The sequence below is a fragment of the Helianthus annuus genome, chromosome 17, assembly GCF_002127325.2.
Source record: "Helianthus annuus cultivar XRQ/B chromosome 17, HanXRQr2.0-SUNRISE, whole genome shotgun sequence".
Classification (NCBI taxonomy): domain Eukaryota; kingdom Viridiplantae; phylum Streptophyta; class Magnoliopsida; order Asterales; family Asteraceae; genus Helianthus; species Helianthus annuus.
Window position 1 is genome coordinate 191209064 of NC_035449.2, and position 143378 is coordinate 191352441.

The window sequence follows — 143378 nt, forward strand, 5'->3', positions numbered from 1 at the left end:
ACCCGAGCCAGGTATGTATAATGATACAACTCATCATGTAGAATTTGGAGTTCTACAAGAATTAGACAAGGTTAAAATATAGATATTTGGTTACCTCTTAGGTAAACCGAATAAATTGAGTTATGATTAAGGTATTTTAGAAACGTATCGATTTCTAAACAAGAATATAGTTAAAAGGTCGTAAATTGGAATCAAACATGTACTAATAGTCCTTCGTCGTAAATGAATGACTAAAATTGACTAAAACGCCCTTGTAAGTGAAATTGAGCAAACGAACCATAAAGGTTGTTTGGAAATAAGCGATAGGATGAAATAAATACTTTGAATAAGTATGAAAAGCAAAAGACGTAAAATATTGGTCAAAAGTCTCTATAAAGAGTCTTTGCCGTAAAATAATGATTTGAAGTGTGTAATTTGGAATATATAAATCACTACATCGAATCCACCACAAATATAGTTGTGGTGGGAGGTCATTTGATAAGAAATGTGGGCATATGTATTTAGAAGCGAATGAAAGAGATTGGTGCTTAAAATATGCATAAATACCCTTAACGGGTCAAAATGAGCATATGGGTGAAAATGGGTTTAAGGAGGTATATAAACCTGTAATTTGAAACCTATTATGTTAAACATTTTTTAACTTGATAGGTTTATGGGAAATAAAGGTCAAACAAACTCGTTTGTTCGATAAAAATAGAACGGGTCGAAAGTTGGTAAAAAGGGAAATAGCCGAAGACTTAAAAGTCTAAAATTTTGTAAAACCGGAGGTTAGATTTTAACTCCATAAGGTGGAGAATCAAATTACAATCACGTAGGAAGAAACGGTAGGTTAAACGGACAAGCGGTTTGAAAGATACGAAAGTTTTCGTGTCGTTAAACGGCAAAATGGAAAAGCTGGATGCAGGGACCACCGTAACTTACGGTGCCACCGTAAGTTACGGTGGAGCTGATATGATTACGATGGTTACATACTGAGTTACGGTGGAAGGATAGACTTTCAGGGGCTACCGTAACTTACGGTGCCACCGTAAGTTACGGTGGACCCAGTAACAAAATATATTTTATTTATTTTAAATTCCCGGATTTGTTTAGACACGTTTTAAACCCCGTATGACTAAAGCATTTCATGTTTATGAAATGTAGGTACTTTTGGATGCCGGAAGACGATCAAGCTCAGCGAAGAACCGAACACGATAAAGATACACGTTTCCGCACTTTGCCACGTTGTAAATTTTAAACAACGAATTCGATCACGTTATGTAGAATAACTTATGATTTGTAAAAGTTTTAATAAACCCGTACTTCTATAGCATGTGTAGCCTTAACTACACATTTAATTGTTGGTAATTACATACAAAATCGTTAATTAGTAACTAGGGTGTTACAATAAAGTATAGACACGTAATTTAACAAGCATGTTTGATTGTTAGTGATAGGGCGGTGATTAGGTTTTTATTATTCGAATTGGACTTGGGAAAACCGAAACTTGAATTAAAAACCAATTCGAATTCGGTTTCCGAAATTCCAAATTGGTTACCATCCAAACTAAATTATGAATTCGCTTTTCGAATCATATTTTAATTTGTGGTTTTTGACCAATCCGATCTGAATAACCGAATTCCCGAATTCGGGTTTTTTACTTTGTAAAAGTATATATTACAAATATCATAAATTTTGTATTTCTATTTATTTTCTTATAACTCAGTTTATTCAAATCAACCCAAATTCAAATAACCAGAAAATCAACCCGATGAACATCGCGAGTGTTCATGGTATGACTTTAGCTGTTTTAGGATAACCTACTAACTAAACCGTTAGTAGCCGATGAACATCTCGAGCATAACATTAATGCAAATTACGAAAAAAGAATTACATGTAGTAAGAACGAGACTTAAAAAATTGTTTTAGAAGGGTACCTTCTCTATTATAGTTCTCTATTTAATACTAGTATTAAAATTACTCTATTGTGTATATTGATATGCATTCGATCGATTTTCAATCCATAGAAACCCAACCGAACGCAAATTGCTTCATATCTTGATTTCCAGATAAACCAACAAGCTAACATGGAGACAAGATGGACGACTTGTTTTTTGACTTCCGAACCGTCGACATAGAAGCGCATGTTGACAATATCTAGAATAGAGAAAGCCAAGACCCGTGGTATGTGACACCAAGAGGATATTATTCTTTGCCGCACGATAGACGCTACAAGGCATGAATATCATAAGATAATCCATAGACTCTTCAACCTCATTGCATAAGGTGCACAACGTACTCTTCATGTGAATACCTCTTCAAACAAACTTAAATAATATTGCATTTTTTTTGTATTAGATTTCTAGTTTATACACCCATGTATTACACGGGATGACACTATACAATAAAAATAATGAATTATGCAAACGACATAATTATATGATCTGGAAAATGTGGCCGTTTCAGAAAAAAAAGATATACTATAATTTTTTTGAACGACAAATTTGAATCACTGACGGACCACTAGAGTATCATCTTGCCACCAGCGGAACCACCCGATCATATCCATCTCCACTAGGCAGGGGCGAAACTAGTGTTATATGAGCCGTAGCACGGGATACCCCTCAACTTTCTTGGCGTAGTGCAATCTTTTATTTCATATCCGTTTTTTCTTGTTGCGATACCCTTAATCAAATGTTAGGATACCCATGAATGTAGGAGATGATAAGATGAAATGAAGTTTCAGAAAATTTTTTATTACATAAAGTTGTAGGTTGTAGCACCATACTTTCTTGAAGAAGGAAGAAGATCATATCATATTAATATTTAATATAATATTATTAGCATTGGGATCATAAATGAAAATGAATGGAAAACTCAAAAGTCAGGTTTCAAAATCTCCAATTAATATTCAACCTTTTATTCAATTTATTGTAAATATTACTTAATTATTTTTTTATTTTGTTTATTTATCATCTTATGGTTTTACCTACATAAAAGATTCCTTAAAAATGATATGCACCAACACTTTTTATAAATTGTACGATGGTTATTTTTTAAATTAATAAAAGAGTGAATTGCACGGATTGTCCTTTATCTTTATATCTATTTGCAGGCGCAGTTCTTTATGTTTAAAATTGACGAGTTTTGTACTTTATGTTTTCAAATCATACACGTTTTGTCCTTTAGCCCTAACCCAGTTAGATTTTTCTGTCAAATCTGGTCATGTGCAATGCACATGAGGGTAAAATTGTCTTTTCACTCTATTCTTTAAAAATACATATAAAAAAAATATTATATATCATAACAAAAGCTTCTTCTTCCCCAAATCAATCTCGTTTCAAAACCCTAATTTCTCTTCAACTACCTACAACAATTCACACCACATTTCAAACCAGATTAACACCAAATATTGTTTTTATCTTAGCGTTAGCGTTGTGTTGTATTGAAGCATAGATTTTTTTTTCAGGGGCGGTACTACTTTTTTCACAATGCCCAAATCAAAACACAACCCAACATCCACAATGCCCAAAATCAAGAAACAAGAAATTGGGGAGAGAGAGAGGGGAGTTAAACAAAAACACTTAGCTGTGCCTTCTTCGTTGGGCTTTGGAGTTGTCGCCATTGACGAAACGGTTAAAATTTTGAAATTTCGAGATAGGTTTGTGTTAGAGATTGCAGATCGAATAGTGGTGGTGAATTTGGTGGACAAAAGGCGCATCAAGAAACAAGGAAATTGGGGAGAGAGAGAGAGGAGTTAAAGGATATCATTTGCAAGGTATAAAAGAGGAACCTTCTGAACAACCTCAGCACTATGGAACTACTTCTCCCATGTTGTGCATGTTTGGCTTTCCTTATTTTGAGGGCAAAAGTCCTTTTTTAGGGCAAAAGTCCTTTTTTTGGTGTTTGGCTTTCCTTATTTTAGGCAAAAGTCCTTTGTTTTGGGCAAAAGTCAGGATTTCCTGACTTTTTTTTTTTCCAAAAGTCCTTTTGAAGAAGTTGAAAATAAGCTAAGCCAAACATGCCCGTTGTAACAACCACTTCTGCTTTGCTTCGGTGAAAGGGGGAATTAGAGAGAGGATCAAATCTGGGGTATGTAGATACAAATAGATAAGTACATGTAGAAAGGAAGAAGAGAGTTTAGCAGTAGATAAGACTCAAACGGGAAACAATATTTGGTGTTAATCTGGTTTGAAATGAGGTGTGAATTGTTGTAGGTTGTTGAAGAGAAATTAGGGTTCTGAAATTGGATTGATTTGGGGAAGATGAGGGTTTTGTTATGATATATAATATTTTTTTCTTTTATATGTATTTTTAAAGAATAGATTGAAAAGATAATTTTACCCTTATGTGCATTGTATATGACCAGATTTGACAGAAAAATCTAACTGGGTTAGGGCTAAAGGACAAAACTTGTATGATTTGAAAACATAAAGTACAAAACTCGTCAATTTTAAACATAAAGGACAACGCCTGCAAATGGGTATAAAGATAAAGGACAATCCTTGCAATTCACTCTTAATAAAAAGGTTAACAGTGAAAATAATACTTGAAAAAAGATTACAATAGTTCTTTTTAAATACATAATATAATACTTGAAAAAAAGATTAGGGACGGGTCAAGGTAAATTTTCAGGGACGTGTCAAGGTAAATTTTTTTGGGATACCCCTAAATTTTTCTTCTAGTTCCGCCACTGCCACTAGGTATAATGCCTATACACAAATTCAAGAGGAAACCCAATAAATACGAGAAAACCCTCCTTGTGAAAATCGAACCCAAAATCTATCGGTCCTACAGTCTTGTCACATCTCACCCTCAATATACCACTAGGCTATAAAGCCACCGGCATATATATTGGTATCGGGATCCAGATTCGTTTACCCTAACTATAAAAGCCTAAACATCTTCATGAATTTCAGTTCCTACACTTCACCCCCTTTTCTCCAAAATCCGTTATTCGCAACTCAGGTTAGTCGATCTTTAATTCCCCTGTGTCATCAAATGATTCTCCAATCTGTTCTTCGTACATTCAGATTCTCATCTTTGATTTGTAATAATACTCTTTTCGTCTCAAAATTTATCGATTATCTTGAACATTGTATGATTTTGGGTCCTGATCTTGCTTGATCAACTTAGACATGCTAGTAGAATGCTGTAGATTGAATTGAATTCTGTAATTATTGTACACTAGGTTTAAATCGAATCGAAAGTTATTCCCAAATTTGCCAATCATGTTCTTATTCATTTATTCTGCTAAAGCAGTAAAGCATATCATGAAAAAGTCAATATTTTTTGTTAGCTTTTTTCAGTTTTGATGGTTTGGAATTTGGAACCAGTCGTTTTAGGTGAGACGTATAGTATAAAAATACAATTTTTAGGGGTTTTAGACATGTTTTAGGCTTCTTTAGGGTTAGTTTAGGTTGTTTTAGACTATGCAGTTAATATCGGTGATATATCGGCCCCCTAGTAAAATATCGGTGTCAGAATATCGGTACCGATAATCGGCGATATTGACCGTTATATCGCCAATATATCACATGATCACCGATATATCACTGAATTATTAGTGTTAAATTGCTATGTATAAATTTTGCATGATATTAAAGTTACTAATATGAATATCCCACCGATATCTCACCGAGATAACCTATATCTCAAATATGAGTCCTTGGCCGACTAAGTAGTTAATGCGGTAAATTTTCGGATATCGGTCAAGGACCGATATTTGAGATATCGGTTATCGCGGTGGGATATCGGTAATTTTAATATCATGCTAAATTTATATATATAGCAATTTAGCACAAACAATTGTAACAAATAAGAACTGACTAAGACTTAAAACACTAACATTTAACAGTAACAACTAACAATTAAGACTTAAAACACTAATAGCAACAATAAGAAGAAAAATGAATGGTAGAAATAAGAAGAATGGTATTGATATCGGGAAAATCGGTGATTTATCGATCAAATATCGCTCCTATATCGGTCAAATATCAGACAATATCGCTGATGTTATCGGTACCGATATTCTGACCAATATTTTGTAATTTGTACCGCTATCTCGGCAGGGGACCGATAACCGATATATCACTGATATATCGATTGATATATCGGGATATTAACTACATAGTTGACCGATATCTGATATATTACCGCATTAACTGCATAGGTTTTAGATTGATTCCAGGCTTGTTTAGGGTTGGTATAATTGTTTCAGAGCTGTTCATATCATATGTTCTGATGATTTTTGGCAGGAATTTCGTTGGAACTTGGCCTGAAAAATGCGTCTGAGGGCCTGACAATAGAGGTTTAACATTATAACTTTTTTCATAAATAAAAAATGTGGTTCAAAACCACCGCCCAAACTAGCCGGTTTGGTTTGTCATTTTCCAAAACCGTAGATAACAATTTGGGTTAAAAATTTGGAAAAAAAAGTAACTGTCTGTAGTTTTCAGTTAATGCATGTTTCTTTGTTTGGCACCCGGATACACTTTTTATACAGTTTTACACAATTGAAGCGACGGACGTTGAAAATGGAAAAATTACAAGTTTTGTCCTCTATCTTAATACCACTTATCAGGCGGTGTCCTTTTTAATGAATTTTGACAAGTTTTGCTCTTTACAAGGAATTTTGTTGCACGTTTTGTCCTTTAGGCTTAACCCAGTTAGATTTTCTTGTTAAATCTTGTCACCCAAGAGTATTTTAGTCTTTTTACCCATGGTTTCTGTGCAACATGGGTAAAGTGAACCAAAATGGGCGCGTGTGCATCGCGTAGAGTTTGGTACATGTAAAGTGAACCAAAATGGGCGCGTTGCATGTGGATTTTGTCTTTTGTATCGGGTGGGCCAAATGGACGCATCGCGCATGGGTTTTGGCCTTTTGAGAAAAGTGAGCCAAATGGACGCATCGCGCATGGGTTTTGGTCCTTTGAAAAAAGTGAGCCAAATGGACGCATGGCGCATGGGTTTTGGCCCTTTGAAAAAAGTGAGCCAAATGGACGCATGGCGCATGGGTTTTGGCCTTTTGAAAAAGTGAGCCAAATGGACGCATGGCGCATGGGTTTTGGCCCTTTGAAAAAGTGAGCCAAATGGACGCATGGCGCATGGGTTTTGGCCCTTTGAAAAAGGTGAGCCAAATGGACGCATGGCGCATGGGTTTTGGCTTTTGATGTTTCCTTCTGGTGGAAGTTTGGTGGTTATGAGGAAGTGTTTGGTGTGACCGTCTGACATCCCTGTCTTATCGGAGGTGAACAATTGCTTTTTCAGTGACTTTCTGTCACGTCAGCCGACTTTGTCGCCCATGCTTCCCGAAAAAGGAGACGACGTCTTCTCTCTCTTCTGACGTGGCAGTCATCTATTGGGTGCTTTTTCTGTGCCCTGCCGTTCCATTACCCATCGCATTAAATGCGATGGGTATAAATAGGAGGCGGTTAACCTTTCTCCTTTACATTTTCAAATCTCAAGTGTGATTTTCTTTCTATCTTCTCCTCTTGTTCTCCGTTTCTCTATATTTTCTTGAGTTCAGATCTTCTACTTCTTTATACTTACCATGTCTGAGAAGAATCCCACCCAAAAGAAAAGAAAACATAGAGGTAAAGCCCCTCCTGGTCCGGACCAGGCTGTTATTGGCTGGAAGGAGGAGGAGTTTCAGAATCTGGTGAGGGGGATGAACTTCCGTCCTGAGTGGGGGGCTCAGTACCCTCCTCCCGGATCTACTGCTTTGGATGCTCCTCCAGGCTATATCACCTTATATGCAGCGTTTTTCCGGGAGGGTAGTTTCCGGTTACCGATAACGAAGTTTACTGCTGCTGTGCTAAGGGGTTATGGACTTCATATTTCTCAGAAAAATGCAATTGGGCTTCCCCGCATTACCCATTTTGAATATGTTTGTAGGGCTTATCGTATTGAGCCTACTTTCGAAATGTTTAACGTTTTCTACAGCGTTACATACACCAGTGGTTTTTATTCTTTTCAAGCGAGAACGGGTGTTGCTCCGGTGTGCTATGTGCCGTTAAAGAGCCTTCATGACTGGAAACAGAAGTTCTTTTACATCCGCCGTGGTGTGATTCCAATAGAGATGCCGTACAGGCATGTGAGTCAAGGGATTCCGAAGGTGGATTATATGCAAGACTATGCTGCTCAGGACTGGTATAGGAAGATAACTTCTAAGGCGACTGCCATTTCTCAGCTGGATGAGATGGCTTTAGTTGGGGCCGGGATGAGTTTGTTGTGGGTGCCCAAACATCCACTGGGTCAACCTGTGTACAGCCATCAGGGTAAATGTATGTTTCTTCCTTGAGTTTATTTTTGATTTATTTTCCTTTAGGTTTAGTATATTTTGATGTGTTCCCTTATCTTGTTGCTCCTTTGCAGTTGGTTACAGCTTGATAAACGTCTTGGATCCGAAGACAGCGGGTACCATGGTTGAGGCTATTCAAGCGGATGGGAACCCGACGTGGTTAGACCAGATCCGGGGTCGTTTTTTGCATCCATCAGATGAGAGCTTGAATAGATATGTCGCCGAAGTTCTAGGTGAAGATGTTTTGAATGACCCTGTCGAGCCGGGTCGCGAAGAAGTCATTGTTCATTCAAGTGAAAGTTCTGATCAAAACTTTGAAGATCTAACCTCTCGTTGCGCGCGTGCAGGTACCGCGCAGGGTGATGCTGTTGAACCCGTGCACGAGGTTGTTGGTGACGACGATGATGTAGAGGTGCCCGTTGATCCTTCTACTCAGTTGGAGTCGAGGAAAAAAGCGAGAACTGATAGGTCTGGAAGGAGAGAGGGAAAGCCTGAGGGTAAAGCTGCTGGTTCTTCTCGTAAGCGACCCTCTACTCATCCTTGTCTAGGTTATGTGGTGGTTTCTGATACGTTGTCTGGCTTAGGGGTTGGTGAAAGGAGTCAACAATCGGATCCTGATGACAGTGCTACTCTGACTGAGCACATGAAGAAGAAAGCCCTTGAGGATCACAAACGCAAGCTTGATGAGCAGTCCGCTGCTCTTCTTGCTGCTAAAAAGGCGAAACTTCACAAGGAAGCTCCCCCCGCGCCTTCTGAGTCTGAGATTGACCTTGGTGTTTTTAGTGGGGGTCGTGGGAATTTGCTGGAGGAGCTTTATGCTGCATCTGCCCCTCCCACTGGTAAGTAGTTTCTAGTTGTACATTGTAGTGTTTTTCCTTCTTGGTTTTTTGTGTTGTTTTCTCGGAGTTGTTCTTGATTCATGTTCCATGATAGCAGTCAAGATTGGTAAGAAGCCTCGTGCGGTAGATATTACTCAAATTACTCCACCTACTTCTCCTCCGTCGAGGACAGTTGGTTTGACCCCTCCTCGTGATGATGTTGATGCGGACACGAGGGGTGGTGAGGGGTTTACTGAAGGTGTGGCTGAAGCAGCTGTTGCTCCTGGAGGTGATGGTGGAGCTGATGGTGGAGCTGATAGGGGCAAAGGTATTGAAGTAGAGGGGGAGTCTAGCGAGACTACTCCACAACAAACTATTTATACCAAGCGTCCTCCTGGTGGGGGTGGAGCTACTTCCGGCGTTGTGCGCAGCCCGCACATTGAGCGTTACCCTGCTGATTCCTGGGGTAACCCGGCTTGTGACGATTTGCCCCACGCCCCGCGCTAGAAACTTACTCAGGGTTCTCGGATGAACGATGTTAACAATTGCCATGAGTTCTTTGCTATGTCTCTTCCTCCTGTTGAGAGGATGTTTCAGAAGAATCGCAATCGCTTTTCCCTTTTGGACGATCATGTTCGTGCTGGGGTTAATTTCTTTGCCACATCACAGGAAATTCTTCGCGAGTGGCGATCGATGGGGGAAAAGACCCTTGAATTTGAGGAGTCGAAGAAGTCGCTTGCTGAAGAGAGGGAAAAATTTAATGCTGAGAAGAAAGGTTTGCAGTGGAGGGTTGCTGAAGCTGAACGGAAGCTTGAGGAGCAAAAACAGCTGAATGATCAGATACAGAAGGATTGGGAAACCGCGTGCGCGCGTACGAACGTTGAGATGTAGTCGCAGCGTGATGCTATCGTGCGGTTATCTGGTGAAAAAACAACACTTGCTGAAGAAGCGCAGCAGGCGCGTGTTGCATCCGAACAGAAGGAGAAGGAGTATGTCGCTCGGATTGATAAGTTAGAGGTTCTTGCTCAGCAAAAGGCAACTGAGTGTGAGGATGCACAGCGCCTTCTTGCTGAAAAGGCTGCTGAAGTTCAGGCAGCAGAACTCAATGCGGAGGAAACGTCTGCTGACACCAGATGGTTGCTTTCCCGTGGAGTGCCCTTGGTAATTTCTTTTTGCTTTTCCTTATTCTTTGGTTTTTGTGGATTTATCTGATTGCTCTGTTTTATGCAGCTTGCTCACCGTATTCTGAACTCGACTGAGCTTGCCACGTACATGCTTGAATTGGGTCGAGCGGGGTATAATAGCGGTCGTAAGTTTGGTTTCGCTGAAGGTAAGTCTGCGGTTATCAATAAGGAGAAAGATTACCACTTCGAATTGTATAAAGAGGATTGTGACGGTGCTTATGCTGCTAAGCGCAAGGAGTTTTCAACCCTTGAGTTTGCCGTCGTCCGGGCAGCGCAGAAGTTGTCTCGGAAACCAGATGGAGTCGCTTTGTTGAAGAAGGCTTTGGGAGAAGATAGTGATGCGATAGGGGGTGCTGGCCCTAGTCAGACTTGAACGGTGGGTTCCGGCCTGTGTGCCGTGTATGGCCATGAATGGGCCTGTAATGTTGGTTGTTTAAGACAACTTAAATTTTGTTTACCTGTGGGTGTGTGTACCTGGGATTCTTGTGAATATTTTATCGCTTTTTTCTATGGTTATGCGAATTTTGTTATCGTCATAATATGTGCATGTTTAATTACTTTGATCAGGTGTCACGAATGAATGATGGCGCTGACAGGTGATGTTGTGTTACTACAACGTTTTTATTCTGTCGCTTAAGTATGTGCGCTTGTATGTGACATACGAAGTGATCGAGTTGCAGGTTATTGTGTGAGCTCAGCTGTAATTAGCCTTGGGAGCATTACAATGTTTAGTTACCTTGCTATCGATATTTTCGTGTTTATGTGGGCACGAAGTTATGTTTTGGCGTTTTGTAGGCTTTGGTTGTGTTTCTGACACGGCTGTTCACTTGGTTGTGACGAGCCTTGGAGGTCTACAACGTTTCCTATGGTCGAGCCATTGATGTTTTCGTGTACGCCCAAAGTAATAAATGCAGTTGTGACAAGAAATTTGCATGAAATAAAAGTAGCCAAACACTTCTTGTATTAAAGTAAATGTGTTGGCTGTACGCCCTTTACGATTACATGGTTGTGTTACATGTAGCACTTTCGGAGTTGTTGGGCATTCCAGGTTCGTGGAGCCTCTTTGTCGTTGATGGTGCGTAGTTTGTAGGCTCCTTTGTCGAGTACTGCATCGACTATGTATGGGCCTTCCCATTTGGGAGCCAGTTTTCCGGGCTTTTCTGCGTTGGACGCTTCGTTGTCTCTTAGGACATAATCTCCCGGATTGAAGGTGCAGATTCGGACTCTGGAGTTGTAATACTTTTCCAGCTTCGACTTGTACTTGGCTTCGTTGATTGCTGCCATCTCCCTCCGTTCTTCTAGGAGGTCCAGGTCGATCCTCCTTTCTTCGTCGTTGTTGATTAAGTTCATGGAGAGCATTCTCGGAGACGGTAGCCCGATTTCAGCTGGGATCACTGCCTCAGACCCATAGACCAAGCTGAAAGGCGTTTCGCCATTGCTTGTTTTTGGCATTGTTCTATGGGCCCATAGTATGCTGGGTAGTTCGTTGACCCATCCTCGTCGTTTTTCACCGAGCCTTGCCTTTATGCCGTCGACAATGCTTTTGTTGATTGCCTCGACTTGACCGTTCCCTTGCGGATGCGCAACTGAAGAGAAGGTGTGTTCGATGTTCAATTCTTTGAACCATCGTTCGAGATCATCTGCTGCAAAGTTTGTTCCGTTGTCAGTGATTATTCTGAGGGGTAAGCCGAACCGGCATATGATTTGTTCCCATATGAATCGTTTGACGACTGCCGATGTGGTTGATGCGAGTGCCTTTGCTTTTACTCACTTGGTGAAGTAATCAACCGCGACTATTATGAACTTGACTGCCCCCGGAGCTTCTGGGAAAGGGCCTACCATGTCTATGCCCCATTGTTGAAAAGGCCATGCGGTTGTTACGGGCACTAGTTCGTTCTTGGGGCGCATGGTCTTTGGTTCGTGCCTCTGACAGCCACTGCACTTTCTCAATTCTTTCACAGCGTCGAGATGCATCCCGGGCCAGTAATATCCGGCGTTGGCGTCCACAGATTCCTTCATGCACTTCCCGGATCAGATAGTTCGCATCGTCGGCGTCAACACATCGTAGCAGTGGGCCAAGATACGATTTTCGGTACAGTATCCCGTCTGCCATTTGATAGTGTTCTGATTTGTATTGTATCTTCCGCGCCTCGGCTTTGTTCTCTGGAAGTATCCCTGACTGCAAGTACATGATTATCGACATCATCCAGGACGTTGTTCCTGTCTGGATGACGCTTACTTCTCTCAGTGGAACGGATGGATTGCTCAAGACCTCTATGCGCACATCTTTTGCTAGGTGCTGGAAACTTGTTGATGCCAGCTTGCTTAAAGCATCGGCCGGCTTGTTTTCGCTTCGATTTATGTGGTGCACCTTGTAGGAATAGAAGGTTTGTAGCAATGTTTTCGCTTGGTTGAGATAGAGTGCCATTATATCGCCCTTGGCTTCATATTGGCCGCTGATTTGGCCTGCTACTAACATGGAGTCCACATGCGCTTCGATGTGTCGGACCCCCATCTTGATTGCCAATCGTAGGCCAGCCAGGAAGGCTTCATACTCTGCTTCGTTGTTTGTACTCTTGAAATCCAGGCGTATGGCGTATGTGAATTCATGTTTGTCTGGACTTACCAGCCTTAGCCCCGCACCTGCTCCATCTTCATTAGATGCACCATCTGTGTACAACAGCCATGGCTCCTCTGTTTGCTTTTTCTCAGTTTTCTCCATCGCTTTACATTCTCTGTCTTTGTCATCTGGGACTTCCGTCATAAAATCTGCCAAGACCTGGCCTTTGATTGATGGTCTTGGTCTGAAAACCACGTTATGACCTCCCAGTTCTATTGCCCATTTGGCTAACCTTCCTGATACTTCTGGCCTTGCAAGGATATTTCCAATGTTGTAGTTTGTTAGCACGTGGATAACGTGGTTGGCAAAATACCTGCGCAGGCGTCTTGAAGCATGGATCAGTGCAAGGACTAGCTTCTCCATAATTGCATACCGGGTCTCTGGATCGGTCAAGGTTCGCGACACATAGTATACTGGTGTTTGAACACCTTGACGATCGACGAGTAGTACAGCCCCGACTGCCCTGTCGGAAGCTGACAGGTAAAGTACCAAAGGTTCTCCTTTGTTTGGTGCGGTTAATGTTGGCAGTTTTATGAGGCAATCTTTCATCTCGCGGAACGCACTCTCTGCTTCCGGAGTCCACTGGAACTGGCTTTTCTTCATGCAGTTGCGCAAGGTTTTGATGAATGGGAAGGATTTTGCAGCGTGGTTGGCTAAAAAACGATTGAGTGCTGCTAATCGTCCTGCTAGTTTCTACATGTCCTTAATGTTTGCTGGTGAAGGCATCCTTTCTATGGCTTGGACCTTTTCTGGGTTTACCTTAAAACCATCTTTTGTGACTATGAAGCCCAAGAACTTCCCTTCTTCCATTCCGAATGAGCACTTTGCTGGGTTCAGCTTGATACTTACGCTGCGTAGCGTGTTGAATGTCTTCTGGATATTTGCCAGCATCGCGCTCTCCTCTTTGCTCATGATTACCAGATCATCCATGTACACTTCTATGTACTTACCGATGGCGTCACTGAATGTTTCGTTCATCAGCCTTTGGTATGTTGCGCCTGCATTTTTTAAGCCGAACGGCATCTTGGTGTAGCAATATAACCCTGTTGGTGTGCGAAATGCGGTTTTATCTTCGTCTTGAACGGCCATTTGAACTTGATGGTACCCCTTGTAGCAATCCAGAAAACATTTCCACCGGAATGTTGCCAAAAAATCGATTTTCTCGTCTATGTCTGGTAAAGCGTAGCAGTCACGGGGACATACCTTGTTCAGATCCTTATAGTCGACACACATTCTCCAGCTGCCATTTGGTTTCTTTACCATTACTGGGCTTGCTACCCATGTTTGGTACCTGACTTCTCTGATGATTCCTACATTTAGCAACTCTAGCACTTGTTCTTTCATGGCATCGTGTTTGATGTCGCCTAGGTGGCGTTTGGCGTGCACCACTAGCTTTGCGTCTTCTGAGACATTTAGACGGTGTTCTGCTATGTGCCGTGGAACACAAACCATATCAGCCGGTGTCCAGGCGAACACGTCCATGTTTTCATGCAGTAATTTCTTGAGCGCCGCGCGCGTCAAATCGGACATGGCGGGCCCCAGAGTGACTGTTTGTTCTGGGTATGCGCTGTTCAATACCCATTTTTCTGCCTCTATGCGCGGTGCTGGCTTGCTTGCTTTGGCTGGTCTGATTTCGTCTGTTGCTAAAACTTCCTTACTTGCATATATCAGCGCGATGCCCGTTTCGGTGGGGAATCCGACAGCGGAATGTGGTGCAAAGCAGATCATGCTGAAGTCTCCTTGGAATTCTATTCCTAGGAGGATGTCATGTCTTGAGTGCGCCGGTAATACCATGAATGTGACTTCTTCAGTTATTGAATTTCTCCCGTCTGAAAGCAACACCGGGAATGATATTTGTCCTAGGGGAAAGACGGCTTCGTTGCAGAAACCAGTTAGTGGATAATCGACTGGCTCTAGGCGCGCCTTGTCCTCTTGATCAAATTGATTGAAGCACTGTTCATATATAATATCCGCGGTGCTCCCGGGATCGATGAAGATGTAATCTGTCTGGTAGTGGCCAATCACACCTGGGATGACTATTGGTCGCTTTTCTCTTGGACCCCCTCTAACAACTGGGAAAATAACTTGTTTCTCGCGCCATGAATCATCCTGTGCGCGCTTGTTGTAGTTTTTTCTCGGTCTTCGTGGACCTCCCTGTACCATGTGGGTTTCTAGCTTTCTGAGCTTCTTATTGTCTGGCCCTTCCTCTCTTCTTTGTATTTGGCGGTAATCGCGCTTTCCGCCCTTGACTAAGTGAGTGAGCTTTCCGTCTCTTAGGGCTCTTTCGATTTCTTGCTTTAGGCTAAAGCAATCGTCGGTTAAGTGGCCCATATCTTTGTGGAATTCACAGAAGAGATTTGGGTCTTGACCCCTCTTGTTGCGCATCTGTAGGGGTGGTTTGAACTGATGATTTTCTGTAGCTAGGACTTCAGAAGGTGTTTTGGTCACTGGAGTCCACTGCTTTTCTCTGTTTTCTCGCTTCACTTCCTTTCGATGGGCTATCTGGTTGATCGTATGGCGTGCATCTTCCCGTGGGGGGCTTCTTTCTCTGTGCCCAGAAGCCTTCCAGGGTTGATTTCTGCCCCTTCTGTTGTGTCGATCGTTATGGTTGTGCGCGCGTTGACGGTGGTCGTCACCGGTCAACTGCCTGTCTGTCTGCGCAATGGTTTTGGCTGCTTCTATGAAGGTTTCCCAATCTTTGGGTCCTCCGTCTCGCCCTTTGATTCTTTTAACCAAATCGTCACACTTGACCGCCCTCATGAAGTGTGCGCACATCATCTTTTCCGGTATATCGCCGATCTCTAAACATTCTTTGTTGTATCTTGTGATGAAATCCTCTACGCTCTCGTAGTCTTTTCTCCATATGTTTAAACAGTCACCGGGGTCTCTGGCTTGTCTTCTTTGCTGAGAGAAGTGTGCTAGGAACTTCTCTCGGAAATCGACCCATGATTTGATTTTGCCTGCTGGTAAGTTGTCGAACCAAATGCGCGCCGCGCCGACGAATGTCTGAGCAAACAGGTGGCACCATGTTGGTAAGTTCCATCCGCCTGTTGCCCCTGCGCCCTTAAACACCTAGAGGTGATCATCTGGGTCCGTCAACCCGTTGTATTTACCCACGTTGTGTGGTAATTTCGTTTTGTCGATGGCCGCGCATGCGACTTCTCGGATGAATTTTGAATTTTCTGCCATGTCCTCAGGACGATAGCTCAAGGTGTAATCATGCTCTGCTTTGGGGTTGTACCCCGCGCGCTTGGTTGGTTTGTATGCTTCGTGCTCCGGATGGAGTCTGCTGAACACTGTGGATTCCTCATTGTAAGTTGGGTCGTCTTCTTCTTCCTCCCATTCCGTATTCATGTTACGTGTGCCCAAACGGGTTTGGATCGTCCTTCGTTGTAGATTGGAGTTTTGCACGAAGTTGCTCTCTGTTTCAGCATAAGTATCGCGCGTGTCGTGTACGCTAGGTCTTCTTATATTTTGCACTGGTCCTCTTTCTGGACGTAAGTTCCATGCATTTGTCTGCTGAGCCGTGTGCGTACTCAGAGACCTTGGTTGTGGAGTTGCAAATGCTGATTGATTAGCTTGCGCTTGGAGCAGGGCTTGTTGTGCACTGAGCTGCGTATAAACGAGGTTTATGGACGCCATCTGTTCGGCATACCAGGAAGCCAGAGTTTTTCCCTCGGGTAGCCCTAAAAGTGCAGAGTAGTTGAGTTGTGCTTGCTCCTATGGAGCAGAAGGGCCTGCTCCATGGCTTAGAGTCTGCATCAGCGGAGGTGTTTGGTGTAATATCCCCGTTGGAGTTTGGAAAGCAGCTCCGTTTGTGGTTTGAGTGATGATTCTTGCTGGTGTTTGGAAAGTGGGTCCAGTTGTTGTTTGGCTAACAGCCCTGGATGCACTTCCAAAGATGGGTGGAAAATCGTTGTTCAGCTGACCCTCTTGGATGGTCTCGTTCCTTTGACCCCTTTGGACGTGTGCCGTGTCCGAAACGAGTTCAAAGGAAGAAACTTCTCCGTCGACTGGGTGTGAGTGATTTTGTTCTGCCATTTTCACGAGTGTTTTTTAGAAAAGAAAAGAGGTGAGAATGGTTTTGCAAAAAAGCGGATGGCGCCAATGTTGAAACACTGGTTAACACAAGGACAATCAGTGGGGTTGTTTCGTCTAATGGGTTCAACCTCTTCTTCTACTCGTATTGATGGCTCAAGATCTGCAAAACAGTAAACACCATTAGTCTCGTTAAGAGGGGGGAATGGGGTTTTCCCTCTTAACCAGGCTCCGGCGTGAGAATAAGTACTGCTCTGAGAGTAAATAAACAGTGTGTGTATATAGTGAGTAAGGAGAGTAAAAGATACTGAACCTGAATGATGAAGGGTCCTATTTATAGCCGGAGGGTGAAGAAGGAGGGTGCAGCTGTGCCAGCTGTGAGCGCGTGCCAGCTGTCCGACCAAGGGGAATATCCTCTTGGTCTGCTCTGCCATGGCAGGTGTAGTGGTACACGTGGCGTTCCTGCATTCGCCTGCGCTGGATACCTCGTACCGGTATTGTCAGTTCTGCTCCCTGAATTGTCGCAGGCCTATGTGGCATTCTGCTAGTGGTGACACGTGTTGTCCTTTATGTCGGATAGAGCATCTTTGGTGCCAACTGTGAATCATCCAGAAGTTTCTAGAAGCTTCTGGAGTGTTTCGTTGACGTGGATGCCTTGTGTGCACAAAAGTGGTGTGGTCCCTGCCATGTAGGCAAGGAATTGGGACCATACCTCTTCACCAGCGTATTTTTTTCTTTGTGCTATTATGAATGTATAAAGGCGTCGACATTAATGGTAATGCAAGATTTCCATGTGCATGATTTCTTTTTTCTATAGTTAGATATGTTTTTTATTCCTTAACTAGTATCACGACCCGCCGCAATGCGGCGGGGATTCTTTAATTATAACTAAGTCGATTTAGAACCCGCACGTTATGTTGAACCTGTCAAACGGGAAAAAAATAGACAATGTAAAAACGTTCACCCACACATGCACGTTGCGTCGTGTTAACTCGGAAAATTTAGAACGAAACGTAAAAACGTTAAACCAGAGACGCACGTTGCGATGTGTTAAGTCACAAAATTTAGAACGAAGCATAAAGCGTAAAATTTGCAGAAAATGAAAACAATAAAGGAACAAAGTTGAAAGTAAAAAAGTTGTGAGAATATATTGCAAAAGATAAAAGGTTTTGGGTTAAAAGTAAAACAAATAGTTTTTGGTTAAAAGTAATTTATGAAATACTTTTGAGTGAAAAAGTAAAAAAATCAATTTTTTTTTAAAAAACCGCCAAAGCCAAGGTTACAACAACCATATGCATAACCATTTTTTCTTTGAAAAAACCCACAAAGCCAAGATTACAACACTTCGCGATATATGAAAAGCATAAGAGACCAAAGTTGCAAAAGATGAAAAGCTTTGGGTTAAAAGTAAAAAAATATCAAAGTGGTTAAATCGCAAATGATTGAAACTTTTGAGTTAGAAGTGAAAAATCAAATTAATCAAAGGGGTTAAACTGTATAAGATAGAAACTTTTGAATTAGAAATGAAAAATCAAACTAATCAAAGGGGTTAAATTACCAAAGATTAAAACTTTAAACTTAAATTGTCAAAGATTGAAACTTTAGGAAAATTTCAATTTTTTTTTGAAAAACTCCCAAAGCTAAAAGTACAACAACCTTATGCATAGTTATGTTGCTAATTTATAGGTTTTTAATTAGTTTCAAGTAGACTTCATTTAAAATTTTAATTCTCAAGATTTACATAAATGTAATTAAACATGTAGTTTGAAGAAATTAATAATCAGTATGAATATTTACACATATGTAAATATTATACTTACACATATGTTAAACATTTATATATATATAAATTGAAATTCAGCATGAGAAAATTAAATATCAATGTGAATATTTACATATATGTAAATATTAGGTTGGAACCCCGTGTATTACACGGGTTGACTAAATATATTTTTATATAATAAAAAGTTACATCTTTAATTACTCGTGTATAACATGAGTTGAATAAGCACGTGTATTACACGGCTTGAATAAATATAATGTAATCAGTTAACACACACAATCGTGAAAATACGTTTTTGATAAAAAGAACTTTGATATACTATATTTTGGTTGTTTGCTTGGTTGTCGTTGTGTGCTTTTTTCTGGTTGTGTTGCTTGTTGTCCTAGGCTTGGCTGTCAAGTCTAGTTGGTGTGTCGCATTGATACACCCTTGTTATTATTTGGTTCATTTATAAAATTCACCGGGGTAACCCTTTACCCAAAAAAACTTTGATATACTATTTACATATTAGAACATTTTACTTTGTTTTTTTATTTTTCTATTATTAGGTTATAAACTTGTGTATTACAGAAGTCCATTAAATTTACTTATTTCTTCTTTCCCCATTCATGACCCATTGCTTTGTATCTAAATATTAGTTTTTATTCTTCCCTACTTAATAGTAATCAAATTATTAGTTTATGTATATCCACCAGAATTGGTTAACCAAATTAACCGAATCATTTATATCCAAAACCAATATAATTTATGAAAAAAGAAACCTACTAAAGGAGATTTGTTTTAACTTATATGAACTTACATATTATAGATTTGTTTTAGCTTATAAGAAACTTACATATCCAAAGCCAAAATTTTTTGAAAAAAGAAAACTACTAAAGGAGGTTTGTTTTAGCTTATAAGAAATTTACAAAAGCGAATAAGCCGATGCTCATTTTCTTATCAAAATGGATCTTTTTTTTTTAATATTTCAACGTGAATTTAAAAAAATTGTTGTTTCCAATTCTCTCTTATTATTATAATTTAAATCGTTTATTTATAAATAATCTAAAGCTAATACTATGTAAACATTTTAATATATTATTTACAAAATACACGTTCATCAATATCAATGAATTTTATCTACCAAAACTTTTTAAATATAATATTTATTCCATAAATCTTTATATAACTTTTTAATTATAATATTTATTCGTTCATAATTCTTGAATATTTGCATGACTATCTTTAATTATAAAAGTAAGTATTTATAATTAAGTATGAGAGAGAAGCAGGAAAACAAATAAATAGATAAGATAATTAATATATTATTATAAGTTATCTTTTTCTTTTATCATTAAAATCTCTTCTAAAATTTTAAATCTAATATTATCAATAATTGACTTTTCATAATAAATATTTAGAAAAATAAATAATAAATATATAGAAAAATAATTAAGACTGCCTCATAGAACGCCATATGTCTCTAACATGGTTTCTTTTATTATATGTATAGATTATACTTGGATATTTACATATATGTAAATATTACACTTGATGTATGTTAATATGTAAACATATATGGAAATAGACATTCAACTTGAAAATTTGATGATTAGTGCATATACGTACATAGAGTATGAGCTCTAAAAATTTTTGTTTTTACTTGAAAGAAATTTGAAAATAAAAAACAAGAAATGTGGATTGGGAAGTTGGAGAAAAATATGGGATAAATTCCGATTTTTCAATATTTATTATTGTTTGTTTACGATTATACCCTTATAGCCTTTTTAACTATATCCACAATTTTGCTTTTAATTACAATTTTACTTTGATATATTTTCAACCATTGATTATTAGATCAATGGCTTAGAAAGGTTCTTAAGAGTTCTGTATAAAATGTGAGTTCTACAAAGAACCCAACCCTATATACATATATATAATTTTTTTTGAACGGTAAAATTGAATCATTGAGGGACCATTAGAGTATCATCGTGCCACGAGCGGAACCACCTGATCATATCCATCTCCACTAGGTATAATGTCTATACACCAATTCAGGAGAAAACCTAATAAATATGAGAAAACAACTTTTCATGAAGGCGGAGGAGATCAAAGAAACAACTTTTTCATGGTTGAAGCACAGATCGAGAATCCAGGTGCCGTCATGGGACGAGTGGAGAAGACTTGGTATAAATGTTTTATGAAGGCTCTGATGTATGTTATTGATTTTAAGCTTGCCTGACTTTGTATCTTTTTTGGCTTCCCAGCTTCTTGCTGGGTAGCTGATGTCTTGTGATAATATATCTCGTTTGCCATTCAAAAAAAAAAAAAAAAAATATGAGAAAACCCTCCTTATGAAAATCGAACCCAAAACCTATCGGTCCTAAATTCTTGTCTCATCTCACCCTCAAGATACCTATAAAGCCACGGGCATATATATTGGTATCGGGATCCAGATTCGTTTACCCTAACTATAAAAGCCTAAGGGGATACGGTGTGGGACGCGACAATGCTCGGCAAACGTGTTTGCCGATCGGCAAACACCGCCGCCAACAATCTTGCGACGCGGCAAACAAAACAATTCGGTGATGGATTGCCGATTCGAGAAGAAGAGAGAGAGTGAGGGAGCAGGAGAGAGAGAGGGAGTGTATGGGAGAGAGGGTGTTGTGGGGTGGGGTCCATGCCATCTCTCAACCAATCACATCTTTTTCCTTTTTTTTTTAAAAAAAAAAGTTTACCACTTCACCAAGTGTTTAAACCATTGCCAACACTTTTCACCAAAGTTTAAACACTTTTCACTGATTGACGTGGCACATTCTCATTGGTTGATTTTTTAGTTTGCCACTCCAAAGTATTTAACCACTCCTTACACCCTAAACATCTTCATGAATTTCAGTTCCTACACTTCACCCCCTTTTCTCCAAAATCCGTTATTCGCAACTCAGGTTAGTCGATCTTTAATTCCCCTGTGTCATCAAATGATTCTCCAATCTGTTCTTCGTACATTCAGATTCTCATCTTTGATTTGTAATAATACTCTTTTCGTCTCAAAATTTATCGATTATCTTGAACATTGTATGATTTTGGGTCCTGATCTTGTTTGATCAACTTAGACATGCTAGTAGAATGCTGTAGATTGAAGCTGCTTGTTGAATTCTGTTATTATTGTACACTAGGTTTAAATCGAATCGAAAGCTATCCCCAAATTTGCCAATCGTGTTCTTATTCATTTATTATGCTAAAGCAGTAAAGCATATCATGAAAAAGTCAATATTTTTGTTAGCTTTTTTCAGTTTTAATGGTTTGGAATTTGGAACCGGTCGTTTTAGGCGAGGCGTATAGTATAAAAATACAATTTTTAGCAGTTTTAGACATGTTTTAGGCTTCTTTAGGGCTAGTTTAGGTTGTTTTTAGACTATGCAGTTAATATCGGTGATATATCGGTCCCCTAGTAAAATATCGGTGTCAGAATAACGGTGCCGATATTATCGGCGATATTGACCGATATATCACCCATAGTTATTAAAAGCGTTAGGCGCACTCAAGGCGCATAGGCCTCGCCTGGGGCCTAGGTGCAAAGCGCAAAAAAAGCGAGGGCCTGAGAAAAATAAAACGCATAATGAAAAAAAATTAAAATATATTATGCATTAGAAAAAGAATACTATTCTTCAAATAAAATAACCAAAATCTATTATATAACACTTTATGTCATCTATTTAGTACAAAAAGTTCTAAAATATTAGTGTAGAAAAGTAGTTTTCCTTAGATAAAAGAAGAAATCTGTCTAGAATCTTGTCGGAATTTAGAGAATTTGGCTGGAAACTCTCCAGAATCTAGGAATCTCGCCGGAATGTGCGCCTGAACCATCACCTGGAGAATTAAAGCGCAATTTCCTCGACTTAAAGCGCAACTGCCTCGCCTCGCCTGAAAAATGGGCCTAGGCGCAAGAGGCGATGGCTTTTAACAACTATGATATCACCAATGTATCACATGATCACAGATATATCACTGAATTATTGGTGTTAACTTGCTATGTATAAATTCTACATGATATTAAAGTTACTAATATGAATATCCCACCGATATCTCACCGAGATAACCTATATCTCAAGTATCAGTCCTTGGCCGACTAAGTAGTTAATGCGGTAAATTTTCGGATATCGGTCAAGGACCGATATTTGAGATATCGGTTATTGCGGTGGGATATCGATAATTTAAATCTCATGCTAAATTTATATATATAGCAATTTAACACTAGCAACTGTAACAAGTAAGAACTGACTAAGACTTAAAACACTAACATTTAACAGTAACAACTAACAATTAAGACTTAAAACACTAATAGCAACAATAAGAAGAAAACTGAACGGTAGAAATAAGAAGAATGGTACTGATATCGGGAAAATCGGTGATTTATCGATCAAATATCGGTCCTATATCGGTCAAATATCAGAAAATATCGCTGATATTATCGGTACCGATATTCTGACCAATATTTTGTACCGCTATCTCGGCAGGGGACCGCTAACTGATATATCACTGATATATCAATTGATATATCGGGATATTAACTACATAGTTGACCGATATCCGATATTTTACCGCATTAACTGCATAGGTTTTAGATTGATTCCAGGCTTGTTTAGGGTTGGTATAATTGTTTCAAGCTGTTCATGTCATATGTTCTGATGATTTTTGGCCTGAATTTCGTTGGAACTTGGCCTGAAAAATGCGTCTGAGCGCCTGACAATAGAGGTTTTAACATTATAATTTTTTTCATAAATAATAAATGTGGTTCAAAACCGCCGCCCAAACTGGCCGGTTTGGTTTGTCATTTTCCAAAACCGTAGATAACAATTTGGGTTCAAAATTTGGAAAAAAAAAGTCAACTGTCTGTCGTTTTCAGTTAATGCATGTTTCTTTGTTTGGCACCCACTTTTTATACAGTTTTACACAATTGAAGCGACGGACTTTTCAAAGGGAAAAATTACAAGTTTTGTCCTCTATCTTAATACCACTTATCAGGCGGTGTCCTTTTCAACGAATTTTGACAAGCTTTGCCCTTTACAAGGAATTTTGTTGCACGTTTTGTCCTTTAGGCTTAACCCAGTTAGATTTTCTTGTTAAATCTTGTCACCCAAGAGTATTTTAGTCTTTTTACCCATTTATTTCAAGAGTCAACCCTAAAATATTTTGTTTTATTCTTTTAAATAATATTAAATAAATGGGTAAAAAGACTAAAATACCCTTGGGTGACAAGATTTAACAAGAAAATCTAACTGAGTTAAGCCTAAAGGACAAAACGTGCCACAAAATTCCTTGTAAAGGGCAAAACTTGTCAAAATTCATTAAAAAGGACACCGCCTGATAAGTGGTATTAAGATAAAGGACAAAACTTGTAATTTTTCCATTTTCAAAGTTTTAGGTCGTTATTAGAGTAAATTGCCATTTTAGTCCCAGAGGTTTGGTCCAAATTGCCATTTTAGTCCAAATAGTTTTTTTTCCTCCTCTGGGTCCCTGACTTTTCCATTTTCTTGCCATTTTGATCACATTGCCTAACTCGGTCTAAAAATCTGGTTATAACCAGGGGTATTTTTGGCATAACTGTTGTGTGGTGATAACCAGGGGTAGTTTACAACATAATTTGTAAACCTCATAATAATTTAATACCAAAAATTACCCCTGATTATAACCTGGTTTTTAGACTAAGTTAGGCAATGTGATCAAAATGGCAAGAAAAAGGAAAAGTCAGGGACCCAGAGGAGAAAAATAAACTATTTGGACTAAAATGACAATTTGGACAAAAACTCAGGGACTAAAATGGCAATTTACTCGTCGTTATTATATGAATTTAGTGCTTGGAATTAGAAAGGACTTCTAGTTAGTGTTATATCTTATACTGACTCAGCCTGTCAAAAGTCTGTTTTTCATAACTATTTCATTAAATTTCTTCATGTAGGTATAAGGTTTGAATCTGATGCCTTTTTTTTAAATAGTTTTATTGTCGAAATTTATTATTATCTATGCAGTTAATATCGGTGAGATATCGGTGATATATCGGTTATATCGGTCATATCGGTCCCTTAGTAAAATATCGGTGTCAAATATCGGTCAAAATCTCAGTACCGATATTATCGACGATTTTGACCGATATTTGACCGATATAACCGATATATCACCAATATTTGACCGATATAACCGATATTTGACCAATATAACCGATATATCACTGATATATCACTGAATTATTGGTGTTAAATTGCTATATATATAAATTCTGCATTATATTAAAATTACCGATATCCCACCGATATCTCACCGAGATAACCTATATTTCAAATATCGTTCCTTTACCGATATCCGATATTTTACCGCATTAACTGCATAGATTATTATAGGGTTTATTGGAAAATGGCTGAACAACTTAAGCAGCAACCAGCTTTCGTTAAGATCAACCAACTTCGTCCTGGTGCGTTTGGCCTTAACCTAACTGTAAAAGTGGTTAGCTCAAAAGCAATAATGACACGAGGTCGCAATGGAACTCAAGGTCGAAACATGCGTCTTGCTGAATGTTTGGTTGGTGATGAAACCGGAATTGTTGTTTTCACTGCTAGAAATGATCAAGGTATGATTTACTTAAATAATGAACTAGGGCTGCAAACGAACCAAACGTTCGGCGAACAGTTCGTGAACCGTTCGGCGGGAAGTTCGTTTGTGTTCGTTCGTTTATTAATAAACGAACGAACACGAACAAGAAATTTCGTTCGTTTAGTTAAATGAACAAACATGAACAAAGGTCATGTTCCTTTGTTTATGTTCGTGAACGTTCGGTAACATGTTCGATAGTTCATTAGTGTTTTTAGCTATTATATTTATTTAAATACTTAAAAATTCCGACAAATTAAATATCTAATAAGTGCCAGTGTATTATATATTTTTTTTCATGAACGATTGTTTGTGTTCTTTCCATTTGTGTTCATGAACATTAGTTTGTGCTCATTTGTCTTCGTCAACGTTCGTTTTTGTTTGTTGCCTAAAATTAACAAACAAACACAAACGAACACGAACAAGTTCATTTCCTTAACAAACGAACACAAACATAAAATCTCGTTTGATAAGTGTTCGTGAACCGTTCACGAACGCATATATTTCTTAACAAACGAACACGAACAAGGTCTTGTTTGTGTTCGTTCGGTTCGTTTACAGCCCTATAATGAACTATGTAGTTAATATCAGTGATATATCGGTTATCGGTCCCCATGTAAAATATCAGTGTCAAATATTGTTCAGAATATCGTTACCAATATTATTAACAATATTGACCGATATATCACCGATTTTCCCGATATTAGTACCTTTCCTCTTAGTTCTACCATTCGTCTTTCTTCTTATTGCTGCTATTAGTGTTTTAAATTTTAATCAGTTCCTACTTACCTTATGTTCTTATGATTCTTATTCACTTTTCGATAACAAAAATATGAAGGAAAAAACCGTCAATAACAGTTCATTGCGTGTTAATATTTTTATAATAATTTCTTTTAAAATTATCACAATTACTTGGAAATGATTTGAAAGACTACCTTCAAATTAACCAACTGGGGTAGCCCAGTTGGCCACCGACACCCACCTCTTCCCAGAGGTACCGGGTTCGAGTCTTGGGAGTGGCATATGTCGCCCAGGGTAAGAACTCGGCATGGGGAAGTCACCGCGGAGCTAGCTTGGTCGGGTAGCGGCTCCCGGAGTGAGATCACTCTGGCGGTTGGGAGGACCGTGCACTATCCCCCCCCCCTCCCAAAAAAAAAAAGACTACCTTCAAATTCATGAAATATAATGGAGCCGTATAAAAAGAGGTGTATTTTTCCTACTGTTAAACTCACACAAATATGAAAATTTCTCAGTGGAAGCTATGAAGGAGGGCAGTAGTGTAATTTTGCGCAATGCAAAAATCGACATGTACAAAGGGTCGATGAGACTGGCAGTAGACAAATGGGGTCGTGTTGAAGTAACAGAACCAGCTGATTTTTCCGTTACGGAAGACAACAATCTGTCACTCATCGAGTTTGAACTTATTACCGTTGAAGAGTGAGAAATTACCATCTTGCCCTCGCCCTTGACTCTAAACAATCTGTGTTCTTGTATTAAAGGGCGGTTTATTTACGGCTTTACTGTAAGCTTTCTTACTCTATATGCTTTTTATTTAGAGCATATTAGAATTACTAGTTAGTGTTTATTTTGGCTATTTATGAGATAAGAAATAGCCATTTTGAGATTTCATAAGTTGAAATTTCATGTTAAAACTATGTATAACCCTTTGTTTTGATTGTTTTTATTTAGAGTATATTAAAATTATTATTTTTTTCCCAAATTTGAAATCTGGTTGCAATTTTTTATTGGATAGTTGGAAGTTAGGTTTGAGTTATTGTCAGGGGCGGACCCACGTTAAGCGGAACGGGGTCCCCGGACCCCAATCTTTTTTTAAAAGTTGTAGAAGCGGTATATAAAATTTTCTATGGACCCCATAAAATAATTTAGTTGGACCCCATAACAATGAGATTGAGCCTGGTGCAGTGGTAAAACCCCTTGTTTGCACACAAAAGGTCTTGGGTTCAATACCTGTTTGTTTCATTTTTTTGTGTTTTTTTTAAACCTGATTTTAAATTAATCACTCTATTTTTTTTTCTATTTCAATTTTTCTCACCTATATTTAGTTGAATGTGTAGTAAATGAAACTTGTAATTTAGTTATGATATTGTTTTCTATTCTGTTTCTCGACCCGACCCGACTCGAACAACGACCGACCCAAAAAATTTGAACACCGGAAAAATTGGACCCCATTGTCCAAAAATCCTGGGTCCGCCACTGGTTATTGTCCCATAATTATTGGTGGGTACAGTTTTGGTTTTATAAAGCGTGAGGTGCTATGAGGCGTTTAGCACCGAAAGCCGAGGCGTGAGGTGAAAGCTTCATGTATGTGAGGCGTGAGACGAAAATCATTTCTAAATTTTTGGTCATTTCAGCCTCTACTACGGAGTTTATACCTTATATTTCACCCTCCTGCACACTATGTAGTTAATATCGCGATATATCACCGATATATCAGTTATGGGTCCCTTGGTGAGATATCGGTGCAAAATATCGGTCAGAATATGGTACCGATATTATCAGCAATATTGACCGATATATCACCGATTTTCCCGATATGAGTACATTTTTTCTTAGGGGCTGTTTGCTTACCTCTTAATGAGGCTCTTAATGGTTCAGACCTCTTACCGGTTCAGCACTTAATGGTTTAGACTGTTTGTTTCATGAGCAAATGTCTGAATGGTTCAGACATTTGCCTCTGAATGGTTAAGATTTATACAGAGTCTGAATGGTTAAGACCTCTAATCTGAATTGGTCAGACATTTGCCTCTGAACGGTCAAGCATTATACAGGCTATTAATGGTTCAGACCTCTTTATGGTTCAACACTTAATGGTTCAGACCTCTTATTGATTTAGCACTTAACCATTCAGATGTTGCCAAACAGCCCCTTAGTTCTAGCGTTCGTCTTTCTTCTTATTGTTTCTATTAGTGGTTTAAGTCTTAATTGTTAATTATCAGTGTTAAATGTTAGGGTTTTATGTCGTAATCAGTTCCTACTTGCTAGAATTGTTAGTGTTTTGCAAGTTGCAAAAGATTAATTTGTTAATGGTAGGAGAGTATATTGAATTGTTAGTATTAAATTGCATATATAAAAAACTTAACATGATATTAAAATTACCGATATCCCACCGCGATTACCGATATCTCAAATATCAGTCCTTGACCGATATCCGGTTTTTTACCGCATTAGCCTGTACATGAGGTGCCGCCTCAAGGCCTTGAGCCGTTTCTCTAATAATCTCTTTCGTGCGGTTTTTATAGCAAATAACCTGTCAGTTTTTCGGCATGGTTCTCATGGTTAACAAAAGTTGCCCTGATTATGGCATCATCTGGTTATAGACTTATAGTGAATGGTTAGGGGTGTTTGCAAACTGTTGAACCTGACTTAACTGTCCAAACCGAAGCAAGTCGACTAGTTTGAGATCCAGAAGGTTTAGTATTGAACATTTTTCGGTTTAGCGGTTCTGTTCGGTTTGGATTTTGGAACCGACTTTTGTAAACCTGAACACTTGCTACTTTTATATGTTACATCTTTCTCATTTTTGAAATACCTGGTTTACACTTAATAAATAAATATATTGAAATACCTGGTTTACACTTAAATATATTTAAAATCAGTTTAATTTTCAAAACATTGATAACTTTTGTTTTACACTTAAATATATTTAAAAAAAACTTCACATGTTATTTCTTTTGAACGGCAAAGAATCTCACTTGAAAACACACCCTGCTCGTCCCTTCACCCAGATGTCCCTCAAAAATAGCCTAAGCGGGAATCGAACCTCCGTCTCCACTAGGGAGGACATGATCACTGGACCAACTTCTCACACACATCACAAGTTATATATTCATAAAGTAATACCAAATTCTGATTGATAATTTCTTGTCCATTCCCATAATGACAAAATATGAAAATGTTGATTTGTATTAAAAAAATATATACATTATTTTGCTAATATTGGATTGTATTTAGTTGACAAAATATATATGATTTTGCTAATATTGGATTGTATTTAGTTGACATAAAAATCAAAGGCGGCCATCATTTGACAATTATTTATCACTCACATTTTTTTCTTTGTTATTGACAACGTTTTTGAAAAATAAATACAAAAAGGCCATTATAGTTTGCAAGGATATTTAATTTTGGACAGGATCATTTTTATTTTATTTTTTTATAATCGTACTTGCAGGTTTATGGTAAACTAGCAATTATAGTTATCAAACACAAACATATTTATGTTAACCGTAATGAGTTAACAAAATCGCCATTTCAATTACGAGTTAATGGCCATACACAAACGAATTGTGGGGGGAGATGTAGATCAACAGTTGTAAGGATATGATTCGGTCTTTCGTGTATTTAACCACAATGGACGATCAATATTTGAGACTAGTTCGATCAAAGGGACTGATTTACCACCGGCTCATCAAACAGATCAGTTTTCAAAACGTTGTTTTTGACAAAAGAAAACTGTAATTCCATAATAACACGCATTGTTAAATTCTTTAGTATGATAGTATATAGAAAAATGTACTATTCAACATACTAGCGCTAATACCCGCGAATTTCGCAGTGTTGAAAAATGATATATGAACAAAAAATTATCATAAACAAAATATATGAACAAAAAATTTATTAGTAACATACATAAAAATACATTGAAAACAAAATTATTCAATAACATCAAAAATAGATTCACAAACCTTGTTTGACCATTAATAGTATATGTACGAAGATTCTTAACCAATACGGACGCACTTTTACCGTTTACTTTTACGTATCTGCGACATTTTATAAAATGCAAAGTATATCTTCTTGTGAAATAATCTATCACATAACGAAAGTATGAATAGATGTTAAGTAAAACACTTTAGCTTTGTTTATTCGACAGTCGTTATTAGTTCACCAAGTAATAAACAACAAAATGGTATTATCGTTAAAAAACGCTAAAAAAAGATAACATTTAAAAGTAAGACATATAAATAACAACTATAGTAAACACGTGTTTCATAGTAACTAATATACAGAAAATGTATACATTTAAGAACACGTACCTTATGAGATCTGAAAGCGGTGCGTATAATATTAAACTTTATGACACTCAATGAGACCTTTTATAACTTGATAATGAGATTCAGGGAGTATGACACTTCAGGTGTTATATTTAAGCATATATATGTCCTTATATAACTTGGCAATGAGACACATCGCTCAAAATGTGACATTTTAGCAAGAATTAAAGAGGCTGTAACAACATCAGATTCAAGTTTCTTGGTAGAAATCCACAAAAATACATAGAAGCTAGCGACGGCTAGATGAACGGCTACGAGATACAACAAACAAACGATTATCGATAAAACTAAACAAAATAAAGAAAAATGGATTCATAGACAAATTCATACCTTGGAGACGAAGATGATAATCAGATTCGAAGAAGATGGCCATTGATTATTTTTAGTTTTGGGCCCGGAGAAAATAAGAAAGCTATTATGGATAGTGATATTAGTAAGCCGAATTGTAATGTTAGTTATACAACTCTTGTCATCCCAGTTCATGGTCAAAAATTCCTATAAAATAACATTTTCATGAGCTAGGCATCAGAGAACAAAGAAACACAGCCCGGTTTTTAACTATTTTTTATGAGATTACCCGATCAACCCATTGGTGAGAAATAGAAAACTCAAATTAATCACTTGGGTCAAGATTTCCACCTCTATGCATTTATAGTGGGCTAATGATATTCGACTTGAAGACTTGATAATAAGGTTGAAACAATTATAAAAAAATGAATGTAGTCAACTTCTATTTTAGCTAACTTTATTTAAAACTAAGTCAAATGTAATTTAAATTTAAAATTACTATAATATGTTGGAAGAATTTAATAAAATTTATATATAAAATTTTAAATTTTAAACCAGTAACAAGTTTAGATACATTGAACCAAACTAAAAGGGAAATCCAATTAATGTTATTAACTCCAAATCGTTTACTTCCATATTATCCTCCAAATCAAATTTTTGAATTTTAAAATCAAGTTATTATCTATCCTCTAAATAAGGAAATAATAATTAATTCTCGAAAATGTATACCATGAAATGTAACTACGTTCTACAAATGATAGTTTTTTTTTTGGACGACATCAAAATTCATAAAAAAAGGAGTACAAACAAGACCAGCGAAGCGAAGGGATGGAGCAATACAGAAACGAAAGAAACAAAAGCTACAATTAATTCTCAAAATGCATACCATGAAATGTAACCATGTCTCTACAAACGTTAGAAGCGACTTGCAAGCAACCTAAATCATACCACGACAAACCACTTCAAACCTCTTATGCTAAAACATCAATCAAGCTTATAGAACAATCCATGTAACCAACGATCCAATCAAACCTAGGGGCGGCCCTAGGGGTGTGCGGGGAGGACCACCGGCCAGGGCTCAATATTTCGGACGGCACACTATTTTTTAAAAAGAACCCGATATGTATACGTAAAAATTTCTTTTTTAATAGTGTATACATATACAAACACCAACACAGTCCCACTTACAAAACTATTCTTATGCTTTAAATTAGTTACTAGCCCATTAGCATTAGGTTTAGATCTTTATTAAGCTCAATATCCAATTTCGTTAAGTCCTAATGACATGTTTTTTGGAGCTTGAACAAAGTACATGAATTCTCAGGGTCGTCCCCGATCAAACCGATTCAACATTCTTTGTCCTGGACTCATCAATCCATAAAAACCAAAACATGTTACATATGCTAAAAAAGACGTCACATTCAGTAATTCTCACTCACTCATTCTTCCAAAACCTTCAGGGGGAGTTTATGTCAACCCTTGAAAACTCCAAGGACCATACTATCTTCACATTCAAACGTCTAAAAACAAACAACCAAACGGCGTCGTTAAAGGCACTCTACCCGCCTAGAATGAATGAATTAAGAAGTCAAGAATAATACCGTGACACAACAGCAAAGGTATGACCGTTTCATATCCCAATTTAACGCTCCGATATACGCTCTCTGTTTTTCAAAAAAATCAAACCCTAAAAACCCTAAATTCCTTCAAAATCTGTTTGTAAAATCACCTCAATTTCATCATCCCACTTCAATCCAACGCCCCCAGATTACTCGTTCCATCAAGATCTTTCTCAATTGCTCAATTGTTCAGTTGTTCAGCTGTTCAATTGTTCAATTGTTCAATCCCCTGTTTTCTGTTTTTGCGAAAATTGGGGATGAAATAGTGAAATTGATATCTAAAACCCTAAATTCTTTCGAAATCTGGTTGTAAATCACCAGAATTTCACGAACCCAGTTCAATTAAACATCCAATTTCTCCGTTCGATCAAGATCTTATTCAATTGTTCAGTCCCCTGTTTTCAGTTTGCGAAAATTGGGGATGAAATAGTGAAATTGATATGTAAAACCCTAAATTCTTTCGATATCTGGTTGTAAATCACCAGAATTTCATGAACCCAGTTCAATTAAACACCCAATTTCTCCGTTCGATCAAGATCTTATTCATTGTTCAATCCCCTGTTTTCAGTTTGCGAAAATTGGGATGAAACAGTGAAATTGATGTGTAAAACCCTAAATTTCTTCGATATCTGGTTATAAATCACCATAAGTTCATGAACCCAGTTCAATTAAACATCCAATTTCTCCGTTCGATCAAGATCTTGTTCAATTGTTCAATCCCCTGTTTTCAATTTGCGAAATTTTGATTTTTTTTTCATATAAAACGGAAATTTAAACCCTAAAACCCTGAATTATTTCGAAATCTGTTCGTAAATCACTGCAATTTCATGACCCCGGTTCGATTAAACCCTCAATTTTCTGTTCGATCAAGATATTGTTCAATTGTTCAATCCCCTGTTTTCAATTTGCGAAAACTTGAAAAAAACATTTCAAGTAAAACGGAAATTAAACCCTAAAACCCTAAATTCTTTCAAATTCTGTTCATAAAATCACCTCAATTTCATGAACCCAGTTCAATCAAACCCCCAATTTCTCGTTCGATCAAGATTCTGTTAATTTTGTTAATTTTGTTCAGTTGTTCAATCCTCTGTTTTCAACTTCAAAAATTTTGAAAATTGAGAATTAAATGACGAATTTGACACCTGGGGTGCTGTTAAAGCTGCTAGATGGGATGAATTCAGGTGTGAAACCCACAAGTGAATACAGGAATTCACTATTACAAGTTGTAGATATCATGCCGATTGATCTTGACGAGAAAGATCTTTATCCGAAACAGGGGTTTTGCGTAAAAGTTTCGGATTCATCGCATTCGGTTTACGTAAGTTTACCGCCTGATTTAATCCTCAGTAATGAAATCCAGCTTGGCCAGTTTGTTTTCGTCGAAAAATTAGAGGCGGGTTCGCCTGTTCCGATAGCGAAAGGGGTGAAACCGGTCCCTGGCCGCCACCCGTTTGTTGGAATGCCTGAACCAGTGAAGAATCTTGATCGGGTTCCGAATCGGGGTTTAAAGTTGTGTAGTACTAGAAGGGGTTCTTGGGTTACAACTCAAAGTGATAAACATGATGTTTGTGCATCACCATGCTCGTTGAAAATGGACCGATGTACACCACTGAATCTGAATCCAAACACGAAAGTATCGGTTGCTAGAAGAAGTTCTTGGGTTACAGGACCGAAACGTTTTGATCATTCTACGCCTTTGAAAATGAATGTGAATGTGAATCCAAACACGAAAGTGTCGGTTGCTAGAAGAAGTTCTTGGGTTACAGGACCGAAAAGAGAACATGAGATTAGTGAAATAGCATCGCCTATGGCCTTGAAACCGACGCGTTTTGATCATATTACGCCTGCGAAAAAGTGTTCTTCAGTGATTGTAAATAAAAGTTGTGTTACATCTTCTATGGTGAAGCTTTCAGATGAGAAGAGTAGAATAACTGTCAAAGATGCAAAGACATCAACAAGTCCCTTAAAGTCTGTTGTAGGTACATCTGTTTTTTTTTTTTTTTTTTTTTTTTTTTTTTTTTTTTTAGGGGCTTTTAGTTTGAAGAGTAAATTACTTTTTGAGTCCCTGTGTTTTAGTGGTTTTAACCACTTGAGTCCAAAATCAAAAAGTTTAACGCCCTGAGTCCCTAGCCATTTATTTTATAACGTTTTGAGTCCAATTTTTTTATTTTATAACGATTTGAGTCCAATTTTTTTATTTTACAACGATTTGAGTCCAAAAAATTGGACTCAAAAGGACTCAAATGGTTAAAGAAAATGCTTATAGGGACTCAGGTCGTTAAACTTTTTGCTTTTGGACTCAACTTGTTAAAACCACTAAAACACAGGGACTCAAAAACTAATTTACCCTAGTTTGAATCTTGTCTTGCCAGTCACCACACCGGATGCCACATATGCGAAACACTTTTCGTCTTATATATTTATATTTTAAATTAATTTTTAAAAATGCTAAAAAAAGATGCCATGTGGCATATACATATACATATACGCTAAAATGACAAATAAGATGTCACATCAAAATCAACAGTTTTCGAAAAATTATAAAAAAATGCCTTGTGTACTTTTTTTTAGAGTAAAGTACACGGACGATCCTTGTGGTTAATCAAAATTTTGGATTTAGCCCCTAGTCTTTCAAAAGTACACGAATGGTCCCTGTGGTTTGCATTTTATAACACATTCAGTCCCCAACTTTTTTCAAAAGTACACAGATGGTCCCTGTGGCTTGTACTTCTTATTTATACATATACGCTAAAATGACAAATAAGATGTCGCATCTACATTGTTTGAAAATCCTCAAAAAATGTCTTGATACGGGTTGAATAGGTAATTTGTTGCTATAATTGGTTATAAAATTTAGAGTAAACTTCCGTTTTGCTCCCTGTGGTTTGGTCATTTTAACGGTTTTGCTCCAATAGTTTAAAAATAGTCATTTTCCTCCCTGATTTTTCTAGCTTATCTTCATTTTGCTCCCAGCCTCTAACTCCATCAGGGAGGAAACTGGCGACAAACTCGAAAGATTAGGGAGCAAACTGGCGACAAACTCGAAAGATCAGGGAGGAAAATGGCTATTTTTAAACTATTGGAGCAAAACCGTTAAAATGACCAAACCACGGGAAGAAAACGGAAGTTTACTCTAAAAGTTAACTTGGTAATACAGTATGCCTAATCAAAACTACCAGTGATCAAATCATATAAATTTTGTATTATGATTATATTTCTTAATTTTTTTTTTATGATTCTAGGAACAAAAAGTGTAGCGCCAACAAGTTCACAGAGTACACGAGCAGCGTCTTCTCCTCATTCATCTTCGAAAACCAGTTTATCGTTTAATCTGCCACAAAAGCTTAGCTTACTAGGAAAGGTAACTTCAAGTTTCTTAAACTTTTTTTTTTTTATAATTTTTGTATAACTTTTATTAAATTTCATACATTATAGGAAGCTGTTCAACAACAAGAAAGAGCACAGAAAATTGCCCTTCAAGCGCTTAGAAATGCCTCAGCCTCCGAAACTCTTCTTTGGTCACTCAAGTATGACTATTTGATCCTACTCGTTATCATAGAGGTGGCAATTTTCGACCCGTTTGCTTATGATGGGGTCAGTTTGGGTTGTAGTTTATCTCAAACGGGTCCAATCATTAAATGTGAATTAAAGGGGTTAAACGGTTCGAAAATTGCCAAATATGTATTTTTAATTAATAAACCTTCTAAATCATTATATTTTGAGTAGACTACCATTTTCATCCCTGAGGTTTGGTCACTTTTGCGACTTTCGTCCAAAGGTTTGTTTTTCGCATCTGGATCCATAAAGTTTGAAATCTTGTCATTTTCACCCGACTCGTTAACTTAATCCATTTTTTTAACGTTAATTCAAGGGTATTTTTGTCATTTTAGACATTTTTAATGAAATACATCTTTTTTTCGGAAATACCCCTGACTTAACGTTAAAAAAATGGATGAAGTTACGAGTCGGATAAAAATGACAAGATTTTAAACCTTTTGGATCTAGATGCGAAAAAACAAATTTTTAGACAAAAGTCAAAAAAAGTGGCCAAACCTTAGGGACGAAAATGACATTTTACTCTTATATTTCAAATGTGTATAATTTATCTTAACGGGTCCAATAATCAAGTGGTTGCCCTCATCTAAACCAACCCGCCCTCCTCTACCATGTTGATACATGTATCGTTCTTAACCATTGGGTGTCAGCCCAATGGCCACCAGCCCGCATTCTAACCCGGAGGTGGCGGGTTCGAGTCTTGCTCGTTCCCAATGCCCCTACGGTAGCGGATTTACCCCCATACTCGGGCTTGCTGGGTGGCGGTCTGCGAGGTGGGATCACCTAGGCGGTTGGGAGGACCGTGGAATATCCCCCCCCCCCCCCCCACACACACACACATGTATCGTTCTTGGTTATATTATGCAGACGTGTCAAACAGGCTATATGGGTCAAAATAAGGCCAGAGTGCTATCAAATGCTTAAATCCATTTCAGTGTAAATAAGATTATTGTTTAACAAAATAACTTTTATAATCTTGTTTGGCGTATTATTTATTTACAAAACTAAAAAAAAAAGTGGACAAAAAAATGTTGACAGGTCAGCAACCAACCCGACCCGTCTATCTTGGTTTCTCTAACATCAAGTTTTTACATGTGTTGCAGGACTTTATCAACGTTGACCAAGTCCGCTAACCCTGATGACCCAACAGATTGTTTCGATCAGTTTCTCGAGTTCCATAACCAACTTGTTCAGGCCGTAACCAACATGGTGTCAATCAAAGCAGCAACCGAAACAACTAACAAATGTCAACAAAAGTCAACACTTTCCCCATCACACACAAGTCAACAAAAGTCAACACTTTCCGTTAAACACTCAAGCTCGTCTGGCAGCCTGAACGAGACGATAAAACTCGGGAAGCAGATTGAGAAAGAGGCTGGAAACTGGTTCATGGAGTTTTTAGAGAAAGCTTTGGAAAAGGGTATGAAAAAGTCAAAGTCAAAGTCAAAGTCAAATGTTACAAAAGTTCCTCAGTTACTTGTGAAAAAGGTTATGAGTTGGGTGGAAACCGAACAATGTGATTCTAGTAAGAGGCCTGTGCATCCGAAAGCGATAGATATTGCAAGGAAGTTGAGGATCAAGTTAAGGAATTATTGAATATTTGTGTAGACTGATTGTTTCACATATACTGTTTGATACAATAAAGTGTTTTTTTTTTTTTTTTTTGGCTGATTTAACTTGTTCCTTTTATGTTTGTGAAAATTTGACAACATTATTTATTTTTCTTCTCTAATGAGCGTTTCTCAAACAAGTCGTGGCAAAAAATACGGTTGATAATCCCGTCTCACACTCTCACTGGATTAAACCGGATCTGCCTGTGTTGTCGGTTTCATAACTATTTTTTGTTTTTTTTTTTGTTTTGATAACATTACTACATAAAATGTCAAAACAACAAATTAGAAAAAAAGGCAGGTAAAACGGGCAACAAGCTACGCCGCAACCCTCTTCTGAATTGGAAAACTGATCCAACTAAAGACAAAGTGACTCTTAAGGGTCAAGAAATTACTGTTCACGACCCCCTGAACCCTGTTCAGGAAATGTATCAAAAGCAAATGGGATAAACACAGGTTGATTCTCTAAACAAGCTTTCTCATGTTTAGCTAATGGACCGAGCACGAATAAGCAAAACCGGAGAAAACATGTTAAAGCCAGTGATCTTGTCTCCTTCCTTTGTGAGTTTAAAACAAGAACATTTGTTGATACCATTATATAAATAGAGAAAGTGTAATGTACAATATGCCTTATCGTACGAGCGTACGAGATTTGAAGTTCGCACGTTATAAACTTCGTAACTAAAAACTCGCATGCTGTAAAATATAAAAAGTCGCATGTTGAAAGATAAAAAAATAGCATGATGTAAAGATGAGAAAATAGCATGTTATAAAAAAATCGCATGGTGAAAATGAAGTTCGCATGTTGTAACTCAATCTCGTACGTTAACACAAACTGTTCGTTAACGAACCCCTATATAAATATGATATAAAAGACAGAATGACCATAATTCCCTCCAAGCTGCTTTTAAAAAATAACAAAGAAAAAGTAAAATAAGATAGAATGACCTTAATTTCCTCCAAACTGCTTTTAAAAATAACAAAGAAAAAGATAAATAAAATGCGTTTGCCGGGAGTCGAACCCGGGTCTATTGCTTGGAAGGCAATTATCCTAACCGTTGGACTACAAACGCTGTTTTGATTGTAAAACTTTGAAAGTTTATTTATTACTAGAATAAAGAGCTAGAATCCAACCAATACATAGTATATATTATATACTCACCACCACCATGAAAAGGTTTCTATTAAAATGGTGACAAATAAACTGGACAAATGACATTTTTATATTATACACTGTATCTTTTATAATCTCTAAAAACTCAGTTTTCATGAAGATTAAGGGGCTGTTTGTTTACCTTTTAATGGCTCCATTAAGAGGCAAGCCTCTGAATCGGTCAGATGTATGGGTGTTTGGTTCACCAAATAACCACATCTTAACGAAACCATTCAGATCTGAATGATTCAGCTATTTTTGAGATCTGAATTAAACTTATGACAATTGTGCCCTAACAAGACAACGCATCTTATCCGTTTGTTTGGATATGTAATCAACTATGCCATTTTGTATATTAGTTATTTGCATATGCTAAATGTGTAATTAACAAATAATTAACCACCAGCATTATTTTATAACTATAATGGTTTAAACAAGTCAAGTGTTTGAGTTACACCCACTCAGCACTTAACACTTGCGTCTTGCGGATATGTAACATAAAGTTGTACCCTCGAGCATATAGAACGGGATTGTAGACCCTTGTTTACTGTTTGTACATCCAGGACACCAAGAAAATAACCGAGTTTTAGGTGAAGAAGAAACCACACTTGTCGAATACATTGTTTCAAGCACTCAACAACACGTAACCGCAGATGACGTGCTTGATCAACTTCAATCTATTTTGGATGATGAAGCTGATATGCATGTGCTTAAAATGTGGAGAACGCTTGTTTCTGAAATCAAGAAAGTCGAAACTGGTCTTGCGCCTTTACTACAACAAGGGTTCTAGCCAACAAAACAATCGTTTAATGAGTGTAACGGAGAAAATATTAACGTCACGACATACTAAATTTATAAAAAAAAATGTCAAAACCAACTTTTACACAGTACACAGCCATATTTAAAGGACTTCAATATGATAAAGTTAGATTTATGTCCACCAATTACTAAAGATCCAAACTGTATGCAAAACCATCTTTTAACAGCTCAGTTGTAAGAAAATGTAATGTCACATGTAAAGTTAAATTCTGAGTTAATTGCCAAAATCGTCCCTGAGGTTTGAGCACATTTGCCATTTTCGTCCAAAATGATACTTTTGTACCATTTTGCCCCCCCACGTTTGTAACTTTTTGCCATTTTCATCCAAACCACCAACTTAGTTTATTTTTTCTGTTAAGTTAAAGGATATTTGGATGAAAATGGCAACTATAAACCAAAGGGACAAAAATGGCAAATGTGCTCAAACTCTTTTTAATTTCTTTTATTTAGTTAATTTTGTCACATATATATTAAAAAAGAAATTAAATAAAAGAAATTAAAAAGAGTTTGAGCACATTTGCCATTTTCGTCCTTGTGGTTTATATTTGCCATTTTCATCCAAATATCCTTCAACTTAACAGAAAAAATAAACTAAGTTAGTGGTTTGGATGAAAATGTCAAAAAGTTACAAACGTGGGGGGCAAAATGGTACAAAAGTGTCATTTTGGACGAAAATGGCAAATGTGCTCAAACCTCAGGGGCGATTTTGGCAATTAACTCTTAAATTTTTATACAGAAGCGTAATTTACCGGACCCAAAATCATATATAACTACTCAGATATATAAAAACATGTAATAACCAAACACGGTAAATGAAAAAGAAAATAGCAGATTCAAACATGTGAGCAAAACCCGATAATTAAAACATCCCAAAATCCATTTGGATAGCAGATCAAAACACAATCAAGCGTTTTTGCGCTTCTGTCTACAACAGGCGATTAAAAAAAAAAGAAGAAAATAAAAACTACGAGCATCCGCATATAACTAATATACCGCAACCACACCCCCTTTTTCCTACAACACCAGGATGCAGTGGTTCACAGTTCAGGGCTCGGGGTTCGGGTTCACCTGTCTAACTACCTCCAAACGTTCATCGTTACCGTATACAACAACACCATGTGAAACTTTAAGTTTCTTGTTCTTCGGTTTTTCTTCAGATTTCGAAACCTTAAAGGGATGTTCCAGATCATTCGGCTTCGATGTCGAGGTGCATGGCTTTAGGTTGTTCTTCAAGTTCGACTTTTTTGAAGTTTGTTCCGTTGACACGGAATCTCCTGCTGCCACCGGCTCTGTCAAGGCCACTGGCGGCTGAGGTGGAGGCGGTGGTGGGGGCGGTGGCGGCTTCTCGTAACTGATGGCAGCATCGAGGGCGTATATGTGTAACGCCAGAGATGAAATGGTTGATATTTTGGCAGCGGCTGATGGTGATGACCAATGCCACCATTCTTTCTTCAAATGTTCGGTTTTTATCATATCCTCGAATATGATAACTGCCTGTACCATCTGGAAAAACAATCAAGAGTAATATTTTTAAATACTATCTTTGTTATGTATGCATATATGTATGTATACATAGGGTAGGGCTAGATAGAAAACCCTATCTATATAAAAAACCCTAGAAAACCCAACCCCCGACATTTTTTTTTTTTGAAAAAAATTACACATGTAATATACATGTTTTTAAGAGTTTTGGGCCAAAAAAATAAAAAAAGCGCCGAAGGGATAATTTAAAAAAAAAATAAAATTTCAGCAACTTTCAGCATTTTTGTCTAACACATGTTAGGCACTGAATTTTGTTTATTTTTTTTAAAAAATCCCTTCGGCGCTTTTTTGTTTTTTTTGGCCCAAAACACTCTAAAACATGTATATTACATGTGTAATTTTTTTCAAAAAAAAAAATGTCGGGAGGTTGGGTAAAAATGGGGGGAGATTTGGGTTTCCAGAGTTTTCTAAGAATTTTAGGGTTTTTTGTCTAGCATTACCCTGTATACATATATGTATTTAGGGGAAGGTTCATTGGGGAACACTAAAAAAGTGGGGAACAGCAGGGAACCGACTCAAACGAACTCCGATTGGACTCATTCCAGCGGCGTTGGAACCGGCTCGTCGAACCCTAACTAAGATCTCTTAACCCTAAACCTTAAATCCTAACTAAAATCTCATTCCAGTGTGTCCTTTTCATGGTTTTTTTTGTTAAGTTCTAATATCACCCTTTTACTTTTAAATAATATCCAGTTTTAACTCGTTTCGTTTTTAGTAATTAGAATTTTCTCTTATAATCTGCCTTTGTTAGCTTTAGAAAAATGATATATATAATATTAAAAACCATGGAAAGTGATCAATACTCATATTATATAATATATATATTTTTAAATTTCAGTTGCACACCTTCTTATACTATAAATAATGTCTTTAACCAAGTTAGCTTTCATTTTATTTGATTTTCCTCAAATAACTTGCGTTCGTTAACTTAAAAAATAAATAATACATAGGCGTGTTTAATTTTTTTTCTCGACGGTGCGGTACCGATATTCGTTTTTTGGTTTTCAATTGGGTATCTTACGACTTTATTTTTTCTCTTTGCTTGCTATAGCAAGTGCCGATACGTAACAAACCGATATCAATTGAATTCCCACCGCGTAGCGCAGGGGAATCCCACTAGTTATCTATACAAAGTGAAAGCTTTGTAAATGATTATTTAAATAAAAAGATGGAAAATACAAAACTCACCTCATGAATTGATTGGGCCGATTTTAAAAAAGCCCGCCAGCCTCTTAACTTATCCGGGTCGACTCTAGAAGGTCGAAAAGCTTCTCTCGGAAGAGTGGTTTCAATATCGAATAAAATCATTTTCAGACACCGAATGATTTCAGAAACCCGGCCCGTTAGAGGCCCAGAGAGAAATGAGGGATTCTTTCCCGTTATACCCTCAAGGTTAGACTGGTCAACCTCAGATGGTGACTCGTTTGACTTGACTTCCTGTTTGACCAAGAATGCAGCATTGTTATCGTGAAGGTTATCTTCAGGTACAAAAAACGACGGGTTCCCGCTTGAATTGACCAGCTCGTTAGTCAAAGTCAACTGGTTATCAAAACTCGTACATTGATGTACCTCGTCGTCGAAAAACGACGAGTGGCACGAAAAACAATGATGCAAATTGCACCCCACCAATTCCAAGCAATCACATCGGCGTATATTCACGTCAAACAAACCAAATTTGTTTTCCAATTCTGCCCTTGCTTTGGTGCTATAAACCGACGACCTCAAGCAATTATCTTGCAAGTGAACTCGACTATCGGGATCATTTAATGCACCTTTTTGCCACTTCAAAATCGCTTCTTTCAATTTTTTCTCTCTTGCATCGTCGTCTCTTAGCCATTCAATGAGCGCCTCGATTTCCGTATCCGATTCATAGCAAAACCAAGAATCAAATTCTTTATCAGAGGGTACACACACTTCACCATCACAGTGTGGGCCCGATACAAAGAGCCTTTCGGGCCCGCCAAGAGTCCAGTACAGTCTTCCGGCCCAGTCCCGGCCCAAGTAGTTTCGTTCGATGTCGGACTCATATGCGCTTATGTATTCTCGAACTGCTGTCGAGCTTAAAGCCTCGTCAGACAAGAACTGTAACAGAGAAACCCTCTGCCGAAAAAAATGGTTACAAGTTAGTTTTTTTAATAATTCATCAAATATAATTATTAATTATGGTAGAAGTTGCCACCTTATTGGGTTTATTTGACTATAAATATGACACTTGTATTTAGCAAACGTATAATTATTATTTTAATTCTCCACAATTTTAACACCTAATTCGTTTAGTATTTTTACAAAACTAATTAAATATTTCAATATGAAAATTGATTTTGTTATCTGAAACTGAATATTCGCATGAATTTGCGAACAAAAAAATGAGTAAAGTACACGGATGGTCCCTGTGGTTATCAAAAATCTTGTATTTGGTCCCTAGCTTTCCAAAAGTACATGGATGGTCCCTGTGGTTTGCATTTTGTAACGCTTTTAGTCCCCAGCCAACAAGTCTAAAGGTTTTAGCATGTCCAAGTTAGGGACTAAATGTGTTACAAAGTGCAAACCATAGGGACCATCCATGTACTTTTGGAAAAAGCCAGGGACTAAATGTGTTACAAAGAGCAAACCACAGGGACCACCTGTGTACTTTTAGAAAGCTAGGGACCAAACCAAATTTGAGTAAACCATAGGGACCATCCGTGTACTCAAAAAAACGTTGGTTTGACTTTCAAAGTCAAAACTAACCTCCTTCACTCCTAGTTCCCAGTACTCTGTTGACTCCATACTATCTGCTAAATCCGCGAGTGCCTCTAAACCATTTCGGATAAATTCCCTTTGACTTCTCTTCTCACTGGGTTGACTCAATACCAGGGAGTCAAAATCGTCTTCTCGTGACATAGTTTGACTTTGACTTGTAATGAACGAAATGCAAGGAGGGCAGTACCAACTTGATTTCGGAATTCTTTGAAGCGGTGGATTTAAACAATACGTATGATACTCTGCATCACATCTATCGCATAAAAGCAAAATATGGTCGTTTTCGTCTTTTCCACATATCTTACAAATCCCGACCTCCCATGGAGCAACGGAAATTGTGGTTGCAATCGTTTCTGCAATCATCATATTTAGCTCGGTTTTTAGCTCGGCAGATGATGAGGTGGGACTGTTGTTCACGTATTGGACTGTTTTGTTGACCAGTGTGAGTACCTGGAGGATGAAAATGATATATTAAAATAATTATTGGCAATTTCGAATTATTTCAATTTCCAATATGATTGAATAATATCAACTGACCTCTTGTTCATACTGATCTTCTAGTTTTTTTGAAATTTTCTCAATCAACTCAAGATATTTAAATTTGTTCGTATATTTTATTCGCAAATTTTGCATAACCTGTCAGAAGAACAGTACATATCTTAGTCAAAACGAAAATAAATTGCCACATCTATTCAAAACTAGTATTTTGACCCACCACGTGTTGCGACAGCAACGAAGCTTAAAGTAACTCAAACTAATACCGTCAAATATTTGAGCCGACTCGTTTTAGAACAAAATTTATGTCAAACGTAGACCAACTGAAAATGGACATAAAAATAAGCACAAAAACGTATTATATTTGACCTGAATCATTATCGAGAAAAATATACGTCAAAATGCAAACCAACTTGGATTTATACCGAAACGTACTTAAAAATAAGCATGTAAAAAATAGTTTTTTTAAGTTTAAGAATGGTACCGTACCGCGCGTTGCGGTGGCGGTGAAACGTAAAGTAACTCGAATTTATACCACCGCCTAGTGAAAACGTATTATTTATGAACTGGCTCGTTTCCTAACAAACGTAGACAAACCGAAAACAAACATAAAAATAAGCATGCACGGATGCACCCTCACATATAATAAAGTGTAAGGGTAAATAGTTAAAGCTGAAAAAAGAAACCTAATTTAAGTTGAGGGGCTATACATGTCATTACAAAAGTTAAAAGGTTGTATGATACATTTATTAAAGATCAGGGGGTGTAAATACAAATTATGCACTAAAAGACAAAAAAAAAAAAAAAAAAAAAAAAAAAAAAAAAAAACCTTGATGCACTAAAAAAGTGTTCATGGAATTATTGTAAATTTTATAAAGAAAAAACAATTAAAAAAGGGTGGTTGTGTCTTGGCCACTATTGCTAAGACACCCTATTTTGTTATATATAATAATGTGTAAATTTTTTTTTTTTTTTTTTTTTTTGGCATACCTCACGAACATCCTCAATGAAAGACTCATGCGAACCATTATAAGAGCCTGCATCCAATCTAAGGTCAATGGTCCTGAAATCTAACGGTCTTGAAATCAATTCAAGATTTCCATCATCATCAGATTCGTTCGTTTTCAATAAAGATTCGGCCATGAGACTGAAAAAGAACTTGTTTCCATCTTGAGCCGCAACATCCCGTAGCACCATTCGACACCTTTTCATGATCACATCAGATACCGTCCTTATAACACGGCTTTCTTTTGTTTTCTTTCTAGTTAGTGGATTTTCTTTTCTCACTTTTTCAAGAACCTCAACGACAATTTTCTGTTTTAAACGCAATTAAAATCAGTTGTAAAGTAAAAACAGGAAAGCATTTTTATATATTTGATGAAAGGTCGAGTCCGCTGGACCAAAACCCTTTTTGTCTAAATTTTTTGAACTATTTATAAATAATTATTGCGTCAGATATGATTATAAAGGTAATATTGTTTCAGTAATAATCTTTTTTTTTATTTAATTCAGGCTTCATGCATTAAAAAAAAGAGTTAATTACTGTTTTCGTCCCTATGGTTTGTCAAAAATCACTATTTCAGTCCATTAGTTTAAAAATTGCGATTTCAGTCCCTGTGGTTTCACTTTCGTAACCATTTCAGTCCACCTCGTAACCATTTCAGTCCTTGTACTTAACAGAATAATGGATTGAAATGGTTACGAAAGTGAAACCACAGGGACTGAAATGGTTACAAAAGTGAAACCACAGGGACTGAAATCGCAATTTTTAAACTAATGGATTGAAATAGTGATTTTTGACAAACCACAGGGACGAAAAGAGTAATTAAATCTTAAAAAAAAATACACTTTGGGTAACGTTCAACCTATTTGACCCTTTCCCTTTTAAGCCCCTGTGGTTTATCAAAATTTTGGACTTGGTCCCCAACTTTCCAAAAATAGGTGGATGGTCCCTGTGGTTTGCACTTTGTAACGCATTTAGTCCCCAGCCAACACACCTATAGATTTTAGCATGTCCAAGTTAGGGACTAAATGTGTTACAAAGTGCAAACCACAGGGACCATCCATGTGCTTTTGGAAAAAAGTTGGGGACTAAATGCGTTACAAAGTGCAAACCACAGGGACCATCTATGTACCTTTTGGAAAGCTAGGGACCAAATCCAAAATTTTGGTAAACCATAGAGACCATCTGTGTACTTTACACTCATTTTTAATTCACCTATTTGACCCGTCAAAAACTAAACACGGCTCGAATCGACCCATTCATAAGAAAACAGGTCAAAACTGCCACCTCCTTAAAAAGGTCGACAAATCTTCAAAACACGTGAATTATAAACACGAACCTTGGTGGGTCCTGCCGCATTACCCTTGTAGACATCTTTGCTTATGGACTTCAACAACATCTCTGTGGCCCACTCGGGTGGCCCTTTTTCCAAAGATCTTTTAACTCGGTTTCTTATTTTTGCTCCCACGTTTGTTGGTTGCTTTCTTATGGGTTCTAGAAGCTTAATCCACTCAGGACATTTGTTATCATTTCTCTTTTTATCAATGGCAGAGTTGTTAATATTAAGATCTTTTTTATCTATGATAAAGTCGACAGTCCTACTCTTCACGGAAGAAAACACTTTCTTTGATGCCTCTGCTAGAACCTGAGAATAACATTTTTTTTTTATCTCGAATGGTAAGAATGGATAGTAGAAACCAAAAACATAAATAAATTCCAGTTAGCAAACATTTATAATATATATAGGGGGAGGATCAGATGAGAAGACAATCAATTTAAAAAGAAAAGGGTATAATGGTAAAACATGAAATAGTTTATAACTCCTTACATTAATTATTCTCTCTCTAATTAATTATTTAATTTCATTTTATCCTACACACCTCTAATTAATTTATCTTACGCTCTAATTTTTTTTTTTTTTGGGAATATATATATATATATATATATATATATATATATATATATATATATATATATATATATAGGGAGAAGATCATGCGAGAACCACCTCTTATTGCGAGAACCGCGAGAACCAATGTGAACACAACCAAAAATGCCTAAAAATAGCTAAAAATCACACAAAATTTTTTTTTTAATATTTTTTATATAAAAATCGGTACTTTTCGAAGCCAAAAAAAAATTAAAAAAAAAATTATTTTTTGGCCACTAAAAGTAGCGATTTGAGCATAAAAAATATTAAAAAAAAATTTAGATTTTTTTAGGTTTTTTGGGGGTTTAGTTTTTAGCATTTTAGCTTGGGGGGGGGGGGGGGGGGGGGGGCAGTTAGGTTTTTTTTTGGGGGGTGGGGGTTAGGTTTTTTTAGCTATTTTAGGTTGTGTTCACATTGGTTCTCACAATAAATGGAGTTCTCGCATGAGCCCCTCCCTATATATATATATATTGAAAATAAGTTACAAATTTAATGTAGATAGCTATTAAAGAGAAAGACTACAAATTAATGATCTCTGTAAGTTTACCATTAAACCCTTATAATAACATTAAATACAAATATTAAATGAAACAAAATGAAACATTCTTATTGGTTGAAATTTCTTCTTTTTTTCTTCTTATAATGAATTTCTTCTCATTTGTGAACCATAACCTAAGTCGGCTAGTTTATTATATGTGAAGTTGTGAACCATAATAAACTAGATCTGAGGAAGACCATGTTGTGTAATTTCAACTAGCTAGTTTACTATATGTGAACCATAACCTAAATCAGCTCATTCATAAGTAATGGGTCAAAACCGCCACCTCTAAAGTCTAAATTACTCATATATACAACCATGAAAAACATACTGATAAATCTTACCACTGCATCAGCCTCGATTGCAGCCATTCCCGTAAGATAACCGCAAAGCGGGCCCCCGTTACCGCTCAAACAAAGAAATATATCATTAAATACACGGCCCGTAATCTCCAAATCTTCGAAACCATCATCCATAGACAACAAAACCAAAATGTATCTCCTTGCTAATTCTGGCCAAGTGAATTCATTAACAGGAAATATACCAATCTTTGACTTTTGACCATGAACATTGACCTTGACCTCCATGTTTTTCTTCCTCGCTTTTCTCGACTTCGACTCAATAACATTAGAAGGATCATTAATCACAATTTTCGACAACATATCTTCTACTAACATCTTCACCATTGCCATTTGAAAGTCTGATAACAGTGATTGACAATCATACCCCTCAGATCTTTTAGTTGCATCAACAAAATGTTCGTCATGGGATTTTGTGTTAAGGGTATTTGTGTAATTTAAGCCGTGAATCCATGGATTCAGTAACTCGTATTCCAGTTTTTGTCGAGAGAGAGGTGCCTCTTGCCCCAGAACGTTATGGAAACGCAAGAAAAACTCATAGACCTAAACAGATTTATAAAACTAAAATTAAATATGAAATAAATAAAATAAAATAAAATAAAACAGAACAAGGAATTGAAACTTCATCATTAGGGGCGTACAAAGTTGCTTCGACGCTTAAAGTGTACTTTTAATGCATACAACTTCCTAAATCATATGTTCAGAAAAACTAATAATATAACCTTTGTAATTATAGGATTAGGATCAAATACAAAGGATCCTAATTGTAAGAAGTGTAAGAAGGATTTATAGAGTGACAAGTGTCCAATAACCTAAAAACACCCACTACACAAAAAAACCCCACTAAAAAAAAAAAAAAAAAAAAAAAAAAAAAAACCTTAAACATCCACCACCACCAAAAACCTAAACCCCCCACCCCCCCCCTCCCACATCACCCACCCTAAAAAAAAAAAAAAGAAAGAATTTTTTTTTTTTTTTTTTTTGCCGAGGGGGTGGGGGGTTTAGGTTTTTGGGTGGGGGTAGGGGTGGGTGTTTAGTTTTTTTTAGGTTTTTTTTTTTTTGGGGGTGGGGGGGGGGGGGGGGGTTTAGGTTTTTTGGAGGTTTTTTTTTGTGAGGTATAGTTTTTTTTGTTTTTTTTGCCCGGGGGTGGGGGGGGGGGGGGGTGGGGGGTGGTTGGGTGGGTGGGGTGGGGGTGGGGTGGGGGGTTTAGGTTTTTGGGTGGGGGGGGTTAGGTTTTTGGGTGGTGGGGTGGTGGTGGGGTGGGGGTGGGTGTTTAGGTTTTTGGTAGTGATGTAGTGGGTTTAGTTTTAGGTCATTGGACACTTGTCACTCTATAAATTCTTTTTACACTTCTTACAATTAGAAGCCTTTGTAGAATAACTTGACCCATTATATATATTATAAATATGCTATTTTGTCACGTCAACCAACTTTGGCCCCTCAACTTTGGCATTAACCAACTTTAGCCCCTCAACTTTGGTAATGACATGTTTAACCCTTAACTAAAACAACTTTAGCTCCTCAACTTTAATAATAAACAACTTTAACCCCTCAAATTTAATAATGATATGTTTAGCCCCTTAATTACATCAAACAACTTTAGCCCCTCTAATAATAAACAACTTTAGCCCCTCAACTTTATTTGTGACATGTTTAGCACCTCAACTTTAATAATGGCATGTTTAGCCCCTTAACTAAAACAACTTTAGCCCCTCAACTTTATTAAATACAACTTTAGCCCATTAACTTTAATAAAAAACAGTTTTAACCCCTCAACTTTAATAATGATTAATTACATGTTTAGCCCCTTAACTACATCAAACAACTTTAGCCCCTCAAATTTAATAATAAACAGCTTTAGCCCGTCAAGTTTAATAACAACATGTTTAGCCCCTCAACTTTAATATAAAACAACTTTAGCCCCTCAACTTTAATGAAAAACAGCTTTAGCCCCTCAACTTTAATTATGACATGTTTAGCCCCTTAACTACATAAAACAAATTTAGCCCCTCAACTTTAATAATAAACAGCTTTAGCCCCTCAACTTTAATAATAAACAGCTTTAGCCCCTCAACTTTAATAATAAACAGCTTTAGCCCCTCAACTTTAATAATATGTTTAGCCCCTCAACTTTAATAATATGTTTAGCCCCTCAACTTTAACAATGACATGTTTAGTCCCTTAATAAAAACACCTTTAGCCCCTCAACGTTAATAATGACATGTTTAGTTCCTTAACCAAAACATCAAATAACTTTAACTCTCGCGATTTGCTTATTTTTATCTATGTGTCGAACCCGCTGCAGATTATACTTAATAAAACTATTTGTTTCGAAGAAAAACTTTAGAATTATGAACCAGAAGTCTTTTGGGGTTAACCCGAACCATTTTGACCAATACCAATGAAGCAATACGATACCTGGAGAGCATTCCCGATTAAACTAGGAGGAAGGTCTGAGGCGATTTTATTGCCTGGTGGGCCCGGTCTATTATCGTTTTCTCTTATACTATCTGAAACTGCTGGCAGTGAACGATGTTTCCTTAAAACCATAAAAGACCCGCTTCCAACAGTATGAGCAATTGAGTTTTGACACCTGGCATCCAAAGATTTATATCCGGAACAAGAAGAAGCTTCCGGTAGCTGTTCTATGAGTTCTTGAACAAACTCTGCATCTAGACCGAATCTATTCGGTTGCAACCATCTCCTCAGCACCGTACAAGAAAAGTCAAACTGGTCAACAGTGAGTATTAACCTCGGGATGCTGTTAGTTTCACCAGCCAAACACCGAAATTTGTCCAACGAGTCACTACCATATGAACCATAAGAATGTTGACTTAGACTTTCAACGCTGTGGTTACAGCAAAAACTTAAAAAGTTTAAATCACGAAACGATTGGCGGCATGCAAATAATAAAGTTTCGATGACCAATTGCCACGCGGATGATGGTGACCTCCCCTCAACTGAAATTTCACCAATTAAATCAACAGAGTTATTAGAAGTCATGTGTTGACTTTCTGTAGTCAAAGAGGTTGGTGGAACTAGATCAGAGGGCCCGCATTTTGGTTTGTAGATTATGGTTGAAGCGTTTGGGATTGATTGCTTTGCGCAGGGGTACCGGGTTACTTTGAACGTTGGGGCACAATCGTCATTTTTTGAAACAGTACATACGAAAATGGACCCTGTAAGCTTATCATGCCACATAGATTTGTACCCAACGGGCCAGATTTGGGAAGTGTTGTGAAATGAAGGTTGTGGGTCGATTTTTCCAATTGATGTAATGAAGAAGTCTTCGAACTGAATTGGAAAACCATCCTGTGACAAATTTAACAATATAATCATAAAAGTCAATTTAATTATCAAAACGGGTCGAAAAAAGTTATTAAAAAACTACATCAGCCGTTTAACTTTGTTCAACTGGTTATAACTTATACCAAAATAGCCAGTTTAAAAAACTTGTAACTAACAAAACAGATTGAAAAAAAAAAAAGTTGTACTTTACAATAGGGACCAAAGGTGAAACCATTTTGTTCATTTGCCCAATATACAGATGTCACATCGACAAATTAACCTTGTTCAACCAGTTAAAATTACCAAAATAGCCCATCAAAAAACTTGTAATTACCAAAATGGACCAATGGTGAAAGTATGCAAGTTGCATCTCAAGAAAAGACTCTTGACCCATTTTGACCGGTGTATTAAAGCGGTGTACGAGGCTAACAAATACAAGTTTTTTTCACATTTTGACCGGCATTTAAAATTGCATATTTTTCACCTATTACCGGAGAAACCGAACGGGTGTTTGTTCATTTAACTTTAACCGAACATGAACATATATACAAACACATTTTTCTGTTCGTGTTCGTTCATTAAGAAAAAGGGCATGTTCTTTACCTTTATGGTCGTTCGTTTAAAAACTAAATGAACAGTTCACGAACGTAAATGAACATAAACAAACAAACTTAAACTAACATAATTTAACAAAATAAACATAACTGAACAAACATAAACAAACATAAATGACCAAGCATAAACGGACATAAAGTAAATTTTTAATGAATTATGGATTACGATAAGTTTCGTCGGAAAACCCTTTTCTATACTAGAAAGCCCGATTATTAATCGGTTATATTGATATAAGTAGTTAGATAGCGACTTTTATGTTTATATTTTTACAAATATACCTATGTATCTATTAAAATTAAATGAACATAAACTAACAAGCATAAACGAATGGAAATAAACGAACATTAATAAACATAAATGAACGAACATAAACGGACATTCATGAACATAAACGAACTTCCTGCCGAACAAGTTCATGAATGTCCGGTTCGTTTACAGGCCTAATAAGAGCAGATTAACAAACTTACAAGAAGCAACTCTGACCCGCGGTTACCATTCTGCACGGGGTCTACTTCAAATGCATTTCCACCATTACAGATCCCGCTCATTGACCTTGAAGAATTACCAATACTTATAGTACGACGTGAGCCATTTTGCAGTAACCCACTGCTGCTATCATTACCTTTTGTTTCAAATAAAAAGGATTCCGATAACAAACCAAGATAACGAGCAACTTTTCGCATCGAATCAAATTTACTTCCATCTGGAGCACAATAAACCGGAGAAGTTTTGCTCGTACTTTCAGAAGACTTAAATTCAACACGCCAACCATCTCCTAATACGCCTCTTTTCTTAGATATGTAGTCTTTCAACGCTTGTAAATATGCTAAGTGAGCGTTTTGTGTTTCAATATCGAGATTCGACTGTGTGTTTTGCATATTTGTACGAGTGTTTGGAGAAGTTAAGGTATATTGAGCTAAGAGGTTACCAAATGTATCCTGCATTCTACAAAGAAAAAGAAATGGTAAGTTAGAATTTTTATATAGAAACTTACTGAACAATTCTAATAATCCAATGCAACGAGTAGCATTTAATTTATTTCTAAAACCAGCGAAATGTGAAGTTTCTATATAAATCAGACGCGTCACAATGGAACTATTTGTGTAGGCAAACCTTGCCTCTATCCCTGAGAATAGAGAGGTTGCTTCCAGAGAGACCCTCGATTCTAAAACAAATAGCAGACAAACACGCATAACTAAAAATATAGAAACAAACGCCACCAATAACCAAAGACGTGATGGATAGGTACATAGCTATGCAGTTAATATCGCCGATATCACCGACATATAGATATATATCTGTTATAGGTCCCGTGGTAAAATATCCGTGCAAAATATCGGTACCAATAATATCGGCTATATTGACCGATAGGTAGAGGATCCTGTACATTAATCCAAAAGTGTGAGAAGTGTATTATAACACTATATATAACACTATATAACATCATATAAACACCGTATAACACTATGTAACACTATGTAACACTATATAACACTATATAACAAATATAGCACTATATTTTGTCTGATAGCATGTCTATATAGATGTATAGTGTTATATTTGTTATATATTGTTATGTAGTGTTACATAGTGTTATACGATGTTTATATGGTGTTATATATAGTGTTATAATATACTTCTCACACTTCTGGATTAATGTACAGGATCCCTACCCTTGACCGATATTTGACTAATACATCAGTGATTTTCCTGATACCAGTACCTTTCTTCTTAGTTCTACCATTCGTCTTTCTTCTTATTGCTACTATTAGTGTTTTAAGCCATAATTGTTAATTGTTAGTGTTAAATGTTAGTGTTTTAAGTCTTAGTGAATTCCTACTTGCTACAATTGTTAGTGTTTTGCAAGTTGCAAAAGGTTAATTTGTTAATGGTAGGAGAGTATATTTAATTGGTAGTGTTATTGCATGATTTTATAATTACCAATATCAATAACCTATATCTCAAATATCAGTCCTTAACCGATATCCGATTTTTTACCGCATTAACTGCATAGGGACATAGTGAACAAGAAAAAGATATATCATAGAAAAACATCTAGACGTAAATACAAAGAGTCAACCACATGCAGTCTACCTAAAGTGTAGGAAAATCTAAGCCCTTAATACAAAGCTATGACACATCTCTACCCTCCCCTAAGAGTCTTTAAGTCTTTAACCTTAATCCTACGTCACCACGAACTCTTATCTTGGACCACGTACTTCTTCTCCCAATCTCCCCTCCACAATTAGGGTTTCCACTGCTCTAACCGGAGTTGTCGTTTGCCTCCTCTTCACAAGCCCAAACCATCTCAATCTCCACTCCTTAATCTTATTCGGTATCCTAGCCACCCCTAACTGTTCCCTATCCAGTCTAGCGTTGTGTGCCACACGTCCTCCTAAGCATCCTCATCTCTACTACCTCCATCTTGCGTGCATGTGATACTATTGTGGTCAAAGATACCAAGAGCAATGTATGCATATATTTTGATTATTCGGTCAAATGTAACCACCGTTGTAAGAATCGCTAGGAGTTAGTCAGACAGTGAGGCACCGACTAGAGATTAATCGAGTTCGGATTTTTAAGTGGTTTGTAGTTTTACGTACACACGCGTGCGCGAGCATTTTTTGTATGTAATTTTTTTAGGTAGAAAGGTTTTAACCCCTCCTCGGCCCATTTTTTAAGTAGGCACGATTAATCACCGTAATTTCCAGGGTTTGACTGGAATCGTTGGGCTGCCGCCAATTTTTGGTCGATTAGGACCGTCGTTGACCGCCTAACGATTAATGTGCCGATTAGATGAAAATTCCTAGGTGAACCTCTGATTAGCGACTAGCCGGCGATTAATCAGAGGCTAGGCACGATTTTTACAACCATGATCGTACCTCATAAATAGTTTGGTTATTGCCTTATTGATTCATACATACTAGAACGTCTAAACCATTAGGTAAAACGTAGATTGCGCGGGGCAAGTGCCCTTCAAGGTGGTTAAAGGCAAAAAAAAATAGTGGAAACCGGATTCGAACCTAAAACCTCTTCAAGAGGGACTTGGGCACTTACCACTATGCCACCCCCTTGAAGGTTATATTAGCACATTGTTGTAAATGGAAGACTTTCAATTATATAAAATCTTCTACAATATAATACTTAAATGTGTTTTCACCTCTTATCCATCTATCTTATCCATCTAATTATATGAAAAAACAAAGATTGTGAGATACCCCTACAAGGTAGCCTAAATGAATTTACTAGGAAAGTATATCAAATGATGAATGCTCAACTAATGAAAAATCTTAAAAAGCGGATTGGGTAAGATATGGATCCCAAGCATAACTTCACCCATCTTTCAACCGGAACCGAAAATGTTAGAATTTTTTAACCGAGCACGGGATAGTATAGCACTTTAGTTACGTCTTGGTAACGATTTGACCTAAACCGAATAGAGAATGGGATAGTGATTCAAGCCCTCGGTTTTATAAAGCGTGAGGCACACCAAGGCAATACGGTCTAAAACCGAGCACGGGACAGTATAGCACTTTAGTTACGTCGGGGTACTCCACGGGTAGGCCTCCCAGGGTTCGAACTAGTGCCATAACACCGTCGCCACCCCCAAGGGTAGACAAGGCGGGTTGATTAAGCTAGTAGGATTACTAGTGCAAGGGTTGAGGTGTTTTGACCTTGGGATTGGTTGGTGGGTTTTGATTGGTTGGGGCATTTGACTTTTTTTATAATAATAATAATAATAATAATAATAATAATAATAATAATACAGTTTATGGCATGGGTAGGTGAAGCCAATGTTTAATAGCTAATGGGTACTTTGAGTCAAATTGACATGGCGGGTGTTGGTTGGTTAGGGCTAGGGTAACTACCCTTGAGTGCCCCTTCCTCCCTCAGAATTTAAATAGAATTTAAATGAAGTTCAAGACTTCAAGCCTAACTCCTTACCTAAAGGACGTCGTTGAATCAAAGTAAAAAAAATGAGTTTGGACGAGATCGAATTGAGAATCGAGTAGGTATGACATAGTGTTAGCCCTAGTTAAGCTTTACCATTTTGTATAATCACATGTATTATCCGAACAACATTGATACTAGTAAATTCCTATTTATTTCTTAAAGTATTTTCAAGAAATCCTTTATATAATCACCATGAAAGAAGGGACTTAAAACATCTATCATTAAGTATAAAGTATTTTCAAGAAATCCTTTATACTTAATGATAAGTGAAAGGTGATTTATGGTAAAGTCTTATGCAACTAAAACATTTCTTTATGCTATCTTGCCATCCTTTAAATATCTTCTTCAACACACCCGTTTACTCCACATATCACGCTTTTTACTCTAATCCAAAACATTTGTTTGCCTTACCACTAACATTTTCCCTTAAGGGAAATTATATGCATCGTTGACTTGCTCGTTCAAAGTTTGTGAGCGTTACACAATTTGTCAACAGAAGAACCTTTTACAAGTCTAATGGCCAAACGTGCACCGAAAGATAATCTATTTAGTAACAAATTCCTAAGGTAAATCTTTAAGACACAAGACAACGATTTGAGCCTTACATTGTAAGAAGATAAAGTCGGAACTTTAACAGATAAACCAATAAAGAGTAAATTTGTTGTCTTCAATGTTTGTATGAGAATATGGTACCGTACCACATATTTGATTACATATACATATGTTGTAACGAAATACAACTAGATTCATAGACCAAAAGGTTCCATGATATTTCCATACTAGACATTGAATGATCTTGTTTCGAATTGAAATCTAATCTTGTCACTTGCCAAATATGTAGCTTGATCTATCACAAAAAACCCAAAGCTAAATGAAGAAACAATAAGTCTAGCTTCATTCCATTACAACCACTACACCTCGAAGTGATTCCATAAGTTGATCATCAACATTGTTGAATTTAATGAATTAATGACCATGCTTGTACACCTTAAAGATGGTAAGGAGACTATCGCCACTTGTGCATAGGGACACATAACAAACATTATATTTATTTTGCCAACCAACCACTTCCCTAAGTGTGGTTCAAAATAAAAATGGCATCTAATATGGTGATGCGGGAGCATCCGATTCGATTGAATCCGACCCGATTGGCTACCCGCGTGGAGGAGGATTGGAGTGGAAAACAAGTTGAAGATTTGAATTCATATCTTCTTATTTGAATTTAGAAATGTTTATCTATAAATAGGGCTCTAGGTTGATTGTTTAGAGAGTTAGTTTTGTGATGAATTATTAAAGAGTATCGTAAGCTTTTCAAGCTTGTCGACCGAAGCTTTCGGTTCGAGTTATTCAACTAACACCATATTGTTGTTCTTGAGCCATTTGATTATTCCCATGGATTCGGTATCATATGCATTTTCCTATATAGCTTCCGATAAGTTGTAAGCACATCACAAACTCAATTTTTTTGGTCAACACAAGAACAAGAATCCATGCTCAAAAATGTATAATCCGATAATCCATTTTGTGTTCGCGTCAACGTTTTGCAAAATTAGAATGAATACTTTTGTATTAAATTCCATATTATTTCTACCACGGAAGGGAGAACTAGATCTTAATATGTACTTACATTTATAGACGATTAGACGCTATACATCTAAGGGGGTGTTTCGATGCACGCTTTCATATTGATCATTGCCATTTGACAAATTTGTTGGGCATCACGGCTGTCTTAAAGAAAAGAAAAGAAAACAGAACACAAGTATTTACGTGGTTCGGTCTAAATATGACATACGACCACATGTGTAACTAGCGGGCATTTCTATTAATCAGTTCTCACACACGGAATCTATACAGTTAATGCGGTAAAATATCGGATATCGGTCAAGGACCGATATTTGAAATATAGGTTATCTCGGTGAGACATCGGTGGGATATCGGTAATTTTAATATAATGCAGAATTTATATATAGCAATTTAACACCAATAATTCAGCGATATATCGGTTATATCTGTCAAATATCGGTGATATATCGGTTATATCGGTGATATATCGGTTATATCGGTGATATATCGGTTATATCGGTCAATATCGCCGATAATATCAGTACCGATATTTTGACCGATATTTTACTAAGGGACCGATATATCACCGATATTAACTGCATAGCACGGAATTACAAAGGCCAATCATCTATTTATGATCACTAGATCTATGTTGTCAAAGCGCCTAGACGCATAGGCTGAACCTGGAGCCTATGCACTTAAAATGAGGGCTTTTTTAAATAAGGTGCATAGTATAAAATAACTTTTTAGGGGTTTTTGAGATGGTTTAGGCTTGTTTAGGGCTACTCAATGATGGTTTAGGGTTGTTTAGAACTTGTTGACGGCTCATTTAGGATGTTTTAGGGGTTTCTAGGCAACTTTTAACCGGAAATTGGCCTGAAATTGCGCCTCATCACCGGTCGCAACGCATTTAGTGCGCCTCGCGCGCTTTTGACAACATAGCACTAGTTCGGGGTTACAAAACTTTGGGAATAAGAGACGTTTAATTTTGGCAATCGTAAATTAGGCAGCCTGATTCCTCTTTTTCTTCTTAAACAAGGAATCTGCTATACGGCAACTTGCCATACGTAGCCCACATGATTTGAGCTAGGGTCCGTGGCCCTAGCTTGGCCAAAAAGCCTCCATAGTTCCTAACAATCTCCCACGTGAAGGCTTTGACAATCTTCAAGTTGCCCTCTGTCTTGACTTGTCTTTTTGTAATCTTCCTTGCTACTAGTTGCACCGGTCTTCTCATTGGTAAACCTGAAGGCTCGTTGAAGCTACGTCGAGCTTCTAACTCATCCGTCGCGACCTTTACTGCGAGTAACCCTTTTTCCCTTTCTTTCTCTACTAGCACCCAAGACATATCGGGAATCTACAATCTCCATTACAAGTAAGTAATCAACTGAAGAGACTTTCTCTGACGGTTTGGTTCTTCTGACGCATTGTGGACCTGGAGCTGAACTAAAGCCCTTTTACCATTGTGCCCCCACTATTGCAAAACCCTCCTGAACTTCCATCTCTATCCTTGATTGGCTTTTCTGAACCTCCCAATATTCTTCGTTCTTTTTAGTCTGTAAACTAGCTTTGGATATATCCTTTGCAAACGTAACCCTCTTTTGCACACAAGACTCACAAAACCGGACTCTTATGGATTGCCTAAGTTAGTTGGTTCTTCTGACGCATTGTGGACCTCGACCTCTTGACCAAGTGATCATTACTGGATATCCTGACCCTCTTATCTCTGTCGAATCTTCTGACCCAATGATATGTATTGGATCTCCTAATCCTCTGATCTTGAGTGTTCTTATCAATTTTCGCTCTTCCTTCTTTTGCCATGATAACCTACCTAATAAACCAAACCCGAAACTGGGAACCGACAACCAGGAACAAACTGAGCCTAAACTCTGATACCACTTGTTAGGTATAACGGCTGTCTAGAAGGAAAAAACAGAACGCCGGTTTTTTATGTGGTTCGGTCTAAGCTAACCTACGACCACGGGTGCAACTAGCAGGTATTTCTATTATTCAGTTCTCAAACACAGAATTACAAAGGCCCTATCATCTAACTACAATAACAAGATACGTTGGGAATAAGAAACGTTTAACTTTGGCAATAAATTAAGAAAACATAAACATAAATTAGGTAGCTTGCCTAATTGCTCATTTGTTTTCCAAACAAGGAATCAGCTATATGGCAACCGGTCATACCCACACGGCCGAAAAGCCTCCACAATTCTTAACAAAACTATAATTAACTAATCATATCAAGTGCTTAAAGTTAAAGATAATATATAGCTTTACACTTTCTCTCAATACTCAATCTAGTTTACTAGAAATCCTCTCTAGTCTCCAAAATCATATTAGAGTAAACTTCCGTTTTGCTCCCTGTGGTTTGGTCATTTTAACGGTTTTGCTCCAATAGTTTAAAAATAGCCATTTTCCTCCCTGATTTTTCTAACTTATCTTCATTTTGCTCCCAGCCTCTAACTCCATCAGGGAGGAAACTAGCGACAAACTCGAAAGATTAGGGAGCAAACTGGCGACAAACTCGAAAGATCAGGTAGGAAAATGGCTATTTTTAAACTATTGGAGCAAAACCGTTAAAATGACCAAACCACAGGGAGCAAAACGGAAGTTTTTGACATTAAATGATCATAGATTAGTATTTATAACCAGTTTTTCTTCCCCGAAGACTCTATTATTACTTGGTTTTAACACAATCCAAACACCCCTTGAGATATCTAAAAGCCACTACATAAGTATATAACAACGGCAAACATTTATGAACAAGGATACATGCTTAGATTCAAGGAAATATCACAAACCTTTAACCTTTTTAAAATGCCTAAAATGATCACCATATTCATCAACAAATATGTTTGCATATCAAATTATGAAGGGTTATTAGATTTTATCACCCCTAACTATTGGCTATTGGCAGCTACCACCCTCAAATATCACTTTGACACCCGTCACCCCCAACTTAACACCTAGTGTGTTCTGTCACCAAGTCGTTAACTAACCACTAACTTTTTATCCATTTACTATACTTTTGAGGGTGTCATAGGGATATTAGGAAGGTTTTAGGGATCTTAGGACACCCCAAAAGTATAGTAACGAGATCCAAAGTTAGTAATCAGTTAACGACTTGGTGACAGAACACAGTAAGTGTTAAGTTCGGGGTGGCGGGCGTCAAAGTGATAGTTAGGGGTGGCAGCGGCCAATAGCCAATAGTTAGGGGTGATAAAATTTAATAACCCAATTATGAATCATTCACAAGCACAAACTAAGCCTTGAAACTTCAACAAATGCAAATGCAAATGCAAATGTAAATGCAAAGATCAAAAAACCTAAAACAGTTTAATCACATAACCAAAGCATCAACAAACACAAACAAGCATTGTTAACAAACCACACTAAAACAGTAAAATCAAACAAACACCTAACAAAATCAAGCACACGCATCATCCAAACGAACATTATCAAAAAAGGATGAAAGATCATACTTGAATCCACCGTTAATCTCCACCAATTCCTGATTTGCACAAACCTCCATGACATCATCGTCAACCTCACGCGGTGGAGACGCATTCATATCCATAAGCCCTAAACTGTCACCGCCGCTAGCGGCGGAGGAAGATCGGCGCAGCCTCTTTGCTCTGCGGCATTTCGTCGAACAGTTGGCGCAATTGAAGTTGTTTTGTGAATCAGTGGCTTCTTGTTGTAAACAGTCTACATGGAAGAGTTTTATGCAGAGAGAACACTCCACCATCTCACCTTGCGTCTGACTGCACGAAGCACACCGGTGATCCGCCGTAGCGCCGTCGTCATTACCGGCTGCGGGTGGTGGTTGTTCTGGAGGAGGAGAAGGGGGTGGGGTTTTGTTGAGATCGAAGTCTACTGTATGGGCACTTTGGGCACCTGTCCCGTCTATGGACACATTATTCGTATCCGTATTCATATCCGTATTCATACCCGTACCCGTACCCATACCAGTCATATCCATATTCGTATTCATGCCCGTACCCATACCGTTACCAGTACTCGAACCGGATTGTTCCATCTAATAAAAATATAAATTTTATATTAGTTAATGTTTTTTAATTCGATTAGAATTATCATCGAACATAAATAAAACTTAGGGCTGTAAACGAACCGAACGTTCAGCGAACAGTTCGTGAACCGTTCGGCGGGAAGTTCGTTTATGTTCGTTCGATAAGCTTAACGAACGAACACGAACAAAAAATTGCATTCGATAAGCTTAACAAACGAACACGAACAAAGGTCTCGTTCGTTCGACTGCGTTCGTGAACGTTCGGTAATATTTCATTTATGTTCGTTCGTGTTCGTTCGTATTCGGTTTTTTATGTTTATTTTTCTAAAAGTTTTTAACGTTTTATTAATTTTTTACTTTCCCCCATATGTATTATTTCCCTCTCTCTGGCCCTCTCCCTCTTTTGATATCACGCTCCTTCATTCTGCTTATCTCCAATCGATTGAACCCAATATTATCCATCCCTTCAATCTTTAAATGGTTATATTTAACTACTTTCGTTGTGTACAATGTTTAAGATTAACAATGTCTTTTTTAATTTTCAAAAATTAAAGTTCATTTGTGTTCATTTGCGTTCGTGGTTTGTGTGAACTGTTCGCGAACAACCAAAAATCCTTAACGAACAAACACGAACATGAACTTCCATTCGTCATGTGTTCGCGAACAGTTCACGAACATCCAAATTTCCTTAACGAACGAACACGAACATAGCCTTGTTCGTGTTCGTTCGGTTCGTTTACAACCCTAATAAAACTAGTTTTATGTCGGAGCTAGGCCAAATTTTTCTCGACTAGTTAAAACAAAACACTACTATAGTTTTGTTATAAAAAAAACTAAAACGATGACAATACTGCAATTTTAGGATGAGGAAAAACTGTAATTTGTCAGGATCAATGAACGAGCGCTAGCGAATAAAAAATACATCGAGTTAACCAATTAAAAAAAAACACTACCATAGGTTTGCTAAAAAAACTAAAACGATGGCAAGATTGTTATTTTTAACTAAGAGGAAAATCGTAACTTTGACTGGGATAAAATCGTAATTTGTCAAAAACTACAACGATGGCAAGACTGTAATTTTGAACTGGGGTAAAATCATAATTTTGATTGGGGTAAAATCGTAATTTGTTAAAAGCTATAACGATGGCAAGACTGTAATTTTGAAGTGGGGGCGAAATCGTAATTCTAAATTAGAGGCAAATCATAATTTATACGGGCTATTAGAAGAGTGTCAGGCAGCTCTTGACACTATTCCCCCTCGTGCTCTTTATAGATATATATGAGTTGTTCGACATTATTCCTTTTCATGCTCTTTACCTATATATGAACTTCTATTAATAGATGTATTTAAAAGTTTTACAACTATTTTACACCTGAATACAAACTTTTTTAGATGTAAAAATACAAAACAACCCTTATAGTTTGATTTTAATTTAGCGAATGCCTTATAGTTTTACAACATTTATTTTACAACTCATGTATTTAGCTATGGTGAGTGATGACAGCATTTTTTTCATTTGTTTAAACAAACTAGTATTTAAAACTTATGCGTTGCAGCGTGACCGTTAAACCAACAAAATATTGATGTAAAAACGTTGAATTGCATACGCACGTTACGACGTATTAACTCGTAAAATTTAGATTTGTAATAATAATAATTTATAAGGTATAGAGTTCGTTAAAATTCAAACTAAACTATAAGGGTTATTTTGTATTTTTTTTACTAATTATATAAAAGAAAAAAAATATATATATATATATATATATATATATATCACATATAATAAAAGCTTCAACGTAAATGAAATATGAGATATCAAACTTTATTGTAATCTTTTTTTTTTAAGGTAAACTTCATTAAATCTTGATTAACACAACGGAATAATATAGGAAGCTTTAACTCTAAAAAATCAGATTTTTGTTATAATTAATTAATTAATTAAAAGTAATTTTATCCTAATGCGAATTAATTTGACCAAATTTAATGCGAATTAATTTGACCAAATTTAGAATTTCACAACGGAAAATTACATGAAGCCTCAGATCTGCATGAATATGTTCAACTATTAATTAACAAAAAGAAAATCAATAAAAAGAGAACAAAAATAACCTTTAACTCTAAAAAAATCAACTTTTGTTATAATTAATTAATTCGTTAAAAATAATTTTATCCTAATGCGAATTAATTTGATCAAATTTAATGCGAATTAATTTGACCAAATTTAGAATTTTACAACGGAAAATTACATGAAGCCTCAGATCTGCATTAACATAGTTCTACTATTTGTGATGGTAATTAACAAAAAGAAAACCAATAAAAAGAGAACAAAAATAATTAATTTGACCATTTTTAAAGAGTGTGGAAAACTTTAAACTCTTTAAGAAAACAGTTCAAACTTTTTTATAATTAATTAATAAATAAAAATAAGAGAGAACCATTCTTTACCATAATTTTGAATTAGCTTGATTAAATTTGGAATTTTACAATTATATAATGACGTTTTAAACCTTCAAAAAAAAAGTAGCTAATAGGGGACAAATAACTCAATAGAGAAAGCATATAAAGATATATAAGAGTGTTGTAGTCAATGAAGAAACGACGAAAAATTTTAAATATGTGATAATCAATGAAGAAACGATAATAAATCTTAAATTAACTTTGAAAATTCTCTACAATTTTCATTAAATAATAAAATCATGACTTTCATACTGAATCTCCTATTCTTAGTTTGATTTAACAATTCATGAATTTCTAGTTAAATCAAATTAAAAGAGATTTTCGAAAATCAATTTGAGATTTATTGTTTTTTTTCTCACACATCTACCACACCTCGATTTGTATATGGTCTCGTTAGTTGAGTTATTTGTCCTCTATCACTTACTCAACGTTTATGATAATTATTATTTAAAAAAAAGAGAGAGAGAGAAATAACAAACTTTACCGTAATCTATAAACTAGCTTGACCAAGTTTGAAACTTTTTATCTAAACAGTGTATGGAGCTTTAGATCTTCAAGAAAACAACAAAAGGATGAGTCAATTTATGTGGAATTTGATGAAATGGGTATTAGTATTCAAAAAAGTAAAAACAAAAAAAATTGGTAAGTTTTTTAGAATTTAGAAGATTATAAAAAAAATTAAAAGATAGCAAAGAGAAAAATAACAATTTAGTTTTAAAGCGTTTTTGGTGAAGGACAAGAAAATTTCAAGTTAATTTTCATAAATTCATGAAGAAAAATGACTCAACAGAAAAAAGTGAAAAAAAGTTTGTAACCACAACAAACTTTTTGTACATATGAGTTGTGTATATCAAAACTATTGAACAAAATTTTGTTTTTATCTGAATATACCAAGTAATAAGTGGCTAATAAATAACAATTATTTTAAGTGTGTTAGACATCTTATTTCTTCGAGTATGTTTTAAAAAAAAAATACTTATTTGATACATATTTATCAGAAAAGAATGGCATTATTATGCCCACATTTACTATCAAATTAATCACGGTTCTTAAAATACATCATGTAAAAGGGTGGTTTACATATTGTTTAATAACTATATAATTTTTAGAACATAAAACAAATCAAACCATTAATTTCGATATTTCATAGAATTTTGTTGAAATTGGTTTAATTTTTAGCATTAAAGAAAAAACCCCAAACTCGTTCACTGCTCAACTTATGAGAGATTCAAGAAAGTTTTGGTTTTCGTGACAACTAATAAAAACATAAATATGAAAAAAAAAAAAAATTGTACCGCAATTTGTGAATTACCTTGATCGGATTTGGATTTTTACAACGAACAGCGTAGAACACTTTCGATCTTCAAGAACTTAGTGATGAGAAGAGTGAATTTTTGTGTGGTTTCATGAAATGGGTCAAAGTTTTGAAAGCAATCAAAACAAGACTGATAAAAATTCTAAGATTTAAAAGCATAAAAAGTAATAGAATCGGAAGTGAAAAGTAGCAAACTTTTGGACATATGATAGAGAAAACGGGTCTAGGTGTTTGACCTAAGGTGTTTGAGGCCGACAGAAAAATGTTTGAGAAAATCTAAAACCTCAACAAACTCATGTGTACGTATGCAAAAGTTAAGTTGTGTATTTCAAATGACTAAACTACCCTTTTTTAACATTTATTTTTAATTTATTATATATCTTTGATATTTAAAGAAAGAGTTAATTACTGTTTTCGTCCCTGAGGTTTGTCAAAAATAACGGTTTCAGTCCATTAGTTTAAAAATTGCGATTTCAGTCCATTAGTTTCATTTTCGTAACCATTTCAGTCCACTAACTTAACTCCATCCATTTATTTTGTTAACTTTGAGTTAACTAACTAATTCAGGGACGGTTTGCGTCAGTTTTAGAAACACAAGGACTTAAGTGTAAACTCTAAAACATTAAAACAAAAAAAATAGTAAATTCCAAAAAATCAAAAAAATTCTAAAAAACCAAACAAATTCCAAAAAATTCTAAAAAATAATAAAAATTCTAAAAAATCATAAAAATTCTAAAAAATTCTAAAAAATCCAAAAAATCCGTTTCGGCGCAAACTGTTTCGAACCCGAACCGTTTCGAGCTGAACCGTCTGTACTGTTTCGACCCGAACCGTTTCGAGCCGAACCGTTTCGACCCGTACCGTTTCGAAGCCGAACCGTTTCGAGCTGAACCGTTTCGAACCGAACCGTCTCGACCCGTACCGTTTCGAAGCCGAACCGTTTCAAGCCGTACCGTTTCGAACCGAACCGTGCCGTTTCGAACCGAACCGTTTCGAGCTGAACCGTTTCGAACCGAACCGTGCCGTATCGAACCGAACCGTTTCGAGTTGAACCGTATCGAACCGTACCGTTTCGACCCGAACTGTTTCGAAGCCGTACCATTTCGAAGCCGAACCGTTTCGGTTCGATACGGCACGGTTCGCGTTGAAACGGTACAGCTTGAAACGGCACGGTTCGGTTCGAAACGGTTCAGCTCGAAACGGTTCGGTTCGAAACGGTATGGCTTGAAACGGTTCGGCTTCGAAACGGTACGGGTCGAAACGGTTCGGTTCGAAACGGTTCAGCTCGAAACGGTTCAGCTTCAAAACGGTACGGGTCGAAACGGTTCGGCTCGAAACGGTACGGGTGGAAACGGTTCGCGTCGAAACGGTTCCGGTCGAAACGGTACGGACGGTTCAGCTCGAAACGGTTCGGGTCGAAACGGTACGGGTCGAAACGGTTCGCGTCGAAACGGTTCCGGTCGAAACGGTACGGACGGTTCAGCTCGAAACGGTACGGGTCGAAACGGTTCGCGTCGAAACGGTTAAGCTCGAAACGGTTTGGGTTCGAAACAGTTCGCGCCGAAACGGATTTTTTGGATTTTTTAGAATTTTTTAGAATTTTTATGATTTTTTAGAATTTTTTTTATTTTTTAGAATTTTTTGGAATTTGTTTGGTTTTTTTGGAATTTTTTTGATTTTTTGGAATTTACTATTTTTTTTGTTTTAATGTTTTAGAGTTTACACTTAAGTCCCTGTGTTTCTAAAACTGACGCAAACCATCCCTGAATTAGTTAGTTAACTCAAAGTTAACAAAATAAATGGATGGAGTTAAGTTAGTGGACTGAAATGGTTACGAAAATGAAACTAATGGACTGAAATTGCAATTTTTAAACTAATGGACTGAAACCGTTATTTTTGACAAACCTCAGGGACGAAAACAGTAATTAACTCTTAAAGAAAAATACTTATTTGATATAATCCATTAGAAAGGGAAAAAGATAATCTCGCATTAATTTTATTTTCATTTAATTTTCAGTTTATTAGATATCTTTAATTTTTAAAGAGAAATACTTATTTGATATATATCCATTAGAAAAGGAAAAAGATAATCTCGCATTAATTTTATGTTCATTTCGTATAAATTAAACATAAGTTAAACATGTTTTTTTTTTGTCAGGAATAAGTTAAGCATGTTGTTTACATTGTATAAGGTTTATAATTAAATATTTTGTAAGAAATTAAAAACAACCAAACCCATTATTTCATCGAAGTTGATGAAAATAATTTTATTTCTTATCTCTTCTTGGTTAAAGTATTTAAATTTATATCAACCCGTCACATGTTTTTACCACATAGCAATTAATTACACGATTTGATAATTAATGCACGATTTTAAAAATTGCAAGAAGATTATAATTTTTATTTTACACCTGTCTTTTTTGTTCTAGTAAAGTCAAAATTCCAGAAATATTGATATGTAATTTTAACTAGTATTACGATCCGCCGCAATGCGGTGGGGATTCTTTAGTTATAACTAAGTCGATTTAGGACCCGCACGTTATGTTGAACCTGTCAAACGGAAAAAAAATAGACGATGTAAAAACGTTCACCCACACACGCACGTTGCGTCGTGTTAACTCGGAAAATTTAGAACGAAACGTAAAAACGTTAAACCAGAGACGCACGTTGCGATGTGTTAAGTCATAAAATTTAGAACGAAGCATAAAGCGTAAAATTTGCGGAAAATGAAAACAATAAAGGAACAAAGTTGAAAGTAAAAAAGTTGTGAGAATATATCGCAAAAGATAAAAGGTTTTGGGTTAAAAGTAAAACAAATAGTTTTTGGTTAAAAGCAATTTATGAAATGCTTTTGAGTGAAAAGTAATTTATGAAATGCTTTTGAGTGAAAAGTAAAAAAAAATCAATTTTTTTTTAAAACCGCCAAAGCCAATGTTACAACAACTATATGCATAACCATTTTTTCTTTGAAAAAACCCCGAAGCCAAGATTACAACACTTCGCGATATATGAAAAGTATAAGAGACCAAAGTTGTAAAAGATGAAATGCTTTGGGTTAAAAGTAAAAAAATATCAAAGTGGTTAAATCGCAAATGATGGAAACTTTTGAGTTAGAAGTGAAAAATCAAATTAATCAAAGGGGTTAAATTGTATAAGATGGAAACTTTTGAATTAGAAATGAAAAATCAAACTAATCAAAGGGGTTAAATTACCAAAGATTAAAACTTTAAAGTTAAATTGTCAAAGATTGAAACTTTAGGGTTAAAAATGAAAATTTCAATTTTTTTTTTTGAAAAACTCCCAAAGCTAAAAGTACAACAACCTTATGCATAGTTATGTTGCTAATTTATAGGGTTTTAAATTTAATTCCAGAAATATGATATTTTAAAATCATTTTAGAGTAAACTTCAATTTTCATCCCTGTGGTTTGCTGATTTTAACACTTCCAGTCCAATAGTTTATAAATTACATTTATCATCTATTAGTTTCCTGATTTTAACAGTTTCAGTCCATTAGTTTCCTGATTTTAACAATTTCAGTCCACACCACTGACACTGGTATGGACTGAAACTGTTAAAATCAGGAAACTAATGGACTGAAACTGTTAAAATCAAAAAACTAATGGATGATAAATGTAATTTATAAACTATTGGACAGAAAGTGTTAAAATCAGTAAACCACGGGAACGAAAATTGAAGTTTACTCATCATTTTATTAGTAAATATATATGATTATCATAAAGTTCATCGTGAGCTTGATGCTTTTTTATTAGTGAGTATACTTTGTATTGGTTTCTCTCTTTAGTATATTATTTTATGTTGCCTAACATAAACTGTGGCTTAACTGATTTCATTAGTTAAGGATAAATTTATATGATCTCGTAGATTTTTTTTCATAAACACACCTTCGACCTAAAAGGACAAAAGGCCAAACATATAAGAACACCCTCGACCTAAACTGACAAAGGATAGCAAATTACAACATGTATAAAGGTAGATTTCTGGTAATAAATACTCATAGTTAAAAAGAAATACCCTTAAACATGTTTGCATTAATTAGGATTATAAAAATCATTACAGATAAATTAAAGCATTATACATGTGGTATATGTGACACTCTACACGATTAACAAGTGTTTTTATTTATATTTTTTGAAGATTAAAAGAAGTTGCATTCTCTTGTCAAACAAAATGGATATTGTAATTTATAAGACATAAGTAAATGTTTTGTATTTTTCTAATTAAATAAATAACACTTTACTTTATATGAAAAAATTGTGTATATTAAAAAACTAGATTATAAACCCATGTATTACACGGTTGAATAAAAGAAATATTTCACTTACCTAAAGATTATAAATAGCATATAAAAATTGGTTAAAACCACTTATGATTGAGCAAATGTCAATTTCTTTCTTTGAAATTTATATAAAAAGCAGTAACTTTGAAATTATTTTACACAATTTAAGACAATATCATAGATAATTATTGTTAATTATGATTAAATACATAAGTTAAAACTTATAAATTACACAACTCGGATTACAAATAATTTGAAATGGAAAGCTACACATAAAGAATCTGCTAGTACTGTTATATCTTAGACATTAGTTTGAGCACAGATTTCATTAATGATTTTTTAGTTTAAGAGCATGTTTTGTTTTTTGTTTTTTTTTCTTTTGTGCAAGGAAGAGTATAGTTTACTTTTTTATTATTAGTAATCTTAAATCTATACAACCTAATAAAAGCCTTAATTAGGGGACACATGTCCACCTACTAGGGCCTCCATAGCTCATTTTCCCGCCAAAATTGACATCCCCTCATATTCCTTGATATGACCCGACACGGGATCCACCTACCCATTCGGGTCCTTAATATTCGTTCCATATTAAACACAATTAACCTGACCAACATTCCCATTCGTCTTCCTTCTCTTATACTCCTTTTTATTTAGGGTTTTCTTACGTTTCTATATATCCTTCGACTTTCGATTATTCATCAGTTCTAACAACGATTCTTGAAACATCGACGGTATGTACAGCTTCTCATCAGATCTAATTTTTATATCTGTAATTTTATTTGTTCTTAATTCTGATTTTAGGGTTTTTTTTTCCTTTCTGTACTTTGAATGTTCATAAGGTGTTATATTGATTCTTCGAACATACAAGGTATGTATGTTCTTTCTGTGATACGTAATCTTTTAATCTGTAATATTTTTTATCTATTCACTAATCATACTGTTTTGTTATTTCCTTTCTATTTTTCGATTCTTCATCAGGTGTTATAGCTATTCTTCGAACAAACAGGCTACTGATTCAGAATTTTTTTGATTTTATTAAGTTGTTTTTGATTATATTTTTTTTAAATTTAAAATGTTTGAATATGTAATCATATGATTTTATTTTTGTAACTGTTGTGTGTAGGTTTTGAATATGTCAGGAACTTCATCAAGGTAATATTTATATCTTCTACAATACAATATGTTTTGTACTACACTTTTTAATTATTGTGTTAGATATGTAGATATGTATACAAATTTTTTATATTGGAAATTATGTATATTTTTTTGATTGTTATGATTTGATAAGTTTTTTATATGTCTAACATGTGTATTAGTAATTATTCATGTAAATTTTTTATTTAGCTTATTATACATATCATCTGTATAAATGCATTTTATAGTATTTTTTACATGGTTGTTGTTTTTTAAAATTGTTTACGTTTATTGTAAAATTTCTGTTTGTGTTTAGAATCTATATAATATGTATGTCTATATTGTTGTGTTAGATATGTTTATGTTTATGTTTATCTGAATGTAATATAATTTTTCTAATTCTAATCAGTAGCAGGGAGCCATCTTTCTGTAGGCATTTGAGTAGAGCCGATGAATTTATTATGGTAATTCATAATTTCTAACATATATCATATTTATATATGTTATATATATTTTTCCTTTTCTTTATATTCCTTTATTTATTATATTTTTTAATTAAAATTTATTTTCAATTGTTTTATTTATAAGGCTCTTCCCTCTCACGCGACGACTAAATTATGGGGTGTCTATATGGCTCCTACTAATGTTCATATAGAAACAGACGACGGCCGTAAATTTACTGTTTACATAAGTGAAGCAAAAGGAATCTTTATCCTTTTCCATGGTTGGTCTGACGTCATTACACATTTAGGAATTAAATCTGGCACTTTTGTAATCTTCACTCCTTTGGATTCTACAACATTCAAGTTAACATATTGTGTAAATGGTGTGAGTTCTATTTGTTTCTGGTCATCCATTGTATCTACAGCTTCTCAATTGACTGTAAGATTATTTTTTAATATATCTATATTTTTCTTATTTTATTATTATATTTACAGTTTTTCATAATTGTTTACAAGTCTTATGTTTTTTTTAAATTTTTGTTTTCATTTATACAGGTGATACCTGATTCTGTCCTTTCAAAGTCTCATGATTATACGGTTGCTGATATAATTTCAACTATGTATTTAGGCAATAAAGAGTTTCATGTTAAGGTTCAAAGTTTTTATGGTAAAGTCTGTTTTACAGCGGGAATTGATGTAATTGTTACTCAATATCAATTGGAGGCCGGTTCTTATTTTTTATTTACAAAATGGTTTGGTCATTCTTTCCATTTAAGAGTATTTGATAAAAATGGTATTGAAATGAACTTTGATTATGTACATGTCGATGATGTAAGTATTTTTTTGTTTATTCTGTATATTTAAAATTTAAATTTAATACTAGATTATTTGAATGAATAAATCTAATAAATGTTATATGTAAGTTTCAGGTTGATATTGCACCTATTGATTCTCTTCAAGATCTGCCTCCCACTGCTGTTGCTGAACAAGCCACTGGACATATTATTCGCTTTGTTTGAATGGCAGCTGACTATTTTGTAAGTTGTAATATCTTATTAGTAACTACTAAATATTAAATATAATTTTTTTTTGACATAATACATAAATATTATAAGATTGATGTTCTTAGTAATTTAAATTTTTAAATAAAATACAGCGGCTTCCTGATGATGTTTCGAGAAAGGCTAAACTTGATTTGGGTGTTAAAAGTATCACAATCAGACTTTTGCATCTTAATCCTCAGAAGGAATTTCCTAATGGTACTATACGTCAAGAGAGACTCGAAGGTTATTGTTATGCTTTAAGTAGTTGGTCGAGATTCATGAACATTGCTGGCATTAAGGTGGGTGACACGGTTTATTTTTGTTTTGATGAAACTGAACAAGTTTTGAGTGTAGAAAGGGTTGTTTCTCCTGTGAACCATAGTTAGTAGTTCTTTGACATTATGGTTTTGTTTTATGTGGTTTTTATATGATATAAATATTAATTACTTATGTCTATACAAATTTATCACAAAATTTATAGTTTTAAACTTTAATTTATTACAATTTATATTATCTTACCTATGGTTTGAACAATTAGTTTGTGTTCCCATTATTGAATTGCCCGTTATCCTAATATCAAGTTATATTAAATTTTTACTGTGTATGATTAGAATATAAAAACAATGTTAAAAAAGATTGATCCAAATAAACCATAAAGAAATAAATTTTACAATATTAATCCATATTACATATAGAAAACATTGGTTAATAACTGCTGCTAACATCATAGTTAGTAAATATAAATAAACATATTAGTATATTTTACCATGTCTGTTTATGACTCTTTGTTATAAACCTAAATATTTTGATTTAGATTATACATTAATTAAAAAAAATGTAAATCGGAAAAGTGAATTATATATATGTCTTATTCATACTGTTTGCTCTTATCTATATAAGCTGAATAAAAAATGTTTACCTCATTTCACAATTTCATGGTCAAAAAAATTTTAATTTTGACTGAATTTGTATTGTATGCACCATAATTTATTTAAATATATTGTTTTTAATAGAAGATATGTTTGATTTGTTTATTTTTTGTTCTTTTTTATTTTAATTTTATCCTGTATCTGTTTTTCATTGAAGATCTGTTGCTTTTTGATAATTAACATTACTGTTGATTTTCAATATAAAATCTTATGTTTAATTCGCATTCAAACCTGTTTTTGTAGGTTTATAGTATGCCTGTGCCTTCTTCATTAACGTATACATTAAGGTATATGATTTTTTATTAACGTATTTTATTATAATATACCTGTGACTTATTCAGTAAGTTATATTTCGCGTTCAAACCTGTTTTGTTAAGAAGAAACGTTCAGTTGAATAAAAAAATCAGGCAAAGTGTTTTGCTTGGAACATTGAGGCGTCGTTGATGTTGCCAAGGAGTCTCAGGAAATGTTAAGTTATATAATTTTCTTACACTCCTCGGCAATGTCAACGACTCCTAAAAAAAGTTCCTTCGAATCTCTCTGACTGATAGCTTCATCGACAGATTGTTTCTTTTTCTCATCACAGATTTCCTCTATATTCCCTTCAATTCCTTAACCGCCCTATTTTCATTATATATGGAAAATTGTTTTTAATATAATGTTTCAATCGTTCACTTGAGAAGCGTTCTCTTTTTTTTGTTCCTCATCAGACATCCAAATACAAGCATCGGTAAGTATATTGCACCTCTTTTTGACATTTGTATATTTTATTATATATAACCACAATTATAGTTATTTGCTTTTTATGTTCTATTTAACTGACTCGATTATACATTAATTAAAAAAAATGTAAATCGGAAAAGTGATTCATATATATGTCTTCTTCATACTGTTCGCTCTTATCTATATAAGCTGAATAAAATAAGTAAAATAGGTTTATTTATTTTTAGAAACAATATGTAATTATTAGGAAGGGTGATTACTATATTATTTAAATATATATAATAACCGTACATTGTGTTTATGTTATTAATGATACATTTAAAATGTTCATTTATTTTAAGGAAGAAGTTTCAAATTGATTTTATCAATAATAATTCTTTAATCTATTTTTTTAAATAATATTCAAATTGATACTATCCATATTCATATTTTCAATATTTTTGGTATTGATTTAGAAGATGTTATTGATTGGTTCTTGATTGCTGTTTGCTGATGCTGATTGTTGATTCTTGATTGTTCAATATTTATCTTTTTTGTTATAATCATTGATTGTTTCCTTATATACCTTTTCATTTTGGTACTATAAATATTATTTCAAAACTTCATTCATTTCCGCATTGTGTCATTCATATTACTGCATTTATTTGGTTACGTTCTAATTTTTCATCTTACAATTCTTATAGAACCATATGATAAACATCTTTGATTTAAAAGAATTTTTTTAAACTCTATCTGTCCTTCGAAAATGTTTCTGCATTTTGTTTGTGTTACTTTGTTTCATTCTTCTTTAGTTATCTTGATTCGTATATTGAAATACGTTTTATGCCGTCTGATAGATTTAATGGAGAACCATAACATTACTATGTTGAGAGCTGTTGATGCCTTTCAAGAGCAGTTTTCTGTCAAGGTTAGGGTGATCAGGGTTTGGGAACACCCTGAAAGGAGGAATCACAGTCAATTATACTCATTTGACATGATTATAATGGACGAAGAGGTATATTTATTTTGTTGATCAATTTTTTCAATATATATATGATTTTTTTTTAAATTTTACACTTTATTAAGTATAGTTTTCATACGTTATACAGGGGACAAAGATGGAGGCAACATGCTTGAATAGAGTTTTACCACAATTTCGCCCGTCATTAGTTGAAAAGAAATGTTTGATTATCAGGAATCCAACTATAGGTTTTAATAACTCTACGTACAGGTATGTTGACAATCAAAATAGGCTATGTTTCCAGGGGACAACCAAAGTTATTCCATGTGAAGATATTGGTGGATCACCGTATGGTTTTGATTTCTTGAGTTTTCCGGACATCTTGAACAGTAATGCTATTTCAAACTCTACAGTTGGTATGTATATTATAATATTTTTTTCAAAAGATGTTATTGTTTTTTTCATTAATATTTTTATTTTCATTTTGTATCCTCATCTTATTGATCGATTTTGTATTGTTGTAGATGTTATTGGTTATTTGATTCGATCATTTCCTAAAGAGACTGTTAATAACAAATCAACTGGAATGCAGGCTGTTAAGGTTACTATAGAGATATCTGATCTGGAGTAAGCATTTAAATATTTTGTTAGAATCCAGTATACATATTATTGTTACAATTGATAGGAAACATATGTTTTTATATTTTTAGCATACTTATATAATGAAACTTATGCAACTTTATTTTTACCAATTTGTTATGGATTTGATTAATTACTTAGGGGTCGGACGGTATTTCTTACTCTGTGGGATCAATACTGTGATAAAGTTTTGTCGTTTTTTGAGAGTATCAAAGGAAAAAATATTCATGCAATCATTATATTGCAGTTTGGCAAGGTCAAGTGGTGGAATGGTTTGTTTTCTTTCTTTAGTAACTTTTATTTATTAAAATCTTACTTATATTATATATTTTTTATTTCTAACTTTCCACTGTTTTTTTCTAGGGGTTGCGTATGTTAACAATTCATACACGGTTAGTCGTCTTTTTTGCAATCATGATTGTCCTGAAGTCGATGAGTTCAGAAACCGGTATGAAAAAAGATTCTACACATTATTTCTTATTTATCTTATCGATTGAATTATTATCAATATTATGATGAATCTATAACTTATTAAAATATACATTATTTTTTTTTGTATTCAACAGTTTGTTTGAAAATTCGATTGAAGTCTCTGAATCCACGAGCCTTGGTTCCATGGCAAAATCTGTTGAAGAGGAAATCTTGCAAAACAAAGATTTTATAAATATTTGTGATGTCTTTTCGCTTAAGACGGTATCATTTTTTGATAATTGAAAACTTTACCCTACAATTTTACTTTATATATTTTTATGTTGTCATATAAATATGCAGGTTTGCAAGGTCATTGTTCTGGGTAATATACTGGGTGTTTACAAAGATGAAGGATGGTTCTATGAGGGTTGTAATAGATGTAACAAGAAGATCAAAAAAGTTGTTAATCTGAGTGAGGATACCCAGGAATCAGGTTCAGCTGTTACAAAGGAGTTTCTTACCTGTGTATCTGATCGTTGTGCTTTTAAAACTATAACTTCTTCTCTCAAGTAAGTCAATACACCTTTTGAACCCTCAAATTTTCATCAATAATATTTTTTTTGGTTTTAAAATATGGACTTATGCTTTCAATAGGTTTAAGATTCAACTTAGAGTTCAAGACCCATCAGCTTCTGTTACACTTACTTTGTTTGATCGTGAAGCACGGAAGTTGTTAGGAAAGTCTGTTGATGATATTCTTACTGCTAACCCTGAATTTGTAAGTTTTATTTTTGTATTCGTATCGGTTATGTTTTATATTTACAAAAAAGTTCATATTTCTTCATAAATGATTAAAATTATACTATTTTTCAGCGTTCTGATTCCATGAAGATTCATGCTGAAGTAGACGCATTGGTTGGCCAGACTGCTGCTTTTAAAATAGATGTTACTGGCTACGTCTTGAAGTATAACATCCATAAGTATGGTATACTGAAGCTGACTGTGGATCCTAACGTTATATCTGTACTTCAAGAGAAGCAATCCTCTTCACAGATAAGTGTATGTTGTATAAATTTTCTTACTTTATTGATTTACGTTTTAAATATTTTACTTTCCTGAACTTTATATTTTGTTTGTTTATTTTTATTTTAAAAAATATGTAGTCTTCTCAGAATATGTCTCTCAATATTGATGCTTCAGAATTTGAATCTCAGACATCTGATGGTTTCAAGGTATTCGTGTGAATTTTTGTTTTCTTCGTCTTTGTTTTATTATATGTATGTTCAACTATGATATGCGTTTGTAACCTGTTAAATTTGTCTTTTGTTAGAACTCTGCTGCCAAAAGAATCGAAAACAATACTCCTGTGTCTAACATGGCGAGCACCGTTTCACCTGTTTCATTGGATGTTACTGATACTCCTGATTCCATGTTAGCTAAGGATGAAGTGAAGCGAAACTTGGTTCAAGTCTATGATGTTGAAGAAGATTCTCACACATCTGCAACGAAGCTCCAAAAGTCTGGAGATGTTCAGGATTTCAATAGTGCAGAGAAGAGGAACCTCTTAATTCCTAAAGTTGAGAAATAGTTTTCAAGTTTTCATAACATTAAGATATTTGGTGACTTTTGAGAAGTTGGTTTTTGTTGATGTCGTCTAAAACAATTGATTGTTTGAATTCGTGGTTTTGTTTTATGGTTTTTATTTGTTTCTTCCGGACAATACATGTTTTGAATTTCGAAAGTTGTGATGTTTGGTTATGAGTAATAATCGTGATTTTAATGTACCTGTTATTTTTATTTCGTTTTTAATGTCTTTTTTTACATTTCTTTTAACACTGACTAATAGTATATGTGTATTTTGTATGTGGTTTTTATTATAACTAATCATGTAACTTGAACATGTATTATGTTAACATATATCGAAATTTTCTAATCTTTAAAAAAAAGAAATAAGATTATTTTAAATATATTTTTAGATGAATTTATGGTGTCCACTATTAGTTACTAATAATATTTTAGTTAAATATGTTAAGGTGTGATAATTATAGAAAGCATACCTTTCGGATATATAATTTTGCTACATTCCATATATATTTATGATCCAACTAATAAGTTATGTAAAAAACGTCTAATTACCTAAAATGCATCTTTCATAAATTTAGGGAACACAATAATGCATCATTTCTTAATTACTATCAATTAAATTTATATCCATATTTAAGGTTATTTCCTTTTCACTACTTGAATACACTCTCATATATTGTTATTTATATGTACATCATTTGTTCTCACAACAAAGAACATCATCATCTAATTTGACAAAGTATGAAAAAGTGTTCTATTATACTTACCGGTTTCACGTGATATAAGGTACGTGTTCTATCCTCATTATACATTTACTTTATCTATCTTTATATATTATATATAACTTATGTGCAACTATACATGACAAGTGATTACATTTTGCATTTTAGAAAATGTCTCACATTCGTAAAGGTTCATCCGCATCAAGTCCCGGTTTACGTAACATAAATGTGACTTCAGGAAATCCTTTGTCTGATATATCTAACGGTATGTTCTTAATTTTTTTTTTGAGATATTATTAATTCAATTATCTTTTCAATTCATTTCATTGTTTTACTAAATCATATATCATCTCAGTTGATATATGCAGCAACACTGACAAACCTGAAGCTGTTCAAAGAACAAAAGCTAGAAGAATATATTCCAACAGTAAAAGATTCAATACAACCTCATCGCAGACTCAATCCACACTAAATTATTCAACTCATAATAATAAAGAAAATTTAAGTTCATCCACATCTACCATGTATAACAGATCATTTTGTAGCCGTGGTATAAACATCAATTTTTCTTCTGCTTTATCATATTCGGAAATTCATAATACAAATCTTCCTTTTTCAACATATCCTTCACATGATATTTCCAATGGTATTTTCAAATCTATATTACTTACTTTATTACAAAATTTCTATTTATATAAATTTAACTAATGTATATGTCATTTTAGTTTCTATACGTAATGTAGACAAGGATGAGGCTGCAAAAAGAAGGAAGGCTAGACGTATATATTTGAATAGCAAAAGATTGAATAAAAATTCAACACAGACTCAATCGACATTAACTTCTTATACGACAAATAAAGAGAATATTAGTCCGAACACTACTTTTACGTTGAATAGATCATCTTTTAGCGTCCTCTCAAGTATCAATGTCTCTTCCGGTTCATCTAAATTCAATTCAGGTAAGACGCGAGTAATGTTGTTTTTATCATATTATGAAATAAGATTTTTTTTTCTTCTATCATCAAGTGTTTTAAAAAGCATAACAACTTTATTTCTATCTAATTTTACTAATTCATGTCATTTATGTACATTAATTTTCTTTTAGTTAACAATATTATTATCAAACTTTTTAATATATAGTTAACGAAGTTATATATTTTTTTAAGTTTGTTTTTTATTATATGATTTTATATCATTTGTTATAATAATTTTTATAGGAAACATTGCATCTTCCAGTGGCATTCCAAGAAACATTACAAGCAACTCAGCATCAGACATGATACCTTCTTCATCATCTACAATTCCACCAAATACTGTTATAGCATCAGACGAACCTTCACCATTGATAAGAATGTCATCAGGAAAGCGTAAATTAGTAAGAAAACGACGAAACTTAACACCTATACCTATTATTGATTTGACAACAGATGATGATAATGAGTTTGCTGAGATCATTGATCAACATTTAAAAGGTGTTTCAAAAGGTAAAGTTAATCCTCTTTTATTTATTACTGCTTCACATATTTATTTTCATATTGTTTTTAACAACATAGATTTATTATTTTTAATAACATTAATCTTTTAACTGAAATAAAAAAATGTACAGACTACTTGGATCATGGTGACCAGATAATCGTGTGTCGAACGTGTAGCGCAAAGCTATGGAAAGCAGAGGCGGATAGGGGAGAACAGAAGCGAAATAAACCTAACTATTTCCTTTGCTGTTCATACGGTAAAGTTTTGTTACCTGATTTTAAGCAGCCTCCTGAAATTTTGAAAGATCTATATGTTGGCGTCAGTGCGAAGAGCAAATTCTTTTTAAAAAACATTCGGCGTTATAATTCTATGTTCTCATTTACATCTATGGGAGGAAGGATTGACAAAACTATCAACCGTGGAAATGCACCTTATGTGTTTCGATTAAGTGGTCAAAATTATCATACTATTGGGAGTCTATTACCTGAAGATGGAAATGAGCCAAAATTCAGCCAGTTGTATATATACGACACAGATAATGAAATATTTAATCGACAAAATGCTGTTGGGTATGTATTAATTTCATAGTCTTTATAATTACCTATATTTGTTGATTTATTTTATATGATATTAATGTTAGTAATACATATATAATCGCTATTAATCCATACATTTTGTTAATTTTATAGGGGCTCAAACACTTCTTTTACAATAACTGAGTCAGCTTTTGATGTTCAGATCATTGAGGAACTTACACTTATGTTAGACACTAACAACGCTTTGGTTAAAATTTATCGACAAGCTAGAAATTGTTTAAATGAAAACCCTTACATCGACTTGAAGCTTTGTCTAATTGGTAAAAGATCCAAAGATGGTAGGACATATAACCTTCCTGAAGCTTCTGAAGTTGCTGCATTAGTTATTGGAGATCTGACTCAAGCTGTTGAGAATCGTGATATAGTAGTGAAAAGAAGATCTGGTCGAATTGAGCGCATAAGTGAATTACATCCTTCTTATCTTTCTCTACAATACCCTCTTCTATTTCCATACGGAGAAGATATGTACAGGGTTGACATTCTTCATAGAGGTCTCAATCCAGACACGAACAGCAAACGTCCAATGTGTACTATGCGTGAGTTCTTTGCTTATAGATTACAAGATCGTGTCGATAAGTTTTCTTTGATTCATAATGCAAAAAGACTTTTCCAACAATTTGTTGTTGATGCTTACACTATGATTGAGAGTGAAAGGTTGTTTTACATACGGCGACAACAAACTCATTTGAGGTCAGAAGCTGTTCAGAATATTCAGAATGCAAGTAATGCTGGAAAAAAAGATATGTCAAAAATTGGAACACGTATCTTTATTCCATCTTCCTTTACTGGCGGTTCTCGATATATGATGCAAAATTACTTAGATGCAATGTCTTTGTGCAAATGGTTTGGGTATCCAGATTTTTTCATCACTATTACGTGTAATCCAAAATGGCCGGAGGTGCAAAGGTTTTTAAAAGATACGACGATAAGGCCTGAAGATAGACCGGACATTTTGTGTCGAATTTTCAAGATAAAACTAGATTCCATAACAAAAGAATTGAAAGAAGGCAAGTTGCTCGGTAGAGTTAATTCTGGTATGTTTATTTATACGATAACATTTAAAGACTACTGTTTTTAAATAACGTTACTTTATATTTTATTAGTATTATTATTAATCTATATTTAATGTTGATAATATAAGTTACTTTATTTTTTTTTCTAATTTATTATATTTTTGTTGTTGTACTCTGTAGTTGTCTATACTGTTGAGTTTCAAAAACGCGGACTTCCTCATGCACACATATGTGTATTCATGCATCCTGACAGCAAGATTCTGTCTGTTGACCAACTAGATCCAATCATTTCTGCCGAAATTCCAGACATAGCCGAGGATCCAGAGTTATATAAACTTGTGGCAGACTACATGATTCATGGTCCGTGTGGTCCTCTCAATATGAATTGTCCTTGCATGATCGATCGTAAGTGTTCCAAGAAGTTTCCTAAGAAATTTGTTAACGAAACATGTTTGGATAAAAAAGGATTTCCAGTTTATCGTAGAAGGGATTCTGGCCTATCTGTTGTTAAATCACGTGTGAACGTAGACAATAGATATGTTGTTCCATATAGTAAAGTGCTGTTAAAAAGATACCAGGCGCATATTAACGTTGAATGGTGCAATCAAGTTGGTTCTATCAAATATTTGTTCAAGTACATTAACAAAGGCCCAGATAGAACTACTCTTAGAGTTGTTGAAAGTGGTAATCAGGATGAGCAGGAACCTGTAGTCGATGAGATAGAAAAGTATTACGATTGCCGGTATATTTCTGCATGCGAATCTGTTTGGAGGATCTTTTCCTATGATATTCATTATCGATATCCCGCAGTTATTCGATTGCCGTTCCATTTACCTGGTCAGCAAAACGTAGTATATGGCGCAGACGATGACATTGACGAGGTTCTTAACAAACCATCTGTTGCTTCTACTATGTTCTTATCTTGGATGAAGTGTAACGAAAAATTACCTGAGGCACGTAATCTTACTTATGTTGAGTTTCCATCAAAGTTTGTTTTTAAATTAAGAACTCGCAGTTGGGATATAAGGAAACGACATCCTTCAATCGGTAGGATTCATTCGGTGTTTCCTTCAGCTGGTGAAGCGTACTACCTCAGAATATTATTGAACAAAGTAAAGGGACCAAAATCTTTTGAAGATATTCGTACTGTAAATGGTACTTTGTATCTAACTTTCAGGGACGCATGCTATGCGCTAGGGCTTTTGGATGATGATAACGAGTACATTGAAGCTATCAAAGAAGCTAATTTGTATGGAAGTGCTACTTATCTACGGACGTTATTTGGAACAATGCTGATGTCTGGTAGTTTGTCTAGACCTGATTTTGTATGGGTGAAAACATGGACGTATTTATCGGATGACATTTTATATAGACAAGAAAAACATTTGAATGTTGATGGTATGTCTTTTTTTTAATTTTTGCATGTTATCTAATATTCAATTAATATATTTATTAAATTAATTATTTTTTGTTGATAATTTTTTTATCTGAATGAAATAAAAAGAACTTCATTTGTACAAAATTTTTTTTTATTTACCCTTCAACTTCATTTATATCATATTTACCAAAATATACTTTAATATTCGACAGTAATAAAGAATTATTGTATTATTAAATACATCTTCAATTTTGTTTGCAGATTTAAATTATTCTGACGAAGAAATAAAGAATTTGGCGTTGTTAGAGATTGAGAAGTTCTTACTTCGTAATAATTCATCTCTGAGGAACTATTCAAATATGCCTTATCCTGATGATGAGTCTATTTCTTCGTCTAACAATCGATTGATCAACGAGGAGTTATCTTATTTCCAAAATACCATAGAAGATGAGTTGAATAATATGTTACTACTTTTAACAGATGAGCAACGTAATGTTTTTGATCAGATTATGGAATCTGTTAGAACAAACAAAGGTGGTGTCTTTTTTGTTTACGGATATGGTGGCACCGGTAAGACATTTCTTTGGAAGACATTGTCGGCAGCAATTCGAAGTAAGTCTGAAATTGTTTTAAATGTTGCTTCAAGCGGTATAGCTTCTTTGCTACTTTCTGGAGGTCGAACAGCCCATTCTCGATTTTCCATCCCTCTGAATCTAAATGAGGATTCTCTTTGCCGCATGAAGCCTGGATCTGAACTTGCGTGTCTTTTAAAAAAAAACACAACTTATTATATGGGATGAGGCTCCAATGATTCATAAACATGCCTTTGAAGCATTGGATAGAACCTTAAAAGATATATTGATGCCTGATTGTTCAAATAGCGAAGCTTTACCATTTGGAGGAAAGGTAATTGTATTTGGTGGTGACTTTAGACAGATTCTTCCTGTTGTTCCTAATGGCTCTAGACAAGATATCGTGAATGCTTCCCTGAGTTCGTCATATATATGGAATAAATGCAAGTTACTAACGCTAACAAAAAACATGAGGCTCACTGTTGGCATGAATCATGGTGATATTGACAAGACAAAAGAGTTTGCTAAATGGATTTTGGATATTGGCGAGGGAAAACTTGGTGGTCGCAACGACGGAGAAGCTGTTATTGATATACCTCAAGAACTGTTGATTACTGAGTCCACTAACCCTATTGGTAATCTGATCAACTTTGTGTATCCTTCGATACTTGAATCGTTCAATGATCCAAATTATTTTCAGGAAAGAGCCATACTTGCTCCTAAGAACGACGTTGTTCACGAGATAAATGATACCTTATTAGCAATGTTTCCTGGTGATCATAAAGAGTATCTAAGTTCAGATTCCATCTGCCAATCTGAGAATGTAACTGACCATATTCGACACAATGTTTACCCCCCCGATGTTCTAAATGGTCTTAAGGTTTCCAGAATGCCGAATCATAAGTTGGTTTTAAAAGTTGGTGTTCCTATCATGCTGTTACGTAACCTTGATCAGAAAAACGGTCTGTGCAATGGTACAAGATTACAAGTCGTAAAACTTGGTGATCGGATTATTGAAGCAAAAGTGATTTCTGGTAATAATATTGGTACTAGAACTTTTATACCAAGGATCAATATTTCCCCCTCTGACAAACGAATACCTTTCAAGCTTCAAAGAAGGCAATTCCCGATAGCTGTGTGTTTTGCAATGACGATAAATAAAAGTCAGGGACAGTCGTTATCTAAGGTTGGTTTGTTTCTAAAGCAGCCTGTTTTCACTCACGGACAACTATATGTTGCAGTTTCAAGAGTCAAAAGCATGGATGGTTTAAGGATGTTAATATTAGATGTTGAGGGGAACGTTACTAATAAGACTACAAATGTTGTGTACAAAGAGATATTCTCAAATTTATAGTTTTGATTTATAGTTTCATTATTTTAATATTAATATCCAACTGTCATATTATTTATTCCTTTACTCCGAAATTTATATTTCCATTTTACTTTATATTTTTTTTTACATTTCATTTGTAATATATATCACATACAACTTATAAAAATAATCTTAACCACATATAAACAAACACAAGTTAGTTTGTAAATAGATATATTTAAACATTGAAAACCAACAAGTATTTATGCACGATACCAACTGTTAATTACATTCAAAATTATGGTACTTTGTTGGATGATATAATAGTAGTTGTCTTTAACCATAAACTACCTACTAACAAAATAAAACATCATAACCATAGAAACTTTGTCCAAAAAAGAGTAAACCAAATAACATGATCACAAAACAGTCATCATTTGTTCAACACAAACACCTTCATCATTAGATTACCTGTTAACATGCATTAACCCCATCCACATTTGATAAGATCAGGAGATTTGATGAACTTACAAATGTGAAATGCAGTCTATCACCCAAACAAAGTCCATTCTCCTTCATGAACATCGGCCAACCTTCGATTGCATACCTTACAGCATTTCCATTCTTTTGGCGCCTAACATTCATTTTGATTGTTTTTCCCTTCATGTTCCTCACGTTTAACTTATGAGATTTATTTCGGAATCCGGCTGCTCTTACAACATTAGCAGGCATTCTCTGCATGCAAATCCGTATTTAAGAACTCATTCAGCCATATTCATGTTATAATATTTCAGTCTATGATTTTTATGTAAAAAATACATACCATGCGGTTTTCTCCTTTCATTGTGAAATCATATTTTCCAATTTTCTCAACAGTAGTTGTTTTTGCAACCACTTTTCCTTCAACCTCCAATATCTTCAATCCATGATCATCCCTCTTTCTTTTTTCCTTTACCTTTTTTTTGAACACATACATTATATTTAGAATAAAATGTAAGTTAATAATAAATGTTGATCACTACATATTGTTTATTTATGATAAACGTACCATCCGTTTCCGAGTTATCTCTCCATCTGTTGAGACCTTTTCCATTTCAAATTCTGTCCTGCATATCAGCTCCTTACTGACCTCCGCATGACAATATGCCTCTACATGTTTTCCTTTCTTCGTAACCTATTAAGATAACCGCTATCTTTAGATAACAATAACCATTGACGCCTAATTAAATATGTCTATATATATTAATGAAACTAATACTTTATTTTTAATTTTTAAATAATTACATCATATTTTTTTGCTTTGTTTGTCTCTTCTGTCTTCGAAATCTTTGTTTCTACCTTTGAGTTTTCTTTTCCAGCAATGTTCTTAATCACTTCCTGTTTTTTACTACTTTCATGAATCTGTGTATCATAGTTAATAAAATTACAACATCTGATTGTAATGTGTTTTAATCTACATAAATATAAGGTTATTACCTCAGAAATCATCTCATCTGTGGAGTCATCATCATCATCACCGAAGCTCTGTTATACAATAAGATATTTAGCAAAAGAGACGTAATTATTAGTAAACTGTTATAGTTTAAGTTGATAATACTTACAAACTGGACGGTTTTGTAGTATGTGTCTTTAGGTATCTCCATCAGAGACTCATCTTCACTTTCTTCTTTTTTCTTCAAAACAACTTCAACTCCTCGACGATAAATCTTTATCTCAAATTTTTTGCTGCCCGTCTTCATCAACAACATTATATCATCATCTTCTATCCCAAGATCATCAAATAGTTTCGGACAACCTTTCGTAAAAACATAATTATCATTTATTTTGTCCGTCTCAACTTTCCAAATCTGACCTGCTGCACATATGTTATAATAATCGTTGACTGGCGTGTAAGAGTAACATTTTGTAACATAAGCTTCGGGAATCACCTGAAAAAGTTTAGTAGCATTTTACTCTCAAATATATATGTATATCATTTATTTTACAACTATAAAGAAAAATAGATTAATATATAGTTGTATACTTACTATTATCTTTAAAATGTCGTGACGGTTTACTGTTACGAAAGATTCACCACATATGTTGTTGACGAAACAATCAATGTGAATATCTTTATCTTTCATTATCCTTAAGCGCAACAATGTCTGTTTTTTCAACTGAAGATCCCTTACGACATTTTTCCAACCATCAGTTATAACCGATTCCCCGCTTATACTTCTCAAATAAACTGTCCAACTTCTTTCACTTTCATGATGTATCACTACTTTAGTTCTTTGCCAATAATCACCGTATACACTCTTAACAAAGTCAATTGGCAGTACCTGTTGCTAAATTTATGTTAAAGATATTAACTAACACAAATTAGATTTACTTTATTTTCTAACAATTGTAACATACCAGTTTCATCGAGTAATCATCATCTAACACAGTTATGCATGAGGAACTCATCTTTATATACCTGTAACCAATGATGTATATATTTGTTTACAATATAGTATAATACAATATACAATATACATATAAACAATAACAAAGCAACTGTTATCTCATCATCTAACCATAATTTTTTTCACAATAACATTCACAAACTATATCAACCAAATAAGTATAGTAACCTAAATTTTATACTTTCAAAGACAAACAATAAAATGTAATCCGTTTTAGATAAACATAAGGTACACAATAAATAACATCGTTAATCAAGATTTTTAATGTTATAACCTAATCAATGATACAAAATACAATGTTAATCAAGAATTTTTAATTTTCACAATAAGATGCACAAAATATATCAACCAAATCATCTTATTAACAGAAATTATATATTTTCAAACACATGCAATAGGATCTAATTTATTTTAGACATACATAAGATACACAACATTTAATTTCATAAAACTGAAAAACCTGATTTCATGTGTAAACCGTCAACAATCGCCGGAAATACTTCGGTGAAGTCACTCAAACCAAAAATTGGTGTTCAACTCAGATGATAATAAGTGTGTGAATCAAAGAGGAGATTTCCGTTAAAATGATCGGAAAATATGTAGGTAAACTTACTTTACCAATTTCTTCTTCACCATGGGTTTAGGTTTCTTGAGCCAAGTGAATGTTGATTGAAGATGATGGACTGTTGCAGCAGAGTTGATATGATATGTTATGATTATACTTTCTATTTATTTTTAATATTTAAGTATCAATGTTATTATTTGGCATATATCCGTTATTTATGTCATAATATTAAACTAATGTTATGTATTTTACCCATTATGTAGTTGAATATTATACAAAAATATATATTCACTAATTAGTACTAATATTTCGTAAAACCTAATAAATTTTTAATTTTTTATTACTAGCAATATTTTGTAAATCTATCAAATTTTTATTACACATTTACAATAATTACATTAATTTCTATACTTTTGTACAATATTGAGTTAAATAATTATTTACATAAATAGTTATAAGAATTTTTGATTCTATAGTATCTTTAATTTTACTTTCCTATTTTCTCATATAAATACATGCTACTGATATTTTTTTTCTTTCATTCTATGTGTTGCCATTAGTATTCGATTGTTAGTATTCTTTCTCAACTGTCGTGTTTGGGTGAAGATGTATCGTCATGGTCCGTATTTCATCATAACTCTACTTGATCCACTATCCCTTCAACAGGTACATAACTTTCATTATTGTTTTTATAAACTATTTATTAGTATTGTTTGATGTTTGATATTTTATTCTAAAGAAATTTTACATTTATTTTTTGTGGTTTTCAGGCTATACCTATATGTATGAGTAGATTTATATGGACGAATAAGTTACAATCCTCAACTGTTAGCCTTAAATTTGATGAAAAGCATTCATGGCGTGTTCGCATCAAATTAATAGAAGATGTATTCTACTTCACGGATGGATGGCCTGAGGTTTTAAATTACTTTGGCCATGGATATTTCTTTATTATTTTCAACTATCTTGGTGATCGTACTTTTAAGTTCAAGCTTTTCTGTCATGATCCAAATCAAGAGTGGGGGAAACCGTTTTGTAAAATTATTCAAAATCCTTTACAAACTCCAATGGTACGTACTTTTATTATAGATTTATATTTTTTTTTCTCGATTTATGTAAAACATAATACGCTTAAATTTTATAATAATTAATTTCTTTACAGGTTATACCAGATACTTTTCTTTCAGAACATTTTGATTATCATTTACCGGATAACAAGGTTATACTTAACGTATCCAAGAATCATAAATGGGAAGTCCGTATTAGAAAGATTGGTCCAAATTATTGTTTTGCTGATGGTTGGTTTAAATTTATTGAAGATCTCAGGTTAAATCCTGGCGATATTTTGTGTTTTAAAATAAACGACGTGAAAGATTTTAATATTACCATATTCAATAAGCACGGTCGTCAAGTTTTGTTAAACAACACTCCTTTGATTGAGCAAGAATATGAACATATTACCAATGTTGAAGGTTATCGACAAGTTAGTGACGATCCTAACTATCCTTTTTTTGCAATGACAGTATCTAATGAATTGGTATTCTACTATGCTTTTTTATGTTTGTTTTTTTTTATTTTTAGTTTTTTTCATTTAATAACATTAACATATTTTTAATGTGCTTACAAAATGTAGATCCTTCCCAAATTGATTACTGACATAAGTGGTTTAAATGAGTTTTCTGAAGTAAACATCAAAGTTGTTAAAGGAAATACTTGGGTTAAGAATCTTCGTACACACATTATTGATGGTCAAATAAGGTTTCTCAATCAATTTATTATCTTATTTATTATTTAACTTTCACTGTATTTGTATATGAATTACTAACATTTTTTTTCATATTTTATCTAACATAGGTACGGTGTTGTTGGATGGCATGATATAATTGAAGCTGAACATATTTCCGTAGGTGACGATTGTTTCTTCAACTGGTCGAAAACGAATTCCAAGTTATTGGTTACGAAACTCCAGCAAGCATAAGTGCTATAGTAATAGGCTTTCACTTTTTTTTTTTAAATCCGAAAAAACAATTACCTTACATCAACTTTTTGATCACCCTTTTTTTATGTTTCCGGTACAATGCGTTTGTTATTTTATCTATTTTAAATTCAGATTGCCATTATAACCAGAAAATCAAATCGTATCAACTTCAAATTTCAATAGTAAGTTCATGCATACAGTTTCTTTATGATCAGTATAATCGTATTTTTTTCTAAAAAAAAAAAACATATCATTTCTCAACACCGCGAAATTCGCGGGTATTAGCACTAGTTATAACCATAAATTAAAACATAATTTAATATTTTAATAATTATATGAAAATTAATTTAAATTCAAAAGTGTTTATTTGTTGAATCTTTTAGCTTCAGTATCTATATGCGAAACTGATGTGTGCGTGAGTGTCGTAGGTTTTTATGTATATTTTTAGCCATTTTTACACGTTAGTCAAGTTTTAAATTTATAAAACACGATATTTTACTAACACCAAACACACATATGGGCAAGTGCACCCATCGTGAGCGTAGTATAGTGTTGGCAAGATACCGAGGTCGTCCAAGGACACAAGAGCTTTTAATACCGGTTTATCCTCAAGGTCTAATCAAATCAAAAGTTTAGAAAAAGGTTTTAAACTAGAAAATAAAAACTAAAAATGCTGAAAAATAAAAATAAAAGTAAAAACAGATAGACAAGATAAATCACTTGGATCCGACTCGTGTTTAGTGTAACCATTGATTATTTCTGCACTTTTGCACTTTTTAAGAGATTATCTTAGTTATAGTAGTAGGCCCCTCTTTTGAAGGTGACGTTACTCTCAACCCAGTAGTTTGAGTCAGCAAGGATACAATCCTAAAGGGTTGGATTATTGAAAGATAATTAATTAAGTTATTAATGCGTAATGTGGTAGGCTCCTCTTTTGAAGATGACGTTACCCTCGGCTAAGTAGTCTGAATCAGCAGGGATACAGTCCTAAGTAGCCGGGTTAAAGTTTTAATAGTAGCTTACATATAATGGGATCAAATAGTTTGGACCCCCGCCATCCAATACCAGTGGGTATTGAAGGAGGTCCTACTAAATTTGACCAGGTCCTTGCAGGATCTATACACTGAACAAGGCAAGACTCTTACCAAACCATTCCCTTAACCCCTGACCAGGTAGCCAACATATCTCTATATAGACTGTGGAGATATGAATGGTGAAAATCTTTTATTTTAGAGTAAATTTCTGTTTCCGTCCCTGAGGTTTGTCCATTTTAACTAGTTTAGTCCAAAAATCTAATTTATAACAAAACCATCCCTAAGGTTTGCATTTTTTAACGCTTTTTATCCCTAAAGTTTGCATTTCTTAACGCTTTTCATCCCTAAGAATTAAACGAAAAAGCACCCTTAAGGATGAAAAGCGTTAAGAAATGGAAACTTCAGGGCTGGATTTGTTATAAATTAGATTTTTGGACTAAACTAGTTAAAATTGACAAACCTCGGGGACGAAAACAAAAATTTACTTTTATTTTATATAGACAGTAAAATAATGCAAAGACACCACGGACCAATAATAAAGAAGATTTACCTTCAACATAAGAAACTAGTTATTAAAGTCATTAATACATAACCAAATAAAAAAAGCGCGAAAAGATTAAAAATAAAAAGTATTACACTAGACACTTGTCTTCACCAAGTGATGTAAGAGATTTAGGCAAACATGGCCTTTGATTGTCAAGAACTCTTACGATCAATCTTGGATCCCGAGACTACTCACACACTCTATGATGGATGATGGATGATGGATGATGGATGATGGTGGTGGATGTGGGTTGTGATGGTGGTGGTGGGTGGGTGACGTGTGAGAGAGGTGGTTTGCCAAGGGATGGTTTGCAAATGAGCCAAGCACCCCTATTTATAGCCTGCACAGAAGCTCGAACACGGCCACGTGTCCATTGGGCACGGCCCCGTGTCCACTCGTCTTCTCTTTCTTCATTAAATGCAGTTTGTCTGTATTAGTTGACCACGCCCCCGTGTCCGCTGGGCACGACCCCGTTTACAGAAGCGTATCCGTACTATCAAGATTTCTCTAGATTCGGCGAATCTTAGAGTTGACCACGGCCCCGTGTCCGCTGGGCACGCCCCCATGGTGGGTGATAGAAGCTTCTACAACTTTGTATTTTCTGCAGACACTTGGGCACGGGGCGTGTTCAGCCTTCTGTTCTCTTGTTTTTGCTTGGGAAGATGCTGTCGAGGAGTCAGACATGCCACGTTTATTCCTTTTCTTGTATTTATGTTAGATTTAGCTGTCTTTTTGCTTCTTTTGTACATTTGAGCTCATTTAATCCTGACAATACAAAAGGAAGACAAAAACATACTTTTTCCAACATTAGTACTAAAAAAGAGTTAGTTTTATGTCACATTTGATGTAATTTATATGTTACATTTTGCACACATCAGAAACCTATCAAAAGTATATAACTTTGATTAAAACGAACTAAACAATTAATTTTTTCAAATTCCGTATTTTATCTCCATCAATTTCGCACTTAAATCAGTTTCTATCATTTAAGAACCTTCGAAGTTCTAATTTATTGTTTTTTTTTTCTTTTCTCACAAAGAATTGTCTTCTCTTATATCATAAATGATAATAATCTATAATAAACCCATAAATTGCAACAACAAACTTTTCCATTGTTTTTTGTTTATGGTTTAATTGAATAGCCTCTCAATTAAATTGGAGAGACCACATACCTAGATAAAAAAAAATAAACACATATCAATGTTCCTCTAAAATTTAAATTAAAAAATTGGACGTTAATAATATTTACATTAATCTAATTCTATGTTAATTAAATATTACAGTATATAGGAGTTCCGCTAAGATTTAATATTATATACTATAAATTTGCAACATATATGTGCATTGAGGGTGGTATGTTATGCATAATTGGTTGTACTCATAGCTATAATTCTTTATATTTTGTTGTATGTTATGCATAATTAGTTGTACTCATAGGCCATAGCCACATTTCCTCATCTCATATTTTGTTTTGTTTTGCGTTGTTGTAACGCATGAATTTTGGTTTGTATAGTTGTCTAATTTGCAACATATTGATGCAATGGTTGTTGTAATGTATGCATTATGGTTTGTATAGTGGTAATGATACAGAGATATTGTATAGTGGTAATGATATATATTATATATAGATTACGATGAACCAGTTAAACGGGAAAAATAGACGTGGATTCATTGTAAAACGCGAGTCCTAGATCAACTTGGTTATTCTATTATATGTTTTACGTTTCGGTTTAATTTCTTCGCATTAACACGCCGCAACTTCAGTGTTAGTGGTCGCTGACAGTAGTGTGGCATTAGTGTTCACCTCGCCGCAACGCGGGGGTACTTAATACTAGTTTATATTAATTAATAATAAATTAAAAAAATAATGTCACGTGACATTAATGAAATCCTTAAATCTCGTGTATTATACAGGCTGAATAAATATAATTCTATAAACTAAGTAATAAAAAGTTGCATATTTAAAAAGATTATTTATTGCACGAGTTGAATAAACGCGTGTATTGCACGGGTTGAATAAATATAATGTAATCGGTTAACACATACAATTGTCAAAATATGTTTAAAAATATCTTTGATGTATATTTACTTCATAGTTATCAAAGGCGCGAAGCGCACTCAAGGCGCTTAGGCTCCGCTTAGGGCCTAGGCGATAGGCGCAAAAAAAACGTGGGCCTGAGAAAAAAAACGCACTTAAATAAAAAAAATAAAAAAGTTCATTAAAGCAATAAAGTACTCAACACCAAAACAAAAATGTTCATACTCGCATTTAAAAAATCTTAGATAACAAAATACTCAAAACCAACATGTTAATATTCGAAAACAAATAGTTCATTAAAGTAATAAAAGAGTAAGCAAAAAAATACTGCAGTAAAGCCCTATAAATACTGCAGAAAAAGTGGAATTTACGAATTAATACAAACTAGAATTACCACCCGCCGCAATGCGGCGGGGATGCGTTAGTTATATATCATATTAGATGAAAGGCATATGTTTCTTACATTACTGCGAGCCTGTGTGTAAAACATAGAAAATAATAATTGAGCCGATCTATGACCCACGCATTGCAACAGACCTATTAAACGGAGAAAAATAGACGCATTGCGAAGGGCCTGTCAAACAGGATAAAGTAGATGAAAAAATGTTGAACTCCACACGCACGTTGTGGCATGTTAACTCGGAAAATCTAGAACGAAATGTTAAACACAAAACTTGCGATAGATGAAAAGTATATGGGGTCAAAGTTGCAAAAGTTGAAAAGCTTTAGGTTAAAAGTAAAAAAAATTAAAGTGGTTAAATCGTAAAAGATGGAAATTTTTGAATTAGAAGTGAGAGTTCAAATTAATCAAAGGGGTTAAATTGTATAAGATGGAAACTTTTGAAGTAGAAGTGAAAAATCAAAGTAATCAAGGGGGTTAAATTACCAAAGATTAAAACCTTAAACTAAAATTGTCAAAGATTGATATTTTAGGGTTAAAAAAGGAAAATTCTAATTTTTTTTGAAACACTCCCAAAGCTAAAATTACAACATATATATGCATATAGAAGTTGCTAACTTATAAGTTTATAATTGAATATTACTAAATGAGATTTTGATCTTTAGTGATATCATTTGTTAGTAAAATCCCTATAAATACTGCAGAAAAAGGGGATATTACGACTTAATAAAGAAAAATATTAAATATCAATAGGATTTAGGTTGCGCTATAATTAGCTTGGAAGCAAAAGCGCAATTACTGGGATTCGCCCAGAAAAAACGCCTAGGCGCCAAAAGCGCACGCTTTTGATAACTATGATTTACTTATTATAACACTTATGTATTATACCACTATATTTTTTTATATTATTTATTATTTGGTTAGAAACTTTGTGTATTACACCTGGTTTACTACCATACAAATCAAATCCCACTTACCCACGCCAAGGTTAGAATTTAGAACATCGTATTTACCTTTATAATACATATTCGTTTTTACATATCTGTCTATCTGTCTACTTGTACATGTACATGGGCATGTACAACTTTTAAAACCTATTTTACACTCCGTATCATCCATGAACATTACATACAATTTATAATTTACGAATGGGTCAAAAGACATATTTAAGTTAATAATTAATATAGGGTTAGCTGATTCTCTTGATATTTATAAAATGAAACAATTTTGAATTTCTTAGCTTAAATCAGTGGAATGTCTTTTTTGTTTTTGTTTTTTTAACCAAGGGAATGTTTTAAAGTTTGGTTTTGAGTAAACTGCCATTTTGGTCCCTGTGGTTTGGTCACTTTTGCCACTTTAGTTCAAAACTCAAACTTTTTGCATCTGGGTCCCTGCTGTTTCAGTTTTATTGCCATTTTGGTCCAAAAATGAAATCACATCATATTTGTCTTATAAAATCCTGCAATTTTGTCATTTTCTTCAGGGGCAAATCAGGTCATATTTGTCTTATAAAATATGGTATTTATTTATAAAAATAAATGATCATTTTGCCCCTGCGGAAAATGACAAAATAGAAGGATTTTATAAGACAAATATGACATGATTTCAAAATTTGGACCAAAATGGCAATAAAACTGAAACCACAAGGACCTAGATGCAAAAAATTTGAGTTTTAGACTAAATTGGCAAAAGTGGCCAAACCACAGGGACCAAAATGGCTGTTTACTCTTTGGTTTTTTACCTAAAGAAAGTCTCATAGCCCATAGGCTTGTTTTAGTGGGCCTTTAGTTTGGTGGACTTAATCTCAAGTAAATATAACGGGTTGGGCCAACCAACGCCTACAGTATCCGAAACTTATGTTGTTAAAGAACCTATAAATATTCGATAGACATGGCATAATAGGTGGATTGAGTAACAGGTCAAGACGGATGCCAGTTAAAATAGAAACTTTTTAATTTTTTTTTAACTGTGGTAAAGACGAGATGCCAGTCAAAGTGGGGATTTTTTTTTATTGCGGTAAATACGACTATCAAGTCAGGCTAAACAACACGTAAATACTTCTTTTTTTTTTTTTTTTTTTTTTGAAAATTAAACTTCATAAAAACACACCTCCGACCCAAACGGGCAAAAGGCTAAACACAAAACAAACCCCGACCCAAACGGGCAAAGGGCAAAGTTACAACATCTACATAGGATATTTACATCACTCCTTACAAGTAATATATTTACATGAATATCTATTTTTCACCCACCTAAAACCTCTCGACTTGATCTCTACGATAATATCTTGCGGATTTCTCCTCCCCTGGTTGAAAACCAACTCATTTCTACCTTTCCATAAACTCAAGCACGTAATAATAACCAAACCCCGAATAATCTTTTTCGCTTTCTTCCCGACCTGAAGAGAATACTTCTATCTTTTACTTCCCAATAAAAAATAATAATTTGTATAATATGGTCATTGAAAATAGTACTTAATTACTTGTGCAATAAATAATAATCTACTTATTTCACCACTACCCATTATAACCTTTAAATTTTTACATGTAAAAATGATTTGGGTCAAGTTGAGCCGACATGTCTTTGGAATCTCTTATGAGGAATTTTTTGTGGGGAGGATCGGAAGAGGTTAAGAAAATGCAATCGGTGGCTTGGAAAAAGTCGCGCTTCCTAAAAAATTTGGCGGGTTAGGTATCTGTAAACTCAAAACGGTGAACGAAGCTCTTCTTTCTAAATGGGTTTGGAGATATAAAGTGGAGGATGAGAGTCTTTGGATAAATGTTATCTCGGCTTGTCACGGGAATTCGAGGGGAGGTGGTCGTACTTGCCTTCTAACCGGGCAATACCAGGAGTTTGGAAAAATATTGCGTGTTTGGTGTCAAAAGTTCTTATAAGGGGAAAAAGGATACATTGCTTCTTTAAAGGCATCGTGGGGGATGGTAGTAGTATCCGGTTCTGGATCGATCATTGGATAGGGGACTGCCCGCTAATGATTTCATGGCCTCTTTGTTTGCTTTGGATAAAAATAAAGGCTGTCGGATTAGAGATCGGATTCCTGCTTCGGGTGACACGGTCTCGGTTGTTTAGGATTGGTTACGTCAACCGGCTTCTCCGGTGGAAGTGGCGGAGCTGCAAGAATGCGAGGATTTGTTAGCTGGCATGCATACTACCGCGGTGAAAGACAAGTGGAGATGGACTCCGAACGCCTCAGGTATTTACTCGACCCATTCGTTCAAGGAAATGTCTTTAGATCCTGATATGCCGGCTTGTATTATTACGGCCAAGGGGTGTAGGTGGGTTCTGGCTAAATGTAACATCTTTATTTGGAGGGCTAGAATGGATCGCATACCGACTAAATGTGCGTTGGTCAAAAGGAACATTCCGGTGGACTCGAACTTCTGCGTTTTCTGTAATGAGGAGGCTGGATCCGTGGACCATCTCTTCACGGCATGCTCTACAACTCATCGGGTCTGGAGTAGATTCAGTGAGGGGGTTAAAATTCAGCCTATTTTTGCTTTTTCTTTAATAGACATTCTGGAGTTGCATAAAAGTTTTAACGGGGATAAAAATGATAAAGAAATTGTTCGTGGCCTGGTCGTGGTCACATGTTGGTGTCTATGGAAAGCTAGAAATGCTAGGATTTTCTCCAATGGCAGCGGAACCGGGGACGACATTTTTGGGGAGGTTAAATCTCTTATTTTCCTTTGGTTAAAGAATAGGTCCAATCATTGTAATTTGATCTGGAATGAGTGGTGCAAGTTCCCTCTGTATATGATGTAATTGTTTGTTTTCGGGTGGTCCTGCGTTTTTTTTGTCAGGCCGGCCGTTTCGTTATAAAGTTGATCTTTCAAAAAAAATGTAAAAACATTTGTCTCTCTATCATTTTATTCCAAAAAAAAAAAACTAATTTGCAAAACGTGGTAGATAAAAACAACATTAAATAATTAGGTATGTAATAATCTACTTTTTTTTCACGATTTAGTAGGTTTTACCCTTTTATGCAGTTAAAAAAAGTTAAAGACTCAATTGGCTAGGTCAACACGTTTAAGACCACCCGTAGTGAGGCATTATTTGGACATTATTTAAAAAAAAAAAACGCCTCCCCCCCCCCCCCGGGTTACATAGGGCGTTTTTGGGCATTATTTTTGAAAAAAAATTGGATTGGCGTTATATAAAAAACGTTGAATATATCCATTGATGTCTTCTCCATTCATGTGTTTGGCCAATAAGAATATTACAACTAATATTATTTAGTTTATTTTTATTTTTTTTAAATAATTGGGTAATCATTGATGGGGTATTATTGGGCATTATCCCACTACGCCTATTTGTAAAAAACGCCCATAATGTCCCTTTGCTGACTGGGATGACACGTGTCACACAATACCCATAGATGGGGGCATTATTCATGTAAACCACTACACATGGTCTAATAACTTTCTATTTTAGCTTTCTTTTTTTCCAACTATCCATTTAGCCAAAATTTTTATAAACTTGAATATAACTATAAAGGTTAGGTATTATACAAATTAATCAATGTGGATCACTGATGGACCACTGAAGTATCATCCTCCATTATTAGTTCACCAACCTTTTTTTTAACGACAAATTAGGATCACTGATGGACCACTGAAGTATCATCCTGCCACAAGCAGAACCACCCGATCATATCAATCTCCATTAGACTATAATGTTTATACACCAATTCGGAAGGAAACCCAATAAATCTGATCCCAAAGTCTTATTTCACCACCAAGATGCTACTAGGCTATAATGCCAGTTCACCAGCCTTTTTAGTTCACCAATCTGAGATCTACTGAAATGATTAATTCAAACATTTTTTACACATACAACATAGAAATATGAAGGTGCAGAGATAAAACATTATATAATATGTAATAAGATCTCATTTAAAATTGAACTTTGGAATTATTAAACAGAAGTTTAAAGCGTAAATGAAAATTCAATATACAATACCCACAAGCTTAAGCTTTTAGGAACTTTTGTTTAGGGCACAAAACCTTCTCCTTGGTGTAGTTTTGTCACTGTCACTTGCTCTACAAGATATTTTTTTTTTATTTTTTTTTATTTTATAAATACGTAAGCTGAAGTCCTAGAAAGCAAACCATAATGAAACATATTACATAACTTAGAACTCTGTTTTCGGCTAGTTAATGAGTAAGAATGTAACACAAATGAGTAAGAATGAAATATTACAACATTCAAATAATTTAAAGGAAAAGGGAAAGGTAATATCATTAGAAAGCATAAAATTTACGTGCCTAGGACTGGCAATTTCAGACACGGACATGTAACGCCACGGCCTTGACAAGTTCGTGTTGACTCTTAACAAGTTTTATGTCTTAAACAGGTTGATATGATAAGACCTGTTAATTTTCGTGTCGTGTTCGTGTTTACATATTTTGTGGTCGTGTCCTTGTCTGAACAGGCCGTGTCTGACAGGATATGCCAACCTTAGACTCCACACTCCACCCTCCAGGGCCAATTTGCGTCTTAATAGGTCGTGTTCGTGTTTTAACAGATCATGTTAATGTCTTAACAGGTTGTATACTTGTATGATACGCTTGTAAGTTTTTTAGTGTCTTAACAGGTCGTGTTTGTGTAACCTGTTTATTATTAGGTTCGTGTTCGTGTTTACCTGTTTCGTGTCTGAAAAGGTATGGTCCCAAATCCATGCACACATGGCAGGGACCACACCACCTTTCTCCAGCATGGCGCCTACATCAGCACGACGCATCCAGAAGCTTCTGGAAGAAATCGTAGGTGACAAAGAAGATGCTCTCCCGGACATAAAGGACGACACTGTCACCTATAGATGGACGCCAACCAGACCTGCAAGATATTTGGAGGACAGACCGACAACCACTGCCATAGTACGCCTAGCTGGATTAATGGGCGCGCGCCACGTCGCCCACTACCCTGACGACATCAGAGGGGACAAAGAGGATATTCCCCTTGGTCGGACAGCTGACACCCATTGGCTAGCTGGCATGTCTCCTCCTCCTTCATCCTTCGGCTATAATAGGGGACTCCTCCTACAGGTTTAACATTCTGCTCTCTCTCTGTTTTACCTTCAAACACACTATTCTCCTCAGAACAGTACTTATTCTCACGCCGGAGGGTGGTCACAAGGAGAACCCCCCCTATTCCCCTCCTTGTGGCGAGTCACCAGTGTTCTGTTTTGCAGGATTCCAGCGATTGGCAAGTGGAGGAAGAGATTTAACCCTAGTACACAAGATGACGTAACTGGGATAACCTTGTGTTAACCAGTGTTTCATCAGTGTCTTAATAGGTCCTGTCTGACACGATATGCCAGCCATAGACTCCACACTCCACCCCTCCAGGGCCAGTTTGTGTCTTAATAGGTTATGTTCATGTCTTGATAGGTTGTATGATACATACGCTTGTAAGTTTTTTCGTGTCTTAACAGGTCGTGTTCGTTTAACCTGTTTATTATTAAGTACATGTTCGTGTTCGGAAAAACTGACACGATAAGATTTCATGTCGTGTTTGTATTTACTTGTTTCATGTTTTAACAGGCCGTGTCTGATACTATATGTCAGCCCTAACTTGGCCACCAACTAATAGAGCTCGCTTGACCCGTTTTGCCTCTTTTACATAAACATGACTACTATATCTTACCCGTGTAACGTGATACCTGACACAACAAGGCTCTTTTGAGTGTACTCGCAAAAGTTATTTAACCAATCAGATTGGAGTTATTTAACTCATCACGTAAAAGTTGAGTATACCCGGAGCTAAGCTTGAACTCAACTAAATTTAAATTTGATATGTTTATCCTAAGAAAGCTTGTGTCCCGTTTACTTCCAACCATTCGTTTAAGAAGTCAAGTTTGAGCTCAGTTTGCTTTGAGCCCTACGTCTAAAACACGATTTTAGTTCATGAATAACTTTATAAGTTTAAGCTCAACTTGTTTGGAGTTTTAAAAAAAAATATTTTACTTAACCCAAAAGTATTTAATAAATTACTTTAACACAAAGGACAACCCAAGTTCAATATAAAATACTTAGAACTCGGTCTTATTTGTTCGATAGACTCTATTTTAGGCTTTAGTTTGACTCCTGCTAATTTTAGCTTGTTTCGCTTGAAATTGCTTTAATGTAATTTATTACGAGTAACTCATCTATCTATTTGACTTAAGACTCTGTCTCATTTGTTTAAATATAATGTAAGCTAATTTGAAGAAGTCGATTACGAGTAACTCATCATGGATTTGACTCATGTACATGACTAATCAATGCTCGTTTACCTATTATCATATAATGATGCTTTGCTTTTCAAAAATATTTTATTGATACAGTGAATTTCAAGAATAAAAAATAAAAATAAAAAAACAATTCCATTTGAAAATTCAAGATTTGCAATACCTCGAAGTCAAAATGGAGGTTGAACTACACATCTTCATTAGTCAAAGGCATTATTTATATATAATTTTGACCGGACTTCATCGTTAAAATCCAAGCACAATGTTTAGACTGCGAGGTATGGTGGAGCGGGGGTTGGGCTTGGGTTGGGGCATTTGTTGACACGTGACTTGGGTGGCAGACATGGGGCGACCCACATTAAAACAGGGTATGGTGGGGCGGGGGTTGAGGGCGGGGGTTTGGTGGGCTTCGCTGGGCTGACCCGGCTGGGCTCTTTGTAATTAAAGAAAATTACATAAAAAAATTACATAAAAAATTACATAAAAAAATTTCCTAACGTTTATATTTGTTTTTTATCTCTTCCCTCATCTCCAAGACTATTTCCAACTCGTCACCCTTTAGGTGATCAATCGGCTGGGATATAATTTTCAAATCCTCCCGTCTTTGTCTCTCGGCTTCTCTAGCGGCATCTCTAGCTTCTTTGCTCTTCCGAATTTCGACCCGTTGTTGTTGGAAGACGTTGAATGTATCCATCTTGGATGAAATGGCATCCAACTGGTCGCTGTATATTCCTCTATGCAAGAGCGAACTCCCAGCTGAAGGTGATGCCGTAGCAGATCTTGATTTTTGAGCACGCCTTTTTGTGGCATCTCTTCCATACTCAGGCCGGTTTGGGCTTGGCGAATCATCAAAAAGGTCCTCAATCTCTTGATCTCGTGCATCAGATTGGGACGAGGCCCTCGACCTTTTGGAAGACGTGTTGCTTTCGCTACCACTGGGGATATTCGCCCACTTTGGATGAAACTTACAAATCTCCCAACAATGCATGAAACGGAAGTCGGTCCCCACATTTGTCTTGAATTGAAGCAATGCATTCGTCACAATGTCGTCTTCGGTTTCACCACTTTTTGGGTTTTGTTTTGCTTTATTTAAAAAACCACTATATTTTGTAAGTTGGCCGCTTATCTCGGTCCACTTCGAAGATAAGCTATCGTTTTCACGATAAACCTCTTTTCCCAATTCTTCATGGAATATTCTACTAACCCCTTGTCACAAATAGGTTCGATGTTGAGAATTTCCTGTTTTTATAAAAACAAAATTTAATATATTACAAAGTTATATAAAAAAAAACATCAATAAAAACAAAGTTTAAGAATACCTAAAGTTGAATGTTGAGATTGTTGAAACCAACCCCTCGCCAATGCAAGTTCTTCAGGAACGGTCCATTTTAGTTGTTTTCGCTTGATGGTTTCAAGTGCTTTATCCGCCTCGGTTTTTTTCTTATGGCTTCTCTTTTTTATGAGTTGGGGTGCCGAAGGACCATCGTTGGGTGGTTGAGTTTCGGGGACGGTTTCGTTTTGTGAAAGGTCGATGGAGGTTGGTGAAAGGTCGATGGGCGATTGTGTAAACGGGGTAGGTATCGAATCGTCGGTGTGTGGGAAGTTTGTAAACACACGATTCCCGATATACGATGCATAACTCGCTTCAATGGGCATAGAAGAGTGTATGAAAAATGGACGAGCCATTGGACGAGTGGGTGGTGGGCTAGGATTATTTTCTTGGAATGCATACGGGTTGTTCGGGTCAAAAGGACGGTTATGAGGATGCATTTTTTCATTTTGTAGATGGAGAATTGAAGATGAATGTGGTAAAAAAATGGAAGAAATTGTGAGGTTTTATAGTGGAAAAATAAAATTTTATTAGTTTTTTTTTTTTAAGATAGCCATTGGCCAACGGCTAGCCCAACAGCTAGCCCAACGGCTTCTTTGGTTTGTCCAATTAGAGCCCGCCATGTCAGCTTGGCCAGACCGCCCCACGCCCGGCTTGAAACCCATGCCCCAAGGGTCACGCCGAAACCCATGCCCACCCGGGGTGGTGGTTTGGGCGTTTCCCCCTACCCACGCCCAAACTCCCGCCCCATACCCCGCAGTCTTAATAAATTTAAAAGGTAATGCAATATATATATATATATATATATATATATATATATATATATATATATATATATATATATTTTAAATGGTAAATTTCTTTTAAGCTCTTTTTGTTGTGTGACTTAAACTCAATACACCCATTTCCTAAACATAGGTGTTTAAAAATTTTGCTTTTGTCAATCGACTACTACCACCTTCGTTTGCAATACATTTTCTATAAAGCTCTTTACATTTTTTATATTTTTTTAATGGCAACGCTTAGCTTACTTGTATTATATTAAATTAATAATTCTATATTATTCACTCTTGCCCATAATTAAATTTGGGACCTCAGCCCCAATAAAGCTATTTACATACTAATTACTTTTTTAATTATCAAGTTGCAACATATATTGGTGAGATTAACGACTACCGTAGAAAGAAAATTCGTATTGATGTTTATTATCTAATTGATTGATAATCAGGCCTTTTATTTTATTATCATATACATTGACTCAATTGCAAGTGGTATATTGGTGAGATCAACGACTATCGTAGAAAAAAAGTTGACTGAAATTTATTGTTTATTTGATTGAGAATCAGGCTTTTTATCTAAATATTAATAAAAGACTACAAATAATGCCACATGGCATTCTTTCCTTCAACCACATAAATTTTATTTATATTTATTTAATTAATATATTTCTTTTAATACTAATAACCAATATATATAAATATCACTTATCTTTATCTTTATCCTTATCTTTATTTTAATATTAATTAATCCAATTAATAATATTATAAATATCTAAATCTAAAATCTAATAAATTATTAATATACTTGACCCTTTGTTTTTTTACTTATTAATAATATTACCCAAAACTTTTATACTATTGCAATTTAGACCCTTCGTTTTTTTTACTTATTAATCTAAAGCTTTTCATCTTTTCCGATTTAACCCCAACTCTTTTTAATTTCAATTTTGTTCCACCATACTTTTCATCATTCCCAAGCTTTTCGTTTCGTTCTAAATTTTGTGAGTTAACGCACCGCATCGTGCGTGTGGGGTTCAACATTTTTCGTATATTTTTCCCGTTTGGCTCGTCAAAACACATCTATGTTTCTCTGTTTGACACGTTCGTCGCAACGCACGGGTCTTGGATTAACTTAGTTATTTTTTCTATGTTTTACGTTTCGATTTAATTTATCTGCAACGAGCGTACGCCATTCAAAGATTTTACGTCTGTTTTTTGCTTGGCTTTATTTTTTTCGTTTTTATTTATTTTGTTTTTACGAGTTTTCTGGTGTTGGTGATCGCTGATAATGGTATAGCATTGATACTACTTGACACAGTTTTACGACAACCGCTGCAACGCAGGGGCTTAATACTAGTATTTTATTATATTGCTGACTCAAGTTTATTAACGAAAGAAAATTTGTAGTATTGCAATTATTTTTAAACATTTTGTTCTTTATTTTATAACTTCAAAAACATAATGTTGTATAAAATCCTGAATATATGGTCACGATATGGTTATTCTAATCTAGGTTTCAATATGAATTTTATTCAAAACTAGTCATATTAAATATAATCTATTTAACCTTTTTATATATAAAAATAATTTGGTTTTTCTTTTATCGTATAATGTTTTAGGAAATTTTCAAACATACTAACGATGCGATGTACTTATGTTAATTAACGTTCCAATATAAATTTTATTTAGATTCGAGTCGTGTAATTAATAATATGGACTTAGGTTGAAGGATGTAACAAAGGTCCAAAGGGCAAAAATGTAACGAGTTTGGCAAGCTCACGGAAAGACAAAATGGTAGTTGCATGCATGTAACCCTAAAATGGAAAGACCAAGTTTAACCTCACCATTCTTCAACATTATACATCTATTATCTATATTAAAACAAAACACTTTGGTGCCACTTGACATTATCTTAATCCTATTATTGCCACCTGTCATCTTAATATTCCTCACAATTCTTATTTGAGCGGCAATATACGTCCATTCACTTCCCATATTTCTCTTTCATTGTCTTTGATTGTACCGCCTTTGGCTTTGGTTGTAACGCTGATAAATAGATTTCAAGTTTCCATAATTTTTTGAAATCATCTTCCAAAATATGATTGAGTTCCCATGTTTAATTATGTTTCATCGCATAAGCCCTAAATCTATAAATCCATATGAATTCTGGGGTTTCTTCTCATCGATTCTTAGGGCAAACGATTTATCAATCATATCTGTTTGTTCACATCGATTTTGGCATTCAAACGATCTGTCAACCCTGATTTAAGGTACGATTATTTATCACTGGTATGCATATTTTATATGGTACTTAATCTGTATCAAATTTTAGGGTTTTTTTGAATATGTGTTTTGATTCAATATCCGATTTTGTGTTGATTTTCTCCGAATATCATAAGTAAGCATATGGATCTTTTCTAAATATTCAAATCTGTAAGAATTTTTGGTGGTTTACATTTTTATGGCTTATTCTGATCTGAAAATCACATATGTTTGTGTCGATTTTGAGAATTATGAAATTATGATGCTGTATAAAATTTTAGAACTTATTTGTTAATATGTTATTCCGATGATCTTAATTTTTAGTTTTACTTAATGTTCAATTAAGATCTGCAGATTATTGAGTCTAAATTTTTAGGCCTTATTTTTTTTAGAGTAGTTTAACTGAATTTTTTGTAATCGTCAACCTAGAGATTGATTGAGGTATATTACAAGGATGTTAGATTCTGTGAGTTGTTCAAAGATTTGTGGTTAGAAACTAACACATTTATACAAAAAACTTAGTTGTAAACATTGCTCATATTGCCTTATGATTGATTGAAACTGTAGTCGAACAAGTAACATGTTGATTGAATGATGTAGACGTGTATATTTAATGTTTATTAAAAAATATAATGAGGTCTAATACAAAGTTGTGATGAAGATGTTATGTCTGCAATGATTTGTGGTTAGAAACTAACACATTTATATAGAAACGTTAGTTGTAAATATAATTCAGACTGCCTTATGATTGATTGAAACTGTAGCGGAACATGGTTCATACTGATTAAATCATGTAGAACTATATATTTGTTCTTTATTACTGTTTTGTATATTTGCACTTACAAATGTATAAATGTAACCATGTTTGTGAATTATAATGATTGCATAAGAATTTATCTGATGAGGTTTGTTTATTATTTGTCACTGTAAATCATTTGGTAGACCAGTCTTTTATTATTATGTTTCATAAAGGTTATATTTTTCAAATAAAATTCATCTGACGTGCTTTGTTTATGTAACCTCTTATTGTAGGTATTTCGTATGGCTGAAAGTTCATCAAGGTAATTCATTTGTAGAATCTGTCTTTTGTTATCATTTTTTATTTCTCATGCTAACCTTAACATGTTACACTTGATTAACATTGTAATCTTTAAATCAGTTTCAGAGGACCCTGTTTTTGTAGGCACATGAATAAAGCAGACGAATTTATTATGGTAAATGACAAATTATTACATAACTTTTTTTTTTATTTTCTTTATCTGTATATTAAGTACAGTTTGTTATTATTGTATTGTTTATATTTTTTCACTATAAATATAAATCATTTTGTTTTTTTATAATAGTGTATTCCAGATGACGCTGCATCCAAGCTATGGGGTGTATATAAATGTCCTACGAATGTTGATATACACACCGAAGATGGCCGACTATTTAATGTTGGATTAAGCGCTTCTAAAGGAAAGATATTCTTTTTTCATGGTTGGTCCAAAGTGGTTGAACATTTACGACTAACCATTGGGTGTTTGGTACTATTTAATCCTATAGATTCTACTACGTTTAAGTTAACAGCTTTCGTTGATGGGGTTAGTCATACCACTTTTTGGACGTATCTGCTCCCTCCATCATCTCAATTTTATGTAAGATAACTTATATCTATATTTTTAATATTGTATTGATGTATTAGTTTAGTTATACTTATATTAAATTTACTTATTGCTGATTTGTTTTTATCATTCCCACAGGTCATTCCTGAATGTATCCTGCCAAAACACTATGATTATTCGTCAAATGATGTACTCTCTACTGTACTTACAGACAACAACACGTTTACCGTTCTCATTGAGACATTTGACGGAAAAGTAGGTTTTTCCGTTGGTATTGACGTAATTGTTAGTCGGTTACAGTTGAAAGATGGTTGTTTTCTGTTTTTTACAAAATCTTTTGGTAATTTTTTCCATTTAAAAGTATTTGGGAAAAACGGTCTTGAAATGAATTTTTCGGATGTAGAGGTCGATGAGGTAAGTGTCATATTCGTACATAATTATATACTTTTTACCTGTTAATTTAATTTTTGTTATACATTTAATTTGCAGGCTGAAGTTGCACCTCTTGATGTTGAAAATGAAAATGATGAAGAAATACATGGCGGTGTAAAAAAGTTTGTTCGTATGGCTGGTGAAGATTATTTTGTAAGTTTGAAATTCATTTTACATACTGCTAAAAAACAAATGGTATCCAATTTTTACTTAATAAACATTCTTCTTTTGTTTTGTACAACAATACAGAGGATACCTGATCCTGTTTCACGCATGGCTAGACTTCATGAAGGTTTAAAGGATTTGACCGTTAGATTTTTGCATCTGGATCCGCCAATGCAGATTACCAACGGGACCAGACGTGAAAGACGTGAAAGAAGAGGCAAGACTGGTTTTCGATACGCTTTAACCTCTTGGAAGAAGTTCATGAAAGCTGCTCGGATTAAGGTCCGTGACCAGGTTCACTTTTCCTTTGATGAAAATGATCAGGTTTTGAGTGTTGAGAGGGTTGTACCTTACGTTAGGCGTACCAATTAGTTATAAGACAATTACGGCATGTTTTTTGCCTTTCAATTTTTTTTTGGTTTTAACATTGGTGTTGGTTTTGAATTTCAAGTTTTTATATTATTTTAATATCTTAACTGTTATTTTAACCACTATATGACATGTGTGTAAACTTTACTCTATGTTTTTAGTAGTTTTTATTCCCACTACATGTATGATGGATAAAAAATGATATAGAAACTACTATTAAGGATACAATTAAATAGATATATTCTCATATTAAGAATTAAGATTAAGATATTAAGATTAAGATTAACACTAAGATGAAGATTGCTGATCATTTTTTAACAAAAAACCCTTATTCCCCACGGAATTGGGACCTAGATCCAGCATCCACCCGAGTAACATAATAGTGTATTATTTTGCTAAAAGTATAAAAAGCCAGAATATTACTACAACAATTTGATTCTTTCATTACAAGCCGCTTTACAAAGCAACCATTAAGAGCACATTTCCAGCTTCTATATAATAGTTTGCCTTATACTGTCCATTCAATATAAAACACCTATAAACGTGTCCAAATCTCCATATTTATAATTAGAGACTTTAAGTATTGAGTGTCAGGTCATTGTTACACTTGAGTAAACAAATATATGTGTAGTCTATGAACTGATATTTAAGCTTTGAACTGAATTTTATTGTTTTATGTGTTGGCGAGTCGGTATTTAGGCCTTGAACTAATTTTTTTTTTTTATAGTTACACTTCAATTAAAGTTACTGAAGTTGGAGTTTAGAACCTATATTGGAAGGCTCGTGCAGGTAAGTTTAATCACATTTTTTTCACATTAATATCATGTTTACATAATAAACTACATTGTATTTTAAACAAGTCCAATACTTATGATGTTGTACAACAATAACTGTAATCCATCTCAATGTAAACCATCAAATGCTTATGATGTTGTACAACAATCAATGTAGTCTGTTTTCACAATGTAGATATTTAAAATGGAATCTTGCATATATTTTGTAATTTTATTTTGTTAACTAAGATTATGCCTATGATTTATTTAATAATTAATATAAATGACTAAATTCAAGTTTTAAGTAATTTATAACGATTTTATACTTTTTATGTATGCATACCTATAATCATAATGTGGAATCTTTTTCAAATTTTCGTATATGAAACTTGAAATTAAAATATGGTAATGATTTAGATATGGTAATGATTGTGAAATTATTATATATTAATATTTTGATTGAATATAATTCGTAATTCAGGTCTTAAGTAATTTGGTTCGACTATATACTTTGCTAGATTAGGTTAATATCTTAAATTTGAATTTTCGTTCTAAATCAAGATATATTTAAATTTTCCGGAATTGAAAATGGAACTTCAAATATGGTAATGATTGTAATTTAATATAAAATAATAGATTGATTGAATATACTTCGCAATTCAACTAATTAATTGATTGTACAAATTTTTACTGGTTTATATATTTAAGGAAAAAATAATGACCAAAAATAATATATTAGCATAAATACCAATTTCGAAATACATTTTCATTCACAACTTCTTTTCTTCATTCTAAGAAACATCATCATTCACTCATCCAAATTGTAAGAGTTTTCCTTGAGTTTCAATAGTTATTTCATATTGGTTTCTATGTAGTATTTTAAATGTTCATTTTGTTTATCTTATTTTATATGTCCATTCAATTCTTTCATTTTTTGCATGCTATGTAGAATGGAACAACCAGCCATCACGTTGCTGAAAAATTTGAATCTCAACCAGGATGACTATACCATCAAAGTTCGCATTGTCAGACTATGGAGTCGAGCAGCCTTCAATGATCCTCGAAAGGTTTATTGCTATGATATGATTTTGATGGACGAAGAAGTAAGTGTACATAAAATTGTTTATAATGATACTTCATATACATATTATTTTACGTTCTTTTATTGGATTAATTTGTTGTACTTATTGTATATATTAGGGGACGAAAATTCAAGCCTTTGTCTTAGCCAAGACTGCAAGAGAGTATGAACATTTGTTGAAGGAGAAGCAATGTTTGTTCATCCGTAATCCTTCATTAGGCGAGAATCGACAGAAAGTGAAGTATGTTCATATTTCGACCAAGATTAATCTAAACAGCAACGCAATAGTTTCGGTTTGTGATGAACCTGTTGGTAGTGAGTGGGGATTCGACTTCTCTCCTTTTAGTTCTGTTGTTGAAGTCCCTACTGATGACAACAAGTCCTTTAAAAGTCCTATTGGTATATTGATTTTTTTTTGTTTATATAATACCGATATGTTATTTATATGATGTTACAAATAATTTTATGTTAATATTGTTTTATTTGTAGACGTAATTGGTTTTGTCGTTAAGAGTTTTCCTTATGATCTAAAAGAGGATACCAAAGACGGGAAACAAGAAAAGAAGCTAACATTCATGCTTCAGGATTTAGAGTTTGTTAATCCTTTATTTGTCTACTAACTATATGTAACTCATTCACTCATATTCTAATTTTTTTGTTTTTGTTATTATTTTACATAGAGGGAAGCAAATATATGTTACTCTTTGGGATGCTTATGCTGAACAGATTTTTGGATTTTGAAAGGGACAACCAAAATGAAAAAAATGTCGTTGTAATTGTTCAATTCGGAAAATACAGGTTCTGGGGAGGTATACTCCTACATTTTCATAAAATATTTTTGTAATTACACAATATGTTGTTAACAATTGTCCATCATAATTAATTTGAGAATTTTGTGATTACTAATAGGGTATCTTTATGTTTCAAATCTCTACACTGTCACTCGCGTGTTGATCAACTCTGAAATTGATGACATATTAACATTTAAGAAGAGGTATGTTTTAACATCACCATATCAATACTTTTTGACGGCCTTCACAAATAATGTTGAATTTATTGTGTTGTTAGGTTCCTTTCAAACATTACCCCCGAAACGTCTTCCACCTTTTCTGGATTGAGTGCATCCAGAATAAAGGATCCTACTGAAGAGTATCTTTCAGATTTTGAGTTCAGTACTATTGGAGCTTTAAATCAAATTTCGGAGGTACTAAAGGTCTAACATTTACCATGTTTCTTTACTTGACATATCATTAAGACGTCATTTGTAATATCTTTTGTACAGAAAAAGTTTGTAATTATTGTCGGAACTATAAAGAGTTTTGCTTCCGAGGATTCTTGGTTTTACAATGCCTGCAGAAATTGTAATCGAGCGGTCACCACAAAAACAATTTCAAAAGAAAAGCAAGATGGTTCCGATGGTTTTGAAGATATTGTGGTTCTGGAGTGTAAGGACGATGGCTGTAACAGTAAGACTGTTTACTCCGTTCCGAGGTATTATTACTTTAGATATCAATTGATTTTTTACATGTTTATGCGTTCCATTACTGTTATGTAACATATAATTAACGGGTTTCAGGATCAGGGTTCCGATACGGGTTCAGGATTGTACAGGGATTGTGACGCTCACCCTATTTGAGCGTGAGGTGCTTAAGCTGTTGAAGGTTAACGCGAGTCAGCTGTTGGATAAGAACCTTGATGTACGTTATATTTTGTTGTTTTGTTTTACAGGTGTCGATTATTATTAGTTACTTATCGTTACATCGCTTTTTGACAAAATTATTATTTTCTGTATATCACTCGCCAGTTAGCTAACGAAGGGCATTTTCCGCATGAACTCAACGCTCTACTCAACAGGAAGTTTGCATTCAAGATAGCTATCGGTTCTTTTAACATAAAAAACAAATCGGATGGTTACTCTGTTTCAAAATTAACAGACAATCGAACTGTGATTGCCGAACTAGATAAAATTTTTGATGTCATTCAGGTACTTGAAAACCTATGCACTGCTGTTTTGTTCTATTTTATATAACTCTAACAAATTATATAACTATTATTATATTTCATATTTCAGCCTGTTGACGATGAGCGTGTGAATGTTGTTAGCTCTGACATCAAAGCAGCAGATGAGGTCCCCGTTAATGTGTGTAATTTCTATCTGGTTGTTCATTAAAATTCCTTTGCTTTTTTTTTGTCTGAATCGTTATTTGTTTTCCCTTTTTTTAAGGATTCTGTCTCCCGTAGCAAAGCCGATGATACACCTGTTTCAAATTTTACTAAAGACATTTTTAAAACACCCGATGAAGATGTCAACGGTACCTCAATTCGTGTCCTGGAAAACGAACTGAAGCGGAATTTGGACAGCATATACGATGATGATGTGATGTCTTCGCAGTCCTCTACAAAACCCCGTAAAGCTGGCAAGGAGGTTGTCGATGATGATGGTGTCACAGTGGGATTACTGATTCCCAAGGTTGAGAAGTAGTTTGTGGCAACTAAGAATGTTTTGAACATCTCATTGGTTTTTATTTATTCGTGGAGTGTTTGTTTGTTTTTTCGTAAAACCTATTAATGGTTCCCGTGTTAGAACTTTTGTGTTTTTATCCTTTTGTGTCGTTGCAAGTTTATTAATAAGAGATGTTCCTTTTGCATTTTCGTATGTATGTCATTGGTTGTGTTGATAACATTTTCCAAGATTTTTTGCTTTTTATGCTATTGTATGTTTCTTTTTAAAGTATGTCTTTTCTAAATGAAGGAAACGGCAGAAGTGGAATCCGTTGATTTGTTTTCTAACTTGAAAGAAGATGGTGTTTGGTATTCTATTGTCTTTGTTAGCTTTGAATTTGTATGGCATGACAAAGACTTAGACAGATTGATTGTTGTGCTACTCGACCAACAGGTAACTTCATAACATGTTTACTAAAGTTTCGACTTATAACTTACTTTTAACACTAATTTATTGAAATTCCTTTTACATGACTTTGTTTAGAGGCAGAAGATTGCAGCAATTGTGCCTATCAAGTGTTCTAACTTATACCCATTTAGTAAGATGGTTGGTGGTGTATATTCTCTGTCCCAATTCAAAACCGAAAATCTCATTTATCATGAATATCCAAGATATGAAGGCTACATCATTGTCTCAACAAACAAAAAGATCGTATTTAATGAATTTTCAAAACTAACACCTTTTTTAGTTGATCCTCCTAAAGGTTTTGTTTTGTACCCGTTGACACCATGCATTAAAACATTAGCTCATGACAGAAGACGTGAAAAGTATATTGTTGGTAAGTTTAATTTCTTTTAACCTTGATTCTTACATGTTATTGTTTAAAGTTTAATTATATTTGTTATCTATTAGTTATTATAATATATTTTTTTCATTTATTTGAATAATTATGTTAATAGTTGTACCTTTTGTAGATGTTGTTGGAAGAATAATATGTGGCGAAAGAGACAAAAAGAAACATATGTTTAGGTTATTCCTACAAGATTTCACGTAAGTCAACTCTTTTGGTGACTACACATTATCTAAAACTTACTATTTAACAATAAATTAAAATATAACAGAGGACATGTTATTGAAATGGAATTGTATGACATGAGAGGATTGGGATATGTTACAACTCGAATGAATATAGAAAAAAAGTCTATAATATACGTTGCTCGGGTCAAGTTGGTTTACTGCAACACCAGTAAGTTTTTTAGTTTGTTTTATTTTGTTTCTTAACATTTAAGTTTACACAATTATTTGTTTAAAACTCTATAATATAATTTGCAGGAAACATTTTGAGATCAACGGATTTGACTAACATCATTTTTTCGCCTAAAATTCCGGAAGCACATCTTATTGGTTCTAATATTCGATCATCTATTCCATGTGATTGTATTGTTAAATGACCCGTTCATTGTTTCATGTTACATGGCATTCTTTTACTTATTTATATATATACTTTTTAAACCTTTCAATGAGATGTTAAAATGCAATGTTATTTGATGTTATGATTTTAATATTTTTTATCTACATCTGCATTGGATATATATGATATTAGTTGTTCCATATATTTGAACTGTATCAGACTTTTACAAAATTAACATACATTCTTTCCTTCCCACGTTTTTTAAAAATAATTAATTTTTTTACGATTTATAATACACGTTTTATAACATTTTAACATTGGTTTGTAAATAAACATTTCAAATAAATGTAATATTGTTTATATAATATTATCCGTGATTTGATTATTGTAATTGACAACATACCAAAATTACGAAAAATATAATTGGATAGTATGAACAAATAGGTTATTTTAAATTTGGAAACACTTATTAATCATAAATCAAGATAATCTACATAAATCTTTCAAAACTTTTGCATTATTTGATAAAATCGTAAATTAAAACATTAAGGTTTCCAAAATAGAATTCCACTATATGATGAAAGTCCTATAAATACCCATATTGAGGTCTAATACTTTCTCATTCAAAAATTCTTATACATAACACCTCCTCTTACACGGTTAGTTACTTTGTACTGTATTATAAATGTTTAATCTTCCATTGATAATAAAAGAATGTTTTTATACAATAACTTTATAAACAATCGTTTTTTTTTATTTATTTTTTCAGAGTATTACGAATCATGGAACTTATTGGGGATGACATGATATTTGAAGAGATATTATCGAGACTACCTGCAAAGGTAGTTTGTCGTTTCAAATGTGTTTCTAAACAATGGTGTTATGAATTATCCACACCAAAGTTTGTTTTCATCCATACTCGGCGAGTTGGGAATTCAATACAAAAGAAGCTGCTATCCTTTAAAGAAAATTCCATTGTCGTTGACGACATAGTATCTGGCAACTTAGAAGTCGATACTAGCAAAATCGTAACTTTTCCAAATGATGTCCATCCATCCTTTTTAAGCATTGTATGTTCGTTTAACGGAGTGATTTTAGTTTGCATTAAAAGGAATCACAATGAGCTGGTCCTTTGGAATCCAACGACCAGGCGTTTTAAGTTGATATCGGACGACTACTTTATTCGGTATTTTGGTCGACACAACGATACTGCTGGAATGTACTTTGACGAGGACAACGATCTAAAAGTTCTTCATATTAATTGTTACTGGGACGTAGTTACTGCTCGTGTATATTCACGACGTCATGACTCATGGAGAAAATTAAATTTCTTGAGCGGAACTCAATTAGGTTCAAACTTTTATTCATGGTCTTCTGGAATTTATTCCGGCAAAACAATTTATTTCATTGTTTCCAATTACTGGATTCCACCTGGTGAAAGAAACATAGTTGCTTTCGATGTTATCTCTGAATCTTTCAGTTTACTTTGTTTTCCGGAGCGTATTGAAATCAATCCTTGCCAAGTACATTTTCTAACAATTTCGAACATGCTCCATGTCATTGTCGTTCAATATGCTGGTGAACTAATTGCAGATTTGATCAAATATGAACATGATGAGTGGATCAAGGTCTTTTCGTTCAATAAGGCTCGCATAGTTAAACATTTGGAGCCGCAACAAAGGACAAATGTAATTCAAGACAACAAGTGGTTGATAACCAGTATTTGTGGAGATACTGTTGAACTTCTACTTTGCAATGATTCTTTTAACTACATCCAACATGTTGACAGCTACAACGGACCGAAAGGCGCATTATTTTTAGAGACAATCGTTTCGCCTTTTGATTAGAAATTATGAAGTTCTTTGATACTATTTCATATTTTGTTTATCGGATTATCTAATTTGTATCATGTATCTCAAATTTTATCCTTTCGTTTCTTTAATAATAAAAATATCTTTTATGTTTATTAATATAGATAACAGATTGTAATACCACCATTAGCATTAAAACTAAATATGATAACTTTTTAAAATTTTTGTATTTTGTAATCATACTAAAATTAGATAGTTACTTCAATAGTTAAGAAATTCGTTATATATTTCAAAATAAAATATGGTTATGATGTTTCCAAAGAAATAATATACATTGGTAACATAAATTCATCATAACCCCTATAATATCTAAACAAACAACTTTTACAATTTCCTTTTATTTTTAAAAAGAATACATATACCCGGATTTGAGAATATGTTCTCACTAATCAACCGAATTGTTACTTTCCAAGAGGTATGTTTCTAGAACTTTAACCTTCACAATAACCAAGAAACCCTTTTGATCTTCATCTTCTTCATAGAATCTTCATCAAAATCTTGATCGGTAATTTCTAAATATTTGATATATACTTTATTTTTGCTTTAGTTTTTTCATGAAGTTTGTTCACAACTTTGATTCTTTCTCTGTTTGGTGTTTCGATATCTTATATCTTATTCAACGAATCGTTATTTGCTACATAATTTGTTTGTTTTGATGTTTTACTTTTGATTCTACTGGAAACTCATAGCATTATCTACAGAGTTTGTTCTATTTATTTTCATGAAGTTTTATCTAAGGTTTTTAAGCCGATGAATGTTTATGTATAAAGCTGATGAATGTTTAGGTATAATGTGGTTTTAAACCTGATGAATGTTTGTTCTATGTCTTGGATCTTATACAAGGATCTGCTGCTTTTGAAAGTTTTTGTTCTTTATTTTTTTTATTTATTTTTAAAACTTTTAACCGATTATTATTTTCATAGTATGCATGTCTTCATATTGATCTTTAAGATTCTAAAACAACTGTTTCTGAATCTATGTTTTTGTTTTATTTTTTTTACAGTTGTGATTTTATTTGGTATTCCATTCAAAAGATAAATTCGTATGCCATAAAGTTTTTATAAGATTTTGTAATTTTATTAATGGATTTTATCACGAATAGTCTGAAATTATTGTTTCATTTGCAGATTTGATGGTTTGACTCTTAATTATAAAGAAAGTTTTTTTAAGTTTCTCCTTTAACAAATGGCAGAAACTACATGTTTAAAGTTTGTTAACCTTTTGTCGAAACTATCTTTTACCTTTAACTTGGATCTTTTATGTCATGATTAGTATCCTCTAGATAGTATGCACTGTTTTTATTTTAAATCTTAGACTTAAATGAATGTTTTCATAGTTTCCTGTTTTTATTCAGTCTTATATTATTGTTTTACGGTCCTTATAGATGTAATCTATAGATCGTTGAATATATTTTATACTATTTTTGTGAATTACTGATGTATTATTTGTTGATATTGATGTTACATTGTTTGAAACGTATTTAGTAAAAAAAATCTCTTTATTTTTGTAGTATATGTTTTCGAAAACTGCATCATTGAATGTAATTATTCTTTTGGCTAAAATTTTGATTTATGATGAATCTATATGTTATTTCATAATATTTCTAATGCTCACTTTCACTTAACTCTATTTTCAGTTCAGTTGCTGGTTGTGTTAATAATGGGAGACAATTCCGATGATGAGGTTCTTGAAATATCTCGTGATCAGTTCGTTCATAAAGTAGACGAGGTAAACTACTAATATCTATAAACACATTTTTGATTATTGGTTATATGGCAGTAATTATATTGCATATTGTCATTTTTAGGCCTTACGTAAAGATTATGGCTTCTTTTTTTCACATGAAGAACCAAATGTCCACCAGGTAATCGTATATTTTTATAAATGTATATTTATACATAAAATTTATCTGATATTTAGCATAACAGGTACTCATGTACATTATTTATTTTAATGTAAAATGTGGCATTTTAACAGGACATTTGTATTCCGCAAGAAGATGCTATCACCATGAAGGATGGAGTTGGAAATACAAGTAAGGTTAAACAACATGACGTTGAATGTACTTCCAAGGGATTTATATTTGAAGGATCTCAATCTCTCACAAAAGATGTAAGTTTTGAGATTCATACAAATAATATTATTTTCTTAACAATAATATGGTATCGTTTTGAAGATAACAATTTTTTTATTCATAAAGGTAAAGGAAAATATAAGGTCGGTTGGTAGTTCCAAGTATAAGAAGCGTTTACATGGAGACAATTGCGGACAACACACTATTCCTGAAGATTCGGAAGTTTTGAACTTTACACGTAAAGGGGAATAAAGTCTGGTATTATTTTTGCTAAATAAATCTTTACATTTACATTATTTTTCGTTATTATTGGATGTTTAAGATTTTAACTGTTAAATAAACGTTGTTACATGCAGCGTCTTCCGGTCGGGGTTTCAAACCGCGCTGGTTTTACAAAGAAGCTTCATACACTGAAGATTGAAAACATGCAAGGGCAAGTTAGTACTTACGAAGTCAAACCGCAAAAGAACGGAAGTGCATTACGCTATTCAGTCATCGACTGGCCTGTATTTATGGCGGAAAATAAGTTGAATGATGGCGACATGCTTGATTTCACTTATGTGACTTCAAAGAAAACCGTCATCTTAAAAAATGTCCGACATGTCTAAGCAAAAGTGCACCGAACTTTTATAAACTGTCTTTATAACAACTGTTGGGTCTTTGTTTTGGTAACTATCCTTTGAACATGTAACCATATGGACTTATTTCTTAGTGGACTTTTGTATGTTACCTAACTTTTGTGTATATGTTTAGTGTTTAAGTTTATGTTTGTTTCTATAATTAAAAATGTATATCAAAATTCCAGAATGCCATACTACTAAATATAGTATTTATTGTCAATTTTTCAATTGACATTTGTTTGATACTTTCGTGTAATATTGATGATATAATCAATATACGTCAATTGATTATTGTAATTCATAACATACCAAAAATACAAAAACTATACTTGGAAAGGTCAAACTATAGGTAATTTTAAATTTGGAATAACTAATCAACCATAAATCAAGAAAATCTTTTGCAATTTAAGTTGATATGGTATTAAATTGATTCCAAAAATATGTAAACCACTATTTATATTGAACGAAGACTCTTATTTCTTTTACTATGTAAGCCTCATGTTTGTTGGTTTACTTAAGGCTTATACATTTAACGATTGGATCTTCTTCTTCTTCTTATTGCAGTAACCTTAATCACATTTCCGGTGATGTCAAAAAGATCGAAAAATGAAAGTTTGTCTTCTTCATTAAAAGATGTACAGAATGAGAACATTGCAAACCGTAAGTGCCATTTAATTGATTTATCAAAATAAAGTATAAATTTTGCGATCAGGTTAGTTAATTTTTCATGAACCTTTTTACAGTTATACTCATGTCGAAAAGGTCAAAGATTGAGTCTTCGTCTTTCGGCAAGCAACCTTGCAATACAAACAATTCAAGTGGTAGCATTTTGATTATCTTTCAGTTTATTGATTATTAGGTAGATACATGGCTTAAACCATTGACATATACTACTTTTTGTATGCTTTTATTATTGATGTTGCAGGTTGCATATCAAGGATTCCATTTTCAGACATAACTAATGGTATACATATAATCCACACATATATGCATAATCCTTTAACATGCTGTTATAGTTGTTTGCTTTTTATTTATACTTTGTAAATTGTAATTTTAATTTTTTTTAGTTCGCAATCCTGATACGAATAAGGAAGCGAAAGAGAGGCGAAGACAACGAAAAATCTATTTGGATTCTCGGAAAAATCGGTCTCTACAAAGACATTCTAACGCTCTCAGGAATGTATCTTCAGGTAATAGTTGTAAACAAAATCTAACTCTGAAAGGAACGTACTTTCATGTAAAAGTTTTAAAGTTAGATGAATTCATAAAGATAATGTGACCACGATTGCGTCCTAAACATTTAAATATCTAAACCTTTTGTCCATAACAACTTATAATCGTATATTGATGTTGTAATTGGTAGATGACCATTAAAATTAAAGTAGCATTCCAACAGGATACATATATCAAAATATTTAAACATATAACATAGGCCAAAATATTATCAAGTAGTTTTCCAACAGCTAACATAAACAAAACATTTAAACAGCTTCCTAAAAAACCATTGCTACATACTTATATACTTATTGCCAAAACCGTTTGTTAGCCAAAATTACCATACAAAATGGTTGAACGGTTTTGATCTATGGTACTAACCCCATTATTCTTCGATTACATCCCTAACAAAGAGTGTAGGCATATCCTCATACCACTCTAAAACGCAAAGATAACCCTTCTTCATGTTGTTTTCACGAACCCATGCTGGCCATCCCAATACACTAAACCTATTTTTCTTTTTTCCTCTTTTTGGTTCAGCCGTGACTTTCAGATTGGTTTCCACACCACGCCTGTTTTTAATGGTCACCTTTCCGCAGCGATCGATTCCCATGGCTTTTGCGACCTTTACCGGTATCCGCTAAAAAATGCCAAACAAGTATCCAGACCGTAATGATATAGATACTAATGACACCATAGAACAACAACAGTTAACTTACTATACAAATAATCTAACTAAATACTTACAAAACGTGAACAAGAGGAGGGCATGAAAATGAGATTTGGTTCTGGTGCGTTCCAGTCAATTTCATCCGAAGTGAAAGATTCGTCTGAGTCCGAATCTGTTAGCAGTATCACTTCCTTTTCTTTCTTTTGTTTCTTTCGCTCATTTGAAGAACGCGCCATTGACTACATATAATTATTTGAGTAAATAATAGATGTTGATTATCATAGAACATATCGATTTAGGAAAAATCCCCAAATTTAGTAACATTTGTGTGTAACACTTATGCCAAAAGAATATACGTATCAACAATTATCCTGACCAAAAAACCTAAAACAAACAATAATAGATGTGCAGAAAAGAATCAATCAATAATAATAATAATGCCCCAACGATAATCATGTTCAAATCGAAACCCTAAACCGACCTAACCGATAAAACAAACAATACGAAACCAAAAACTGGATGCAATAACGGCAGATCAAGATCAGAAAACATGTAATTTCTCTCAGACCAAACGCAAATCTATATAATATGATGAAACGACGAAGAGAATGCCGTTAAATACTAGATGTTGTCTATCACAGAACATGTCGATTTATGAAAAATCCCCAAATTTAGATCGCAAATCTCAAACACTGATGCAATTAAAGATGTAGGTTATGTGAGAACATCAGTTTGAATCGTACCTGTTGCTGATTTCTCTATCTATGCTGATAATGTGAATGCCGAACAACGGAACAAGTTTGTATGCGTATGAACTTAGCTATTATATATAGGGGCAATAGAGAAAGAGATAAGAATCACTGTGTATGTATAGATATCTGATATCTGATTTGACTATTAGATGAAGAAACCCCATTGTTACTTTATTTCATTTACATAAGTAATCCCTATTTTACTTAATTTTTGTGTAGTTTTATATATATATACTATTAAAACTATTTGTTTACTTAATGTAATTAAATTATACATATAAAACCGGTTGATTTATTACAAAAAATAATAACTACAACATATTATTTTTAAAAAATATGAAACAATGAATTTATAGTTATATAGTGATTCACTATACATTATAGATGTTACTAATAAATATGTAAGTTAAGAACTTACAAATCATTTTCACTGCCGGAAAGAAATAAACGTATCACTTCTGGTCCATTCCCATTCCATTTATTATGTCGTCGTTCAAACTACTGCAAATTGTAATATGCTACCAAACTGCAATACAACTTCCTTTCTGTTACTCCTTTGTCAAAAAACATGCAATTGTTATACACATTACAGTTTCCTATTTTCGAATACTTTATTTGTAATTATACATCAAATTGTATTTATACACATGTATTGTATTTATACTCACGTATTTCCTATTATCTCAGATTTCCACCATCGAACACCATTGGGCAACATTTCAAACGGTATTATTTAACTTTTTATCTTCACAATATTACATTTTTAATTTAAACCGTAACATTAATATTTCATGTAGCTTATATGTGTTTTATATTTAATGATTGTCTGTAAGTTTTCATCCCTAAACTTACTCAAGATGAGAGTAAGGAGAGGCGTAAACTTAGAAAATTATACATCGATGGTAAACGTTATGGAATGCAAAAAGGTACATCACAATCAATAGATGTTATAGCATCTACTTCTGGTTCATCATCCATTCCGCATGACATGGTCAATGTTACAACACAGGCGTCCATTGAATATGGAGGTAAAACTTAATAAATGTTTAAAGTAGGATACGATTTTTAACATAAATTTTATTTATTAATTGGATAATGTTTATATGTATATTATCTGTTTTTTATTATAATATTACAGTTTTTGACCCGAGACTTCTTCAAAATGACTGCAAAGAGAGACGGAGGTTAAGGAAATTATATTTAGACAGTAAAAGATCTACAAGTATACAACAACGAAAATTATACCCTTCCAATACTTTAACATCTTCTACTGATTTAAGATTGATATCTTTCAACACGCACAATGTTACTCCTACATCGTCGGTTGTACCTACAAGTACAAATTATATTTACCGAATAATCCAAATTTGATTTCAAATACAGTATATATGTTTTAAAAAGTTAATAAGTTGGAGTATATTATGTTATTTAGGTAATGTTAGCTGTCTTACAAACAACTTGACTACTCCAATAAACATTCGTCGTTTTTCTCTATCTTCAAACATCACAAATTCTAGCAACACATCTACTATTCTCGAAAGTTCTTCTTTACAGAGGATGTCGCCAGGAAAACGTAAGTTAATAAGTAAATCACGAGTTACATCTCCTATACCAATGATTGACTTGACGACAGAGGAAACTACAGATGAGGCAATTTACAAAGGAGTTTCAACAGGTATAATCACAATTACTTTATTTATTGAATTAACTAAATAGTATATATTATTTTTATACAAAAACATACTTCGTAAAGTAATATTCTTTTTTTCTTCAACTAACTTTACAGATTATTTCGATCATGGTGACCAATGTATTACTTGTGAAGTATGCAATGCTAAATTATGGGATGCTGAAAAAGGAAGGGGAAGAAAAGAGAAAGGAAGAATATGCTATTTCTTATGTTGTGGTTATGGCAAAGTAGAGCTACCAGATTATAAAGATGCTGTTCCAAGTTATAAGAAACTTTTTATGTATAAGGATAAAGAAAGCAAACATTTTTTGAACAATATTCGACAGTATAACTCCATGTTTGCTTTCACGTCAATGGGTGGTAAGGTTAATCCCACTGTTAACAGAGGTAATGGACCATTCTGCTACAGAATTAGTGGAGAGAACTACCACAGCACTGGAAGCCTGCTTCCGGAAGACGGAGATCAACCAAAATTTTGCCAGCTCTACATTTTCGATACTGAAAACGAACTTTCCAACAGACAATCCGTTTTTAGGTAATTATAATAAACTATAAACTTTTTTTCCCATCAAAGCTTTCTATAGTATTATTTTTATTAATATTGATGTTTTTTGACACACCGCTATTTTTTAACCAGTCGTTCCAAGGATTCATCCTCCTCAAGTGTGGCTGAACTTGATAGTAAACTGATTGAACATATAAAATGTGTTTTAGATTCAGAAAATCAGTTGGTAAAAGCTTATAGGATGGTTAGAGACTGTTTTCATGAAAACCCTGATCTTAATCTCAAGCTTCGTCTAATTGGTATTAGAGAAAAGGATGGACGAACATATAATTTACCAACCTGTGGTGAAGTTGCTGCTCTAATTGTGGGGGATATTGCCAACACAATCAACAATAGAGATATAGTTATTGAAACGCAGACAGGTACTTTGAAACGAATTAGTGAATTGCATCCTTCATACCTTGCACTTCAATATCCTATTTTGTTCCCTTATGGAGATGATGGTTACAGAATTGACATCCCTCATCAAGGTGTCGTAGACGTAATCAATAAGAAACGTCCAAATTGTACAATGAGAGAGTTCTTTGCATATCGTGTGCAAGACAGAATTAATCAGTTTTCATTGATTCTAAATTCAAGGAGACTCTTTCAACAATTCTTGGTTGATGCGTATACTATGATTGAGAGCGAAAGGCTTAAGTACATACGACTTCAACAAAAGAATCTAAGGTCAGATAGCTATGAAAGTCTATGTGAATTAAGAAATAAGGGCCAGCAAGACATATCTAAGGTTGGAAAACGAATCTTTTTGCCCTCTTCGTTTACTGGTGGCGCTAGATATATGATGCAAAATTATTTAGATGCCATGGCTATCTGTAAGTGGTTTGGTTATCCGGATTTTTTTATAACCATCACGTGCAATCCAAAGTGGCCTGAGGTAAAAAGGTTTCTTAGAGACACAAATCTTAAACCTGAAGACAGGCCCGATATACTGAGCAGATTGTTTAAAATAAAGTTGGATTCAATTTGCAAAGATTTTAAAGAACGCCATCTATTTGGAAAAGTTGCAGCAGGTATTTTATCAAATTCCTTTTTATATAGATATTAGATTATTTAAATCTACCAATGATTTGTTTTTGTACAGTTGTTTACACAATCGAGTTTCAAAAGAGAGGATTGCCTCATGCCCACCTATGCTTATTCTTAGAAAATGAATCCAAACTTCCAACGGTAGACCATGTTGATCCATTTATAACTGCAGAAATCCCTGATGAAGAAGAAGATGCAGAATTATATGCGCTTGTGAAAGACTATATGATTCATGGTCCATGTGGTAACGCTAATTTAAGTTGTCCATGTATGGTTGACAATAAGTGTTCGAAGGGTTTTCCAAAGAAATTTCAAGATCATACTACACTGGATTCAAATGGATTCCCAATATACAAAAGAAGAGATAATGGTGTTTCTGTAGTAAAAAATGGAATCGACTTAGACAACCGAAGTGTTGTGCCATACAACAAAAAACTTTTGAAACGGTACCAGGCACATATAAATGTTGAGTGGTGCAATCAAGCCGGATCAATTAAATATTTGTTTAAATATATAAATAAAGGCCCTGATAGAGCAACCGTTGCTGTTGTCCAACATGATAATAACAATGAAGAACTAGAACAAGACGAGGTCAAAGAATATTATGATTGTAGGTATCTATCGGCTTGTGAGGCATCTTGGAGGATCTTCGCCTACGATGTGCATTACAGGACTCCTTCTGTTATGAGGCTGCCATTCCATCTTCCCGGAAAACAACCTGTTGTTTTTGGACCCGACGAGGATATTAATCAAGTCCTTAACAAACCATCTGTCAAAGCTTCAATGTTTCTTTCCTGGATGGAACGTAACAAAGACCCGAATGACACATTGGCCCGTACACTTACATATGTTCAGTTTCCAAGTTGGTATGTATGGAAGCTTGATAAACGTTGTTGGGAACCTAGACAAAGACATAAGTCAATTGGGAGAATTCACGCTGTAAGTCCGTCTCTTGGGGAAGCATATTTTTTAAGAATTCTTCTTAACAAAGTGAAAGGACCAAAATCTTTTGATGATATTAAAACAGTTGATGGTAAGGTATATGATACATTTAGAGATGCATGTTATGTACTCGGTCTTTTGGACGATGACACAGAATACATTGAGGCAATCAAGGAAGCAAATGAAACAGGATCCCCTTCGTATCTTCGTAATTTATTTGCTACTTTGCTATTAACAAATACGTTATCCAGACCAGAGGTTGTATGGGAAAGCACATGGAGATACATGACAGACGACTTTATCTACAGACTTAGAAAATATCATCGAGTTACAGGTAATTCTTTTACACAAAATGTAGTTCTTCTCCCCTTTTTTTTTGTTTTTGGTTGCGATACACAAAAAAAAAAAAAAAAAAAAAAAAACAATTTCGGTTTAAAGAAAAAATGGTTTTGTGTTTCATTTATGATATATGGTTTGGTCCATTCAATATTTTTTGATTTCATAATATATTTTTTTTCCATTTTTTACAGCTTTATCAATTCCAGATGAGCAGCTTAAAAACTACGTTTTGAGTGAAGTTGAAAAATTCTTAGCTAGAAACAACTCATCACTCAAAAGATTTGAGACAATGCCGTACCCAGATAATGCGTCTATGTCTGATTCAGACAATCGTTTGATTAACGAGGAGCGTATCTACGACCAAACCAATCTTGAAGTTGAATTTAATAATCAACTTAATTTGCTAACTGAGGAGCAACGGTCAGTTTTCCAACAAATAATCAACGCAATTGAGGGTAACAAAGGTGGGGTTTTTTTTGTGTACGGATATGGTGGGACCGGGAAGACCTTCTTATGGAAGACATTATCTGCGGCAATCAGATCAAAAGGTCAAATTGTATTAAACGTTGCTTCCAGTGGGATCGCGTCGTTGTTATTGTCTGGTGGCAGGACCGCGCATTCCAGGTTTCGTATTCCATTGAATCTTACAGAGGATTCAGTTTGTCATATAAAACCTGATGGAGATGTAGCTAGACTACTACACGAAACAAACTTGATTATATGGGATGAAGCGCCTATGGTCCATAAGCATGCATTCGAAGCGTTGGATAGAACAATGAACGACATTTTCAATATCGACACTTCCAACAGATCAAATATCCGCTTTGGAGGAAAGGTTATTGTTTTAGGAGGCGATTTTAGACAGATCCTTCCGGTTGTTCCAAATGGTGGAAGACAAGAGATTGTCAATGCCTCAATTAGTTCGTCTTATCTGTGGAATACATGCAAGTTGCTGAGACTAACAAAAAACATGAGGTTAACAGTTGGAAGTTCAGCATCGGACGCTGAAGAAATAAAACAATTTGCAAAATGGCTTTTGGATATAGGTGAGGGAAATGTTGGTGGTCCAAATGATGGAGAAGCATCAATTGAAATACCAAGCGACCTTCTGATCACTGATACATCGGACCCCATTTCAACTTTAATTGATTTTGTGTATCCTTCAATTCTTGAAAACTTCAACAATCAGAATTATTTCAGTGAGAGGGCTATACTTGCACCTAAGAACGAGGTTGTGCATGAAATTAATGATCGGTTGTTGTCACTATTCCCAGGCGAAGAACGAGAATATCTTAGTTCAGACACTCTTTGTCAGTCTGAAAATCCAAACGCTACACAACAAAAACTATACTCTCCTGATGTGCTTAACGGTCTTAAAGTGTCCGGCTTACCTAATCATAGGCTAGCACTAAAAGTAGGTGTGCCGGTGATGCTATTACGTAACATTGACCAACAAAATGGTCTTTGCAATGGTACACGACTACAAGTCAAAAAAATGTATAACCGTGTAATAGAAGCCGAGATAATATCCGGAGGGAACATAGGCACTCGCACTTATATACCAAGGATTAGTTTGATACCTTCTGATAAAAAAATTCCTTTTGAGTTTCAAAGGAGACAATTTCCGTTGGCTGTTTGTTTCGCAATGACTATTAACAAGAGTCAGGGACAATCACTGTCTAGAGTTGGTCTGTATCTGAAACAGCCAGTTTTCACCCATGGTCAGCTGTATGTTGCTTTATCGAGAGTTAAAACCAGACAAGGAGTTAAACTTCTGATTTTGGACAATGACGGCAAACCTACTAATAAAACGACAAATGTAGTTTACAAAGAAGTATTTCGTGACTTGTGATCTCCATGTACTCATTCATCGTTCGATCATTCATTCCATGTAACTGTTCCCTAAAAATCATAATAACATTATTATGTTCCATACACACAATATTACACAAATTTGCATCATCATGTATCTCGAGATATTACATTATTTGTCTCATTGTAGTTTACTAATTTATTATTACTTGAACGGTTATTTAATTCAAACGATTACTTCAATAAATTAAAGTTATTCATTTGTGTTTTAGTCCACCCGCGAACCTCGCGGGTTCTTAAACTAGTGACAATATAAAGAGAAACTAGAGAGAGAAAGTGAATAATGAGTTGAATTAAAGCCGATTTTGAGTGTGGGTCAAAGGAAAACGATTAGGGAATGATTTCACACCATCATCAACCGATTATGAGGAGAAAGATGGGGTTGTTCAAGTGGTTCCGTCGGTTCAAGCTCGCGATATTGAGATACTGCGAAACACGATGAGTTTTACTTAAAAGTGTACATGATATTGATGCTTGACATTTAAAATAATGTTATAAAGGTATTATGGTTCATTTCCAACATTAAAGTTGAATGTAAATGTTTGTTATTATATGTCATATACACATGTTTTATGACCTGATCATTCATGGTGGTATAACTTGAGTCCAAGTAGTAGTATTGTTACATATCATACCAACTTATATTGATTGTTTTGACTACAAGGAGCTCAAAAATTTGTTTTCGTTTCCTGAGTAAAAACTACCCATGAGATCACTCGTTAAGAATTGTTCTCATTTAAGTGCATTCAGTTATGTAGTTCTTCTCTCATTCACATCCATGTCAACCAACCGTCCAAGACATGTGATGATATTTTAAACGGGACATTTCTTAAGACCCATTATATCTCATGATGAAGTTTTGTGTATTTTTTGTATAACTAGCATAATTATTGATACGTCGTCAAAAACCGGTGTTTAATCGTATTTAAAGTTATGTTTTTACATGACTTTTGGTTTCGAATGGCCTACTTTTGATTAGAATTGTGTTTTGCAGGTCTAACGGAGTTTAAGGAGCTACTCGGGAGCTTTACGGAGCATCGGGGAGCGAACAATATCAACCGGGAACGTGAAACGGGCAAAACAGGAAAGCAGTTGTACAAGTCGCGTCGCTGACGCCCTCCTGGGCCGTCGCCGACACATTGCGTCGATAGGATAGTAGCGTAGGCAGCAACTTAGGTCGTCAGCTGGAAAAAGACTTTACCAGCCATGTTGCCAATGCAAGGAAGGGCCGTCGGCGACGCCCTCTCCTGGCTTCCGACGCAGGTTTTGTTGTTTTGTGTTTTTTAACGATCATCATACACACTACCTCTAACCTCTTCCAATTATCCATTATTACCAACATTCATGATAACCTTAGTCCATAATCATCATTATCACCATTTCATCCTTAATCACCAATCTTTCCACAACTCTTCCACTATCACCACTCACCATACCCTAACTCCACCATTCTCCAAGGTTGAAGACCATGTTCAAGTTCAAGCTCTTTTCATCCGGTGATCAAGTTTCGTTCGTCATGAGCGGCTAATCCTCTCGGGTTTCACCCTGGTGTAGGTTTTCTAAGATTCTAGGGTTTAAATATTTGTTTGGGATTTGATTTGTGACAAATTGTATTTTGAATTTGAAACTTTTGATAATTGTCATGCATTTGAATTGAATTTGTGAATTGTCGAATATGATAAAATTTGACTTTGCGAAATGAGTTTGTGCACTTATGCATTATCTATTGGTAGGATTTACATGTTCTTGATAACGAAGTGCATTGCGGTCCGTCGTCTGTGATGTTGATAACTCTTGGCACCTAATCCACGTGACACTAAATCCGTTAATCATTATATGCAATTGAGTTGAATCTAAAACGTGTAGGAACCCTAGGTCTTAAATTACTGAACCGGGTGTGAACCTTGTTCTCTAATTATTGTTTCCATCAAGTAATCAAGTTTTTTTGCAATCGAAAGTGTTTAAGTTTTTTTAGTTAAGTAATTTAGTAACAATTCGTCGTTTCAATCCGACATCCCTTTTCAAACAAACAAACAATCAAGTAATTACATAGCAAGCTTCATAAAATTGTGACATCGGTTATAATGTCCATACATAAACCACAAACTCTTTGTGGTTCGACCCGTTACTACCACTAGCACATTGTTAAGGGTAACTAGGGCATATAAATATTATCTTTGACCGAGGCGAGACATTCCGATCAATTATTTGCATAACTAGAGTAATTATAAATGACCTATTTTGAATCTGATGAAGTTTAGTGTACGTATTTATTAACTAGCATAACTATTTGCACAACTAGAGTAATTATAAATGACATATTTTAAATCTGACGAAGTTTTGCGTATGTATTTATATAACTAGAGTAATTATGTAACTAGTTGTAACTGGAGTAGCTATTCAGTTAAATTCAACATTTTCTCTTATTTACAACTTTACCGTGATAAAGTTCAACACACATGTCTAATATGTGTATAAAAAAACAAGTTTTCTTTCTAACTTCACATGTTTTGTATGTTTATTTTTTATTTATAATTGATCCTCACACGTCACTACTAACCCAATTTGATAAGTGTTACAAATTACAAGTTATCTAAACCGTTTTTCCTACTAAATCATGTTTAAGGTCATGTTGGAAGTTTTTAAAAGCTAAAGTTTAATAAACCAAAAAACATTTATTAATTTTATTTTTCTTGTCAACCATTCCAAATATGTGGAAATGAATACGACCAAAAAATAGCGTTTGGCTGGTCTAATATGGTGTCCAGCTGCTTACCTTTTGGCTTTTTTACCTAACTACCCCTACACTGAATTGTCACATTAATAAATGAAAGCAAAAATGGACCCATAAAATGTCATGTATGTCACAAAACCATGAATGCAACCGTTTGTTTAAAGTTTAAACAGCTGTGAACACCCAAATTGCAGTTAAGCACCTTACAATTATGCTGCTTTATTCCAAATATGTCATTATCATCTACTATAGTCATATAAGTATTTTTAAAAATATTAGGGCTTTAAACGAGCCGAGCCGAGCCGAGCCGGACCAGGGTGGGCTCAGGCTCGGCTCGTTTAAAAATCGAATCGAGCCAAGCCGGCTCATTTTTCTTAACGAGCTGGAAAGTTGGGCTCGAGCTCAGCTCGTCAAAAGCTCGAGCCAGCTCGTGGCTCGTCGAGCCGACTCGTTTGCTTAAAAAAGTTTTTATTTTTGTATTTTTACACATAATGATATATATAAAACCAAAAACAATAAACAAAACATTATTTTGGCTAATAAAATAGTAATTTTGGGCAAATTATAAATAAAACGAACAAGAAAAGATTCTATGTTACTTACATTAATATATATTTTTTAAATCAATATTACCAATTAAAGCGATAGCTTAACAATCTATTTTTTTCGATAAAAAATAACCATATTACTAATTAAACAACATTTCTTAAATATATTAGAATATACATGCACACACACATATATAATTTGGGGTTTCATTTAAATGAGCCAAACGAGCGAGCCAACGAGCCAACTAACGAGCGAGCCACGAATCGAACCTACCTTGGCTCGGGCGCGGCTCGTTTACAAACCGAACCGAGCCGAGCCAACTCGTTTAAAACCGAGCCGACTTCGAACCTAGCTTTTTTCAAACTTTTTTCAAGCGAACTTCGAGCAAGCCTCGAGCCACAGACTTTTTGAACCGCCTAAAAAATATTAGGATCCACCAAAATACAACATTAAAAAAAAGCTTAATGATAGAAATCATGTTATGATTATATGTTTTGAGTAAAAAAGTTATAATTGTTAGTTTTTCAAAAAAAAAAAAAAGAGAGCTAAAACTTAGATAATCGAATATACAAATGAACGAAAAGAGACATGGTTCCCAGTCGTTTTAGTATGACTGGAAAACTATTTTTTTTTTCAACAACTTGTTATACTTCTATTTATTCTTTTATTTTTATTTTTTTTCAATTAACTTGTCATATTTTTCTATCCAATACTTCTCTAAAAAAAAACTTTTTATTCAACTTATTACACTATTATTTTAACCAGCAAGATATACTTTTTTTTTTTATCAATTAACCCATTATATACTTTGGGTCACCTTAATTTCCATTTAATAAAGAGTTAATTACACAAATGGGTCATGTGGTTTATACCTATTTTCGTCTTTGGGTACTAACTTTTTTTTAACATGTTTAGGTTTTATGGTTTCAATTTTGTAACACCTTTGAGTACTAACACCAAAATTAGTTAATTAATGACTAAAATACCCTTGCATTTTTTAAGTTTATCAATGTAACACATTTGGGTACTAAAAACTAATTTTATTTAAGTTTAAATCAATTATATATATATATATTAAAGAAGAAGGTCGGTGGAAAAAGCCACCAACCCCTTCTACCCCATAAACTTTGGTATAATAACAAAACAAACCCTCTAATTTTATACATGTCACTTTTACCTTTAAAGATTCAAAAGTTTCGAATTTATCCTAAAACTAATTTTTCACGTTGTTTTTTCTTTATGTACGTGTCCGTATAAATTTGAGTTCGTCTACGCTTTAACGTGATTTTAAAAAAATGAGTCGGGTCAGTTACAAAATGTCTTACTTTTATGTACGTTTTGATGTAAATTTTGCTTGAAAACAAATCGGGTCAAATATAATATGTTTCATTCGACGAGATAAATTTGAGTTACTATAAGTTTCGACGTAGGTTTAGTTTAGAAACGAGTTGGGTCGATTTTAGTCTATACTTTATCACGTCGCGTACGATGCCGCCACAAGTGTTTATTTTATGTACGTTTTGGATTGGTCTACGTTTCGACGTAAATTTTGTTTGTAAATAAGTCGGGTCAAATATAATATATTTTCATTCAACGACATGAATTCGGATTACTATATGTTTCAACGTAAATTTAGTCCGGATACGAGAGTTTGATTGATTATAGTCTATAAGTTATCACGTTGGGTATGGCGCCGCCGCAACGCGCGGCAGGTAAAAAATTTTACAAAATGTATTTATTTTTTATTTTTCATCTTTTTATTATATCTCTTAATTAACATAAAGTCTATTTATTTTTTTATTTTTTTATTTTCATATTTTTATTTCTTATTTAACTTAAAATCTACTTGTTACACTAGTATTTTTTTTTAAATAGATTTTTTAAATAAAATCTACTAGCTATATAGTTTTATGTAAATTAAATTTCTTACTCATTTTAAATAATGTAAACCTTACTCGTTTTCAATTTTGAATATATATGATTGATAATAATAATAATAATAAATATCTTTCATGTAAAAAAATTTAAGCCATTTTTAACTCGTTTTTTTTGTTCATTTACATTTTACTATTTTAGAAAGATATTTAATTTACATAAAATCTACTAGTTGCACCAGCAAAATATACTAGCTATATAGTTTTATGTAAATTAAATATATTTTTTACAAAAAAAAAAACGAGTTAAAAAAAGGCTTAAATTTTTTTAGTTTTTTCTAAAAATACCTAGCTATATAGTTTTATCTAAAATACCTGGCTATATAGTTTTATGTAAATTAAATATCTTTCTAAAATAGTAAAATGTAAATGAACAAAAAAATGAGTTAAAAAAGGCTTAAATTTTATTACATGAAAGATATTTATTATTATCAATCATTTCTATCCAAAATTAAAAACGAGTAAGGTTTACATTATTTAAAACGAGTAAGAAATTTAATTTACATAAAACTATATAGCTAGTAGATTTTATTAAAAAAATCTATTTAAAAGAAATACTGGTGTAACAAATAGATTTTATGTTAAATAAGAAATTTAATAAAAATATGAAAATAAAAAAATAAATAGACTTTATGTTAATTAAGAGATATAATAAAAAGATGAAAAATAAAAAATAAATAGATTTTGTAAAATTGATTTAAACTTAAATAAAATTAGTTGTTAGTACCCAAATGTGTTACATTGATAAACTTAAAAAAAATGCAAGGGTATTTTAGTCATTAATTAACTAATTTTGGTGTTAGTACCCAAAGGTGTTACAAAATTGAAATCATAAAACCTAAACCTATTAAAAAAAAAGTTAGTACCCAAATGCGAAAATAGATATAAACCACAGGACCCATTTGTGTAATTAACTCTTTAATAAATATGTAACCTTTTTTTTTTGTTGTAGTTTCGATATATCTCAATTTTATACAAACATCCAATCTTTTCTAAAAATCACAAAAGTATTTTTTTTTTCTTTTTTTAGAGTGACAAACGCACATGTTCATTAATTATGTTCATAAATTTACATATATGTATTCACTGTAAGGGTAGAACCCTCATCACTTGAATAGAAACACCATTTCACTGTAAGACCATGTGTAGTAGTAACTTGTTATAATGCCCCCATCATGAGGTATTATCCGATACGTGGCAACCCAGTCAGTATGAGGCATTATAGCATATAATGGTGTAGTGGGGATAATGCCCAAATAATGCCCCTTCCAATTATTAAACAAAAAAAAAAAGCAACCTAAATGATATTGGCCAGTCAAACATGGGAATAATGCCCATTGGATGCATGCAGCGTTTTCATTATAACGCCAAACGTGATTTTCTGAATTTTTTTTTTTAATATAACGCCTAGTGTAATGGAGGGGGGGGGGGCGTTTTGGAGCGTTATTTTTCAATTTTTTTTTTAAAAATCACGCCCCACTACGGGTGGTCTAAGAGTAGAACCCTCATCACTTGAATAGAAATACCATTATATAAGCACTTTTATACCACTATGAAGGAAGCAATTTGATAAATAAATCTTTTAGTCAAATTTGTTTTTTGTGTCATCCATCTCACATGCCCACAAATCACACGACTATACCATATAAGATATTAGAATCTACTTTTTAAATTGAGGCTAATAAAAAAGATCCACAAAAAAATATATATTGTGCTAGATTCTTATAATTGATAATAATATAGTCTTTAGCAAAAGAATAAAAAGGGCTCTAAAACAAAAATATTTTAAATTGAGGCTAAAAAAGATCCACAAAAAATATATATTGTGCTAGATTCTTATAATTGATAATAATATAGTCTTTAGCAAAAGAATAAAAAGGGCTCTAAAACAAAAATATTTTAAACTGAGGCTAAAAAAAAGTTCCACAAAAAAATATATATTGTGCTAGATTCTTATAATTGATAATAATACAGTCTTTAGCAAAAGAATAAAAAGGGCTCTAAAACAAAAATATGTTTTTAGAGAATTTCTGTTTCATTTTTAGCTTAAAAAGTTAAATTTTGCTATATTAGCCCGTTTGATTTGATTAGAAGCATAAATGGCTTCATAATTAATTATTAATCACTATTTTTACCAATAAATGTTAAGAGGTACAATGTATGTTAATGACAGAAAATAAATATAAGTATGAAAAGGTATATGAAAATTGGATGGATATTGACTGACATATTTTTATGTCATTAAAAATAACAGAATTAGCTGACTCAAAAATGTGAATTTCGAATGTATGATGAATTTTTTTGCACCTACCAATGAAGCGGTGGCTCATTGATAAAGACAAAATCTGTAAACACTTAAGTTTAAAAAGAAGATCTTGGGTTTAAGTGCTACAGATGTCAAAGATTAAAAAAGAATTGTCATTAAAAAATATCATTTTGCATCTAACCTCAACAATATATGTTTTATTTGTGGCTAAGTTTTTAATGCATCTAACATCAACAATATATGTTTTGTTTATGGCTAAGGTTTTTTTTTTTTCTATCATTTAAAATAAAATATAATCATTAATTAATGACTACATTTAATAAATATATTTATCAAATAAAAATAAAATTACTTATGGATGAAATTTTTTTATATCCGTTTCTATACTAGAGATAATTTGTAATTGTTAAAGATTAATGCCACGTGAAATGAAATTAAAACATCAATAATAGTTATATGCACAAACACTGTATAATATTAAGTATTAATAAATAAATTATACTTGGTCCTCATATGTTATCATTTAAAAAAAATCCAAAAAAAGCCACATCATATCTAGCCACCATTAAAACAGCCAAGCAACCTAGGAAAACATGTATATAAACCAAACCAACCTTTCCAACTATCTATGTAACACTTTCAACTCCAAGAAAATGACATTTTTGCATCAAAGGGTTCTTCTTTCATGTTTAATTTCGTCTATCATTCTCCGGTTACCCCAAGTTTCTTCTCGTGGGCCGATTTATAGGCCCCCAAGTGTCGAGCGATTAACAGATCGTTTTCGTTCCACAACGGTTTCGCAGAAAATGTCAACTTTTTTTGGAGCATCAAATATTCACATGAAGAGCAATGGATCATATACTGATATTATTTTAGATAAAACTTCAGGTAAAAACGACCATTGTACTTACAAGATTTTTTTAATCGTAAATAATATATATAGTGTTATCATTATTAACTTGTTAATTTTTGGGTTTAGGTTCGGGATTGGTTTCAAAAGATAGATACTATCATGGATTCTTTAGCGTTGCAATAAAGCTACCAATGGGGGATACTTCAGGAGTAGTACTAGCTTTCTATGTGAGTTGTTTTCTTTGCAATTTACCTATTTAAAGCGTATAAGTATACGACTGGTGATGTAAATGACTAAAATACCCTTGTCATTGATGATGTTCAGATGTCTAATTCAGATGTTTTTCCGCATAACCATGATGAGATTGACTTTGAATTGCTTGGGCATGAGAAGAGAAGGCAATGGGTTCTTCAAACAAACATTTATGGTAATGGGAGTGTCAAAACAGGAAGAGAAGAAAAGTTTTACCTTTGGTTTGACCCTACACAAGAGTTTCATCAGTATAGTATGTTATGGAACACCCATCACATAGTGTAAGATTCTTTATTATATATCTAACCTAAGGGCTAAGCATATTTTAGTTGGCTATAGACGCTATAATGAGGTTGCTTGAACAATGGCATAACCAAAACTTATTAGTAGAGAGTTATCATAAAATTATTTTGTCTCTTGACTATAAATAGGGGTTGATCATAACACATTTTCTTCTTTAAAAAAAACTAAATTTTTATTAAAAATACAAAGAATTTCGGTAATCGGGATCAAAGAACCCTCTGGTTCCACCCTAGTGCTTAAGTTATTAAGAAGAAATTGCAAATTTAAGTCACTTTAGTTAGACTTTTATTTTGGGCGAAAAGGTGTTGCATTCTTTTCTTTTTTAAATCTAAAGGTTGCTTGCATCAATAACAATAAAATCGTTGGTGATGCTCATTTTCAATTTTTGATGAATTTAAAATACAGGTTTCTAGTAGACAATATACCAATAAGAGAAGTAACCTACAACCAAGCCTCGTCACCTATGTATCCATCAAAGCCAATGTCGTTATACACGACCATATGGGACGGTTCACAGTGGGCCACACATGGCGGAAAATATCCCGTTAACTACAAATATGCACCATTTGTCGCATCCTTAGGAGAACTTAAAGCAGAAGGTTGTTTGATGTCGAAAGCAAACTCAACATCTACAGGCTCGTGCTCAAAGAGTTCAACTCTTTTGACCTCTGACCCTATTGAAGGAAACGAGTATGTAAAGCTAACAAGCCAACAAACCATTGGTTTGAAATGGGCTCGATCTAAACATATGTTTTACTCTTATTGTAAAGACACTTCAAGATACAAAATTCTTCCTCCAGAATGCAATGCTTAGAAGTTGGAGTTGGAAACTAGTCATTTGGCCCTATATGTTTCTTATTGTTCCATATATAGTTGTATACACCTCTTGTAATGACAATTTTACCCTCCATTGAATTGCTATATTGATATATTTTTCAACAAAAGTTGGTCTTTATTTATGAGTTATGATCCGGTACAAACTATATTAATGGTAAGAACCGTGAGAAAAAGATATGGGCCATGTAAATTTTGAATCAGCGGATGTTATTTATTACATATAAGCCCTTAATATTAGTTATATCAATGAGTAGTCTTAAGGGTAGTTTAGTAATGATGCTAATTATAGGGTAAGGATAGTGTAAAAAGGCCTAAAGTGTGAGAAGTGTATTATAACACTATATATAATACTATATAACACCATATAAACACCCTATAACAATATGTAACACCATATAATACCATATAACACTATGTAACACTATATAACATTATATAACAAATATAACACTATACATCTATCATAGACATGCTATCAGAAAAACTATAGTGTTATATTTGTTATATAATGGTATATAGTGTTACATATTGTTATATGGTGTTGCATATTGTTATACGGTGTTTATATGGTGTTATATAGTATTATATATAGTGTTATAATACACTTCTCACACTTTGAGCACTTTTTACAGGATCCTCGCTAATTATATTAAATAAAAGGATTAAAACCAAAATTTAGTTATGTTGACCTTTTTAAACTAGTTCCACCAATATTTTAAAAAATAAGATAACTCGTATATACTTTATTTTTTATTTTTTTAAAATACACTATAACATTAAGAATTTTTTTTTATCCTTAATATGGATATAATATTGTTATATGTATTATTTAAAAAAAAATGATATTTTTAAAAACTACTCAAAATAGCACTTCAAAACTGTTGTGCTGGTTTTGATCATGTTGGTTATGTCGGTAATAGTTTCAAACTTGTTTTGTTTTTGTGTTGATTTCGAAACTTTTTGTGCTATTTCAATATTATTTGTACTAATTTCGAACCTGCTTGTGTTGGTTTTGTTTGTTCTAGTTAGCACATCAACCTAATCAACTTAAGCTGTTGATTATGTTTGTTAGCATAAATTGTAAACATGCATGTATAATCAACACATCTATTTACTCAAAGCTTTACATATATAAAAAATCTAAAGCGCACGAAAATAGAGATATTCTAACTAATTTTATGATTGTAATATTAAAGATATTATACATATATATAAAATGTTGGCAATGACTAGGGCTGTAAACAAACCGAACGTTCAGTGAACAGTGCGTGAACCGTTCGGCGGGAAGTTCGTTTATGTTCATTCATTTAATAAACGAACGAACATGAACAAGAAATTTCGTTCGATTAGTTAAATGAACGAACATGAACAGAGGTCTCGTTCGTTCGATTGTGTTCGTGAACGTTCGGTAAGGTGTTCGTGAACATTCGTTGATTTTTGTTCATTTATGTTCGTATGTTTATGTTTTAATTGATGATCGTTGTACTTTCTTATATTTTATTTGTACTTTTTATATTATTAAACTTTTATTTATTTTATTTCCCTAATAATTAAACTAGAAAACCCACTTTCACCTTGTTTGTGCATCATTTCCCTTTCATTTCTCATTATTTACATCCACGAATACGATCGAGCTCCGTTCCACAATAAGGGATTCAAGTTCGAGTTGACTCTCTGGGCCATCTATCTTTATCATTCGTCGAGTTCGCCAAATTTATTTGTGTTCGTTTGTGTTCGTGAACTGTTCGCGAACACGCTCATTTCCTTAATGAATAACACGAACATAAAATCTCGTTCGGTAAGTGTTTATGAACCGTTCGTGAACACATTTATTTTCTTAACGAATGAACACGAACAAGGCCTGGTTCGTGTTCGTTCGGTTCGTTTACAGCCCTAGCAATGACTAAATTACCTTTGTTGAGAGTTATTAATTTATGACATGTGTCAAACTCTAATTAGTTCTTTGAGTTTTTATAAAAATTGTATTTGTTTATGATCCTAGTCCCTTTATTTATAAGGCAGTTTGGTGAACAAATTAATAGATATATTCTTATTTCTCTCAAGCGTTTAAAAGTTTATACTTACACGCTTTTTAACTCGATTTTACTATTTTTTTTTCGTTTTATTACTACATAACTTTACTGCAATTTTTATCAGATATTTACCACGATTTTCAACGACCTTCATAAACAATGATTTAATTCATGAGAATTGTAAAAACTTTGGATATAAAAAACCTAGTGAAATTCACAATAAATATATGTTGAAGTGGTAAATTTATGCAACACACATAAAGAAGGTTGAGAAGGGTAAAGATGAAAGTTTTTATTAAAGTTTTGCAAAAGGGTAAAATGTTTTTATTACGATTTATTTTTAAGAAAATCAAATAAATAAATATACACATGATATTTTTACTTATAATAATAATACATTATAAAGTAATATGGATAATAAATATATACATGATACTTTTACCTATAATAATAATAATAATAATAAAATACATTGTAATCTGGATGGATAATACGGTAATTGCATAATTTTTAAAGATCTGACGTTGGTGATTAACGGTCGTCGTGCGAATTGTAATATAGCGTCACTCGATGCTCGACGTCAGAGAATGTTAACGCTTGTTCTGTCGTCACCTCCGCTGCCACTGCACCAGCAAACCGATAGGATTTTCAGTTGTACCGTAGATTTATGCATTTATAAATTATGATTTATGTTATGTGAGTTTCTGATCTGGTTAATTCGAATTGTATATCGATTTGATGATTATAGGAGCTAATGTGATTGTAGGTTAATCGTATAATAAATTTATGATTTATGTGCATGTTACATAAGTCATAGCTATAAAAACAAGTTAAATTGTTGATCGATTCTATGATTGTAAAACCTGATGTGATTGTAGTTAAATTGTAGAGTAAACTTATGATTTATGTTATTCGCGTTTCTGATCTAAATCAAATTGTTGATCGATTTTTTTTATTGTAAAACCTACTGTGAATATTGTTCAATCGTAGAGTAAAATTATTATTTACAAGACGCGTATCTGATCTGATTCAAATTATGGATTGATAATTTGATTTGATGAATTGTATGATCCAATGCGATTGCAGGTCTTTACTCGAGCGGTTACACCAGAGCCTGCAAGTCACATTAGGTTGGTGAAATAGAAAGGGGGGGTGACTATAATAGTGGTGGGTTGGTGGTCGTGGCGGCGGTGGCGGTGGCGGCAGGTGGAGAAGAAGAACAATGATAAAAGGACAGGGTTTTACTTATAAATATACTCTTACATAAAATGGTAGCATAAAATGAATGAAATTCCCTCATGTGCATTGGTCATAATCTTCAACTTCCACCTGTTGATTATATCATTAAACATGGGTCAAAAAATAAAGAACCATAATCATGTTTATTCAATCATAACGTAATAACGTAAATATAGATGCCAAGTTAAAGATACTTACTTGTAGAGATGATTATCTTTGATGATAAAGATGAGGTCATGATTCCCGTTATGGTACCTTGTGTTGATGGATCACACTAGAGAGTATTCTTGGTGTTCTTAAGGAGTTTTGCATACTTTTTTTTTATCAATACCAATGATCAATATATAATGATCATAAGTGATGGTATGTTATGAAAAACTCTATACATTCTCTTATTAAAAGGTACCTAAAGGGAAATCTTAATTGTCCCCTTAAGCTATTTAATATTTATAATTACTACCATCGAGTAATTGTCGGAGACTAGTTATGTCATATTGGTAACGTTACTCAAATGATCTGAAAGGCCACATCAACGGGTTATTTCTAACATTCTCCCACTTGGCCGAGTGATCATTTGTGATAAGCATAAATAAGTTTGGCCAAGTTAAAACATTAATTAATGTTTCAAATTGAAGTTGTAACAGAAAGATACAGTCATTGGGTTATTGTCAACTCAAGACCCCCCATTAATCATATTACAACCCCAAATCAAAACATACGTAAATTTAAGACCAAAATGACTGAGGTAAGCCCTTTAAAAATTAATTTGTATAATTCTTGTCTATACGTCAATAGGTGCACATACGTATTTATAGACAAACAAATTGTATAATTGAGGAAAAATAATAACTAATCATTCACATGTACGATATGCTATTATGTAAGGCCTTTAGTAAAACCCGTCTTTATTATGAGCTCTTAAAAAAACTTTGGGTGTAGACCTTAGTTATCGGATCCACAAGCATATCATGAATGTAAATGTATTCGATACAAATATTTAGTTTCCTCTTCTTGTTCATAAATGAACAATAATTTTGTATCGAAGTTTAATGCAACACCTCTCGAACTGTTACTGTTCGAGGAAACAAGGTAGCTGACTTTTCACAGTAACTCTTCAATATATATGGAGTTCATAAGTTTATGAGTCCACTGATAAGTTTTCAACAACATTCAGTGACAATTACGTTGTTAATTAACAACACATTATGTCATTATAATTTATGTTTTTGTTAACAGTTTCTTATGACTCCTCCATGAGTAAGATTTTGTCCGCAGACATAAGGATTACCCCAAGTTGACTTTTAGTTTCTTTTGAACATTACAAAATCAAGGTAAGAATAACCAACCTCTTCTTATAGTCTCTCTTGTTTTTTAAAGATATTGTAAGATGCTTCACAATAATCTAGAGTGGTCTAATGTTCATCAATGTAAGCAATATCTAAACGAGTATAGACTTGAACCTTCGTAAGGCTTCTAACTAATGAAGCATAAGGAAGTAATCTCATTTATCATTTTATCCTTTAAAGGAAAGCAATATTGTTTGTTACAAATGTAAGAGCCTGCTTTAGAGTAAAGCTTATGGGACCAAACTAATGTCTCGTTGGGTCTATCTATGTATATTTTGATATCTCTAACGTAAGTGGTATCTCCGAGATTCATTATATCAAAATATGTGTGAGAAATTATTCGAATTGAGTAACATATACTTATCAAAAGAATGCGATCACTATAGGACAAGTTTACATTAGTTGCTCCCACTCATCTTGAGGTAGGTACATAAGTACACTTAACTCTTGATGAAAAGAATGTCATTAATATTTCATCATATTTTGATGCTTGCTTCAACCTATACATGGAAGTTATTGACATACAAAGTAGGTGTTCTTGACCTTCAGTTTAGAACTGTCAGGCTGTTTTATGAATATTTAAGTCTTTGTTTAGGGAAAGTTGTTTAATGTTCATATAATGTAGCTCTAAATGATTATAAGCCACTAGAACAACAATGATCCTCAAAGAACTTTTTGTTAGAAAAGTAAGATGATTATTTGATAAATAATTCTCTTTTGAGCATAGCCTTTAACAATCAATCATACTTTTAGCATCTTAACGTTTGCATTCAGATTTTGTTTAGTGATGAACACCCTTAGGTAATTCAACCAAATCCCAAACGTTATTCTAAAAATAAAATCAAATTTGCTAATAACAATTCTTATTCCATTTAGAAAATTGATTGATGCTAATGGCTTAATTAGAGGAGGTAGGACCAGTAAACTTTCCAATATCCATTTCAACTTTAGTCAAGGAGGATACATAATCATCAAAGTTAGTAGGCTTTTAAACCTAGATGGCCTCCTTATTTGATTATTAGGTTTATTAAGAGTTTTAGTCTTATGGATTAACTCTTGCCTAAGTTGCTATCACTTTCATAATTCTAAGTGTGTAAGAGTTGGTGCAGTATGGTGTGCAAGAGGTGTAATCAGAGTAAGATTTAATAGGTCTCTTCCCCCCACCTCTTGCACTTCTAGCAAGTCCAGATAAGGACTTTTATTGCTCCAACTGACTTAGAAAACTTTAATAATTTAGCATGCTTATGGTCAACATTAGAAGACCAATAAATTCTAGTAGAGACAAATTAATGAAGTTACTCATTGTAGTTTCTCTGTTTGAGGATTACAATTTTGGCAACAAATCTGAGTGTGCCCACATTTAAGCAACAATGAAACTTTTGTTAGAGTAGCAGTATATTCTTAAAGAGAAAAGTTGTGAATGAGCAATGTCTTGTCCAAGAGGTGCAAATTGAGGTAATAACAAGTTTTCACTTCCCTACTTCTTGTAACTCTCGCAAATTAAGATTAAGACACTTAATGCTCCCACTAACCTTTTAGATCTATAGGAATGCTAAAATATAAGTTTCAATGATGTATGTGCCGTGGGAACATATCATATATGTTAGACTTGATTTCCTTAAGGTCCATAAAAAAATTCTGGGGACATATTTAGAAGGAATGATAGTATATATGAATTAATTTCTTTAATACCTTTATTCATATAAGACATACTAAATACAAGTAAATACTATGATAAATGAATTATGTCTGAATATTCCATTTTGGGATAAGTTCCAATGAAATATAATTTTTGATGGAACTTGATTTATTCCCGTAGCCATTTAAATATTAAGGCTTTTAACACATGCTCGTAAGTCACTAAAATGAGATTTGATAATATTTCATCCTTCATTAACCTAGTCATGATTTCTCATGAAATTTGGTCTTAATGGATGGAATTTGTAAGTCTCAATTTATTTGAAAAAGTGTAG

At 34.0% G+C, this 143378-nt stretch overlaps 7 protein-coding genes, 1 long non-coding RNA gene and 1 other non-coding gene across 10 annotated transcripts; 6 read left to right on the forward strand and 3 right to left on the reverse strand.

The window, feature by feature from the left end:
* Positions 1 to 11294: 11294 nt before the first annotated feature.
* On the reverse strand, positions 11295 to 13506 carry LOC110925436. The gene is made up of 2 exons (XM_022169392.1): positions 12123 to 13506; positions 11295 to 11926 (listed from the first exon to the last, which is right to left on the reverse strand). The coding sequence occupies exons 1-2, from the start codon at positions 13504 to 13506 to the stop codon at positions 11295 to 11297; spliced, it is 2016 nt and encodes a 671-aa protein (XP_022025084.1).
* An 8068-nt stretch (positions 13507 to 21574) lies between these two features.
* On the forward strand, positions 21575 to 27063 carry LOC110922468 (uncharacterized protein At4g28440). Its single transcript, XM_022166762.2, has 3 exons — positions 21575 to 21648; positions 25102 to 25328; positions 26602 to 27063. The coding sequence occupies exons 2-3, from the start codon at positions 25115 to 25117 to the stop codon at positions 26787 to 26789; spliced, it is 402 nt and encodes a 133-aa protein (XP_022022454.1). The 5' UTR covers positions 21575 to 21648; positions 25102 to 25114; the 3' UTR covers positions 26790 to 27063.
* A 5227-nt stretch (positions 27064 to 32290) lies between these two features.
* LOC110923033 lies at positions 32291 to 37548 on the forward strand. Its single transcript, XM_022167221.2, has 4 exons — positions 32291 to 34309; positions 35573 to 35691; positions 35766 to 35857; positions 36989 to 37548. Exons 1-4 carry the CDS (start codon positions 33457 to 33459, stop codon positions 37479 to 37481), a joined length of 1557 nt encoding a protein of 518 aa, XP_022022913.1. The 5' UTR covers positions 32291 to 33456; the 3' UTR covers positions 37482 to 37548.
* Positions 37549 to 38496: 948 nt separating this feature from the next.
* Positions 38497 to 38568, reverse strand: TRNAG-UCC. The gene has a single exon. It is a non-coding gene; the product is annotated as a tRNA-Gly (tRNA).
* Positions 38569 to 40297: 1729 nt separating this feature from the next.
* On the reverse strand, positions 40298 to 61541 carry LOC110925435 (methyl-CpG-binding domain-containing protein 9). The gene is made up of 10 exons (XM_022169391.1): positions 60985 to 61541; positions 52447 to 52924; positions 50495 to 51388; positions 48062 to 48619; positions 46589 to 46894; positions 45237 to 45560; positions 44289 to 44387; positions 43740 to 44201; positions 42198 to 43109; positions 40298 to 40970 (listed from the first exon to the last, which is right to left on the reverse strand). Exons 1-10 carry the CDS (start codon positions 61539 to 61541, stop codon positions 40512 to 40514), a joined length of 5049 nt encoding a protein of 1682 aa, XP_022025083.1. The 3' UTR covers positions 40298 to 40511.
* Positions 61542 to 78343: 16802 nt separating this feature from the next.
* On the forward strand, positions 78344 to 83435 carry LOC110876254. Its single transcript, XM_035986388.1, has 8 exons — positions 78344 to 78437; positions 78528 to 78599; positions 78898 to 79131; positions 79390 to 79656; positions 79779 to 80217; positions 80338 to 81278; positions 81438 to 82655; positions 82897 to 83435. The coding sequence occupies exons 1-8, from the start codon at positions 78344 to 78346 to the stop codon at positions 83433 to 83435; spliced, it is 3804 nt and encodes a 1267-aa protein (XP_035842281.1).
* Positions 83436 to 83442: 7 nt separating this feature from the next.
* On the forward strand, positions 83443 to 84561 carry LOC110876255 (ATP-dependent DNA helicase PIF1-like). The gene has a single exon (XM_035986389.1). It carries the CDS (start codon positions 83443 to 83445, stop codon positions 84559 to 84561), a length of 1119 nt encoding a protein of 372 aa, XP_035842282.1.
* Positions 84562 to 110920: 26359 nt separating this feature from the next.
* Positions 110921 to 111398, forward strand: LOC110925549. Of its 2 annotated transcripts, none has more exons than XR_004885518.1 (3): positions 110921 to 111057; positions 111143 to 111263; positions 111375 to 111398. It is a non-coding gene; the product is annotated as an uncharacterized LOC110925549 (long non-coding RNA). The 2 variants fall into 2 exon arrangements; XR_002584546.2 differs by having other exon boundaries at positions 111371 to 111396.
* A 23749-nt stretch (positions 111399 to 135147) lies between these two features.
* On the forward strand, positions 135148 to 136903 carry LOC110922637 (probable xyloglucan endotransglucosylase/hydrolase protein 33). The gene is made up of 4 exons (XM_022166894.2): positions 135148 to 135430; positions 135522 to 135622; positions 135720 to 135928; positions 136356 to 136903. The coding sequence occupies exons 1-4, from the start codon at positions 135196 to 135198 to the stop codon at positions 136762 to 136764; spliced, it is 954 nt and encodes a 317-aa protein (XP_022022586.2). The 5' UTR covers positions 135148 to 135195; the 3' UTR covers positions 136765 to 136903.
* Positions 136904 to 143378: the final 6475 nt, after the last annotated feature.

Bases quoted from the DNA above. Each gene is read 5' to 3' on its own strand.
- LOC110925436 (XM_022169392.1), bottom strand. From the start codon at position 13,506: ATGAAGAAAAGCCAGTTCCAGTGGACTCCGGAAGCAGAGAGTGCGTTC. The intron at 11,927-12,122 runs GTAGGCCCTTTC...CAAACTTTGCAG, and splicing joins AACAATGGGGCATAGACATG to CAGATGATCTCGAACGATGG.
- LOC110925435 (XM_022169391.1), bottom strand. From the start codon at position 61,541: ATGGAACAATCCGGTTCGAGTACTGGTAACGGTATGGGTACGGGCATG. The intron at 48,620-50,494 runs GTATCGTATTGC...AAATCTGTTTAG, and splicing joins TAATCGGGAATGCTCTCCAG to GTCTATGAGTTTTTCTTGCG. The intron at 46,895-48,061 runs GTAAGATTTATC...TGTTATTCTCAG, and splicing joins CAATCGAGGCTGATGCAGTG to GTTCTAGCAGAGGCATCAAA.
- LOC110876254 (XM_035986388.1), top strand. From the start codon at position 78,344: ATGTCTCACATTCGTAAAGGTTCATCCGCATCAAGTCCCGGTTTACGT. The intron at 79,657-79,778 runs GTAAAGTTAATC...AAAAATGTACAG, and splicing joins TTTAAAAGGTGTTTCAAAAG to ACTACTTGGATCATGGTGAC. The intron at 82,656-82,896 runs GTATGTCTTTTT...TTTTGTTTGCAG, and splicing joins AAAACATTTGAATGTTGATG to ATTTAAATTATTCTGACGAA.
- LOC110922637 (XM_022166894.2), top strand. From the start codon at position 135,196: ATGACATTTTTGCATCAAAGGGTTCTTCTTTCATGTTTAATTTCGTCT. The intron at 135,623-135,719 runs GTGAGTTGTTTT...GATGATGTTCAG, and splicing joins GAGTAGTACTAGCTTTCTAT to ATGTCTAATTCAGATGTTTT. The intron at 135,929-136,355 runs GTAAGATTCTTT...TTTAAAATACAG, and splicing joins TGGAACACCCATCACATAGT to GTTTCTAGTAGACAATATAC.
- LOC110876255 (XM_035986389.1), top strand. From the start codon at position 83,443: ATGATTCATAAACATGCCTTTGAAGCATTGGATAGAACCTTAAAAGAT.
- LOC110923033 (XM_022167221.2), top strand. From the start codon at position 33,457: ATGACGAATTTGACACCTGGGGTGCTGTTAAAGCTGCTAGATGGGATG. The intron at 35,692-35,765 runs GTAACTTCAAGT...CATACATTATAG, and splicing joins AGCTTAGCTTACTAGGAAAG to GAAGCTGTTCAACAACAAGA. The intron at 35,858-36,988 runs GTATGACTATTT...CATGTGTTGCAG, and splicing joins ACTCTTCTTTGGTCACTCAA to GACTTTATCAACGTTGACCA.
- LOC110922468 (XM_022166762.2), top strand. From the start codon at position 25,115: ATGGCTGAACAACTTAAGCAGCAACCAGCTTTCGTTAAGATCAACCAA. The intron at 25,329-26,601 runs GTATGATTTACT...AAAATTTCTCAG, and splicing joins CACTGCTAGAAATGATCAAG to TGGAAGCTATGAAGGAGGGC.